General features: G+C 42.1%; 1 protein-coding gene across 1 annotated transcript; it reads left to right on the top strand.

Annotated features, from left to right (window-relative positions):
- Positions 1-2,339: 2,339 nt before the first annotated feature.
- LOC120308727 (X-linked interleukin-1 receptor accessory protein-like 2) lies at positions 2,340-77,360 on the top strand. The gene is made up of 6 exons (XM_039345184.1): positions 2,340-2,488; positions 3,975-4,027; positions 32,640-32,913; positions 44,215-44,401; positions 46,897-47,050; positions 77,201-77,360. The coding sequence occupies exons 1-6, from the start codon at positions 2,340-2,342 to the stop codon at positions 77,290-77,292; spliced, it is 909 nt and encodes a 302-aa protein (XP_039201118.1). The 3' UTR covers positions 77,293-77,360.
- The last annotated feature ends 38,848 nt before the right edge of the window (positions 77,361-116,208 follow it).

The following is a 116,208-nucleotide window of genomic DNA, read 5'->3' as shown; positions in this document are numbered from 1 at the left end:
ATAGCTCACTTAATAACTCTCTTGCTTAGCAATGGAATTTTTGAGCTCAACTGTGGTTGTAAGTTGAGCATTACCTCTGTGGGGATGAATTAGGGCAAGAGATCATTGATTTGTAGATTGATTAGGCTAAGCCAGGGGTAGGCAACCTTGGCCTTTTTATGACTCGTGGACTTCAACTCCCAGAATTCCTTGAGACAGCCATGCTGAGGGGAAAGGGAGAGGTTTCCAAACTGAGCCATGCTGGCTCAGGAATTCTGGGAGTTGAAGTCCACGAGTCATAAAAGAGCCAAGGTTGCTTACCCCTGGGCAAAGCAACGTGACTGGTTTACCAGTAACCAATGCGAGCTTCCATGGTAGTAATATAGACTTGGACATGTGTCATAGAATGCATAGAGTCATAGGGCGGAAGGGACCCTGGAGGTCTTTCTGTTGTGAAATCAAACAGTGACGGGCAACGATGCTAACTACAATGGCCATCAAGGAAGGAAGGAAGGAGGAGGGAGGGAGGGAGGGAGGGAGGAGGGATGATCACGAGAGATTAGAACAAAGAACGTTTACCAAGATCTTCTGTGGGAATTAAGTCCTCTTCTATGTTGTAGTATCAATTCAATTTATTTAGGCAAGCTACACGTCATTTCGTAACTTCCATTACCGCCCTGTGACTGCAGTTCCGCAGTTTGAAATGAATCAAAGAAATCTCAGAATCAACAGGGAAAAAAACCCCACCCAAATAAATACAACCCCTTTCTTTTCCTCCCCCTATAAAAATCCTTTAGGAAGAAAAGCAATCCAAAAAGCAATCTCATCTTTCATCAGTTCTTTAGCACCACAAATTAATGGCTTGGCCTGTCATCCTTAAAAGTAGCAATAGAGTACCGCAATACCCAGATCTTAAAAACTCAACTGGGATTAATGCATGCATCTTTCATCACAACTGACATTCCTCCTTAACCAATCCTTCTGTTAAGGTCCTCAAAGTTATTCTGGGATAAATTGTAGGGACAAAGGATTGAGTAGGCTGGCTCAAATTCTCTACTCTTGAATAGATAGATGTACTCTGACTTGGCCAATGCCTTGCTACTCTCCAAGGCATCTTCCTATTTCTATAACCACAGGGACAACAGAGAAGAGAGGAAAGGGGAATCCAAAAAAATCCCACACTTTTATTTTCCATGCAGAGCAAAGAACCAGGAAAGGTCCATTTTGGTATCGCCCCTCCAAAACAAGACAAAATTAGATTCTTTTTAGCTTAGTGATGCTATAATACTAATCCGGAGCGTATCAGCAAAACGGTTCCTCTCTCACAAATGCAAAAATTTCTTATTCAATAGATCAAGCTCATCGCTGCAGCCTCAGCATTTAGCTCTCTGCTGCAGTGAATTTCCTTTGGCACAGAATTAATCCAGGAGAGCCGAGCATGTCGTGCAATTTTGTATAACATGATTTTTCCACCTGCCAGTCTTCACCTGTGGTCATTTGTTCCTCCCCCCCTCCCCAACTTCTTAAAAAAGATCCAGCAAAGTATAAATGAAAAAAAACAAAACAGACGACTTCCTAAATCAAAAAACCCCCAAATCCGGGGGTTTGGAGGAAGGGGATTCACTCTGGCACACTCATTAATTATTAGATAAATTGCTTATTGATTTCTTTGCATGCTTCCTGATGCCGTACGGCGCACACATCTTTCATACAAAGTGCTGATGGAACGAGGAAAGGTTGGCAGAGCAAATGTTCAGGAATGAAATACTCCGGAATGGAAAAGGAAGCAAACATGGCACCCTAGGGTGAAAATATTTTAAAATCCAGGAATGAAGTCAGTGGGACTTGGTTGAAATGCTGTCTTCCTAAATACTACACTGCTTTGAAAGCCTATCAGAAGGACCCACAAGCCTGTTTGACATGAAGATGATGATGATGATGATGATAATGACGATGAGGAGGAGGAGGAGGAGGAGGAGGAGGAGGAGGAGAAGAAGAAGAAGAAGAAGAAGAAGAAGAAGAAGAAGAAGAAGAAGAAGAAGAAGAAGAAGAAGAAGAAGAAGAAGAAGAAGAAGAAGAAGAAGAAGAAGAAGTAGTAGTAGTAGTAGTAGTAGTAGTAGTAGTAGTAGTAGTAGTAGTAGTAGTTGGAAGGGACCTTGGAGGTCATCTAGTCCAAGCCCCTGCTCAGGCAGGAAACTCTATACCACTTCGGACAACTGGCTGTCCAGTCTCTTCTTAAAAACTTCCAGTGTTGGAGCATCCACAACATCTGGAGGCAGGTTGTTCCACTAATTAATTGTTCTAACTGTCAGGAAATTTCTCCTTAGTCTTAGGTTGCTTCTCTCTTTGATGAAATCGATATGCTTCTGAAGAAGAAAACAGCTAACTCTGAAAAAGAACTTCAAGTGTTTGCATGTTCCTCACCACCACCACCATCGCCACCGCTACAAAAGGTCAGAACATCTAAAAGTGGAATCTACAAAGGACCAGCTTTTCTCAGTGTTTCGACGTAAGTGACAAGAACGGAAATTATTTCCGGATGACTAGAAAACTGGGCTGAAGACAGATACTCTTTTTAGCTTCCTTAAAACTAAAACTGGAGGGAACACACTCACAACTTACAACCTTTCGTTTAGCAACCACAATGACATTGAAAAAAGTCACTTATGGCCAGTCCTCACTCATAAGACCATAAGAGCATCCCCAGGTCACATGATCAGCATTCAGGCCCTTGGCACCCGGCGTGAGTTTATGAAAGTTGCAGCATCAAAGGTCTGCCACTTGCAAGTTTCTCAGCCAGCTTCCAACAAGCAAGCGAATGGGGGAAGCTGGTTTTGCTTAATGACTGCATGATTTGCTTAATAACTGTGGTGATTCGCTTAATAACCATTGCAAAAAAAAGGTCCTAAAATTGGGCACATGGAACAACTGCCTTGCTTAGCAACGGAAATTCTGGCCCCAAATATAGTCGTAAGTCAAGGTCTGCCTGTACTTAATCCATTCATTTTATGTATTGCTCTGGAAAGGCTAAAGAGGTTCAGATGGAATAATATATGCTAGGTGAAAAGTAATTCAGCAACCAGGGATGGGCAACTATGGACTCTGTGGACTTCAGCTTCCAGAATTATTGAGTCACCCATGATGGATCAGGAATTCTGGGAGTTGAAGTCCACAAGTCATAAAGCAGAGGTGTCAAACTCAATTTCATTGAGGGCCGCATCAACATTGCGGTTGCCCTTGGGGGGGAGCGGGGGTGTGTGGCCCTGGTGGGTGTGGCCTACTGGGTGGGCATGGATGGAGTGGGTGTGGCCAGTTCTACATCGTTCGCATCAAGGGTGCCTGTGGGGGCCTGGGCAGGAGTGGGACAGATCTGAGGGTCTCTGGCAGAAGGGAGTGGGACCGGGGCAAGCACCAAGGCATGGTCCATTTCTTCATTCCTCACAAAGGGTGACACCTCCCCAGCATGCACCCAGGGGGCGGGGGCGACGCAGCAGGGACTGGTTCCTCGCTGTTTCCGGACGGCCTTGTGGAGCTAAGACTGAATGCGTTTCAGCATAGATGGCCACCACAAAATTGTACATTGGCTCCCAGCTGGCCTGGGCCAGGGCCAAGGCAGTGGCCAAGGCAGTGGGCCAAGGCCACAGTTTCCAGGATGGCTTTGCGGGCCACATGAAACCACTTCGCGGGCCACATCCAGCCCCCGGGCCTTGTGTTTGACATGTCTGTCATAAAGGGATCGTCGTCGCTCATCCCTGAGCAATACTGACTCTCGACTGGAGATGGGGAGACTGAGGATCAGAAGGGAACTGGGGTAGCTGAAGAACAGGACATGTACCAGAACACAAAAGAAGACTTTTTGAAATTGGAAAAGATTGATTAAAAAACAAGCACTAAAAAACTTTACGCCCTTTTTAGCGGGTTTTTTCTTTTCCCTGGCCAGATTAAATTTTAAGACCTTTCTGAATTTCATTGAACCAAACGATTTTTACCAACAGGCAAGCATCTCAAGAAAAGGTTCCAAACAAGCAGGCAAACAAACATCTTTTGTGTAGGTGTTTATGCAATTGACAACCATCTGGTAGGAATGTCTCATGCAACACTTGTTCCTTTCCTGCTTGACATCTTGTTCAAGAAACATTGACGGGCAGGTTAGGAAAAGAGGTGACTGTTCCCCTTTTTACAATGAACTACTAGAAGACTGATGTAAGATAACACTGATTTTCAGAAAATACTTCTCGTCTTTGTTCAGAATGTTTACACTCACCTCTGGGCAGTTGTTTTTGTTTTATTTATTTTTATCCACCTTTATTCTTTCTAGAAATAACTCAAAGTAATGAACAAACTCTGTCCTCCGATTTTTTCCACAACAATCCTGTGAGGTGGGTGGGCTGAGAGAGGGACTGGCTCAAAGTCATCAAGTGGCTTTCACGCCTAAGCTTGGACTAGAACTTACCATCTCCCGGTGATTGACACCAAAATCACCCAAACCAGCTTTCATGCCTAAGGCAGGACTAGAACTCACCATCTCCCGGTGATTGACACCAAAGTCATCTAGCTGGCTTTCATGCCTAAGGCAGGACTAGAACTCACCGTCTCCCGGTGATAGGCACAACATCACCCAGCTGGCTTTTGCAGCTAAGGTGAGAGGAAAACTTACAGTCTCTTGGTGATTGGTCCAAAGTCACCTAGCTGGCTTTCATGCCTTAAATGGGACTAGAACTCACAATCTCCTGACAGCATGCTACCTGGAGAATTCTGGGAGTTGAAATCCACCCATCTTAAAGTTGCCAAGGTCGAGACACATTGCTCTTGTTCCAATTCATGAATGATCCTGGGTTTGATGCTTTGGTTCTGTTTGCTAGGAGAAATGGAATACCTTTTCCTCTTTTCGACACACGTCGCCTATAGCTCAGTCCCAACCCAGTGATCCTTAAGCCTCCTCTTGATGTTTTACACCCAATAAATTAATAAAGAAATAAAAATGCCTTGTCTTCAAAATACTGCCAGTCTCGGAAAGCAAATGATGCTTCTGTTGGAAAACGATAACTATAGATCAGAAAGTCCTCACCTCTCCCTTTGAAATGGAGGGAAAGACATAAATAATCTGCTTAACATGACAGTCAATTTTAGATATTCTTTTATTACACTTTATGGTCTATGAAGTGCTTTTCCTTATATGCCTTCCAGTGAATGCTATGTAATTCCTGCACGGATGATAGATTTCCCTTTAGAAAAAAAATAGCGGAGGTCTTAACTTTTTAATAGAAATCGCTCCCCAGGAATGCTTAGCCACAGTTCAAGCTGCTTAATTCAAAGAGTTATGTCGTTCATTTTAAGAAACTTTCAATGATATTAATCACGCCCAGCTATTTTTATTATTCCTGTCTAACAATGCTAATCTAGCATGAATAGACTCTTTAACCAGCATATTAATGCTTTTCCTCTCAAAAGTGGGGTTTAGTGGTAAAAAATAATATATATATATAGGTTTTCGCGGGTGTTTGTATGTAGGTCTTTGGTTATTCGGGTTTTCTCCCGCATCAAATTGGAAGTGTCTTGGCGACGTTTCGACAAAGTCTCATTCGTCATCTTCAGGCTGGTGTTTTCGGCTTCGTGCAAATTGCTCCTAGAAGCACGAAGCCAAAAACACCAGCCTGAAGATGATGAATGAGACTTCGTCGAAACGTCGCCAAGACACTTCCAATTTGATGCGGGAGAAAACCCGAATAACCAAAGACCTACATATATATATATATATATATATATATATATATATATATATATATATGTAGGTCTTTGGTTATTCGGGTTTTCTCCCGCATCAAATTGGAAGTGTCTTGGCGACGTTTCGACGAAGTCTCATTCATCATCTTCAGGCTGGTGTTTTTGGCTTCGTGCTTCTAGGAGCAATTTGCACGAAGCCGAAAACACCAGCCTGAAGATGACGAATGAGACTTTGTCGAAACGTCGCCAAGACACTTCCAATTTGATGCGGGAGAAAACCCGAATAACCAAAGACCTACATACAAACACCCGCGAAAACCTATATATATATATTATTTTTTACCACTAAACCCCACTTTTGAGAGGAAAAGCATTAATATGCTGGTTAAAGAGTCTATTCATGCTAGATTAGCATTGTTAGACAGGAATAATAAAAATAGCTGGGCGTGATTAATATCATTGAAAGTTTCTTAAAATGAACGACATAACTCTTTGAATTAAGCAGCTTGAACTGTGGCTAAGCATTCCTGGGGAGCGATTTCTATTAAAAAGTTAAGACCTCCGCTATTTTTTTTCTAAAGGGAAATCTATCATCCGTGCAGGAATTACATAGCATTCACTGGAAGGCATATAAGGAAAAGCACTTCATAGACCATAAAGTGTAATAAAAGAATATCTAAAATTGACTGTCATGTTAAGCAGATTATTTATGTCTTTCCCTCCATTTCAAAGGGAGAGGTGAGGACTTTCTGATCTATAGTTATCGTTTTCCAACAGAAGCATCATTTGCTTTCCGAGACTGGCAGTATTTTGAAGACAAGGCATTTTTATTTCTTTATTAATTTATTGGGTGTAAAACATCAAGAGGAGGCTTAAGGATCACTGGGTTGGGACTGAGCTATAGGCGACGTGTGTCGAAAAGAGGAAAAGGTATTCCATTTCTCCTAGCAAACAGAACCAAAGCATCAAACCCAGGATCATTCATGAATTGGAACAAGAGCAATGTGTCTCGACCTTGGCAACTTTAAGATGGGTGGATTTCAACTCCCAGAATTCTCCAGGTAGCATGCTGTCAGGAGATTGTGAGTTCTAGTCCCATTTAAGGCATGAAAGCCAGCTAGGTGACTTTGGACCAATCACCAAGAGACTGTAAGTTTTCCTCTCACCTTAGCTGCAAAAGCCAGCTGGGTGATGTTGTGCCTATCACCGGGAGACGGTGAGTTCTAGTCCTGCCTTAGGCATGAAAGCCAGCTAGATGACTTTGGTGTCAATCACCGGGAGATGGTGAGTTCTAGTCCTGCCTTAGGCATGAAAGCTGGTTTGGGTGATTTTGGTGTCAATCACCGGGAGATGGTAAGTTCTAGTCCAAGCTTAGGCGTGAAAGCCACTTGATGACTTTGAGCCAGTCCCTCTCTCAGCCCACCCACCTCACAGGATTGTTGTGGAAAAAATCGGAGGACAGAGTTTGTTCATTACTTTGAGTTATTTCTAGAAAGAATAAAGGTGGATAAAAATAAATAAAACAAAAACAACTGCCCAGAGGTGAGTGTAAACATTCTGAACAAAGACGAGAAGTATTTTCTGAAAATCAGTGTTATCTTACATCAGTCTTCTAGTAGTTCATTGTAAAAAGGGGAACAGTCACCTCTTTTCCTAACCTGCCCGTCAATGTTTCTTGAACAAGATGTCAAGCAGGAAAGGAACAAGTGTTGCATGAGACATTCCTACCAGATGGTTGTCAATTGCATAAACACCTACACAAAAGATGTTTGTTTGCCTGCTTGTTTGGAACCTTTTCTTGAGATGCTTGCCTGTTGGTAAAAATCGTTTGGTTCAATGAAATTCAGAAAGGTCTTAAAATTTAATCTGGCCAGGGAAAAGAAAAAACCCGCTAAAAAGGGCGTAAAGTTTTTTAGTGCTTGTTTTTTAATCAATCTTTTCCAATTTCAAAAAGTCTTCTTTTGTGTTCTGGTACATGTCCTGTTCTTCAGCTACCCCAGTTCCCTTCTGATCCTCAGTCTCCCCATCTCCAGTCGAGAGTCAGTATTGCTCAGGGATGAGCGACGACGATCCCTTTATGACAGACATGTCAAACACAAGGCCCGGGGGCTGGATGTGGCCCGCGAAGTGGTTTCATGTGGCCCGCAAAGCCATCCTGGAAACTGTGGCCTTGGCCCACTGCCTTGGCCACTGCCTTGGCCCTGGCCCAGGCCAGCTGGGAGCCAATGTACAATTTTGTGGTGGCCATCTATGCTGAAACGCATTCAGTCTTAGCTCCACAAGGCCGTCCGGAAACAGCGAGGAACCAGTCCCTGCTGCGTCGCCCCCGCCCCCTGGGTGCATGCTGGGGAGGTGTCACCCTTTGTGAGGAATGAAGAAATGGACCATGCCTTGGTGCTTGCCCCGGTCCCACTCCCTTCTGCCAGAGACCCTCAGATCTGTCCCACTCCTGCCCAGGCCCCCACAGGCACCCTTGATGCGAACGATGTAGAACTGGCCACACCCACTCCATCCATGCCCACCCAGTAGGCCACACCCACCAGGGCCACACACCCCCGCTCCCCCCCAAGGGCAACCGCAATGTTGATGCGGCCCTCAATGAAATTGAGTTTGACACCTCTGCTTTATGACTTGTGGACTTCAACTCCCAGAATTCCTGATCCATCATGGGTGACTCAATAATTCTGGAAGCTGAAGTCCACAGAGTCCATAGTTGCCCATCCCTGGTTGCTGAATTACTTTTCACCTAGCATATATTATTCCATCTGAACCTCTTTAGCCTTTCCAGAGCAATACATAAAATGAATGGATTAAGTACAGGCAGACCTTGACTTACGACTATATTTGGGGCCAGAATTTCCGTTGCTAAGCAAGGCAGTTGTTCCATGTGCCCAATTTTAGGACCTTTTTTTTGCAATGGTTATTAAGCGAATCACCACAGTTATTAAGCAAATCATGCAGTCATTAAGCAAAACCAGCTTCCCCCATTCGCTTGCTTGTTGGAAGCTGGCTGAGAAACTTGCAAGTGGCAGACCTTTGATGCTGCAACTTTCATAAACTCACGCCGGGTGCCAAGGGCCTGAATGCTGATCATGTGACCTGGGGATGCTCTTATGGTCTTATGAGTGAGGACTGGCCATAAGTGACTTTTTTCAATGTCATTGTGGTTGCTAAACGAAAGGTTGTAAGTTGTGAGTGTGTTCCCTCCAGTTTTAGTTTTAAGGAAGCTAAAAAGAGTATCTGTCTTCAGCCCAGTTTTCTAGTCATCCGGAAATAATTTCCGTTCTTGTCACTTACGTCGAAACACTGAGAAAAGCTGGTCCTTTGTAGATTCCACTTTTAGATGTTCTGACCTTTTGTAGCGGTGGCGATGGTGGTGGTGGTGAGGAACATGCAAACACTTGAAGTTCTTTTTCAGAGTTAGCTGTTTTCTTCTTCAGAAGCATATCGATTTCATCAAAGAGAGAAGCAACCTAAGACTAAGGAGAAATTTCCTGACAGTTAGAACAATTAATTAGTGGAACAACCTGCCTCCAGATGTTGTGGATGCTCCAACACTGGAAGTTTTTAAGAAGAGACTGGACAGCCATTTGTCCGAAGTGGTATAGAGTTTCCTGCCTGAGCAGGGGCTTGGACTAGATGACCTCCAAGGTCCCTTCCAACTACTACTACTACTACTACTACTACTACTACTACTACTACTACTACTACTACTTCTTCTTCTTCTTCTTCTTCTTCTTCTTCTTCTTCTTCTTCTTCTTCTTCTTCTTCTTCTTCTTCTTCTTCTTCTTCTTCTTCTTCTTCTTCTTCTTCTTCTTCTTCTTCTTCTTCTTCTTCTTCTTCTTCTTCTTCTCCTCCTCCTCCTCCTCCTCCTCCTCCTCCTCCTCATCGTCATTATCATCATCATCATCATCATCTTCATGTCAAACAGGCTTGTGGGTCCTTCTGATAGGCTTTCAAAGCAGTGTAGTATTTAGGAAGACAGCATTTCAACCAAGTCCCACTGACTTCATTCCTGGATTTTAAAATATTTTCACCCTAGGGTGCCATGTTTGCTTCCTTTTCCATTCCGGAGTATTTCATTCCTGAACATTTGCTCTGCCAACCTTTCCTCGTTCCATCAGCACTTTGTATGAAAGATGTGTGCGCCGTACGGCATCAGGAAGCATGCAAAGAAATCAATAAGCAATTTATCTAATAATTAATGAGTGTGCCAGAGTGAATCCCCTTCCTCCAAACCCCCTGATTTGGGGGTTTTTTGATTTAGGAAGTCGTCTGTTTTGTTTTTTTTCATTTATACTTTGCTGGATCTTTTTTAAGAAGTTGGGGAGGGGGGGAGGAACAAATGACCACAGGTGAAGACTGGCAGGTGGAAAAATCATGTTATACAAAATTGCACGACATGCTCGGCTCTCCTGGATTAATTCTGTGCCAAAGGAAATTCACTGCAGCAGAGAGCTAAATGCTGAGGCTGCAGCGATGAGCTTGATCTATTGAATAAGAAATTTTTGCATTTGTGAGAGAGGAACCGTTTTGCTGATACGCTCCGGATTAGTATTATAGCATCACTAAGCTAAAAAGAATCTAATTTTGTCTTGTTTTGGAGGGGCGATACCAAAATGGACCTTTCCTGGTTCTTTGCTCTGCATGGAAAATAAAAGTGTGGGATTTTTTTGGATTCCCCTTTCCTCTCTTCTCTGTTGTCCCTGTGGTTATAGAAATAGGAAGATGCCTTGGAGAGTAGCAAGGCATTGGCCAAGTCAGAGTACATCTATCTATTCAAGAGTAGAGAATTTGAGCCAGCCTACTCAATCCTTTGTCCCTACAATTTATCCCAGAATAACTTTGAGGACCTTAACAGAAGGATTGGTTAAGGAGGAATGTCAGTTGTGATGAAAGATGCATGCATTAATCCCAGTTGAGTTTTTAAGATCTGGGTATTGCGGTACTCTATTGCTACTTTTAAGGATGACAGGCCAAGCCATTAATTTGTGGTGCTAAAGAACTGATGAAAGATGAGATTGCTTTTTGGATTGCTTTTCTTCCTAAAGGATTTTTATAGGGGGAGGAAAAGAAAGGGGTTGTATTTATTTGGGTGGGGTTTTTTTCCCTGTTGATTCTGAGATTTCTTTGATTCATTTCAAACTGCGGAACTGCAGTCACAGGGCGGTAATGGAAGTTACGAAATGACGTGTAGCTTGCCTAAATAAATTGAATTGATACTACAACATAGAAGAGGACTTAATTCCCACAGAAGATCTTGGTAAACGTTCTTTGTTCTAATCTCTCGTGATCATCCCTCCCTCCCTCCCTCCCTCCCTCCCTCCCTTCCTTCCTTCCTTGATGGCCAGTTTAGTTAGACATCGTTGCCCGTTCAATGTTTGAATTTCACCACACAAGAAAAGACCTCCAGGGTCCCTTCCAGCCCTATGACTCTATGATTCTATGACACAGGTTCCAAGTCTATATTCTACCATGGAAGCTCCATGGGTGACTGGGAAACCAGTCACGATTGCTTTGCCCAGGGGTAGGCAACCTTGGCTCTTTTATGACTCATGGACTTCAACTCCCAGAATTCCTGAGCCAGCATGGCTCAGTTTGGAAACCTCTCCCTTTCCCCTCAGCATGGCTGTCTCAAGGAATTCTGGGAGTTGAAGTCCACGAGTCATAAAAAGGCCAAGGTTGCCTACCCCTGGCTTAGCCTAATCAATCTACAAATCAATGATCTCTTGCCCTAATTCATCCCCACATAGGTAATGCTCAACTTACAACCACAGTTGAGCTCAAAAATTCCATTGCTAAGCAAGAGAGTTATTAAGTGAGCTATTAAGTGTCTCATTTTATGACAGTTGCCACAATTGTTAAGTGAATCACAGTTAGTTAGTATTTAAATGTCTATGGAGATTCTCCAGTCCTGGTTGTCCCAAAGGTGCTTTTTTCAAGATGCAACTGGGCTTTCTTGTTTTTCTTTGAAGACATTTCACTTCTCATCCAAGAAGCTTCTTCAGCTCTGACTGGATGTGATCAGAGTTAGTAGTTAAATTTACTAACATTATTGTGAATTTAGCTTCCCTGTTGACTTTGCTCGTCAGACGGGTGCAAACCACAACCACGTGACCTTGGAACAGTTCAACTTCTTTTCAGTGCCGTCGTAACTTTGAGCAGTCGCTAAACGGCTAGCTGTACGCTGCGGACTACCTGGATATGTGCAGGAGTTGGTCTAGCGCTCGGAGCTCCAAGGGGAAAAGCTGAGGCATAAATCTACGAAATAAATCAAAGCATCATCGTGGGCTGGAAAATGATTATGGAACCTCGCAAATGAGATCAGTCAGGGGCCATCATGTGTTATTTACATTTTTTTAAAAAAAGAAACAGTAATGGAAACATGCTGTCCAGTTATAAAGACAAACTCTTTCTGCATACAGCCTTAGCCAGGCTCAAAAGATTTTCTATTTTTTTATTTAAAGAAAAAGCAAACTGCATTTGACAGGAACTGGCTGGGAAGCAGTGAGAATTGAATGACTGTAACTTGATTTTCCAAAAACGATTGAACGACATGCTTACGAGCCTCGTGGGAAGAGAGAAAGCCAGAAGATGCCCTTTCAATCAGAGGCCTGTGGTGTCCATCCAGTTAAGATATTCCAGATCAAAATACGTAGGCACACCGTAGCTTACTGGAGGCAACATTACCCCCTCCCCCAATATCTTGAAAGGGAAAGTGAGAAACTCTGTCCTAGAAAAGAGATTTACCGCATAGGTGTTGTGGATAACTGGAACGATGGGTTGTCACAGTAAATTCTCATAAATGAAGACTGGATTGTTGCATTAAGAGTGAATCATCAATAGAAAATTCAGCCAAAGACTTATTTTGTGGATTCCCAAACTTCTCCTTGCCTTGAAATGGCAAAGCTTTTCTCCTGGTTGGTTTGAGGAACATGTGAGAACAGCCAGCATTCAGGAAGGTGACTATTTAATTGATTGATTGAATTTATTGATATAATATCTATTGTATATAAGATTCTTGGTGACTCACAACAAAACCAAGAAAAGCAAGAAAACAATCATTCAAGAAACATCACCCTTCCCACCATCAGCTCTACATCCATTGGTCCTTCCTGTCCTAGTCCTTGGCCAAGACTTGGTCTTCCCAGTCATGCAGAAGACTAAAAGGGTAGATCGGATCAGATCTCTGTTCCAAAGAGCTGAACATATCCAATACACCTTCTCCTCCTGTTTTCCTGCACAACAACAACAACCCTGTGAGGGAGATTGAGCTGTGGAGAAGACATGCCGGCAAGGTTCCACCAGATAGAACCTGGAATGCATCCACTCCAACTGGCCTGGTGGGCAAGCTTTCAGTTTTGGCCAGTAGATAGGAAGGAACCCAAAAAAGTTCTCCCTTCAGCAATGGTGGGAGAGACTCCTTGTTGACAAACACACATCTGCAGCAAAACTACCTTGAACGATCTTCCTTCCTTCCTTCCTTCCTTCCTTCCTTCCTTCCTTCCTTCCTTCCTTCCTTCCTTCCTTCCTTTCTTTCTTTCTTTCTTTGATGGTAAATGGAAAAGACTCTCAGAAGTCTTTTTGAGATTGCATTTGTCTCTGGAGAGAAATTGTGAGCCGCTGTCCCTTCTCGAAGCGATATTTACAATCCTCTTAGAAGCTGCAGTGCGGTGAAGGTATACATCTGCCACACTTCATTATTTTTGTGAAGAGCTGCCTGGGATGGTTTTTTTTTTTCATATCAAAACATCACCAGGCTTAGACATCTGCTGTTGCTGTGTTCTTGCATGATGAAAAGAAACTCTGGTCATTAAACTCCTGCCTGTGAAATCTGGAAGAGTAATCCAGTTGTATTATGGAAGTGTCCAGCTGGGCTGAAGTTGTGATCTGGAATGAGGATGCTCTCTCTCAGGGCGATGGGAAGTGGGAAGTCATCTAATGGCTTCCATCCCAGCTATTTCCTTTAAGTACCTTCTTCCAACCATGATGGTTTAGTTGCCCGATGTCATCCATGGGGAAGGATGTCTAAATGAGCATCTTTATCCCTACCTAACCTAAGTTAGGACACCCTCTACCATAATAGCGTTCTACTAGCTGGACTGTGGACTTTTCAGAGTAAAGTGAAAGCTTGTCAGTCAAGCTTAACTCCTGGGGCCTACCTGGATGTTGCCATGTAGTTTTACTGTAGCTTTATTTATTTAATATCCAGCCTTTGTTATTTTTACAAAGAACTCAAGGTGGCAAACATATCCAACCCACGTTCCTCCTCCTGGTTTCCCCACAACAACAACAACAACAACAAGCCTGTGAAGTGGGTTGATCTAAGAAAGAGGGACTGGCCCAAGGTCACCCAATTTGGCTTTCATAGCTAGGGCAGGACTAGAACTCATAAGTTGCCTGGCGATTGGCCCATAATTACCCAGCTGGCTTTCATGCCCAAGGCGGGAGTAGAACTCAATGTCTCCTGGTGATTGGCCCAAGGTCTCCCAGCTGGCTTTCATGGCTAAGGTGGAACTAGAACTCATCATTTACTGAAAAATGGCCCAAAGTCATCTAGATGGCTTTCATGGGTAAAATGGGACCAGAACTCACCGTCTCCTGGTGACTGGCCCAAAGCCACCTGTAAACTCACATTGCCTTGTTTCCAGATGCTTTTTTAGAACTTTCCAATCTAGTCTAAAGCCTTGTGTTCACCCATCCAAGAGCCAATCAAATCTGACCATGCTTAGCTTTTTGAGATCAGCCATGATTGGGTAGACATTGCTACCTGCTGACATGTTATTGTCTTGTCAACAACACAGAAATGGCTCGCTTTATCCTCTTCTGGGTTTTTTTTGTTTTTGGTAAACTTCTCACTATACAGCTATGGGATTCCTCGGTGGCTCCCATCCAACTATTAACCTGGCCTGACCCTGCTTAAGCTGTGTTTCCTTTTTAGATTAGTCAAGTTGTTGCCATCTGTTCTCACTGGAGCTCAAAATATGCTTATCCTGCCGATAGAGTCCATTTAAATATTCCCATTTCATCCTGATGCATAATAAAGGTATTTACCCATGTAGTAGGCTGTATTGCTATTCTTCTTCTCATCTTTCTCCTGTTGATATACTGTATGTGATTATCCTTTGTTGTTGTATCTTACGATTAATGATTGTAACACATGACCTATCGCTTTCTTGTTTGCATGTACACTGAGAGCTTCTGTACCGGAGATAAATCTCTTGTGTATCCAATCACACTTGGCCAATAATTCTTCAATTCTCTTTGCCCTTGGGACTTCTCCTGAAGTTTGCCCAAAATTTTACCTATGTTCTCGATGGCTGATTATGTGCTAGTCTTGTCATATGTCTACCAGCTTTTGAATAAAGTCAAAACATCCCCCGGGAGATATTTAAATGATTTTCATATAACTGTAAGAGAACATGAAGCTTTGAAGTCCTTTAAAAATACACTCCTTTCTCATTGTTGGTGATCAAACGCCACAGACCTCACTATCTTTTTTAAACTTGAAAGAGCAATGGATCCTTCAAAACTGGAGAAAGCACACTGGCGTTGCCTCCTTTCCTGTATTTCCTGTATTTCAGAACAGATTCGTGTTGCATCTGCTTACTCCAGGGGCCTGACACAATTACTGCTCAGAACAATGGAACTGAAAGGACCCTAGCAATTTTTTGGGGGGGGCCTGGGGGGTGGGGGTGGGCAAAGAGAACCGAGCAGCATTTGAGGCAACGTTATCGTTCTTCCTTGCAACTGCCTACAGTTTTTGAGCTTTATTGCAAATGGTCCTATGTTTGCCTTCCAGGAAAGGTTGGAAATAATTGTGGAGAAGAAATTTAATAATTCTCTGAGTATCGCAAGATTGTCCCTGCGGTTGTAAGGGACTTCAAGTGTGTGTGTGGGTTGCCAGCAACCCACACCTGAAGAGGCTGCCCTGCCAAAGCATTGGACACAATAAAAAATCTCTGATTTAGAAGCAAGGGTGAGAAATGAGCCAAAGACAGGGAAATTGGAAAGTAAACAGATTAACAGAGTTGGAAGGGACCTTGGTGGTCATCTAGTCCAACCCCCTGCTCAAGCAGGAGACTGTATACCATTCCAGACAAATGGCTGTCTAATCTCTCCTTGAAGACCTCCAGTGTTGGAGCACCCACAACTTCTGGAGGCAGGTTGTTCCTCTGATTAATTGTTCACATTGTCGGGAAATCTCTGCTTAATTCTAGGTTGGGTCTCTGTTTGTTAAGATATAAGACCTCATAATCAATTCCACTTTTCAGCTACTATCCCTTTATACCACTGTTATCAACCTTGGCAACTTTAAGAGGTCTGGACTCCAACTCCCAGAATTCTTCAGCCAGCCTGCATTTCCCTGCTGGTTGGGGAATTCTGGGAGCAAAAATTCAGGCCTCTTACAGGTTGCCAAGGTTGAAAAATGTTGCTTTATACATGGAGTTCTCCCTTTGAAAACTGTAGTTCTCCCTAATCTTTGCAAGCAGTCTAAAATGCTTCCTTTTCTTAGGGAATACAGCAATGCAGCAAGCAACTTTTTTGTTTTTCATATTTTTATATGAAATTTAAGTAATGGCCAGGGAGATATATCTCCTTTATTTATTTTTTTTGCTTTCTTTTTGACTGCTTCCTATCTAAGAGGAAAACCCAATAGCCAGCTTTCATTACATTACAGGTTAGAGACAATATCAAATTACAGCTTCACATCTTTCCTTTTTCCAACTACAAAGTAAGTACTGAGCTGGGACGAAGGATCTCCGGTGTAATGTTTTCACCAGCTCGACAAAAATAGGAAATTGTAATTGCCAGAAAAAAAAATCATTTACTTCTGTTTTATGGTTACTTGGAAGAATGCCTTAATTCTAGGAATAGATTTTACTCTCTTATTACAAAGGTGCCCATTTTGGCCCGGCTTTTGAACGGTGTACTCATTGTCAGACTCATGGCTCAAATCATTAAATCTTCATGTTGTTTTGCAGAGGTTGAATTCTAGAGAATGGAAGAGGGAAACCAAAGGCAAGGAAGGCATTGGTTAGTCAAAGGGCTTGCTTGAAGGGGAAGGAAAGATGGAGAGAAGATAAAGCAGCCATTGGGGAATAGGAGAGATAACAGAAAGAGAGTAGTGTTCTGTCCCAAAAAATTCTCCAAAGCAAACTCTCTTTAGGTCCCATTATATAGTAGAATGTAGGAGAAGAAGAGGCATTGCTGGGGGCAGAGTCAAAAGAGAACCCAGCCTAGAACTGCTAAGTGTCCACAAATGTTTGAATTCCATTCACTCTTATATATATATATATAATTGATTTTTTAACACAAACACCTTAATATTTGGTAAACAGTGTGTTGTCTGGGCTTATATTTACAAGTAATCACTAACAATCCGTTTTTATATTCCAAAGTCCACATAATAGCTTTGCTTGATTTCCTCCAATAATATTCCAATAATATTCTCTTTGCCAACCTTGAATTAATACAATTCTTATTAATTCAATAGGTAACAATTTAAATACAATTTTTTTCTGAAATTTCTAGCAATCATAATCACATCAATATCATGCTTCTTTTCTGTCTAGTCATCTTGCTTGCCTCGTCATGAACCCTGTTTACAATTCTTATCTAAATTTGTTTTCCTTACAATGTTCAACACATTCTTACTGGTTAAAAATTTCTCAAGGTTAATTACATTGAAGTATTTAAGTCTATTTTCATATCCAGTAACTTTTATTTAGCATCAATTTAGTGCTGACCATTAGTTGACTAGATTCTTGTGTATAGACTTGAGCCATTAATCTTCTGAACTGGAATTTAATATATATATATATATATATATATATATATATATATATATATATATATATATATATATTCCCCTAATCAGACACTACAGTAACTATAAACCCGTTGTTATTTTCCTTTGAATCTTTGGATTGTGTCTCCTTCATCATTTATTTATTTGCTCATGTATTGATTAGATTTCTTTCTAAATCGCAAGAGTGACTCCAGCCAAGTCACAGTTTGAAGGAAGAGAAAAGCAAACAACTAAAAAGAAAGACGAGAATAAAACAGCCTACTATTATAAACCTTTGGAGCACAAAGCACCAAGAGCAGTAGGATAACGCAGGCTCAACAGCGAAATGGGTAGCGTATCAACTTTAACAGATAAATAATTAAATAAAAGGATGCACGGGAAAATGTTCCCATGGAAAAATGTTGATCTTTCGGGTTATAAGGAATCCTTTCTGCGGGCTTGAAGGAAGGAGATTAGACAATATTTTTGGTTAAAGCTGCATCCTTGGAGCTATCTTGGAGACCTTTGACAGCACATCTCCAATCCATATTCTGTCTCGATAATGCTATAATTAAGCCAAAGCCTCATGTTGAACTGGACTTTTCCATCTGTTGCGGGATCTGCTCAAGACCCCAGCTGGGAAAAAAAAATGACAGTTAACCTCATCAACAACAACAAAAGAAGAGATTTCATTAAAATTCATTTTGTTAAGAGGTTGTTGCTAGGACACATTTTCCCCTTTGGGGATTTTCCAAGCAATGCATTGAAAAGTTGCATCGTGCAGAAAGCTTACCTTGCAGCAAGGAAGCATGCTGACACACCTGCATTGCTAAATATGTTTGTAGATTAAGAAGCCTTTTTGCAAAGGGTCAGAGCTGTTCCTTCCTTTGCAGAAATTCAACAGCAAAATGGTGATTTGGAAGGGACATCCGCTTTCTGAAATTTCCCGCCCCCCTCGCAAATTGTTTCCTAAAATAAGTGCATTAAAACCCCTGGGAAATTTCACACAACGATCTATCTAACCCTCACAAACCTCAATTTTAAGAGTGAACCTGTTCAACTCTGTCCGTGGCAGCTTTTTAAAGCAAGTCCCAAAGTTTTAAAAACCAGTTTAGTACAGAATAAGAAGCGGAGAAAGAGTCTTAAAGCACGATGGAATGTGTTGTGTGTACCTTCCTTCGTTACAATTTTTGAATCCTTTTACAGTCACAATGTTTGGTCCTGACGACGGAGACAGATCTGCCAAGAGCTCGGCCAGTATTTGGAACGCTAATTGATTTCATTTAGTTTTCCTCCCGTGTGCATTTTTCACTGTCAGCCATGTCATTATCTTAATGTTGTTGTAGCCCGTGAACTTTTCCATAAAGTCATTTTAAAGGCAGGGGTCTTCCAGCACAGATGCGCCAAGTGGAAACTCGGGTTCCGCCGAGACCCGCAGAATTGGCAAAAGGTGACCCGGTGGAAAACATCTCGCTGGAAGAACAAGGCTGGGCCATCTGTTGGACTCTGCTCTTTGGAGGAAACCTGTTCGCAGTTAGTCCCCCTGGCAGCCTGGAAGTTAGAGACAAGGCTGTTGCCATTGGCTGATGTTAAAAATGAGAATGCTTGGACATTTTGCAAAGGTCATTAGCTTTAATGAAGAAGATAGCCTTCCTTCCTTCCTTCCTTCCTTCCTTCCTTCCTTCCTTCCTTCCTTCCTCCCTCCCTCCCTCCCTCCCTCCCTCCCCTTTCTCCTGCCTTTCCTTCCTGCCTTCCTTCTCTTTTCCTTCCTTCCTTCCTTCCTTCCTTCCTTCCTTCCTTCCTTCCTTCCTTCCTTCCTTCCTTCCATCCATCCATCCTTCCATCCTCCCTCCCTCCCTCCCTCCCTCCTTCACCTCTCCCACAACACTGGCAGGCAAGACACTAGTACACGGGTGTTAAACCTGCCGTGTCACGTGACATGTCGCAATGTATCACAACTTTTTTTGCATTGCCGGAGCTGGGGTGGTGCAATTGACCCAGGGGCCGGCAGTTTGACACCCCTGCACTAGTATATAAAATGAGAGCAAACCCCACTCTCTTGGCACTGATGTTGTTAGCTAGTTGGGTAATAAAATGTCTGCAAGAAAGCAACCAAGCTCAGAGAGCACCAAGGACTCTACCGTACTGGAAGTGTGGTATAACAAGAATAGTTTTGTTTTTTCTGAAGGCCTAAGGAGACTTTGCTTCCTCTTGTAATATGTACCTCCAACCTCAACCAAGCAGCAGTTGATATGAGCAGTTTAAGATGCTGCTCCTTCCCTTTTTCAGATTACAGACAGGATTGAGATAAGAGACATGTAATATCCCTTCTTCAGCAATTCAGGATCTAGCAAGCCGCCTCCTTTGTATTCATGACACTTAGCCATTTGCGGCGTCGGCACTTTCGTTCTTTCTTCAAAGATGGCTTTTCTTTAGGTCATTTAAAACCAAATTGAAAAGCCACAACGACATGCGCTTTGACCTACAATGTGCCTGACCTCCCTTCTCCCCACTGGTAGACACTCACACGAGGCCGGTTTTGCTGATGCGTGGCATAAATTCAGCATTGATCCTTTGTGTCTCCCACATCTGAATTGTCGGGGTGAGCAACAGAACCGTCGGTTCTGAGGCGAGGCAAGTAGCATCCTCTCTGGCACATTTGTGATACAGCCTGTGTGATGTTGAACATGCTGAAAGGACGCATAAGAATAAGCAGAACTCCTTAACCTGGAAGACATTTGTGATAGTTTTGTCCTTGGCACCTTGTCCAGTTGATCTCGGAATCAAGTCTGAAACCTGTTTCCTGGGGGAGGAAGAAACACACCTTGTCTTAAAAATATTCAGCGTTGACTCTTGTGTCACTGTTCACCTCTCCGGCTGCCATTACCGGCCAAGCCGTGTTGAGATCAAAATCAGGAACTGTCGCTTTTCTTCATTGCTTCCTATCTTGTAGATGAGCTGCAGCTTGGAGCATCCGGTGGCTTCATTAGATGATCATGGACAAGTACCAACAAAAGAGAATATTTGTAGCTCAAGGTTGAACAGAGGGATCCTCGGTGCTCTCTGAGCTTGGTGGTCCTCTTTGCAGACGTTTCATTACCCGACTAGGTAACATCATCGGTGCAAGAGGGAGTTGATTTGAGGAGAACAGGAGAAGAGTAGGAGGATGTGGGGTCCTTGGTGCTTTCTGAGCTTGGTTGCTTTGTTGCAGATGTTTCATTATCCAAACTAGGTAACATCATCAGTGCTAGTGAGGGGTTACTAAGAAGAGCAGGGTCTTCTTATAATTGCAACGGTGCAAAGTTGCAGTTTTGTCTCCCCAACCCTGGAATTGACCCTTCTCAGCCTCTGGGATATGGGGTGCAAAATTAGATTGAGTTTTTGGTCATGACTGGGTGACAGGTACATCCTCTTTGCTGAGATCTTTCTCAGAAGCAAGCAAGCTTCACATCACCAGGGCTAGAAGGGAGTGGGGTTTATGGAGTGGAGGAGAACAGGAAGAGAAGGAAGTGGGCTCCTTGGTGTTCCCTTGTTGGGGAGCTTGGTTGTTCAGACAGTCCTTTGTCTGAAATGGTATAGGGTCTCCTGCTAGAGCAGAGGGCTGGACTAGAAGACCTCCAAGGTTCCTTCCAGCTCTATTCTGACCGACTGAGATGCCTTCTCTGCAGTGATCCGTGAATAAGTGAGCTTTTGATTGAGTTGGAGAGGTATCTGTGCAATATGCTCTACGTGAGCCATGCTTGAAGACAGCATGAAACCTGCAAGTGGTGCAGAATATTGTTGTCTGACTGCTAAATAAGGTGGGAAACTGGGAGACATTAAACCACCCATCTGTGGCATTCTATTTAAGGCGCTTGTGCACCACGCTACCAAAGATCAGAGAAGTGGCTAGCTTTGGATTTTTAGCGGAAAATTACGTCTTACAAGAAAAGGGTTGTTTTTGGTTGTTTAGCAGGGGGTCCCTTTGGGTGCACGTCCCTATTGATGTTTAAAATTTTAACTCTGCAGAGTGTGGCCCAAGGATGCCATCCTGGGTGGAGCCCTGATGCTGCCCTTGGAGAATTTGCGACATCCAAACAATGCAATAATTCTGAGAATGCAAAGCCACTTGTGAATAATTCAGCGATGGGGTTTTGTTTAATTATAGGAGCAAATTCATATTGGGAAGAGTGGGATTGACTGAATGCACGAAACTGCGTTGGGGGGGAAAAATGTAAGAATGAGTGAAGCCTTAAGGACTATTGGCTTCCAGTAATACGCAATATCAGTTGTGTGAATTAAGTGACCAAAGGCGAGCAAGTCAATTAAATTTTAATTAGAGTCGCAACCTCTGCTTTGTATTCCTCCCCTTCTCTGTTACTATTCAGAGACAAAAAACAACAACAACACCCCAACCTTCCAGCTTAATCTTTTCTCTTCTACAGCTAACCTTTCCTTTGTTCTCAAAATGAAGGGATCCCAATTATTAGGCCTATGCACTGGTCAAAAACCATTTGTAAAAGGTTGTTAAACTACCCGTCTGCATTGGAAACAGTTCATCCAAGGGACGAGAATTTAAGAGCTCTGGTTAATAGTATTTACCGGAAAAAAGATTGTAACACAAGAATTCAAGTAGTGCCCTCTTTAAAATTAGACACGTATATAAAAGTCAATAGGATGAGTTGGATTTCCTTGCTTTTTCCACTAGAGGCACATTGGGAAAAAAGTCACATTTATAGGGTTAAGTGGCTAGTTTTTGCTGAAAGAGAGAGAGAGAGAGAGAGAGAGAGAGAGAGAGAGAATGAGGAAAGATCACCTAGATCTGGGATGTCCAACTTTAGTAACTTTAATTTTCCCCAGACTGGGGAATTCTGGGAATTGAAGTCTGCAAGTCTTAAACTTGCCAAGATTGGACACCCCTGACGTAGATCCTTCTTTTGTAGTGCTCAAGGGTGAAAAGGTTGGTTGTTGAATCGAATTCAAAAGGTTGGTGTTGAATTGACGTCCACAAGTCTTAACGTTGCCCAGATTGGACACCCCTGATGTAGATCCTTCTTTTGTAGTGCACAAAGATACAAACGTTGGTGTTGGTCCCCATCAGATCCTATGTGTTGCAGGTCTTCAACAGGGCAGGAGAAACTCAGACCCTCCACCGACAATTTATGTACATTACTTCTCCAAGCTAGGGAGGTATTTATCAAGCTAAGGACTGGTTTTCTGCTCCCCACTTTTATGGGTCCCAAGTCTACAGAGAACACAAGCCATTAACTTTAGGAAAGAAGCAATATGTCTTAGAAAAGCTTGCTCGGCAGTGGTGTTTCTAGCCTGGCCTTTAATTTCTGCCTCAAATGCAATTAAGAAAATGATGCCTGGGTGATTAGCCTCCTCAAGTGGCCTGAAATATGTAAATAACTTCTGCGTATTCATTTGGTTGTGATGAATTGCCGGGTCTGTTCCGGCGAAATGTCCAATGAATCCCATTTTTTTTCATTAAGTTGTTCTTCCAAAAATCAATAATATTTTCTTTAAATGGAAGCTTTGCCTATTGCCAATTTAAATCTCATTAGCTGTTCGTTTTAGATGTTACCGTTCGGTTTGAGCCCGGTGATTTGCAGAAATCTCCAGCGATAGCATGGAATAAGAGACAGAAATAAGGGGTGAATGTGGCTTATGTTAAGCAGGTTGGTGAAGCTTAATCCAGGAGACCCAACGGTAGAGTGGACTAGCAAAAAGTCCATTCAGTCAACCTGATTTCAGAATAGGGTTGGTCAGGATTGTGTGGGAAATGCCAAGATGGTTTACTGATTAGCAACCCTAAGCCTCTAATTCAAAACCTACTCAAAATTCTTTGAACTAATTCTTCTTCTTCTACTTCTACTTCTTCTTCTTCTTCTTCTTCTTCTTCTTCTTCTTCTTCTTCTTCTTCTTCTTCTTCTTCTTCTTCTTCTTCCTCTTCTTCTTCTTCTTCTTCTTTCCTCCTCCTCCTCATAACATTTTAAAACAATAAAAACAATAGGGACATCAAAAATACACAACAGATGAATACTTGGCCAGTTGACAATAAGGCTAGGCAATAGTGCCCTTAATACCAACTCTTCCAACTCTCCTCCTCCTCCTGCTCCTCCTCCTCCTGCTCCTCCTCCTCCTCCTCCTCCACCACCACCACCACCACCACCTCCACCTCCACCTTCTCCTCCTCCTCCTCCTCCCCTCTCTCTTCCTCCTCCTCCTCCTTTCTCCTCTGTCCTCCTCCTTCTCTTCCTTCTCCACAGTTGGCACCTTCACTTTATAATGGCATCCCAAACAAGAAGAAATGTGCCCTTTAAATCTTATATCTCCTGGGAAATGAGCCTACATGGTCTGGCATCAAATACTTTAAGCTTACCGATCCATCCTGCAGGAAGCGAAGAGAGAAAACTTCGGTTCTTATCACCTTGATTATTATTTTTTTATTTAAAAAAAACATTTGATCTTAAACTGGCAAAAGATTACATTGTAATGGCACGACAGCTGGGCTGACTGTCACCGAGACTCAAAATTTATCTCAGCTTTATTCACACAGAGAAGTGCACGGCTGGGAAGGTTTTTTTTTTTTTCCCGGCACCTTATTATTTCCCTTCCACAAACATCAAGATATCACAAGCGCCAATTATTCTCAATTATGTTGAGTCTTAAAAGAGATTAAGACAAGATTTGGAGAAGGATCAGAAAAGGCTGGAAACTGACAGCCCGACACAGCTTGATTTTGGATTAGGCAAAAACTTGACACAAGTACGTTTATAAAAGGATATTTTTTCTTTTTCAAAGTCATCCCATTGAAATCATTTGCAAGGAGGACATCATGATAACGCCTTTTATATGCAAATAATCCAAATTGCATTTATTACACTGTCAGGGCCCAACAGGGAAAATATATATATATATTTTTGCAGAGGACAGACAAAACAATTTTGCAGATTTTTTTTGTCTTTCTTAATGGGTTAAAAACAACCACCCAACAAGGGTAAGAACAAATGCACGTGCACACACATAGACACACACAGGACCATGAGAGAAAACCATACTTTGAGCGGTATTTTTTCTACATTTTTGATAGCATAACATTTTGATAGCATAACTTAAAGGTTTAATTTTTTTAGAAGATTTATTGCCCAAGTATTACACAACTGGTTTTGTGTAGTGGTTAAGACATCAGGCTAGAAACCGGGAGACGGTGAGTTCTAGTCCTGCCTTAGATATGAAAGTTGGCTGGGTGACTTTGGACCAATCACCAGTAGACGGTGAGTTCTAGTCCCGCCTTAGCCGTGAAAGCCATCTGGATGACTTTGGGTCAATCCCCAGGAGACGGTGAGTTCTAGTCCCGCGTTAGCCATGAAAGCCAGCTGGCTGATTTTGGGCCAGTCATCCACAACATAGAACATAGAATAATAGTGTCCAGCTATGAAGATTGCTTGCACTAAGACAGCCATGCTGCTTCTAGCTTGCCAACAGTTCGGGGGGGGGGAGGGGAATGTACGGAATGCACCGATGGTTTCTATCTGCTGGGAAGCAAGATCGCAGAAGATATATCATAACAATGGCCTGAAGATTAATTGGGCAATGTGAACCTGAACTGTTCATATTTTTCTGGCACCCTATTGCCAGAGTTGGTTTTCCATTCATTAGTGCCGATATGCTTGCTCAATAAAGTTTTGCATTAGAGACCGTAAGGTCTCAAGTATGCTTACTTCATTGGGATCATCAGCCAGAACTTTGACAAATAGCTTTGGAAGGCACCTTGGAGATCTTCTCGTTCAACCCCCCTGCTCAAGCCCTATACCATTCTAGACAAGTGGCTGCCCAGTCTTTTCTTAAAAACCTCCAGTAATGGAGCACCCACAGCTTCCATTCCACTGATTAATGGTTCTCACTGCCACAAAATTTGTACTTAGTTTCTAACTTCTTAGTTTCTCCTTAGTTCTGGGTTGCTTGGAACTTTCTTTAATAATCTTCCACCCGTTACTTCTTGTCCTGCCCTCAGGTATTCAGGGAAATAGGTCAGCCCGTCTCTTCTCTCAGGACAAAATTGCCCCCCACTTGTCCCTGTCCTATTAAGTTAAATATTCTAGTTGTCTCATTTCAGTATCTTAGCATCTGTATTTCGGACCGATTGCCATTATTTCTTTGTTACCTATTTTTGGATCATGAAAAAAACACAAATAACTCTCCAGCATGGCTGATTTCCAAAGGAGACATCGGCATGTACATTACTTACACTTGATGAGCAAAGAGTCCTTTCATTTTGAATCTGGCTGTGTCTTCTTAGTGGCCACCCAGTGCCTGCTTATCGTCTGTCATTGTGGGAGCTATTTAAATTCTGCAGCAGCATCTGGCTAATGAATTGAAGCGGGAGAAGGAATGACAAACCTCAGTCTCGGAAAAAGGGTCAACACCTTTTCAAGCAAAGGTCCCCCCTGTCATTTGAGTGGAAATGTTAATTGGCTTCATTGCAGTGGAAATTAGCACTGCCAGATGTTGAATGGGAAGCTGTAAGTCAGGGTGGAGAAAAGAGGCTCTTCAAAGAACAATAGTGGCCATAAAGAAGAGACACTGATGTCTCTTAGGCTTCTCAGACTTGTTGACCTGGATGAAATTTCTGCTGCTTACGAAGCCAATATTTGAGACCTCTGGAATCCAAGAGAGTTGTGGGTCAGTAATGAAGGACCCACTTGGCAAACGGAGGTCCAGAGGCCAATCGATAGCATCCACAGATGGGGTTGGAAAACCTATGGCTTTTGATGTTGATGAGCCATTTCCTTTTAGGTGGGTCAATGTTCTGACTTGACAGAGGACATTTGTATGAGACAGCTCTCCAGCAATCTTTGGCTTCAGAAGAAGAAGCCTCACTAAACCCAATGAAAGATGGGTACTCATCAGTTTTCTGGGAAGGAATCAGAAGGAAGCTGGGAAGCAGAAATGGCGGGGCCAAAGAAAGGTTGATGGGACCTGTGATAGACCCAGGAGCAAAAGGCAAGGTGGAAGAAATTGCTAAAGTCCCAGTTCCTAACTGAGGGGGGTACAACAGCTCACTTCAAAATGCTCTGAATTAGAGTTCCCCAACCTTTGGGGGTTGGTGGCATGGAGTGGGTGGAGGTGGGAAAAGGGGTGGTATTGTGGAGGCTGAATCCATGTGCACGTGCATGCATGCCATACGAACACCTGTTGCTCATGCAAAATGGGGCCACAATGTTCATAATCGTGCAAGTAGGCCTGCAAACACCCATGGTGATGCTCGCACAAGTGGGCTATGTGCATGCATTCACATGTGCATATTGGTCAGGCACTCACATGACCTGGTAGCCAATAGGCCGTGGAGTCCCTGTAGTGGGCTGCGGCACACAGGTTGTTGACCCCCCTCCCTCTCTCCTTCCTTCCTTCCTCCCTCCCTCCCTCCCTGCCCTCCTTCCTTTCCTCTCTCTTTCCTTCCTTCCTTCCTCCCTCCCTTCCTTCTTTCCATTCTTTCCTTCCTCTATCCTTCCTTCCTCCCGGTTGAAAGCAATTTTGGTCATCCTCAGCATTCCTAATACACTTAGGCATGTGCAAACAATAAAGTCACACATGTCATCTAACTCATATTTTTCCTATTGCCTTGAATTTAAACGTAGGCTTGAGCTAACAAGGTAGACTGACATGTCTAACAAACACCGCAGTTATAAATTGCTCCAGTGACAGTTGCTAACATAAACTATTACCGGCAGATATAGAAGGTAAAGATTATTCGGGTGACAGCAAGTGGCGAGAGGAATTACTTGGAAACTGTGTACATGCTTGCTTATAATTGCTCATGAAATATTATACAGTTCATGGTAATTTGCACCCAGAATCCTTAGACTGCTGGATAGATTTTAAGTATAAAACCCAATCCATTATTTAAGAGGTAGTAGTGGAGGTTAATGGGTGTAATGCATTCTTTATTGGCAACAAGAATGGAGTCTGAGGCACAGTTGATTGTCAACTTCAGAATAAAGAATTGAGAGCTTTTATAGAGGTGCCCTCCAGAATTTATAGTTCTCAGCTTTTTCCTTTCATCTTTCTGTGTAAATGGATAGTCCCCACTTTGTTTAATGTCTTGGGAGACTGAGATATATTGACGTAACAGTTCTCTTAAGTTTGGAGAGTTGTTGACACTTACCAAACCACCTTTAGTTGCAGAATAGGCAGTGGTGGGATTCAAATACCTGAACAATTGGTTCTCTTATTGGATGCAGGCCTGGGCCTCTGAGGCATAGAACGGACTTCCGGAAGTGGCATCCATGCTCTTCCGGTAGGCTGTTTTAGGCCTGGGAGGCCTCCTCCAGACCTCTGAGACCTAGAACGGACTTCCAGAAGTGGCATCCATGTTCTTCCGGTAGGCTGTTCTAGGCCTGGGAGGCCTCCTCCAGACCTCTGAGACCTAGAACGGACTTCTAGAAGTGGCATCCACGCACTTCCGGCAAGCTGTTCTAGGCCTGGGGGGCCTCCTCCAGGCCTCCGAGGCCTAGACTGGACTTCCGGAAGCAGTGTGCATTCAGCTGGTTCTCTGAACTCAGCAAAATTTAGCTACTGGTTCTGTGAACCGGTGCAAACCGGCTGAATCCCACCACTGAGTATAGGTAGTCCTCGACTTACAGTCATTTAGTGACTGTTCGAAGTTACAAGGGCATTGAACAAAGTAACTTATGACCATTTTTCACACTTATGTCTGTTGCGGTATCCCCATGGTCACGTGATCAAAATTCAGACGCTTGCCAAGGGGCTCATATTTATGACGGTTTGCCGTGTACTGAGGTCGTGTGATCCCCTTTTGCGCCCTTCTGGAAAGCAAAGTCAAAGGGAAAAGTCAGAGTCATGTAACAAGGGTGTTACTAACTTAATAACTGCAGTAATTCACTTAACAACAGTGGCAAGAAAGGTTGTAAAATGGGACAAAAGTCATTTAACAAATGTCTTGCTTAGCAACAGAAATTTTTCAGCTCAATTGTGGTTGTAAGTTGAGGACTACTTGTAGTACACACACACACACACAGAGAGAGAGAGAGAGAGAGAGAGAGAGAGAGAGAGAGAGAGAGAGAGAGAGAGAGAGAGAGAGAAACACACATCACCCATCCAGTCCTCCCATCCTCATCCTAGTTGGTCAGGATGATACTGTAGGAAGAGTGGCAGAACCTTGGGGTGGAGTTAAAAGAGGGATAAGCCTAGAATCCCTACGTAGCCACAAGGGGACTTAAGTCCAACTTTCCTTGAATTCCATGGAACCCCATCTAACTCCAAGCAGGTAGTAACCCTTAGTTGAGAAGATTAATGTCCAACTAACAGTTGGCACCTGCTTGGAGTTAGATCAGAGTCCATGGAATTCAAGGGAGGTTGGATTTAAGTCCCCTGGTGGCTACATAGGGATTCTAGGCTTATCCCTCTTTTAACTCTGCCCCCAGGCTCTGCCACTCCTTCTCCAACGTATATTACATTCATGATTTATAGCTATTTCAGTATGACTTTTTTTGTCTACAGTATAGTAAAGTTCTTAACTTTCAAGCACCATCTGCCTTTCTCTAAGTTAAGATCTTGATGCTGGATCTTACATTTTGGCACCATCAAGAGCAGGTCTTAACCTTCTTCATTTGGATCTTCTTCTTCAGACACTTGAAGAATGCTCTTATGACTCTTTTTCAGCTTTCACTTCTAACGCTTAAATATACTCAATTCCTGCAATGGTTCTTCACAAAACCTAACTTATCTCCTCATAAAAAGAGTTGCCCTATTATCCTCACTGTCATTCTTTGGGCTAGTTCTAGTTGGCTTGAACTCTTTAAAATTATGGTGCCTCCAAGTTCTCCTTGACTTCTCCTAGACTTTCAGCACCGTTGTTGGAGATCTCTTCCTGGAGTATCGGAGAAGACTTGAGTTTTTGCAAGGTTTCTCATTCTTTCTGTCAGGCTTTTTCCAGAGGTTAGAGGTGGAACTCATGCTTGACCCTGAGGCCACAGATCCCTCCGACCCATGGTCTTCCTCATGCTGCCATTTTGTTCCCCGCGCCGTTCAACATCTCCACGAATGTGTTGTGAACAGCTCTGACCTAGATTCGAGGCCATGTATGAGCTGTGTAAAACAGAAGCCCGGGCGGTGTTCTTTTGACGAGAGAAAATGACATTGTAGAATAGAGAGGACATTGTCACTTTGATTAGCTTCTGTTTGATCATTATGATTTTCATCTAAGCGCGTGGCGAGGGCTTCTTCTCTTGCCCTCCCCCGAAATGTCATCAGATGTTACATGCTCTCTTATAAATAGTCTTCCGTCAGATTCTCAGCACACGTTGCTGTTTGTAATTATATCCTTTGGAGCCATCAGAGGTTTAAGCCAGAAAACAAATACAAAAAGCTTCTAACTAGGCAGAAACAATGAAGATGCATAGCCCGCGTCTTTCCTCTTTCAGCGGATGTACCCCGATCTGTTAATTATTCCCATCATTAGCTGCTGAGTTTGGCACCAAAAAAAGTTACTAATATTTGGTCTTGACTGATGCAAAAGAAGGTTTATTAGCGTGGAAGTATATTGTCCTCTCTCCTTTTTTTTAAAAGTACCAGTTGACTTCAGAATATCTCTGGAGTAATGAGATAGTTTTCTTGATGACATGGATTCCAAGAATCATGCTGAAGATGATGCCCATGAGGGATGAATGTTGACTTTCTCCATGCTGACTTTTCTTGGGTCATTAAGGGACAATGGACCAGAAGCAGTTTGCTCATGTTGCAATAACTCTCCAAAGAGAGGGTTTGAGAGAGAGGCAGGTTGATCTAGTGGTTAAGGCACCAGGCGTGAAAGGAGTAGACTGAGTTCTAGTCCTGCCTTAACCCTGAAAGCTGGTTGGGTGACTGAGCCAATAGCCAGGAGACTGAGAGTTCTACTCCCGCCTTAACCCTGAAGGCTGGTTGGGTGACTTTGGGCCAATAGCCAGGAAACTGGGAGTTCTAGTCCCTGGTGCCCCAAAGGTTGGGGACCTCGGCTGTAGAAGAACATTCTTCAAAGCCACTTCAAGAACACAGGCCTTGTGTGACAGGCAGACTGGCTGACGAATTCTGGAAGTTGAAGTCCACAAATCATAAAAGGGCCACATTTGAAGACCCCCACTCTATATATCATATTCTAGCCTTTTCTTGAAAACCTCGAGTGGTGGAGCACCCACAACTTCCAGAAGAACATGACTGGACTGTATTTTTTCTTTAAAAAAACAAACAAACACAAATATGTAAATATTTTGTTTGGGGGAGGGAGCTGTGAGATATTGCCAGCAAAGTCAAGCTAGACATTTTCCAAAATTTTGACCCACCAAGCTCAGAAGGTTGACCATCACTGCTCTAGTGATTTTTCTTCTTCTTCAGAAATATGTTTGTAGTCTCCGTTGCTACATAAGATTCTGGACAATCTGAAGACTGACTAGGGAATCACTTATTGTAAGGGTCAAAGTTATGAATGATGAAATGTTATGAGGAGAGCAAATATTTATGCTGTCTGGTTTTTTAAAAGCAATGAGGAGAAAGCTTTGTATGTGTTGAGTCTCTCAAGGGTCAATTTGAACAGACTTGTCTTTACACAAAATCATATCTGCTGTTCAATCCAAGAGCTCGCTGAATTTTAAAAAATGGTGTTTTTTTTTTAAAAAAAATCTGAAGCGTTATTGGCAAGATCTATTTTATAAGCCATTCAGACAAGGCTCTTTAGCATCAAAAAGAAATATTTAATCCCTTGTTAACCTCATTCAGAAACCTCCCAGTGTTTTAAAAAAATCTGTTTTCTTAATTTGTGTTATTTGCTGGAAAGTTTTTTAATGGTCTTTTATGCATGACACACGAAGAGACTTGCACATATTTAATTCAATAAAATATTTAGAGCCTGTGTACCGTTCTGATGCTCAGTATAAAGAAGAATTGGAAAAGTTATTCTCAGGAGAAAGGAAGTTAGGTTGTATGAATAATTTACTTCCTGTACTTAACCGTAGTTTAATGAAATAGAATTTTAACCAGCTAATGGGTGGGTGGGATGGGAAGGGTGTATCCATTATTCTCCAAAACCGGGCCTATCAAATAACGTTTCAGTTGTGCGATGACATTGTTATGCAAAAATGTAAATCACAATAGAACTTGGTCGGTTACACACAAACTCTTTTTTTTTGTAAAGTAAAAGAATCCCTGTGGATTTTACTCCTCTAGTCATTGCTCACTTTAGGGATTGGTGCTCATCTCCGTTTCGAGGCCTTGAGCCAGCGCTGTCCGAAAACATTTCCATGTAGTCACACGGCCAGCATGACACCATGGAGAACTGTTATCTTCCCACCGAAGTGATACCTATTTATCTACTCTCATTTGCACGCTTTTGAACAGCTAGGTTGGCAGGAGCTGACGTGAAGTGCTCAGATCTCGAACCTGGGCTGCTGGCTTTCCAGCCGACAAGCCCAGCATCTTAGCCACTGAGTCCCCATGCCTCCCCTTTTTGTTGAATCCCAGCTAATTAAGATTAAAATCTTGTGGATTCCCCCCTCCCCATTCATGTATACGCATCTGGGGAAGTTATGTGAATATGGGGAGGTTATTGGGAGAAATCATCTACTCGTTTAGCAGCCTGGATGTTGCGTCCAGCTTTTGCAAGCTCCGCATTTTAGAGTCTGAATTTCCAATTTTTACAAAAGGGATTTAATCTTGCTTTCAAGTGAGATACAGTACTTGACTTTTTTGCTTCTTCTTTTTTTAAACACGTGGATGTTCTCAGCTCCCTATCTTGAGCTTAACCTTTCTCAAGACCATACACGATAATGGGTTTGAAGTGGAAAACGGAGCAGAACTTATCTTGGTGCAAGTGACGGTATTGTAATTGTATTTGAGATGCTGTGATTTGGAAATTAGTCCCTCAAGCCAGAGATTGCGAGGACTTTGAGGGACCTAAAAACTGAGAAAAATAATGAAGTGGTAGAAGGGACATCTTAAAAGAATGGAGTTCTCAGAAACACAGCCAGGTCCTGCTTTAAGAGTTTTTAGCCAAGTCATGCTCAACCACGAAATATCAAGAGATCTGTGAGATCAATTGCCAAAAAAAACCCAGCTGGGTTTGGAAACCTGGCAACTGTGATGACATTTTGCTTTTGCTTTTTGTTTTTAGTGGATGGCTGCATTGATTGGCTGGTGGACCTCAAGAAGTATATGGCCTTAGCTGGTGAGCCGGTGCGCGTGAAATGCGCTCTTTTCTACAGTTACATCCGCACAAACTACAGCATGGCTCAAAGCTCAGGGCTGCGTCTGATGTGGTACAAAAACAAAGGGGACTTCGAAGAGCCCATTATCTTCTCGGAAGGGAGGATCAACAAGGATGAAGATGCCATCTGGTTTCACACGGCCGAAGTCCAAGACAGCGGCTTCTACACCTGCGTTCTAAGGTGGGTATCATGCAGGAGAGGGAAGGAAGGAAGGAAGGAAGGAAGGAAGGAAGGAAGGAAGGAAGGAAGGAAGGAAGGAAGGAAGGAAGGGTGGATGGATGGATGGATGTGTGGGTGGGTAGGTGAGTGGGTGGGTAGGTGGGCGGATGGGCGGATGGATGGATGCTTAGTTGTTTGGATGGATGGGTGGTGGGTGGATGCTTGGATGGATGGATGGATGGATGGAAGGAGGGAGAGATGGATGGATGGATGGATGGATGGATGGAGAGATGCTTTGACAGTTGTTTGATTGGTTGGTTGGATGGATGGATGGATGCTTGGATGGATGCTTGGATGGATGGATGGATAAATTGCCAATGGCATGTGTAGCAAGCAATGATGTTCCACATGACACTTGCATTAAGATGTGCCTGCTCAATCAGACAGTGCAGTATTTGTGTCCTGACATTAATGGGGGATGCAAATACATACATGATATCATTTCATGACTTGAAGAAACATGTATCATTCACTTTCGTTGGGAATGCCTTTGATCTCAGCTATGATTCAGAGACTTGGAAAACACAAACCTTTCCAGATCATCCTCCCTTTTCAAGTGGCTGCTGTTGTTATTGTTGATCATCATTATTATTGTCGGTCAACATATTGAGATTCTTGCTTGATGGGGTTAAAAATCTAAGCCATTCTGAGTAAAGCTGCCTTTTGCAATGGACCGATATTGATTTTGTCAATGCTGGGAGTGTTCAGAATGTTTTGGAATTGCACTCAAGGCGCCTATTGGAATTAACTTGGCTTTCTTTTGCCACAGTCATCCCACTTCTATTTGCAGGTCTTTGCATTTTGTAATTGTCTCCATCGTTGCCGTTGTTATTGTTGTTATTATTATGAGGCTGCCTCATTTCAGAACAACTCTGGGTATCTTTCAGTTAAAGTGGGTTCCAGCATAATTCATTAACTGCATCTTAAATCTGGTGGCCTTACTGGAACTCGATGGATTTGAATTTACGTTGAAAAGAAGGGAGAAGAAACAGCTTTTCTGAGGTTTCCTGGATAAAGACAACGTAACCAGAGAAATACCTTTGCTAAACATACATTCTGCACTGGGGAGCAAGGAGGTCAGACACATTTCTTTTAAAATGAAATGAGTGTGACTACAAATGGCCCTCGGAGAACTTTAAAATGCAAAGAGCTTGAAATATGTTTCCAAGTTAAAAGTTTCTGTGCTTCCAGGGTAGGGGAAACTGACAAGCCAACAAATGGGACAGGCCGGGTCACGACTCTGCTCCGTCAGTATCTGACCTCTGTCCATCTCCGTCTCTCCTGTGAGTTCCTGATAGAAGGGAATATTTTTGCAGTTATCTGAAGCAATTGGCCGCCCACATAAAAAAGAGCCCTGTAGAAGCCAGCAGTGCTATAAGGAATTGATTTGAGTAATAGGTCTCTTTTTAGCTTGCAAAAAAAGCTTTGCCTTGAAAAAAAACGCAATCAGGGCTCCGGCACATGAATTCGTTTGTGCCAAATGGCCACAAGAGGAACTAGAGGAATGTGTCTCAAACATGGCAACTTTGGGATGGGCAAACCTCACATCCCAGAGTTCTGGGAATAGGCAGACATCCGTGGTGCGTGAGGAATTCTGGGAGCTGAAGTCCGTGCACACTGGAGAACTCTGAATCTTCTGGAGATTGGCCCAACCTCACCTAGCCGCCTTTCATGTCATGCCTAAGACGGGACTAGAACTCTCCCATCTCCTGGTGATTGGCCCAAGGTTACCCGGCCAGTTTTCATGACTAAGGTAGGACTAGAACTCACCGTCTCCTGGTGATTGGGCCATAATCACGCAGCCAGCTTTCACTCTAAGGCAGAACTAGAGCTCACCACCTCCTGGTTTTCAGCCAGGTGCTTTAACCACTAGAGTCAAACTGGCTTTTCTGATGTAGGTCAATGCTTATCTGCACCAGACCATCCACTAGACTAGTGATTTTAGCATCCTTGACAATGCTGTTCTATCTTCTCTCCCTCTCTCTCCATTTCCTTCCCTCCCTCCTTCTCTTCCTCTCTCCCCCCTCTTTTCCTTTCTCTCGCTCTCTCCCCTTCCTTCCTTCCTTCCTTCCTTCCTTCCTTCCTTCCTTCCTTCCTTCCTTCCTTCCTTCCTTTCTCTGTCTTTCTCTCTTTCTCCCTTTCTCCCTCTTCCTCTCCCTCTCCGCCTCCATCTCTCTCTCTCCTTTTTCTTATGGGATGTAATTCTCCTCTGGCTTCTGAACCAGGTCTCTTGGACCTTTCTGTCCAGGACTCACAACTCACATTAAGAGCAGCAACCAGGATGTCCTGATATGGAAGACCTGAGTGTGAAGCTCAATGCATTCTGCAGGGAAGAGCTGCGCCATTAATCTTTCCGCTCTTGCTGATACAACCAGAGTTTAAATCTGTCAGCGTTTCCATTGCAAGGCCTCATTTTTCAAAACTGGAACAAATCAGCTGGAAAAATTCCACTCTGGATTGAAACGTTGCTTGCCAAAGGACCGAGGCTCCAATTGTTTCTGAAAAGAGCAGGCATCCGAAGTCTGGCATAATTCATCAGCATGCCAAAATCCAGAGGAAGCTAATGGATGATTTGCACAATGACAGCGGCGACCACGATGATTTGGTTGATTGCAAAGAAACAAAACCAGACCCCTCTAGCCTCCCAGCCTCCCAAAGTTAGAAGCTGTTCGAAACCTTCGGCCTTCTTTCTTTTAGGGTTGTTATTGCATCATCATCACCATCATCTTCAGCATCTCACCATTGTCACCCAAAGATTGTGACTTAGTTTTGTTTCTGCCTCTATGGCAGTTAGGTTCCTCCACCCTAACCTAAATCTTGGATGGTGATTAGGCCTTAGTACCACCCATGGCCACTATCTTATCAATCAGTCATCTATCATCTCTCTTTCTCATCTATCTATATTTTTCTTTCCTTCCTTCCTTCCTTCCTTCCTTCCTTCCTTCCTTCCTTCCTTCCTTCCTTCTCCTCCTCCTCCTCTTCTTTTTCTCCTCCTCCTCCTCCTTCTCCTCCTCCTTCTCCTTCTCCTCCTCATAACATTTTAAAACAAATAAAACAATAGGGACATCAAAAATACCCAACAGATGAATACTTGGCCAGTTGACAATAAGGCCAGGCAACAGTGCCCTTAACACCTTCAGACCCAGGCATGGAACCTGTCCAGGTTCTAAGGCCTTACAAAAGGCTAACAAGGGTTGAGGCCATTCTAAATCTCTGAAAAGAAGAGGCTCCATAGAGCAGGGGCCACTGCAGAAAAGGCCGGTCTTTAGGTCCCCACCAACCAACACTCTTTGGCCAACGGGATCTGCAGCATGCCCATTCTGATCGATCTAGTTGGATGGGTAAGAGATTCCTGGAAAAAGGCGATCCCTCAGGTCACCCAATCCCAAGCCATGTAGGTCTCCAAAGGTAACCACCTGGACTTTTGCAGTTTGCTTTTTTTTTTTTCTTCCCCCCAATAATTTTATTAAACATTAGAGTTATAGAGATAAACTCTCAGACAAACTACAGGAAATAAAGGAATAGAATAGAAAGAAGAAGTAAAAAGTGCAGAAAGAAAAAAAGACAACAAAAGGAAGAGTGGAGGAAAAAAAGAGAGGAAAAAATAAGAATATATGAAAAAAGTGAAAGAAGTAACTTCTCCCTGTTTGGATCCCATTTTTTTTTTTTAAAAAAAAAAAACCTAAAATTTAACATTACAGTAATTACAACTGCCGCTTCCCATTCTCATCCTTCTCAACATGATGGGAAAAACAACAACACAGCATCCTCCCCTTCCTTTCTTCTTTCAATGCCTTGGAAGAAATAGCAGGCTGAAAACTCAGCCATAGAAAAAAGCTCAGGGGGATTAAATGTCAAAACCGAGATCTATACAGAATTTCGATAGTTGCCAGTGGTGACAATTCCCTGATTACCTTTAAGCTGATTGGCCAATGCGAGATTTCTATAGCATTTTAAAGGAGGCGATCCAGCAATTGGATTTTGCAAGTGGGGGGAGGGGGGAATTCCCTCCCCATTTTTCCAAGCTGAACTAGACTTCTAATCGCAGAAAGTGGTGAATAAACCATATGGAATAGTAAATAGGATTAACAGGAAATGTTGCAGAAGAACAGAAGAAGAAAGAAAAATCTCTAGTTATTAAGGTGGATACATATAGAAGTTAGAGAGTGGGTGGGAAAATAAGTTATCTTTGTTAGTTATCTTATCAAGAAGTTATCGTGGTAGTGTTCCAAAATCTAAGGGGCTGCCACAAAGAAGAGGGGGGTCAACCTATTCTCCAAAGCACCTGAAGGCCGGACAAAAGCAATGGATGGAAATTAATCAAGGAGAGAAGCAACCAAAGAGAAATTTCCTGATGGTGAGAATAATTAATCAGTGGGAACGACTTGCCTCCAGAGACTGTGGGTGCTCTATCACTGATATAAAGAGATTGGACAACAAAAAATGGGCAGCCATCTGTCTGAAATGGTATATGGTTCCTGCTTGAGCTTCTTAAGAAGAGAGTGGACAATCCAAGAAGAGATTGGACAAACCAAAGATGGACAACCATCTGTTTGAGATGGTATAGGGTGGGTTCCTGCCTGAGCAGGAGGTTGGACTAGAAGACCTCCAAGGTCCCTTCCAAGTCTGTTATTCTGTTATTGCTTTAAAGGGAATTACATGCGAGGGCTCTGGATTAGTAATGCAAGAAGAAGCATTAATAGCGCTATCATCAAGCTCAGTGAATGGAATTGTATTTTTTTTTAAGGGTAAGGGGAGTGCTAGAGATAATCTGACAGAAATGGATTTCCAAAGGCGTGGCTGGGTACAGATTTCCATCACCCCAAACTTTCAGAAGAAGCCTGTGGTAGATCTTTCACTTGCCCAGTATTTTTCATACACACCGGGGGTTCATCTGCTTGTTAGAATTTATTTGTATTTTATTGATTTATTAAATGTATATGCCACCCACCTCATCCTTTGAAGATGCTCAAGGAATCTTCCTTAACACTTCCCTCCCAAAACAGACCCCTGACCCCACCTTTGTTGGGACCCTGGTCTTCAGAATGTTCCCCCAACTCTTGAATGGTGTCCTCAGGCAACGGATTTGGATAGCCTTGCTGTAGACATTGCTAATCAGGTTTTGTGGCTTTTCACCTACTTAAGCGCCAAGGAGACTCTCGAGGCGCCGTTTAATGGCATACCTTTAATAATAACATGGTATGAAAAAGGGAAAAGGTTAGAGTTGCTCCTTTCACTTGGCTGTCCATCAATTAGCCATATAGAGAGTTAATGGTGCTCTGTTTGCCACTGCAGACCAACACAATCAGAGCAGATTGCTTGGCACGTCAAGAAGCTTATGGGTGAGATCAGCTTTCAAGTGCATTCCTTCCTAGCGCAGGTCCTTACCTTTTCCATCCCAATTGAATGCTTCCTAATACTTAAGGACTTGCGTTGACGGCTCAGCATTTAAAGGCACCGAGCTTGTCAGCTGGGAAGCTGACAGCCCAGGTTCGAGACCTCCGCTCCTCCCAACAGGGTGGGTTCCCGTTCCTTACCCCAGCTCCTGACCGCTTAGCAATTTGAAAGCATGCAAATGCAAGTAGATAAATAGGTACCACTTTGGTGGGAAGGTAACAGCATTCTGTGCGCCTTGGAGTATAGTCATGCCAGCCATATGACCATGGAAAATGTCTTCAGACAATGCTGGCTCCCTCAGCTAAGAAACAGAGATGAGCAGCGCCCCCTAGAGTCAGACTCCACTGAACAGGGAAACCTTTACCTTTATCCTGTGCTCGGTGGCGCAGTGGTTAGAATGCAGTATTGCAGGCTAACTCTGTCAACTGCCAGCAGTTCGAGTCTCACCGGTTCAAGGTTGACTCAGCCTTCCGTCCTTCCGAGGTCGGTAAAATGAGGATGAGCAGCGCCCCCTGGAGTTGGACACGACTGCACAGGGGAATCCTTTACCTTTACGTGTGTTGATGAGCTCCAGGACCTTCTTAAGAAAATATGTTTTTCTTTGGAACAGGTGACATGTTCTCACCCTTATTTTTTTCTGCAAACCTTCCACTAGCAATTCTGCTTGTGATAAAAGAGGTTTATGTGTGTGATGTGTGAGCGTGCCTCCTCCCCCTCCGCCCACCAGCCTCTACCTATGGGAATATATTATGAATGCTAGAACCACTGTGGTTTTATTCTTTTGCTCTGCCCTGGGTCTACAAACTCATTCATTTCCTTGACCTCCACCGTTCCTGCTCTCCCCCAGTAAAATGAGACTATAATGAACACAAATATAAAACATCAACTCCCTTCTTGAAGAACACTAACTGGGCAGCTTTTTATTATTATTATTCTAGCAGTACAAGGTGAAAAGCTGCTGCGATAAAGCTAGCAACAGCCATTCAACAAATATACCATTAAAAACATCCATCAGTTCCCCGATCAAGAGGGAATGGAATAATATACAGGAGGTAGAGAGAAATTCATCCATTTTCTCAGGCATCTCTTGATGAGAACCAGTAACAAAACAGATGGGTGTCATGATGGGGAGTCCACACATTCATGGGCTCATATGTCAACTTTCATCCCAAAACTAATGGCAGAATTCACACAGTAACTCTATTTTTCTCCCTGGTAACAGTCCTGTGAAGTAAGCTCGGTTGAACAAGAATCTTCTGAGGTTCTTCAGTTTCCAAGAACAGCATAAGACATGATATTGATGAAGTGATGTCATTGGAGAGACAATAGACCAGAATTTGTCTAATTCCCCCACCTAAAACTGGGGTGATTTGACTTAAGAAACAAAATTGGGGTGATTTGACTTAAGAAACAAAATAAGTGTACAAAGGGGAAAGTAGGATCCTCTGCTGACATTTTCTTGGGGTACAGATTTGATGTTATGATGGCCATTCTTTTACATCTGGTAACCACATCTTTAATGAGGACTCTACTTTATTTTATAGGGTAGGGTAGGGTAGGGTAGGGTAGAGTAGAGTAGAGTAGAGTAGAGTAGAGTAGAGTAGAGTAGAATAGAATAGAATAGAATAGAATAGAATAGAATAGAATAGAATAGAATAGAATAGAATAGAATAGAATAGAATAATAGACCATGGAAGTCTTTTAATCCAATCCCCCACTCATGGCAGGAGACCTCATATCATCCTGGACAAATGATTGTCCAATTTTTTCTTGAAAACTTCCAGTGTTGGAGCACCCACAACTTCTGGAGGCAAATCATTCCACTGGTTAATTGTTCTCACTGTCAGGAAATTTCTCCTTAGTTCCAGATTGGATCTCTCTTTAATGAGCTTCCACCCATTGATTCTTGTCCTGCTTTCAGGTGCTTTGGAGAATAAGTCAACCTCATTCTCTCTGTAACAGCCTCTCATGTACCAAAAGACAGCTATCATATGACCCCTAATTCTTCTTTTCGTTAGGAAGAATCAATCATTCTGTGTTGTTGATGTTAGTTTTGTTGCAAGCTGCTCAGCAGCATATAATTAGGCTGAAATCAACCAACCAACAAAACAAATGTTGACTATGCTGATAAAGAACAGAACAGACTAATAGAGTTGGAAGGGACCTTGGAGATCATCTAGTCCAACCCCTTGCTCAGGCAGGAAACCCTATAACATTTCAGACAAATGGTTGTCCAATCTCTTCTTGAAACTTCTAGTGTTGGAGCATTCACAACTTCTGGAGGCAGGTTGTTCCACTGGTTAATTGTTCTCATTGTCAAGAAATTTCTACTTAATTCTAGGTTGGTTCTCTCCGTGATTAGTTTCCATCCGTTGTTTCTTGTCCTGCCTTCTGGTGCTTTGGACAAGAGGTGGACCCTCTCTTCTTTGTGGCAATCCCTCAAATATTGGAACACCACTATCATGTCACCCCTAGTCCTTCCTTTCATTAAAAAGAATCTTGCACAGACTCACCCTAGTGCCCTCAAATTGTATATCTCCTTCTTGGCAATTGAACCAGAATCGGATGCTTCTTAGAGTGATTTATATGGAATAGCCAAAACAAATTCCAGATCAGCTAGGGAGTTGGTCATTGAGACAAGCTTTTATCGGAGGTTTACTAACTATTTGTAGAACTTGTGCAAATGTATATTGTGCTATACTAATCCTTTGCTAATGCAGTTTCTCCCTCCGGGCAAGTACATGCAATGTTTGACTAATCGGCTGGTACGTTTCCTCAATCTGACTCTTATCTAATTGTAGCTAATGAGAAGAATTCAGCAGTTTTAGGTCCTTGTGCCAGCGAGCAATTTAAATAGAATGTGCCCTAGGCGGTGTTGAAAAATATGAACTAAATAATGCAAGATCATTAACCGATTTGTTTGTCGAAAGGTGTTCGGTGGTACCCGCTGCCTGTGTTACAAACTTATTCTCGTAAACTTATTCTTACCCCGATCTTCCCAACTGGCTGAACTTTTGGTTCTCTAATCAAGAAAATTCATAATCCTTTGAGCAACTTAATTATTAATGACTCTTCCCAGATCACGGATTGTAGAGAAGCTTAATGAGAATGGCAGGTGAATGAAGAAAAGCTTCTGGAAGAGCTAGTGGTCAGGTTGGGATCTAAATAGGCTTGATGATGTGGCTTCAGGTTTGCCGAGAATGCCTTCGGTCTTAATATGGTGGAGTATATACATATATGTAAACATGTAGGTCTTTGGTTATTCGGGTTTTCTCCCGTGTAAAATTGGAAGTGTCTTGGCGACGTTTTGACGAAGTCCCATTCGTCATCTTCAGGCTGGTGTTTTCAGCTTCGTGCTTCAAGGAGCAATTGCTCCTCGAAGCACGAAGCTGAAAACACCAGCCTGAAGATGACGAATGGGACTTCATCAAAATGTCGCCAAGACACTTCCAATTTTACATGGGAGAAAACCTGAATAACCAAAGACTTACATACAAACACCCGCGAAAACCTCAGAAAACAAATATGTAAACATATACATACAGGAAGTCCTTGACTTTTGACTGTTTGTTTAGAGATGATTTGAAGTTAACGATGGTGCTGGACAAAGTAATGTATGACCATTTCAAGTGCTTACGACTGTCGTAGTGTTCCCTACAGTCACATAATTGTGATCCAGGCATTTGGCAGCCGGCTCACATTTACAACAATTTCAGCATCCTTTGGACGCACCTGATCACCATTGGCAAGCTTCTCGGCTAATTTTTGGCAAGCAAAGTCAATGTGGAATCTGGCAGGGAAGCTCACAAACCAAGATCATGTGATTTGCTTAAAAGCCGCGACCCCCCCCCAAAAAAGTCATAAAATTGGGTGCGGTCGTGGGATACCTCGCTTAAAAACTGTGCTGCTTAAGGATCCCATTTTTCCAGTCGTAAGTCAAGGACTACCTGAATACATATTGGAGAGAGACTGGCCAAGACAGAGGGAGGAGTCAAATGGGGAATTAGTCTGGAATCTTTACATGGGCTCAAGAGGATGAAGTGTGACCCCGTTTGTTTTGTATTTTTGTAGTATTTTTTTTAACATTTTAAGCCATCCAAAGTTAGCCTGCGGTAAGATGGGTGGCCAGTACATTTAATAAATAAAATTATCCCCACTTCTTATCAATCAAACCTTCTAAAAGAGTTGATTTCAACAGGGAAAAAGCATCCCGAGGTGATGCTCCATTCAACAGGAACTCGCTGTCTATCACTGGCAAAGTTCTCTCTGGGGGGGGGTGTCCCCCTTTGTGAATTTGGAACCCCTCAACATCTCAGTCTGACTCCGATCCCCTTTCGCAGGGAAGCCAATTAAAATGACAGGGAAAAAAGGCACGATGGGAAAACCTCAGCCCTCGTTAAGGCATCTGTCAGTTTTCCCTGTCTTGTCTTAAAGGGATGCGTCCCCCAACTCTGCTTGATTAAACTCGAAATCTGACAGATTGGATTGCAACGTTGCTGCGTCGTCGGATCTGTAAATATTTGATGCGAAGACTGGGGCAACTATCCGTGATCTGTTTTTTCTGGGTAGTTGCTTAGTCTGGTGAAACGGAGGCATTTGACCCAGTTTTCCATTCTGCATTTTAAATTTTCCTCGGATCCAGCACAGATAGTCCTCAAGTTACAGCCATTTGTTTAGCACGCGTTCAGAGTTGGGGGAAAAAAATGACTTATAGCAATAGCACTTAGACTTATATACTGCTTCATAGTGTATTGCAGTTCTTTCTAAGCGGTTTATTAGAGTCAGCCTCTTGCCCCTCAACAAATCTGGGTCCTTGTTTTACCGAATTGGAAAATTAAAACGAGAACACCCCCCCTACTGCAGTGGGCCCAAAACTCTAGATAAATAAGCATATTTTAGTGCATCGTTCATTTGGAGAGTAGGAATCAGTTGTTTTTTTTTAAAGCAAATGTGATTAGCATGAGATATAAAGGAATATAGGAAGACAGGTCAAAAGCTAAATTTAGTTTTATTTAATTGACTATAATGAAATCTCACTAAAATCGTAATGAAATGAAACTTGAATAAATCTTAAAAATCAATTTGTTTAATGCAGTTAATGTGATTTCTCACTGTTAATTTTTTTTCCCCCGTCTGCCAGACTCTGGAGAGGCAAATTATTTTTCAGAATCTTGCTTTGGATTCAAATAAAGACGGCGTCAAGCATGCCATTCATTGTTCTGTGATTTAACTTGCAAAAAATGAAGCAGGTGACCGCAATGGGTCCCTCTCATTTTGAAATGCCAAAATACCCTCACTTTTTCTTTTTCTTTTTACTCAGCTGCTTCTAATTTCATTGTTTATTATTCACCATCCAGTGGCTTTTTCAAAGGACAGATAGTCCTTGACTTACAATGATTCATTTACTGGCCATTCAAAGTTACAACGGCACTGAAAAAAGTGAATTAACACTATTTTTCACACAACCGTTGCAGCATTCCCCCAATCAAAATTTGGATGCTTAGCAACTGGTTCATATTTATGAGGGCCGCAGCATCCCGGGGAGGGTGTCACGTGGTCTCCTTTTGTGACCTTCTGACAAGCAAAGTCAACAGGGAAGCTGGATCCACTTAACGACCAGGTTATTAACTTAACAACTGCAGTGATTCACTGTGTCACGAAAGGTCGTAAAATGGGGCAAAACTCCCTTAACTCCCTTAGTGACATAAATGTGGGGCTCCACTGTGGTTCTAAATACCCGTGCTCATACCCGTGCTCCGTCCATGTTTGCACGCTCCGTGTTTGAAGACAAATGCAATTGACTCAGAGGATGAGTAAGTCAATTTTAAGTTTTAACCGGCGCCACCTTCTGTTATTTCTCTGCAGAAACTCAACGTATTGCATGAAAGTATCCATGTCCTTGACGGTCGCTGAAAATGAACTTGGACTTTGTTACAACAGCACAATCCGCTACTTAGAAAAATCAGAAATTACCAGGACCAAAGTCATTTCCTGTCCGGATACGGAGGATTACAAAACAGGCAAGCAAGAGCCGGATATTATCTGGTATAAGGTGAGAGCGTTACAAACAAACAAATATGATGCCATACTTTAAGGGAAACAAACAAACAAACAAAAACGAGGTTTTAAAATGAATTTCTACTCTGCTTTTTCTGGCCATCCAAAGCAGCTAACAGGAAGCAACTCATTAAAAAAAAAAAAAATACGCAGATGGCCTAACAAGAAAATAAAGCTCAGAAAATAAAGCAAGGTGGACCAGGAAGCTGTTTGCTGGAAGTCAGTGACCCAAAATTGTAAAAAAGAAAAAAAAAAGTTTCAAAGCCATCAGACTTTTCAGGTTTCCCTAAAAAGGAAAAGAAAAAAACAAGCTTCAGTACTGTAGGGGGCCTGACACTTTGGGAAGGAAGAGCTTGGTGGAGCATCTTTTCAGTATGAGCTTCATCCTAGGGGTAAAATTCTGGAAAAAGACACTTTTAGTTGACAGAAGTCGTTACTGTTCCTTTGATTTCTCTCTTTTTTATATGGATGGCTTTTCATTTTGGGACAGCCTACATCTTTATTCCTGAGTTGGTCTTGTGTAGGCTTAATTAAAGCCCTTTTTTCTTTTATTTCATTTGGGATTCCTCCATTCCTCTATTTCCTTCCTTCCTTCCTTCCTTCCTTCTTTCCTTTCTTCCTTCCCCTTCTTGCCTTCCTTCTTTCCTTCTTTCCTTTCCTTCTTTGCTTCCTTCCTTCCTTCCTTGTTCCCTCTCCTTCCTTCCTCCCTCCCTCCCTCCCTCCCTCCCTCCCTCCCTCCCTCCCTCCTTTCTCCGTGCCTTGCTGCCAAAGCAGAACGAGGCAATTGCAACTTCAAGTGATCAGCTTTGTTTCCAGTGCTGCAATGTTTGCAAATAATTTTTCTGGAACCAGCACGACAGGCAGAGCCTGGCAATAGGTCAGAAGAGAGCAGAGACCTTCTGATTCTTAGTCATATGTCAGGGAGGGCTGACAACATCCGTGTGGGGAGGAGAGATTAGCAGAAGCCGAGGGGGTTAGTGGGAGGTGGGGTGGGGGTGGTTGCTGTATTTGTTTGGGAGCAACTTTGCCCCCTATGAGAAAAATATTTATCTCAAGCCAGCCTAGCAGAGGAGGCAACCGAAGGATGTAGCTCTCTCAAGGACAGGAAGGTTTTGATTAGAAGAACAACATAGTGGCATCCTTTAGCCCCCAGGGACAGAAGCAGATTTTGTCCTAATCTCATGAGGTCCTTATCCTGATTTTGAAAACTGTCACCCAGAAAGCAGTTTAGCAAAGGTCATCTCTTCCTTCCCTGCTGCCATATCTGTGTGTGTGTCCAGGGGAGGGGGGCAGAGAAGGGTAGATGTCAGGTAGATGTCAAAAAGAGAACGGAATAACAGAATAATACAGCTGGAATGGACCTTGGAGGTCTTCTAGTCCAACCCCATGCAAGAGACCCTTACACCATTTCAGACAAATGGCTGTCCAGTCTCTTCTTGAAAGCGTCCAGCGATGGGGCAACCCACACCTTCTGAAGGCAAGCCATTTCACTGGTTGATTGTTCTCACAATTTGAAGCATTTATTGTGATACCCCGTGACAAGAAAGTAGCCATGGCTATTTCTTGACTCAGCCTAACCTTTCCAAAGTTTGATCCTGTTGGCTGGAAATTTGGGGAGTCACCCTCCAATACATGTGCCCCCCTTCTCTCCTCTCTCTCTCTCTCTCTCTCTCTCTCTCTCTCTCTCTCTCTGTCTGTCTCTCTCCTCTCTCTTTCTGCCTCTCTCTCTCTCTCTCTCTCTGTCTCTCTTCTCTCTCTTTCTGCCTCTGCCTCTCTCTCTCCTCTCTCTCTCTCTCTCTCTCTCTGTCTGTCTCTGTCTCTCTCTCTCTCTCTCTCTGTGTGTGTGTGCATGCATCTGTGTGACCCACACATTCACATGCATTTATTTCTGTGTGTCAAAGGCCAAATGAGTTTGTAGCTGAAGCAACATTTCAACACACCCTATGCCGTGGTCTTTTGCCTCATTATTATCCAAGTTCCACCCATAAGTTGCACCACATCTGCCTGACGGGTGACAACTAACAATTAAGCTGTCATCCTGATTAAACTGAGCAGAAGGGAGATTGCCCATTGAAAAAAGAAATGGAACGACAGGGATTGCAAGTCAGAGTTTTTGAAAATGACTGGCGTGCAGATAAGGCAACAAAGCACATTGCAATAGCTTCTGGGGGGGGGAGGGTCAGGTGTTCTGCTTGGGGTAGGACTACAGTCCCCAGAATTCCCAGCCAACGTGGAAAAAGAAAAACAGAAAGATTCCACCTGAGACTCTTCTAATCTGCTCTCAAACCTTCCTTCCTCTGCTGGGTGGATAAATTCTCTGGCCTCAGAAATTTGCAAGGTTGACCTGAGATTTGCAAGACTCCCCTTCCTGGGTCACTCCCGAAATGTTAGCAAATAAATAAAACAGATCGTACATAATTGAAGATCCAGTCAAGTTGCATTAGCGGATCGCCGATCTTTTTGTGTTGTTTTGCTTCTTCTCCCCCTCAGGAGTGCAAGACCAAACTCTGGAGAAGCGTGGTGGTACAGAAAGAGAACACACTTTCAATAGAAGATGTTCAAGAGGAAGACGGTGGAAATTATACTTGTGAGCTGAAGTTTGAAGGGAAGTTGATTAGACGCACAACGGAACTCAAAGTTACAGGTAAGGGACCTTCCCTCGTGCAATCGGAAGACCATGCATACAATGGAGGTGGCTGAAAAAAATGGATGGGGTCTCTTATTCCTCCTTGATTTAGCTCAGGGGTCTTCAAACCTGGCCCTTTTATAACTTGTGGACTTCAACTCCCAGAATTCCTCAGCCAGGCACGCTGGCTGGGGAATTCTGGGAGTTGAAGTCCACAAGTCATAAAAGGGCCAGGTTTGAAGACCCCTGATTTAGCTGATGGCCCCACCAGCCTCTTTGTGAGGTCAATGAATCTGAGAAGCCAAGACTTGTCCGAAGGCATTGTATGAACTTTGTCCTTGGGTCTCCTTGCCCCCCCTCCCACTCTGATACCCCCAAGACAGTGGACAACATCATGTAAGATCAAAGACCTCTGTAGAAGGGGAGGAAAAGAATTAATCTTTCCACAAGACCCTGTCCGGGTCCCCCCATTTTGCAAGCATGTTTATTTATGTTTCTTTGATTTCTTTATTATTTTTAGAAATAACTCAAGGTGGTGAACATATCCAATACACCATCCTCCTTCTATTTTCCTTATGAGGTGGGTTGGGCTGAGAGAGCGGGACTAGCCCAGAGTCACCCAACGGGCTTTCACACCTAAGGCAGGACTAGAACTCATAGTCACCTGGTGGCTGGCCCAAAGTCACCCATCGGGAGTTCACGCCTAAGGCAGGACTAGAACTCACAGTCTTCTGTTTCCTAGCCTGGCGCCTTAACCGCTAGAGCAAGGTAGCTCTCATCTCTTCATACCACCTCACAATTTTTCTCCACAATATTATGGATTCTACAACCCATTTCTCCAAGCTATGTTGAGCTTGGGCTGTGATGTTTTACTTGCTCTGCTGCTTGTTTTCAGTGACGCAGAGATGTGGAGAAGCTGTGTATTTTGGCAACAGGGATTGAGGGGCACTTCACCCCAGTTAAAGATGGCCCTGATTGTAGAGTTCATGTGAATATTTCAAGATGTCAGGCAGACAGGAATGGGAGGGGGGGTCTTCTCAGATATCTTTGCCTGGGGACTTATCATTGTCAATTCTCACACTCTGTGCTCCGCGGCACAGACTCTTCTTCTAAGCCAGGCCTGTCAAATGGAGTGATGGTAATTTGATTTGTTGTTTCTCTAGACTTAAGGGGGGGGGTTAACAATTTTGTATTATTTTGTATCGGGAGCGGGGATCTGTCAGTTCGGCTGGCCCTAGGGAAGGAAATAATAAACCCCCAAATGAACTGTGGAAAGAAGCGGGGGTTGGGGGGAAGGAAACCAGGGACATGAGTTCTGGTGTCTTATTCCATACTTTTTCTCCTGCTGATTGTGGATTTATGCTCACCTTGTCAAGCATGGATGGGAAGACAAGATGGCGGTCATGCCTTTTGGAAAATCATATTTTTGGGACAACCATGATCTGGATGATTGAAAATCTCCATAGACAAGGTCATCAGCTGGGGGTCAATGTAACTGCAGTGGACATCTTAAAAGATAAAATCCAGAAGTCTACAGAGCCTATAGTCCCAAAAGACCCAGCTCCTAAATGAGTGTAAGTTACACCTCTCCCCTTAAGTTTGCAGACACAGGGCTACTGTGAATAATCTTTTAAAAACATTAATGATTTGCACTTAGAATGTCCATTGACTCTGAGCTACTTATGGGGACATCAAGCTGAAGTATTTATGTCAGTGTAATTAATCAGCTCTGTGGATAATTAACTGGAAGAGATTTCAGGATAAAAGGATTGTTATTAGTCAATACTTGAAACTTGCCATGAAGGAAATTCATCACAGCTGGTAGTCTCAAAGGTGCTTTTTCAAAAGGCAACTGGACAGCCATGACCTGGATGACTGAGAATTTCCGTAGACATCACAACATGTTCTTCTCACGCCTCTATACTGTCCCCATTTTATCAGCTATTTTGAGGGAGGGTTTTACTTGACAAATAATTCAGCCAGGTTCTACTGGTGATGTCAATCAGATTGGCTCCAAGTTCTATTCTATTCTATTTTATTCCATTCCATTCCATTCCATTCTATTCTTCTATTCTATTCTACTCTACTCTACTCTACTCTACTCTACTCTACTCTACTCTACTCTACTCTACTCTACTCTACTCCATTCTATTCTATTCTATTCTATTCTATTCTATTCTATTCTATTCTATTCTATTCTATTCTATTCTATTCTATTCTATTCAGCATATTGGCTAGTGCTTTGAAATGTAATATAGCAATCCAGTGGAGTAATGTTTCAAAAATCCCATTATGAAAAGAGGTGAATTCTCATAAGAAAGGGCCTGAGAAAAACAGTATTTTTAAGGAAGTTGAATGAAAAGTTAGCTACAAACTCATGTTGTTGTTGTTTTAAAAAATAGTAACAGTATAATACATCTTGTTTGGAAAACACTTTTAATCGTATGGGGTTGTTAGGGAGCACTGATGTTGTTACCTAGTTTGGTAATGAAACATCTGCAAGAAAACCACCAAGCTCAAAGAACACCAAGGACCCCACAATCCTCCTCCTCCTCTCCACACACCCCACTTCCTCCTAGAACTGATGATGTCACCTAGATGGGTCATGAAACGTCTGCAACAGAACCACCAAGCTCAGAGAGCACCAAGGACCTACAGTTCAACCCTAAGTTACAAATATTCCCCTCTCACAGTCATAAGTGACTTTTTTCAATGCCGTAATTGCAAATGGTCACTAAGTGAACTGTTGGAAATTGAGGTCTGCCTGAACTGACAGTTTTCTATACTTTCGTCTTTCCCTGAATGTGTTTCTCTACGACTTTGCTGGGATTGTTCCTGACAGATGGCAGGATAAATGTTTGCGTCAATGAGCGGGGAAGTGCCAGGTAGTAATGACAGATTTCAATTTTTATCACTCGTCTCGGAGAAACAGAACCACCCATTTTTATTAGAGAAAGTTTACTTGAAATTGCAGACCTGTTGTTTCCATAATTGGAACACACGTGGCTCCTACTGGAGATGTAATTATTTTTCAGGCTTGCAAATTCGGGAAGGACAAAAAAAAAAAGTTTTAACAGGAGGCACATAATCATCTGTTCAAAACAATGATGCCAAATTCCAATTGATCTAACTTAACGTCTGCCGGCTTTTGAACGTATAATTAGTATGCGCAACTGTCTGTTTTGTGGATGAAGAAGCCATTTTATGCATGTGTTGCTTTTTCTACGTCTTCACTACAACACGGAGAGTCAGGGTGGGTTAGTTTAACAGAAGTGGAGCATATTTGGAGGTAACAAATTGGGGGCGAGCACCTAACACAAAAGGATTAAAGAAATGAAAGTCCTGTTTTTACTTGTTCTCCTGTCGTGCAATCCAACGTTCTGTTCATCTTGTAAGAGATGTAATAAAATATGGTATCGATGTATACATTACAGTGGTATATTTCAACCTCAGCAACTTTAGGATGGGTGGACTTCAACCCCCAGAATTCCTCAGGCAACATGCAACCTGTGGAATTCTGGGAGTTGAAGTCCAGCCAAATTAAAGTTGCCAAGGTTGAAAAAATACTGCATTTACCCTAGAAAATTTCCTTTTTTATTCAGTAAAATTATGCAAAAGAAAGGAAAGGGAACAGGAGAGAGCAGAGCAGAGGAGAGAAGAGGAGGAAGGAAGAAGGAAGTAAAGAGAGAAGGAGAGAAGGGAGGAAGGAAGGAAGGAAGGAAGGAAGGAAGGAAGGGGAGAGGAGAGGAGGAGAAGGGAAGGGAAGGGAAGGGAAGGGAGAAAGGAAAGAAACAAAATATTTTTTTTGGTTTAATAGATCCCATCTGCCAGACTTCAGAGGCAGTAGATCAGATCTCTGTTTAAACACTCTTCCTTCCCCCCAATAACTTGTTGCATTCAAAATATTCCAGATAAAGCACAACATTTACACTGAATTAGATCGTATTTACATTATTGGTATCAATTTATGTCAAGGATGTCTAATGATGATAACGATGTACATTGACAGTAAGTGATGTAATTTATGTCTCTTGAATTCTGATGCAAATGAACTAAATTGCCACAATTGAGGCACTTTGGGATAGAATAGACAGATGGGAGTGACACAAATGCTTCTTGCCCCCACCCCCACCGCCAATACGGTGGATTAATAAAACATTTACTCTGTAGTTAGGCCAGTACCCATTCCCTGTTCTTCTTGACATCTCTCTGTCTTTGCAAATTGGCCTGGCTTCTACCAAACTCATCTAGTGCAGGAATACTGGACAGTGAATAATGTGGCCCCACTGGATAATAATAAAAAAAACATTTAAAAATAAAGAAAGCTTGTTATTTATACACATTAACAATTTTACATATTTTATATGCGGCCCCAGACAATTCCTCTTTATTCAGTGTGACCCAGGCAAGCCAAAAAGTTGACATAGGGCCAACACGTTTTTCCAAATACAGGTAGTTTTCAACTTATGACCCCCACTTTGGTCAAAATTCCCGTTGCTAAGCAAGACAGTTGTTAAGTGAATTTTGCTCCATTTTACAACCTTTCTTCCTGTATCACAGCTGTAAGAGATGTGGACTTCGACTCTCAGAATCCAGATACAAAAGTTTAAACTTTGAGATCGCACATCTGAAAGGGGGCAAGTTGGACAAACCCTGGCCCAGGACTTTATCACACCTTATCTTGAAACCACTCATCTCTCTCTTTCGAGGCTCCACCCACAACTTCCTCCATCTTTGCCTTCTTGTGGACCACTCATCCTTCTTTCCTTTATCGGTTTGGGAATTAGTTCCTCGTGGTCCACGTGAACCAATGTCATTCTTTCAGAGTGTTTAGTATTCCGTCCACACTCATTCGACACACATTTGTCCTTGAACCAATACCTACTTCTTTTAACACACAGGCTTCTTAAGAATTCATAAACAGAGGCATAGAATCAAGATCACACAAGGTATTAGTACCGCTTTTATAAAACCCTAGTAAGGCCACACCTGGAATACTGCAGCTAATTTTGATCACCATCTCACAAAAAAGTTGTTGAGATTTTGGAAAAAAATTCAGAGAAGAGCAAGTAAGATGATCCAAGGCCTGGAGACTAAAACATACGAAGAACAGCTGCGGGACTTGGGTTTGGCTAGTCTAAAGAAAAGAAGAAATAGGGGAGACATGATAGCAGTGTTCCAAATTTTTTGGGAGCTGCCACAAAGAAGAGGGGGTCAAATTATTCTCCAAAGCACCAGAGGGCTGGATAAGAAACAATGGTTGGAAGCTGATCAAGGAGAAAAGCAACCTGGAATTAAGGAGAAACTTCCTGACAGTGAGGACAATCAACCAGTGGAACAGCTTGCCACCAGAAATCGTGGGTGCTCCATCACTGTTTTTAAGAAGAGACTGGACAGTTACTTGTCTGAGATGGTAGAGGTTCTCCTTCTTGAGCAGGGGGCTGGACTAGAAGATCTCCAAGGTCCCTTCCGGCTCTATTCTAGTCCATTCCTTCTGCATTCAGTTTTTCCTCCTGACCTAACAACCAACAGTTCCACATAACAAAGTGCCCCAAAACAAGCTTTTATACCCAGCCATGTTTGCTTCTTTCAACAGAGATTCATTGCCTGCAAGATGAAATTTTATCACTGCCTTTATTTGTACCTCTCGTGCTACTCTTTCAGTGACAGGATATAACATTTTTCAGCATTCCAAATGGGGTGCATTCTAAGTATGCTGGTGGATAATCCCATTATCCATAGTCAGCTAAAAGGCACAAGGATGGAGGCAGTTAAGTTACCTATGCCCAGGAGAGGGCTCTAGGATTTTCAACTATTCCTAGCTTTTGCAAACTTTTAATGCTTTTTTTGAGTTATTCTTTTCAGACAAAAATGAAGAGCTCTCCGCCGAAGCTTTTAAGAGAAAGTTGGCTTAGTGTTTGGAAAGCTTTCTTGCAGAGCACATTAAAAAGAATACCTTAAACCCAGTTTCCAGTGCACCTCACAAAGGAGAGATGGCTCACAGCAGCTGCTGATAGATAACAGCTAAGATCAGCTAAGATTCGGGAGGGGAGAGAGAGTTAAAAACTTACAGGATGATCACAAACGGTTGCAAGACTTAATCTGTGTCTGCACTTGAAAATTCCAAAAAAGCTCTCACTTCCAGCAATTAATTTACCAGGAAGATTCTTTGAAAGAATTGATTCGTGGTTTTAGCTCATCTATGAAAAGTGCAAATGCAACAACTTGTTTCGAATTGCGGGAGTCCCATAAACAGTATTGCATGAAAAGTGTTTCCTTTCAGCCCCTCTCGCTCAAGCAATGCTGAGATAATACGAGTTTTCCTTTCTTATATTTTCTCAGGCACAGCTTGCCAAATAGCCAGGCATGGTTGTTGGAGAGAAAAAGAAAGATTAATGAAACTTTAAACTGCCTAGATACAAGTAGAATGGCTGATGTGTTTTCTAGCTTTATCCTTTTGGGGGGGGGGGAGGAAAAAAAATCTGTTGGCCTTTTTATAGGGAAACCAAGAAGTTGCAAAGTAAAGGGTAATAAAAGTCCCAAGTGCTTTTTAAAAGCTTTTTTCTTCTCCCTTGCACTGAGCTTTCTTCTGCCTTTTCTCTTCGTTTACTATCCCACGATTCTGCTTCACATTCAGTTCTTCAGTTTCAGATGAGCTCTGGAAATTTCTAAAACGTCGTAATTTTGAATGGTCACTAAGCAAACAGTTGTAAGTTGAGGACTGCCTGTGTTGATATTTGTGTATATGTGTGTGTCCACAGGTTGTTCCTGACTTAGGATCACAATGGAGCCCAGAATTTCCCATGCAAAGCAAGGCAGTTGGTTAAGTGAGGTGCATTGGATTTTACAACCAATATATTCTGCCAACTTAAAAACAGAAAAGTAACTAGATAACCTTTGTTGTCATTTTTTTTACCATGGGCACACTGGCACATGTTAAAAATGAAATTCTGTTGCCTGCTCTCAAAAGCGAACACATACACAACACACATATAAACATACTATACACATACTTATGTATATACCCACACCCTTACATTTAAATACATATAAATGTTAATCACTGTCCACCAGTGGAAAGAGTAAGTTTGAGTTGCCAACTTGTGTTTATATAAGCAGAAAAATAGGTTATAAACATACATAGTATTACATATACACAAACACAAATATCAGTAAAAGACAGTGCATCAATTATACACACACAATGTACACACAGAGACATATATGCAATTCATTTATTTATAGACTAAGTGGCATATTAAATTAAGTACATATGCTGCTGGAAGACTTGGGAAAAAAAACAGAGACAGATCCTTGTGGAGAATATCTGTGTTGGTTGCGAAGGATGGCACATAATCAATTAAGTAGATAATGAAATACAGACTTGATTAATTGAATATATATCATTTAAATGAATATTTAAGGACTGAATCTGGGCAGGCTGTCTATCCATCATATTTCCACGGTGCCATATTTCACAAGGACTTACGGCGGTGATATTTGCACTGCGTGCTCAGATTGAGCAGCAGAGGAAGTGCCCGACAAAAGATAGTTTTGCGGTATCCAGATCATCTCAGCCCCTCTCCCTCCCCCCAAGAGTTGAAGTGAAATTGCACAGGGATAAAGCCGGACCGTTCTGTATGCAAAGGATGTGAAGAAGCAAAGCATCAAGATGATGCTTTGGCCCGGCTGGTCCCCGGCACCTAACATCATTCAGAGCTTCTGCTTTTGACAGCTGCAGTACATCTTAATCTGGGTTATTGTACTTTAGTGCTTAGAAGAGAGCAATGGGGAAATTGAATGTTCATTGTTGCTGATCTAAAATAAAATCTCCAGGACCAGAGGCAAATTCCTTTCTGTGGCAAGCACGGAGGTAAATACTCTTTGGGAACAAGAAAGCAAGAAAAAAGAAGGAAGGAAGGAAGGGAGGAAGGAAGGAAGGAAGGAAGGAAGGAAGGAAGGAAAGAAAGAAAGAAAGAAAGAAAGAAAGAAAGAAAGAAAGAAAGAAAGAAAGAAAACTCAAGCAAACAGTAACTATGGGTGAGCTGTCAAGGATCTTTTTTCCTTCTCCCCCTCCTCCTCCTCCTCCTCCTCCTCCTCCTGATTTATAGTCCAGATTTTTTTGATTTTGCTAAGGAAAGAGGGAAAAAAAAACCCAGTCATAGTTGGAGGCATTGCTAAGCTGAGATAGAAATCTGCCCTTGCTGAAAAGGAAAAATATGGGCAGCTTCATAATTTGACTGTTACTAGTATCACGATATCACAGGGAAATGGATCCTTGCTTTACTTCAAGGAATTTGTTGAGTGGCTCACATCTCAAATATCTTTCTGTTCTGTGTTTTGATCAGGATTTTAGAGTAGTTTACCAGGGTATAGGCCCCCAATTGACTGGATTTGAGACCTAGATTTGCAGATGATTTCGTGACGATTTGTTGAAGTTGCGTGATAGCCAATCAACTTTATGAGGTGTCTCTGACAACTGCTCGAATTTTGAACTTTTCCAGGTGTCCAAGATGACAAGAGAGGGAGAAGGGGAGGAGGAGGAGGAGGATGAAGAGTTAGAAGGAGGGGGAAGGGGAGAAGGAGGAAGAGGAGGAGGAAGAGGAACGGGCTGGAGAAGTAGAAGAGGGATGGAGAAGGAAAAGGAGAAGAGGGGTAGAAAAGAAGAGGGAGGAAGGGAGGGAGGGAGGAAGGAGGAGGAGGAGGAGGAGGAGGAGGAGGAGGAGGAGGAGGAGGAGGAGACAACTATAGTATTTTTCAACTTTGGCAACTTTAAGATGTGTCAAGTCCCAGCAGGTTGACTGGGGAATTTGGGGACTTGAAGTCCATCCATCTTAAAGTTGCCAGAGCTGAAAAGCACTGATTTAAGACCTAATTATGCTCTTTCCATAACAGACATTTCTCTGACTGCGGCAAATCCTTTGACATTTTTATCCCAATCTCCTGCTTTTGAAGGCTGCTCCAGAATGCCAAGCTATCCCTTAATTACGGGGAGAGGCTTCCTTTCCTTGCAGCAATGTCACGGGTATAGAATTTGGGGAGGGAATTCATTTGATTTTATTTTGGCTTAGAACAGCCTTGTCTCTTCTCCTCTTCCACTTCCCTCTTTGCTATTTTGCTGTCTTTAATATCTCTTGATTACATCTTGTTATCAACTTGTCCTCATCTGCTTTGTAGCTTGTTGCATAAAACAGGCGCTAATCTCTCGGCAATTAGTTTCTTATTAAAGTCAATTGAGACTTCGACTAGAGAATGGGAGGGTATTTTTTTTATTATTATTATTATTTGTGATTAAAGTTTCCCAGTGGCAGGAGGGCCAGCGTGTTCTCCCTCCCTCTCCTCTCCCCCAATTGCCTCTGGCTCTTGAGAGATAAATGATGAAACTTGGAAATATCACAGGCTTTCTTTGTCTTCCTAGCACAGTGTTTTGCAGTCAGAAGACACAATGAAAGCTCCCACATGGGCAGGCTCAACCATAGTTAACTGAAAAACTAGGAGCATCCTAGACCAAGCTAAATCCAAAAATGCTAGGGAATTCCTGGAAATTTGGCATTCAGACAAACCAGCCATCCGTGAACCCACAAAGATAAACCACATTTAGACACCATTCAAGGAGGACAATTAACTGACAGTGAACAATCAGTTGACATTGAAATTATCCACTACAGGTAATCCTTGACTTGCAACCAGCGGTGGGATTCAGATAGGTGAACAACTGGTTCTCTGCATGGATGCCACTTCCGGAAGTCCATTCTGGACCTGGGCAACAAAAAATCAGCTACCGGTTCTGCCGAACTGGTGCAAACCGGCTGAAACCCACCACTGCTTACAACCATTCATTTAGTGACACTGAAAAAATGGGACTGTTTTTCATACTTGTGATCTTTGTAGCCTCCCCATGGTCACGTGATCAAAATACAGACTCTTGACAATTGACTCATATTTATGACGGTTTGCTGTATCCTGCGGTCAAGTGATCCCCTTTTGCGACTTTCTGACAAGCAACGTCAATGGGGAAGCCAGATTCACTTAACGGTGTGACTAATTTAAACACTTGCAGTCACTCCCTTAAGAACTGTGGCCAGAAAGTCCGTAAAATGAGGCAAAACTCACTTAAGAAATGTCTCACTTAACAACAGAAATTTTGGGCTCAGTGGTGGTCAGAAGTCGAGGCCAATCTGCACTCTTGGACCAGCCAGAGACAATTAAAAAAATAAGCTAAGAAGGAGACAAAAAAGACTAGCAACCAACCCCTAGATAAGCAGGGGTTAACACCAGACAAACAGTTAAGCAGAAAACAATATCAAGGAATGTCTATGGAGATTCTCAGTCATCCAGGTGCTTTTTTCAGGAGGTAACTGGACTTTCTTGTGTTTCTTTTGAACATAACACACTTACTAGCACTGATGATGTTACCTAGTTGGGTAATGAAATGTCAGCAAGCAAATACTCAAGTTCAGAGAGCACCAAGGATTCCATAGGAATCCGATGACAAACCAAGAAAGAGACTCAGTAAATTAAGTGGCAATGAGCTACTGACTTCATATTTGCTTTCACCCTCTGATCAAGTTACCCCTTTTCAAAATATTATCCACATATTAACTCAACCTCTGAAGCTGCAATCATATTCTTGAAATATGATCTGCCTGTGCACAATAGTGATAGAATGTGAATGGTAGAGGTGTACTTAAGGGAGCGATGATATTACCATTATTATAGCTGGAGCACTCTGGGTTTAAACAGCCAACTATTGGGGCAATCTAGGAAAATTATGCCCATCAATTTAGGCACACATGCGTAAACGACTGAAATCTGTGGAAAGGATCTATCAGTCTTAATCAGGGAGATCCAATTATGTCCATAGAGGCTGCATAGGATTGAATCTATTACATTACATGCTGCTTTATCTAGTTAACTATCTATTTCCTTAATCTGCATATCGCACTGTGGTTCTAATGGATTGGAACGGTAGCAGTTTGGAAAGTTATTCTGAGTATTAACTGTTTCATGCTAACAACTGAGCTAGTAGATCCTGCTCCAAGCAGGAGTTTAGACAAGATGATGTCTTCCAACTCCAGGTGTCCATCTCAATGTTTCTCATCCTTAGCAATTTGAAGATGTGTGGACTTCATCTCCCAGAATTCCCCAGCCAGCATGGGATTCTGGGAATTGAAGTCCCAATTGAAGTCCTAACATCTTCAGGTTGCCAAGGTTGAGAAACACAGGTCTACCTGGAAGAATGCCTCCTTTAAGGCCTTTAAGTCATTTTTGGAAGTTCTGCTCAAAGTGTCTTCCGACTCTGGACTACCTTCCAGAGTGGAACATGGGGTCCCTTTACCACCATTTCAGTGTCAGATGTGTTGGCCTTACGAAAGTGAAGACTCTCTTATGTTGCAATGGACCTTTTGATCATCCAGATTTTTGTGGCTCTACAGTTGGTGCTATGTTTAGATGGTGCTTTTTTAGAAGAAGAAAAATTGCAAGGTACCCTCAATATATATATATATTTAAAACAGTATTACTTTAAATTTGAGAAGATAGAGGCATATATTAAAAGTGTGAAAGCAGTTAACTTCCCATATGGCAAAGGAATAACCAGATATGCATAATTGGAAAATAATATTTTTTTTCTAAAAAAAATAAATAAATCCAAAATATTTTAGCTTGTTGATGCAGTTTTAAGGAACTTACAAGGTAGCTGGATGGTGAAATATTTTTAAAAGTACAAACTGCACGGTACTGTGTTATGAGCCTTATCCTCCATACTTGAGATAATGCCTTTATTCCCATTAGCAAAACAGCATTCATAAATCAGGGCTGGCAAGCAGTGATATTCTCAAACTCATCCCTTTGATGCCTGTAGGGTGGTTTAGAAGGTCCTGCTACATATTTGTTGCTCGTACACATTTTTTAATATCGCAAAAGTTTGGAAAGTTGCAAATACTGCTGTAATTTGAAGGTTAGAATTCTGAAATGTTATTGTGCATCTTCCCACAAGGTGATATAACACAAACATACCCGGATCACACATTAAGCTTCAGTTAAAACTGATTTATTCCATGAAGATTCTCCGTCTTCCAGGTCATGGTTGTCCCAAAAGTGCTTTTTCAAGAGGCAACTGGACTTTCTTGTTTTTCTTTGATGACGATTGGCTTGCAATATGTCATTGAAGACTCAATCATCCAGGCCAAAGATGTCTATAAGTTGAATCATGGCAACTGGACCAAACTTTGAGCAATGAAACATCTCAGATTAGCAATGTTTAGTCCAGTTGCCATGATTCAACCTATAGACAGTCAACCTATTGTCTAATCTAGGATAACAAAGGTCAGGCAAGAAGATGATAATGTCAAATCATGCAGCCAATTAGTTCTGGTTACGTCATGTCTCTGCAAGACCAAATTAGAATGAAAACAATCAATAACATTCACCCAGGATCAAATCCAATCATGTTCAGTAAAGCAAGGCTTGTAAATACATTTTCTCCTCCTAACCCTGAAGATATGATTAAGAATTATCAGTGATGTTTCAAAACAGTTGTCTAAATACCATGCAGTATCTTTTTCTTCCCGAGCATGTATGTTTGCATATACTTATTCCCACCAGAACAGCTGGTGTTTATAATATCTAAAAATAATGAATATTGTGTGTAATCTTTGTTCCAAGAAAATAGATAGCGACCTTAGTTACAAAATCTGTTGAGTTGGGTGATTTTGTCTCACTTAGTCTGTTTTGGCAGAATTTATTCCAGCACGTGTTTCTCCCACACTGTCTCCATTAATGGATTTGGAATACATTAGAGTCGCAGATTAAATCAAGTTGTGGTGTGCTAACATAACATACATATAGGCTAATAAAGAATATGTGATGTGCTTACCCAGCCAGGAAACAAATGGGTTTAGCTGCTTTAACATCCCACTTGGATTCTCTGTCATTTAAGGTAGTTAGCCAACTCCATGGGATAATGTTTCTAGCTGAGTTTTACTTATTTCTGGGTCATTTTGATATATTCTTTTTCTCTGCATGGAGATTTCATTCAGACAGGAAAAGCTTCCCTCAAAGTGAAAAAAGATACGGACTGGTTTCACATTGTGCTAAGCCATGTATAGCCATGATTTATTGGACAAGCCAGCAATGGTTAGGGTCACGTAACATGTTGAATAAAAATTAAACAAGTCACAATGAAGCCGATGACTAACCCCAGTGTTAATCCCAGCTTCTGGTCTTGCCTTGCTGATTTACTCCTGTTTGATGAGTCACAGGACTTAACAATAGGAGAAGATATTTGTATCTCAGAGTTCACATATGGACTCTGAGCTTGGTGACATTTCATGACCAACTAGGTAACATCATCAGTGCTAGAAGAAAGTGTGTGGAAAGGAGGAGGAGGAGGAGGAGGAGGACAGTGGAGTCCTGGTGCTCTCTGAACTTGGTGGTTTTCTTGCAGACATTTCATGACCCTACTAGGTAACATCACCAGTGTGAGTGAGTGTTGCTGGATTCTGAATTTCTGGATTCCTGTTCAGCCTTGGCCTCTCATCTGTCAGGCATGGCTTTGCTCATTCTTATTCTGACGATCGGTTTGCTTATTCAACAATGTCTTCTTCTGGACATTCAAATACTTTGACCATTTATGCACACTTCAGTCATTCTGTTGTAGACTTGACTTTTTGACTAGAATCTGCTGTCAGGCTCATGACATCTGGACTTACTTCTGAGTAGTTTTTTTTTTTTTTTTTTTAAATAATAATATTGTTGTTGCTCACTTGCAGTCAGAATCTTGCCAGTCTAAAACAATTATCTTCATAGACGAACACAGTGAACTGCTAGGGATGGTCCAACCTTATCCTCTCCCTGACCACCAGGCATTCCAAGCTCCACTGTCACTTTGCCCTCTGGGAAAGACTCCCTCCCTCTGCAACTTCAGACTAGTATGTTTGCATATACTCACTTCTGCAGACACCCCTAATTGTGACTGCCCTTTACTTCTCATCCCATTGCTTCTTTATACCAATCAGGCCATTTTAAGTATGGGAAGAACGCAACAGAATGTCAGAATAACAGAGCTGGAAGGGACCTTGAAGATCTTCTAATCCAACCCTGCTCAGGCAGGAGGCCCTATAATCATTCTGGACAAATGGTTGTCCACTCTCTTCTTAAAAGCCTCCAGTGATGGAGCACCCACAACTTCTGGAGGCAAAGTGTTCCACTGGTTGATTGTTCTCACTGTCAGGAAATTTCTCTTTAGTTCTAGAGGTTGAATCCCTTCTTGATCCATTGCTTCTTGTCCTGCCTTTTTATAACAGTTTCCTTGTTAACCAGAAAATCCCCCTGGTTAACAACAATATTAATAACAATATTTCCAAGCTCTGTTTATTGAAGGGACCCAACAATATAATTTTCCTGACTTTGTATTTCCTCTAAGCTAGCAAATGATGTTTTGAGCGATCACGCTTCAATAAAACCTGCCTGCTCCTCTCCCTAGCCCAGTTTCCACGGAAATTAGTGACTTGTTTTTATGTTAACCGTACTCTGATTCCAGATTTAGCGAGAAAGCTTGCTTTATGGAGCTGGTGTTAATATGCGGTTCGTATGAATGAGCTTGATTTATAGAAAAGTTCATGGAAGTGGATGGTTTTTACGCCAAAATGTGGCATGTACACCGTGTCCCACTTGAGATGGCTGGGCCATTAATCATCTCTCTCTCTCTCTCTCTCTCTCTCTCTCTCTCTTTTTTTTTTTTTGCCTGTGGATTTGATGTTTAGTTATTACACTTTAGGGTAATTTCTGGGGAGAGTTTGCTTGCCCTGAATTATATGTAGAAAAAAAGTCAGTTGGTGAGTTTGTCTTTGTGAAGTGACTTCCCTTGCTAAGTGAGGTTGATGTAGCCTGTACATAATTAAATTGTGGAATTAATGGCTTCTAAATATGGTGCTGGTAGTCAATTCTGGTCAGGTTAGATAGAAACACCATTCCTAAAATCAAGGTGATTGGTGCTGAAGAATTCTTAACCTTAGAGTCAGATGAAGCTAGTTCAATACTAAGGTAGAGGATTTTAGATTCAGAAGACCAAACAGAAATGGCTACATTCTCTTGTAATTGCAAGCAACCAATTTTTAGTTCCCAACTGTCCTCATATTTATATCAATAAAGGAGGATATTTGCAGTTCAGGGTTCAGATAAGAGGCCCTTGGTTGTTTTCTTGCAGATGTTTCATGACCCAACTCGGTAACATCTTCAGATGCTAGAAGGAAGTGGGGGTAGTGGAGGAAGAGGAGGAGGATGAAGATGACGACGACAAAGACACCTGTGGGGTCCTTGGTGCTCTTTGAGCTTGATTGTTTTCTTGCAGATGTTTCATGACCCAACTAGGTAACATCATCAGTGCACTGCAAGAAAACAACCAAGCTCAAAGAGCACCAAGGACCCCTCATATTTATATCATATCACAGTTCCCAAATTCAAATTTAGGAGACTTAATCATTAGCTGGGTTTAATGTGTTTATATCCTGGAAGAAAAATATGAAACCAGATATTGCCTCTATGATATTGGTACCCCGGAAACCACAGCTTATGTTGTTCTGGATTGCCAGTTCTATGGGGATATTTTCTACATTTCAGTGAAATATTTCAAATATTTCGGTAATGCTGAAACTACAGCACCGAAGCAGGTGCGTATCCAGGCAGAAGAGAATAGATGAATCAGTAAATGAAATCTTTTAAAAGGAACAAAACATATATTTCCCGATCCACAAATTGGATTTTTCTTTCTGCCAACCTGTTATAACCAGCTTTTTCTCTGGCATCAGGATTAAGTTCTTCTTATCATGAATGCCTGTCGAAGAGGATTTGGCCAAGGATAAATAAAAAAATATGCTCTCTGATGTCTAATTCTGATAAACAATTTGCTTTGGAGATCATATGTCAAATCTTGCAAAGAGGCTTTGCTTCGTATTGGACAAAAAGCTAAAGATGTTATCCAATCCGAAGGAAGAAAAAAAAAAACCTTTCATAATCACTCCTTTGATTCCCCCCCCCCCAAGCATCACACTGAAAAAAAGTGTTAAAAGTCACCACAACTACTATAGGGGGAAAAAATATAGCACATTTGTCGGAATGCCCCAAAGCATGTTTTAAGAGGTGTTAACTTGGACAGCTACATCTAGTACAGATAGATGGAAAGAGGCTACCGTGTTGAATTTAGCGATCCGTGTCCTGGTAAAGGGCTTTTAAGAAAAAGAGAGAAGGGTGAGATCAACTTAAAAATAAGTAAGTAAACACCAAGATTTGTAAGCCTGTGAAATGGCAGGGGAGGGAGTAAGGGGGAGAACGTTTGAACCACAGGGTCTCTGGATCCATCAAGCCATAATAAAACAGGTCATAATAAGGAAGGAAGGAAGGAAGGAAGGAAGGAAGGAAGGAAGGAAGGAAGGAAGGAAGGAAGGGGGGAAAGGGGAAGGAAGGGAAATGAGGAAGGGAAGGAAAGTGAAAGGAAGGCAGGAAGGGGAAGAAAAAAGGGAAGGAAGGAAGAAGGGGAAGAAAAGGAAGGGGAAGGGAAGGGAAGGAAGGAGGAAGGGGAAGGAGGGAAGGAAGGAGGGAAGGAAGGAGAGAAAGAGGGAGAAAAGAAAGAAAAAGAAAGAAAGAAAGAAAGAAAGAAAGAAGGAAGGAAGGAAGGAAGGAAGGAAGGAAGGAAGGAAGGAAGGAAGGAAGGAAGGAAGGAAGGAAGGAACTATTTTCCACACACAGAGTGGAAAGGATTTGAGATGTTAAAAGAAATTGCTAATAAAGGGTTAGTGAAGTGAATGTAAACAAAAGGGGAGAAAAGTACATCTCTCTCCTCTTGCAGTGAATCAGGCCTAAGGAAAAATATATCTATTTAATGAGTCCAACCTTGTACTCTGCTTCACACTGCACTCTCATCTGCTTTCTTTTATCTTGGTTACTTGGTGGCTGGAGTTGTTGTTTTCAACAAACATCTCTCTTTACTTTCCCCCAGAAAAACAAAACATTCCTTTGAATTGCTCCTTTCTGATTTGGGACTGCCAGGGTCTTTATCACTGTGATGTCCTTGAGGGAGCAGCTTCAAAATACAAGAGTGGAGCATATCCCACTAATGTTTTAATGCTTCTTTCCACCCTAAATGATAATATAAACCCATAAAAATCTAGAGAACAGGTCTTTGTTTGTTGGGTACCCCTAATTCAAAAATAAACATTTTTCTCTAAATTAAAGCTGATCCTATTCCTGGTTCTCCTTCTCGTTTCTTCATCCATCACCACCAGATTGCCAAACAGACAGTTGCAATAGCAGTGGTACATAGACTTGTATACCACTTCACAGTGGTTTGCAGCCCTCTCTAAGCGGTTTACAGAGTCAGCCTCTTGACCCCAACAATCTGGGTCCTCATTTTATCGACCTTGGAAGGGTGGAAGGCTGAGTCAAGCTTGAGTCGGTCAGGATCGAACTGCTGAACTGCTGGCAGAGTTAGCCTGCAATACTGCATTTTAACCACTGAGCTACCACCTTCTCTGACTTCCCAGCCTAGCTTGGAAACCCTGGCACTTCTCAGTGGTCTCCCACCCAAATGTGAACCGGTTCCACCCCTGCTTGGCTTTCCTTACAAAATCAGCAAAGTTCACCAAGCCCTCTGCAGAAACCGGGCGAGGCTGTGTCAGTGGTCTTTGCTGCAAAACGGCATTTCTTTTGTTTCCTTGCGATTTTACAGTGGTAACAAAAAAAAGGGTTAATTTGAAAATGGATTGTCATCAAATGCACTCGGAACTGGCATCCATCCTCAATAATAGGCTCTGATGGTTGCCAAGAATGGACAGTGTGCTTTTTGCTGTCCCTCATGAAGGTTGTGAAATTAATGAAGGCAGAGACATCATGATGTGCTCTATTTCCACCGAACTGCCCTGATGCCTGCTGGGACCCGGGGAGTTATTTTGGGGGAAGGGGGGTGTTACATCCCATATGTGCCTTCGGATAACCGAGCAAATTCGGTGACCATTTGAGTGGATTGAAATATTTTCTCCAAAAGACTCTCAATCAAGATTATCTTTTTTTTTTTAAGTCATGTTTGCTTCTGTTTTGTCTATCAGTGCTTTTAGCAGTTGTCCTCGAGTTTTCTGTTGTGAAGCGAGACTGTTTTTAAGGGAGTTTTGCCCCATTTTATTATTTTCTTGCCACGATTGTTAAGGGAAACGCTGCAGTTGTGGAGTTAGTAATATAGTTCAGAGGTCACCAACTTTTTGGGCACCAGGGACCTGTTCCCTGGAGACAGGTTTTTCTGTGGACCAGAGGGGGCGTTTGCTACCTACATTGCACGAATGGGGCTTTGCTTATTTGTGCGGACCAGTTGCTGGCATGCCGTGGCCCGATACTGGTCCATGGACCAGGGGTTGGGGACCCCGATATAGTTAACTGCATCGGGCTTCCCCCATTGACTTAGCTTGTCATAAGATCACAAAATGGGATCACGTAACCCCAGGACGCTGCAACCGTCATAAATGTGTTACCAAGCATCCGAATTCTGATCACTTGACCATGGGGAGGCTGCAGCAGTTGTAAGTGTGAAAAATGATTATAAGTCACTTTTCCCAGTCCCGTAGTAATTTTGAACGGTCACTAAATGAACTGTTGTAACTTGAGGACTATCTGTACTTTACTGCCTTCTCCTCCTCCTCCTCCTCCTCCTCCTCCTCCTCCTCCTCCTCCTCCTCCTTCTTCTTCTTTCTCCTCCTCCTCCTCCTCCTTTTCTGAATTGATCACAATGTTCGCCTGCTCAGTCAGGATCCATTACAAAAAGCAAAAGATATGAAAGTCAACACTGCAACTGAGCTAGCTGCCACATTTGTTGGGATGCAAGCACTTGGTCCCAGAATTTATCCAGTGATGTCCTTGCATGGATGGAGGGGACGGGGGTGGCACTTTGGTGTCATTGTGGGTCTGTGGCAGATGCTACCAGGCACTGGATTGTGATGATACATCATCACCAAACAGATCTGGCTAGAGATGACCACGTTCCTTGAAAAGCCAGGAAGGAGAATTGAGGTTGAAAACATATCAGAATAATAGGAATGGTCATATTTTCTCCAGAAGTGTTAAAAATCCCTTTCTCCCTCCTCTGTTGCCAATAAAATTCATAAATATTCCTTAATAAGTCATACACATTAATGTCGTCTCAGGCCTGCGCTACCTTTGGATTGTTGAATCGCATGTGGCTATTTATGAACATTTGAGAAGACAATCCGATGGAACGGATGGCTCTGCCAATTAATTAATTACATTGATAATCTGCCTCTTGGCTCCCCCCTCCCCCACTTTGGACCATCTGATCGATAAGGGTAGGTCCTTCCTAAGTTTTGTCCTCCGAGGGTTCCTGCCTCTCTTCGCTGTTTGTTTCCAAGGCAGCATCTCTTCCATCCATTCCCCAAGGTCATCCACACGTCCCATTAGAGTCTGCAAGCATGCAGTAGTCTTTCCCACTTATTGCACAGTGTCTACAACATTAGACACGTTTTACAGTGAGTAAGTCCAGAGGGAGGCGAATATATTGATTCTCCTCTTGGTTTTCATTCTCCACCCACCCAGTTCAGAGCCACATGGTCACCACAATGCTGATGAGATCGGGGAAAAAAAAAACTCAGAGGGATGCTTACAGCCTCAAGTGCCTCTGGGACAACCTCAGGGCTGAGAGATTCAGCACTGAAGAACAGATTCGGCTTAAGGTTGAGGGAGAGACCCCAAACATACAGACCAAGTGTGCAGTCTGGTTATAATTAATTTCTCCAATGTCTATCCAAGCAAAGACAATTGGGTTTCATGCTTCAAGACTCAGGCTGTTTGCCGATAAACTCTGGGGCAGGGAGATGGGAGGAAAGGTTCCCCCCCTTCTTGTTGATCCAGGTATAGAGATATGATTTTGGAAACAGTTGTTGATTGGTTTTCTCTTTCTCTCTCTCGCTCTCTCTCTCTCTCTCTCTCTCTCTCTCTCTCTCTCTCTCTCTTCTCTCTCCTCTTTTTCAACCATCTGGTGCAGTTTGGGAAGTTCTCGCCCTCCAGACATGCCTCAGTGAACCTCCACTTGGCAAATTCAGCACTGCTTCACAAACCTGTGGCTTTGCTGCTCCATCCCTGACTTTGCTAAATGAGGCTCTTTTAATCTAACCATTGGGACTGGATAATCCGGCCTCCTTCCTCGGAAGCAGAAATCTGCTTGCAAAGTTGTTTCCCCCGACCAGTGAGGCTAGTGGAGTTCTTGATGCAGAGAAGATCCAGATGGTGGAAGGAACTGGGATGTGGGATGAGGAGGGGCGGGGTGTTCAGAAGGTGGAATCGTTTTTTGAAGTGCATCCATTGGAACAGAAAATGGGCAGCTCCCTCGCAAAAGAGAGCAGGTCTACTACACAACTATATTGCTAGTAGTTATGGCGTAATATAATCCTGATAATCAAACTAGGTAACACTGACAGTGAGAGAGAGAGAGAGAGAGAGAGAGAGAGAGAGAGAGAGAGAGAGAGAGAGAGAGAGAGAGAGAGAGAGAGAGAGAAAAAAAGAGGGAGAGAGAGAGGGAGAGAGCGAGAAAGAGAGAGAGAGAGAGAGAGAAAGAGAGAGAAAAAGAAAAAGAAAGAGAAAAAGACAGAGGGAGAGAGAGAGAGATGGAGACAAAGAGAGAGAGAAAGAAAAAGAGAGACAGACAGACAAAGAGAGAGAGAGAGTGTCAGAGGGAGAGAGAGAGAAAAAAGGGAGAGAGAGAGGGAAAGAGCGAGAAAGAGAGAGAGAGAAAGAGAAAGAAAGAGAAAAAGACAGAGGGAGAGATGGAGAGAAAGAGAGAGAAAGAAAAAGAAAAGAAAAAGAGAGACAGACAGATGGAGAAAGAGAGAGAGAGAGAGAGAGAGAGATGGTTTTTTTTTTTCCCAGAAGTGGTTGGCCATAGGCTTCTTACTAGGGTTGAGAGAAAGTGACCCAGGCCCAGGAATTCTGGGAGTTGAAGTCCATATAGTCATAAAAGGGCCATAGTTCCCCAAGGTCACTCAACTGACTTGGTGCCCAAAGTGGGACTCAAACTCACGATCTCCTGGAAATAATTTACAGTATTTTGTTTATTTATTTTTTTTTGAGTGACTTTTCCTCATTTTTTCCAACACTCCCATCGCGTAGGGAACAGTAATGCCAGTGAGGGTTAAAAAGTGAGAAGAAATTCATTTACGAAGCACGCGTATCGGAGACCTTGAACGCCTTGCGTTCTTGCCTCTGTTGACAAATAGAGACATTTGATGCAATGGCAGGTGATATAGGAAACCATATTTCTCTTCCTATTCTGTTTAAATTGTATATTTAGCGTATTTAGTTTTGATTGATGATAGCTTTGGAACCACTCACTGCGGGGGGAAAAATGCAGATGGCATATTTTAACTATATTAATGGTTTGAGACTTAAACTCAGCACTATATATTTTTGCGATCCTTCAGAAGCAAAAGGTGCAATTTATACAAATAGATGCTGTCTGTCTTCATCCCGAGCAGGACTGACAAAAAGATGTAGATCATCATTTCTTGGGCCAGGAGGTTGGGGCCAGGCAACTTTGATCAGGAGTTGGCTTTTTTAGGTCTATCACACTTTCTTCTTCATCATCGTTGCCATATCTTGTTGAAAGTCATAACCTTACAAGTATGTTTAAGGGGAAATTTTTTTCCCCTGATTTAAAAAAAAAACAATAAAGGAGAATATTTGTAGCTGAGGGTTGAAATGAGGGATCCTTGGTGCTCTCTGAGCTGGGTTGTTTTCTTGCAGACATTTCATGACCCAACTGGGTAACATCATCAGTGCTAGAAGAAAGTGGGGTGTGTGGAGAGGAGGAGGAGGACTATGGAGTCCTTGGTGCTCTCTAAGCTGGGTTGTTTTCTTGCAGATGTTTCATGACCCAACTTGGTAACATCTTCAGTGCTAGAAGGAAGTGGGGGTAGTGGAGGAGGAGGAGGAGGAGGAGGAGGAGGAGGAGGAGGAGGAGGAGGAGGAGGAGGAGGAGGAGGAGGACGACGACGACACCTGTGGGGTCCTTGGTGCTCTTTGAGCTTGATTCTTTTCTTGCAGATGTTTCATGACCCAACTAGGTAACATCTTCAGTGCTAGAAAGGAGAGAGGAGGAGGAGGAGGAGGAGGAAGAGGAGGGGGAGAGAGAGGGGAGGAGGAGTGTGGGATCCTTAGAGCTTTCTGAGCTTGGTTGCTTTCTTGCAGACATTTCATGACCCAACTAGATAACATCATCAGTGCTAGAAACTGGAATTCTGGGAGTTGAAGTCCATAGGTCTTAAAGTTGCCTAGGTTGGACATCCCTGCTTTAATCCCTCTTCAGCTGAGTGTGTGCTCATCCAGCACATTTCAGAGCGTGAATTTTTCAGGGCGAGCGAGTTGTGGCAAGCAAGCTGTCTTTCACAGAAATATATTTTCCCAGACTGACCTTCCTGCTGAGCTAAGATGCTCCAGAATGCAACATTCTTTGGGTTGCAAGCTGGAAAAAATGCAACTTCCACTCAAGAAATTCTCCAGCGAGGCCTGCAACTGGCATCCATCATTCATGGTAATGGCAAACTTGGGTTGAGTGTTAAGCGAACCAGCAGCACCCTGAGATTGGGGTAGTTGGATATGTAGTTGCTTCCTTGGATGAATCTCCTAAGTGGAGCATAATTTAAATCTCTGGGGTGCAGGAGGAAAAAAAAAACAGATGTGAACTGCTGGAGAAGTTTTCATTGAAATTATATGGCGAGCATATATTTTGCCTCAGCCATCAAATAATGCCTGGGAATATCCCAAAGGTGCTTCTTCAGAACTGGATGAGAAGCGAAACATCTTCAAGGAAAAACGAAGTCCAGTTGTTTTTTGAAAAAAGCACCTTTGGGACAACCATGACCTGGATGACTAAGAATCTCTATAGAAAATGCCCAGGAATAGTTTTGAGGTGTCCCAACTGGGGCAGAAAGGATGCTGTTCAAAGCCACCAGCTCTGCAGCCCCAAAATTTGTGAACTCTTAAATCACCAGAAGAGAATCTGTCTGTTGGTCAGTGTTATAGAAGTGGTTGCTTACAGGAAGGACGATGATGGGACCAAGTGGAATATTTCTCCTCCTATTTTTCTCTCCTCTTTATCCCCGAGATCCGTTTTCTGTCCTCATGATTTATCCAATCTGGTGAGAGAGGCAGTTTGAATTTGGAAGCAGAAGCCGTGTCTGTGTGAGCTTTGATTACAGTAGTTCTGACACCACGAGAAATTATACAACACCGAAGAAGGGACGATCTGCTGGGGTGCTCTCAGCAGACTTTTGCCCCAAGCTGAAATGGAAATAGCATTTTATATGATTTGCTTCCCGCTCTTCGGATTACTTGAGGAACGAGTCACACAATTTGAGGATAAATTTGTTTGCGTCTAAAGGCAAACTTTGCATTTTCAAATCTTCCCTTGAGGGCTTGAAGCTTATTTGTTTCAAAGTGTGCCTATGTCTGTCTGACCGACTCCCTATTTCTCTATCGTCGACCAACTGGTTGTCTTGTAAAATTTGGAGGCAGGTTTATTAAGAAGGATCTTCACGAGTCTGCTCTCTGTTAGACAGAATTTTTTTCTTGCAAAAAAAATAAAAATAGAGGAATTATGTACCGATGCTTTAGGGGTGGAGAATCAATTCAAAGGCAATTTGATTGACTCCGAGTCAAATCACCGTTTCCAAAGCCAGATTGATGGTTCAGATCAAATTGTCAATCAAATTGGATGCCTCTGAAGGCTTTTTAAAAATTTATTTTCAAATCAATTTAATCTCTAATTGGATTGAACTAATCATCCAGAATGGATCCAGTGGTTTGACTCAGATGAGGGGTGCTCCTTCTAACTGTAATATCCTGGGGAAAATGCAAGCTCGTGTACATACACATTTTAGCGTGAGAAATATATATATACAAGTAATATAGATATACAAGTTCCACAAACCAAATGTGACATAGCCACAAGAAGAAAAATTGAACTTGACAGATTCACCATCCCTGTTTCTTAATGTGACATCAAGACGGGCGAATCTGACAAGCATATTTCACTCCTTTCCTTCTTAACCCTATCCTGACTTTGTGACATTTCTGCAATCATTTGAAAATCCTCCACAGTGGTGTTGGAGTGCACACTGCCGCTAATGTCCTGTGACTGCTTTTGTGCACCTATTTCCTGGAGAAATGCATGAAGGTGCTCAAAACGGACATGGGACATTTCGACATTAAGGAAACTTCCCATAACATTTTTCCAACTGAAGGCAGTCAAGACTCTTTACATTGCAATCCAGAAAAAAATCGGGGTGGTCCAGCATCATCTGGGTGGGCTACAAGTTTCTGATCTAAAATCTTAAAGACGTAGAATAACATACACCCACTGGCACATATTAATCATGTTGATCAGAGGCCTCCAACCTTGTCAACTTTAAGACTTGTAGACTTCAAATCCCAGGATTCCCCAGCCAGCATGGGGAATTGGCTGGGGAATTCTGGGATTTGAAGTCCACAAGTCTTAAAGTTGACAAGGTTGGAGACCTCCTAATTTTGGTGCACCAATTCATCCTCCCATCATTTCTGGCTGAACTGGAATGTATGAAAAATAAGTTGGATTTGTAAAAACAAGTCCATTTTTGTTCTTTCCAATGCATTACGTTCTCCAAAGGGTTAATCTAAACAGTGCGTAAGAAGCTTGTTTAATTTTGAGTTGCGAGTGTTTAGGAAAGGGAAGGATTTCCTTGTTTTGCTGCAAATCAGTTTCCTCCACCCTCCCTCTTCTTTTCCTTCCTGTGGTTTGAAGGGTAGAAAGAATTACTCTGAAGTCTTAAACCTGGTGAGACTTCTGTTAAAGCGCCAGGGGGAGTGATTAATCTGACTTTTGTATGGGATTTAGAAAGTGGGTTTCATGCTGTGTTGCTTAAGCTGAGCAGATAACAGGCGAATACAGTGTAGAAGTGATATCGCTTATCAGGTTTCAACCCTGTGTTTCTGATCCTGCACAACACACCTGGAAAACGCAGAGGTACGCTGGTAGGATCAGCTTCACAGCTAGAGTGGCATTTATCCAAATGTACTGCTAATAAACTTCAGGGTGTGCAATGCCTAGAAATGAACAGAAATCTTGAGTGAGGCTCAGCAGTGGCAAAGATCCAGGGGTGTGTGTGTAAAGGGTCTCGGTTTTGAAGCCCTGAACCTCCTAATTGCGTTGATTTTTCTGAAGTTCACTTCCCATCCTTTAGGGAATAAGGGGAAGTGGAAGCAAATTGGTACAAGGGATCTACGACTAGTTACATAAGAATATGGGATTGTAGCTCAGGGTTGCAATGAGGGGTCCTTTGTGCTCTCTGAGCTTGGTGGCTTTCTTGTAGACATTTCATGGCCCAGCCACATAGCATCACCAGTGCTACAGAGGAAGAGGAGGAGAAAAGGATGGGAGAGTCCTTGGTGCTCTCTGAGACGGGTGGTTTTCTTGCAGACGTTTCATGATCCAATTAGGTAACATCATCAGTGCACTGATGTATAATGTTGGGTAATGAAACATCTGCAAGAAAATCACCAAGCTCAGAAAGCTACAAGGACCCCACAGTTCTCCTCCTCCATCTCTTTTCCTCCACTCCACAAACCCCGCTCTCTTCTAGCACTGATGATGTGACCTACTTGGGTCATGAAACATCTTCAAGAAAACAAGTCGGGGCCCCCACCAACTGCTCCCCCCAAGGCAAAGGAACAGCCCTGGACATTTGATGCCACTTTAGCAGGATGTGCCCAAGCTGTGAATCCAAACACCGGGAATGTTTCCGTTCCCGAGTTGTTGCAGACAAATGATGGATTTGCTCCTTGAATAAATAATTTCAAATGAAACCAAACTTTGTCACGGGATAATGAGGTCTCCCTCGCTCCCAGCTGAATGCCGAAGCATTTTATAGAAAAAGAGTGTGAGATGTTTATTTTCAAAGCCGAACACATTTATCCTCTGACAGGGCTGTGTTACAGCGACTTTATTTGGGCTTTGTCAAATGTCAGATGCCGGGCGTAATCATTTTGTCAGGTTGATATTGCTGTGCTAGTGCAGAGGAGGCAGCTCAATCTCCGGAATGCCAAATTATTATCAAATCACTCAAATATGCAACAATGCTACAATATACTTATATTTATTTCTCGCTCACGATGGAGCCACTTTAAGCTGACTAACTCACTGTCAGCTTTTAAGCGGAGTTCATCTAGCTGGTTTGCATTGTTCCTCTCTGGATAGCATTTTATCTTCCTGAGAGTTATTCAGATAAATGATTGAAGGAAACATCATCTCTTGCCATGAATGGGAGAAAGAAACATGGCTACTTTCATGAGCAATTAGCCAAGTCTCATTATGTTTAACTGGCTTAGTTAAAGAGGAAGCAGCTGTGTTAATAAAACACACTCAGCGTAGCTAAAATGAGTCTTGGTTAGTTATTTTGTGGCATATGACCTATGAGCCAAGTCTCATTATGCTTAACCGGTTTGTTAAGTGAATCACACACCGTTGTTAAGCAAATCCAGATTCTCTCATTAGCTTTAGCACCTCAGAAGCCAGTTGGGAAGGTTAGAAATTGGTGATCATGTGACTCTGGGATGCTGCAACTATCATAAATATAGGCTAGTTGCCAAGCACCTCACATGGCCCTGAGGATGCTGCAACAGCCATAAGTGCATAAGTTACTTTTTTTAGGGCCATTGTAACTTCAAATGGTTACTAAATGGATGGTTATAAATTGAGAACCACCTGCCAATCTGAAAATGAGATCCAGAGGAGTATCTGATGGAATTCTTGCCTATTGCTATGGGTTCTAATTACAGGCATACATACCTGTTAGAATTTATTGTTGGGATGTATTTTTGTGCAACAACTACAAATAGATGGCAATGTTTACAAGTTTGGATCTATAGTCTATAGTCTATGTTCTTTTGTCCTAAAGAAGAGTTTCCAATTTCCTGTTACAATTAAACAGTTCAGCAGTAAAGCACATGGTGATGGTGCTCTTTGTTTGATCTGTGTTGCTCTATATAAACAGAATTTCTAATACTGTCAGACACTTTAATGCAGGGAAGTTCAGTCTTGGCAATTTTAAGACTTATGGACTACAACTCCCAGAATTCCCCAGTTGCCAAGGCTGGACATCCCTGCTTTCATCTCTCTTCAGCTGAATGTGTGCTCATCCAACACATTTCAGAGAATGAGTTGTGGCAAGCAAGCTGTCTTTCAGAGAAATGTGTCTTCCCAGACTGATCTTCCTGCTGAGCTAAGTGCTCCAGAATGCAAAATTCTTTGGGTTGCAAACTGGAAAAAATGCAACTTCCACTCAAGAAATTCTCCAGCGAGGCCTGCAATGGGATCCATCATGGTCATCACTCATGGTAATAGCAAACTTGGGGTTGAGTGTTAAGCAAACCGGTGCCAACCTGGGATTGGGGTGGTTGGATATATAGTTACTTCCTTGGATGAATTTGAACTGTTCGGTTTGAAAATTGAACTGCTTAATAGAAATTGCACATCAATCTTTTTTGAGAGAAAGAATTGGACAAATGCAGTCCTTCAGCTATCGATTGTACCTTATAACCATTACAAGTTAAAAGTATTACAAAGCCTACCGAGCCTCATCAAGGGTAGAGGACATCAAAAAAAACCCGTAGTTCTGGGGAATGGAAAGTCTACTTCTTTCCATTACTGACCATCGTATTGGAAATTCCTCAGCTTTTAATGGGAAGCGGTTTCTTGAAGTTATTATTTCAGCCTTGGCTATCTGCTCCCCATCTCAGGGTAGTTGACCACCTGAATCCTGAAAGCATTTTGTCTCAACTGTAATTGAAAATCCTGGAAGAAATCAAGATAAATACAGGAGAAGACATATTGCAAGGAGATTTTGCTCAAATCCTGAATTTACAGTGTTTAGTAATATGTACTCTCAGGGCTGTGTTCTTCCTGGTTTCATATTTGTATTTACCTGTCAGGCTGTTTTACCTCTCTCGCTCTCTCTCTCCAGTCAACTGCAGAAAGGTTCCCTATTTCAAACATCCATTATGAATCGGATCACTCTGAATATCTAAAATGCACTTGGATATCCTGATAATTGCATATGAATTTTGCTGTTGGAGAAAAGGCGTGCCTTATTTCCTTTTCGTCTTCTTATTAAGGAAATCAGCTGAAGCAAAATGGAAATATTTGTGTTCTGCTTGTCCTCGGAAGGGAAAAAGAATTTGTTTGCCAAATATTCTTTCCAAGGGGAAGGGAATTGTAGCACAAATCTCGTGGGTGGAAGATTTCTGACACCTAGTTAGGGATGAGATGCAAGGATACTGTACCGAGTTTTCATTGTACATTCTCCAGGAGGGTCCCATGGGACTTGGACTGGGGAGAGCGGGTCTCTTTCTCATACCCTCCACAAACTGTTGAAAATAATAATTTTCAGCCAACGAGGAGCATTTTTGCTCTTCATGAGTTCCGCACGGCCTGAGCTCTCGGTCTGAGCCAGGCCGATTTTAAATCACGCCAGCGAATCCTTTGCAATTGATCTCTACACTTTCCATCATCGGTGTCTATTTAAGCGAATTTAGACTTTAAGACTTGTGTACGAACCCAGCCGGCCGCTTTGGAAAATTCTCGGTAGAGATAACGCAATGATTGGCAGGCTTTCCTGTTCCCACTAATGGCATTCCAAGTGCATTAGTGAAAGGCATTGATTATTTTTTTTTTCTCACCTGCCAGCAACTTTCTATTCCTAGCTAATCCAAAAGTAATTTAGTTGCCCCAGTGGCCCTGATGTTTCATTGGCATCAGTTGTTCCATCTTTGGACAGAAGAGGTGTGTGCGGCTGCCACGCGCTGCTAAAGAGAATCCCCCGTATAGCTTGAATAAAATGGTGCATATAAGCAATGAGAGGCTTAGAAGGTACCTACAAGATGCAGCTGAGAAAAGTTTTCTCTTTCTCTTTCTTTCTTTCTCTTTTTCTTTCTTTCTTTCTCTCTCTCTCTTTCTGTTTTTCTCTTTCTCTTTCTTTCTCTCTTTCTCTTTCTTTTTCTTTCTCTTTCTGTTTGTTTCTCTTTCTCTCTCTCTTTCTCTGTGTTTCTTTATCTCTTTTTCTTTTTCTGTTTCTCTTTCTCTTCCTGTTTCTATTTCTCTTTCTCTCTTTCTTTCTCTTTCCCTTTCTCTTTCTCATTCTCTTTCTTTCTCTTTCTCTTTCTGTTTCTCTTTCTCTTTCTCTCTCTCTCTCTCTTTCTGTTTCTCTTTCTGTTTCTCTCTCTCTTTCTCTTTCCCTTTCTCATTCTTTCTTTCTCTTTCTGTTTCTCTTTTTCTCTCTTTCTCTCTCTCTCTTTCTCTTTCTCTCTTTCTGTTTCTCTCTCTCTTTCTGTTTCTCTTTCTGTTTCTCTTTCTCTCTTTCTCTTTCTCTTTCTCTTTCTTTCTCCCTCTCGTCTATGAAAATTTTCCATCGTCCAGGTTATGATTGTCCCAAAGGTGCTTTTTCCACTAGGCAACTGGACTTCCTTTCTTGGAAAGTCCAGTTGCCTTTTGGAAAAAGCACCTTTGGGATTCCCTCTCTCTCTCTCTATCTCTTATAGAGTTTTTATTTTTTTTTTTCAGTTGAACTGATTTATTTCATCATTGTTAGCTGTGTTGAGGATCCACTTGCATAAAATGGGATTATATGATTCTGGTTGTTGCTTTTGGTGCCATCATCAATACAATTCCTAAGGAGTGGCGTGGGGGCCTAGTGGTGAAGACGCTCGCTTCCCACTTGGAAGGTCGAGGGTTCGATCCCAGGTGGTGACAGAGGTTTTTCTCTCAGGGCGCAAAAAAAAAAAAAAAAAAAAAAAATGCTGTGAACTCCGTGTAGGCATCAGGAAGGTCGTCTGGTCAGTAAACGCTCAGCTCCATTCAGTCACCTCAACTCTACCCTGAATTGAGGGATTACAAGGTCATAAAGGGAGTTCTTAATCAATATAATTCCAAAGCTAACAGAATGCTGCCGATGGTCATCTTAAAAAAATGGGTGTTTTAAAAAAAAAATCCAGGTCTGCACATCCAAGCTTTTGCACAATACTTGTTGTCTCCGGATCCAGATTATTCTTTTAATTTCCCCCTCTTTTCTCTTCCCCTTTTCCTTCCAGCTTTAGTCACCAACAGACCCCCTCAGCCTTTGTATCCAGTAGAGAACCAGACGGGTCTTCTTGAAGTCCAGTTGGGTAAGTTCCTTTCTTAGAAGATGGAATCGAAATGAAGCCAGAGCAGAGTGTGGCTGATATTACTGTAGGTAAATCAATATTTCACTTTCTCATTCGCAATGGGGGGAAGGAGTTACTCCAACAAGAGTTTCAAGGAGGACGTTTGCGTCGGATTGGAGAATGGGGCTAATTATCTGATCTTCACCCAAGGATATAATGGATGGATCCGAAGATCAGCACATCCACTCTTGAAACAGCTGCTTTTTCTCCGCACATGGGAGAAATGTTGATAAATTCAGCGTACTAGGGGAGAATAGGACTGAATTTATAATGTTATGCACAGTATGTAGGAAACAGAAATCTTTCTGCCCACTCCTATACAGGTAGTCCTTAATTTACGACCACAATTTTCTGTTGCTAAGCGGGACGGTTGTTAAATGAGTTTGGCCTCATCTTACGACCTTTCTTGCCACAGCAGGTTAAATCACTGCCGTTGTTAAGTTAGTAACACGGTTGTAAAGTGAAGCTGGCTTCCCCATTGGCTTTGCTTGCCAGAAGGTCGCAGAAGGGGGGGGTCACGTGACCCTGGGATTGTCATAAATACGTCTGAATTTCGATCACGCTGCAGCGGTCATAAGAGTGAAAAATGGTCCTAAGTTACTGTTTTCAGTGCCGTTGTAACTTCAAATGGTCACTAAACAAATGTTGTAAGGCGAGGACCACCTGTAATAAAAACTGAGTCGTTCCACATGATACAATTGGGATGGAATTTCTCTTTCTTTACGTACCACTTAAGGAAGGTGTTGCTGCCAGGAATGATGATACAATAGTAGATTTTTTTATTATTTGCTTTCAGTTTCTCGTTTTTGCAGATTCTGTCATATGTGATCAGGCTGCACTCTAGATAACAAACACAACACCTTTTTCAGTTTTGCTTACAGGTCGTTTTTGTAAACGAGTAGTATTAAGAACACATTTTTTTATTATTGTTTTCACGAATCTGCCCATCTGCATTCAGGCATTTCCCTAATACACGTTTGCAAATATTAGCACAGACTGAATTCTTTTTTTAAAAAAAGCTTGAATTCCAAATGAACAATTTTTCAGTTCATGTAGCACAGATGCCTGCAACTGAATAAAACAATTTTTTCTCCTATCAGTGATAGTCCTTCAATGAAATGGTTTTAAGTATACATTAAACAGATTAGTTTAAGGGAGTCTTATGTCTCTTACTTCTTAATTGTTGAGACCAAGTTGTTGTTTGGAGGTCACTAAAAGTTATATCTCTTAGGACCCACTTCTATGTTTTTTGAAGGTATTTAAATACAAGATACCTTACTCTGCTCTTCACCCATATTTCCAGCTTGTGTTTAACAGTATTTTAATAAGTCCCATTTTGCTGTGAACAAAATCGGTTTCCATAGATCACAACTGAACTGCCTCATGATATATATGTAGAATAAATATACAGTTAAGCTCTTCTATAAATCCGTGCACATCTATAATCTAATTTCAAGCTTTGAGCTCGGATGCTAAGAAGCACAATCACCTTTTAGTTTTTACAAGATAACAAAGATGAAAACAATCCTATTAGACAGAGACAAGAGTTTAAAAAACCCATCTTATTTTTCTACTTGTTTTTAACTTTCGAGCACTTAGGAGATGGCAGAAGACCCCTCTGATAAATTATATCAATTTTCCAGTGTTTTGATAAGATTGAAAATAATGTAAACCCAAGAAGATAAAGAATCATAAACGGGTTTCAGCCTCATACAAACTTAGGATGCAATCTGGATTGGCAGATTGAATCTTTTTTTGGATTCAAGACTCGACCTTTATGAGAGACTGTGCTGAAAAATTTGCTTTTCTCCCCTGTTCGTTTAGCTGTGGCAATTTTGAGCACTGTCTGGATTTGTGGCTCTAGTAAAATCTCTCTCTCTCTCTCTCTCTCTCTCTCTCTCACACACACACACACACACACCCGTCCATGATGATAAGCAAGACAATATGTCTAAGCCTCGGGGAACAATCAGAAGCTCTTGATGGTTAATCTAATTACAAGGGGTGTGGAAGAAAACCAAAACTGGGATGAAAAACTTTCAAACTGAGCCATGCAACAGATTTTTCATTTTTCCTTTCCCAAGTGCCTTGGAAGACTTAGAAGTTCACTCTCCAAATACTCAAAAAACAGGAGACGATATTAGTCAGGAAGCCTTTTCATGCTTTAGGCTGCATTTTGAGAATTTGCCAGTTCTGAATTTTGATAGGATTTATTGGATCCACAGCTGGGGAGCAAAGAAAAAAACAACAACCAGCAGCTTTGCTTTTATGTTTACCAGAGGGAGAAATTGAAATTAAACGCAGGGTAAATTGGCAATCCCTTCTCCTCCTTCGTTAGGAAAAAATAAAATAAAATATAAATCTGAATATAAAATCCAGCTTTGGACATGGATTCACACGTTGACTTTAATGTTCTGTTGCTGGGCTTGTCCCGCAAATGAGTTATTAGAATAGGAACAGCTCCAAGCAGCTGTAAATTACAGGAGAGTCTCATTCTGCAATTTTTGACCTTTTCAACATTCTGCAATTTGCTAGACAATGTCATCCAGTTTCCTTGTCCCCGTCCTTGTTTACCGCTTTGCTAAATGGGGAAGAATGGCAGAAGGAGCGGCCAATCCAATCCAAACGGGCAGGATTGGGAAAGGTCAGGGTTGTACATTATTTTTCTTTTTCCAGCCACAGTTGACTATCAAAATTGAGAGCACGCAGATTAGGATAATAGGCTATTTCTTTTTAATGAGAAGAGGAGGAGGAGGAGGAGGAGGAGGAGGAGGAGAGGAGAGGAGGAGAGGAGAGGAGGAGAAGAGAGAAAGGAAGGAAGGAAGGAAGGAAGGAAGGAAGGAAGGAAGGAAGGAAGGAGGAAGAGAAGACAAAAGGAGGGGAACAGACTGGAGAAAAGCAGAGATAAGAGTGATTGTTCCCATTGCTGGATTTGACCTAACTCAACAATTTAATAAGTTCTAGGTGCACCATATGTTGTACCTGTGAAATTCAATGTTATACTTCTATAGTGGGGTTTATTATGGAGGGAAGGAGGAGGAGGAGGAGGAGGAGGAGGAGGAGGACTATGGGATTATTCTTGATGCTCTCTGAGCTTGGTTGTTTTCTTGCAGATGTTTCATTACCCAACTAAGTAACATCATCAGTGCTAGAAGGGAGTGGGGGGGGGAGAGGAGGAGGAGGAGGAGGTGGTGGAGGAGGAGGAGGAGGAGGAGGATTCTGCCAATGGGAAATCTGAACATCACATCCCTGCAAAAAATGCAGTTGGTCCTTGGGGGCAGAATTCCCACTGTTAAGCAAGGCGGTTGTAAAGTGCCCAATTTCACAACCTTTTTTGGGGGGGGGCTGTGGTTGTTAATCCTTGCAGTTGTTAAGTGAATCATGGGGTCGTTAAGCGAATCTGGCTTTTCCCTTGTCATTGCTTGTCAGAAGCCATTTGAGCAGATCACAAGTGGCAGTCACCTGACCCCCCAGACGGTGCAATGGTCATAAATATGAGTCAGTTGCCAAGCCTCTGCATTTTGATCCACGTGACTGGGGGGATGCTACAGTTTGTTTAGTGACCGTTTGACATTACAATGGCACTGAAAATAGTGACTTGTGACCCTTTTTCACACTTACGACCGTTGCAGCGTTCCCAGGATCACACGATCAAAATTCAGAGACTTGGCAACCGACTCATATTTATGACGGGTTGCCGAGTCCCCCACATGGCAAGGAATCTCGTAAAATGGGGGCAAAACTCCCTTAGCAACTGCCTCGCTTAGCAACAGAGTTTTTTGAGCTCCATTGCGGTCATAAGTCGAGGACTACCTGTACAGAATCATTTATAGATTTTTTGCAAACCTCTGCGCGTGTGATATGTTTCAATACGTTTCCTCTCTTTTGTGCGAAGTGGTTTTTGCATTTCTCTCTCGGCGAATCTCAAGGAAAGACGGGCACCCGATTCGCTGCCCCCACCCACTGCAAGAGCTGGCAATCTGGTGGGTGGCCTGCAAATAAATATCAATTTCACTTTGGTGGCACTGCAAGCTAATAGTTTCCTGCAAGAGACGCCAAATTACGTTGTGCGCAAATCAAACGGCGCACTTTGCCCACTCAAGCTTCCTCCAGATTCTCTGCTAATTCAAAGCGTTCTCCACCCTTCGTTGCCCAAGCTGAATGGTTTACGGTTACCGAATTTACATATATTAGTGCCATCCATGATTAAGCTACAAATTATAGTTCAGTGATCCAGAGACAACGGCGGGAGCTGGGTGAATAATTAATTAACAACAGGTAATTTATTCAGTCAGTTTCAACCTCCCTTCTCTTTGCAAATTGGACATGTACACAGAGAAAGGCAACTCTCCTCCGATGCGTCTCAGTGATTTTGGTAAATAACTCTTTGTCTGTCCTGCGACTTGAATGCCTATTTCTTTGGGACTGATATTGAATTCAGAAATACGATGTTTCGATAGGACCTCTCGGCCTTCCGGCAAGCTGCCTCTCTTTTGTGATGGATGAGATCAGCTTTTCTTACACTTAATTTTGAACATTAATGGCTTGGGTTATGCCAGCGTAATTGTTCTGGTGCTTTCGATGTGCTCCTTTAGTTTGTTGACGTGTAGAACGTCCTTGCGATTTAAAGATGCTCTGGAATCAGACTCAGCTGCTGTTATTGCATGAACACCACCTTCTAGATTGCCAGAATTATTATAATTTAGGGGGTTGTTTTTTTTTTAACTTCCTAGTAAAAATCAGGGCTGGCTATGCTTAGCTTTTGATCCCAAAGAAGCAGATTTTTTTTAAACCTTTATGTGTTTATGAAGATACAAGGCTTTGTGAAAGTTGATATCCTTTTTGGAGACAGGGAAACTGATTGTTGTTTGCAGAATATCTCTGTTCCAGGCTAGAGGATTGAGTTGGGGGTTACATTCAGTGGTAAGATTCAGTCGGTTCACACCAGTTCAGCAGAACCGGTAGCTAATTTTTTGTTGCCCAGGCCCAGAACGGACTTCCAGAAGTGGCATCCACACAGAGAACCGGTTGTTCACATATTTGGTTACATTAATCTCTCAGTTTTTTTCTTTCTGTCTCATACATACATCAAACCTTATTCAGGAATGCGAATTCCAAACTGATGGGCTCAATGGAGATACTCGTATTAGTCTGTGGGGTCCTTGGTGCTTTTTTTCTGTCTTGCAGACGTTTCATTACCCAACTAGGTAACATCATCAGGGCTAGAAGGGAGTCGCTTTTGCTCTCTATTTAAAGACAAGTGGCTTTTCCTGTCAGTATTGGCAGTTCCTTAATTAGGATATCTCTGTCTATCGGAACCATGACATTTGGAAGACATTTAGACTTTAGAATGAGCATGGCTGCAGCCATTTTTTTCCTTCTCAACTCTAGTTGACGTAGGATGCTGTTTACTGTGCTGGTAGTTCCTTGATTGGGATATTGTTTGCTGCTTGCTGTTAATTTCTGCTTATCTGGCTGCTGATTGCTGGTCAGGAGCTTTTAATTTTTTTGATTATCTCTTTTGAATGGCAGGTAGATGTTGTTTATTTCTATGTGCCTGTGGATGGCTGATTTGCCTGACTGCCAGGCTTCCAGGAATTTACTAACATTTTAACAGATCTCGTTAAATTCATTAGGTAAATAAGGCCACTGTGTATTAGCTGCCCTCAGAGGCTGTCTTTCCATCCCTGATGGAGTTTAAAATAAGGTTAAAGCCTCTGTCCTTTAGTTGATTAGCATTTGGGGGTTTAGCAGGTTTGCCTGCTTTCATGCAATAGCCATGTTTGCTAAGAGAAAGCGAAAAGAGAGACGTGTTGATTTTTCTCCTGGGTAGAAAATGTTTAGTTTATCTGATGAGACCCTCAAGGAATGCTGGCAATGCCTTATCAACACTTATACCTTGCTACAGAGCCTGACCTGTGTTGTTGTGTAATTACTTGATGTGATTAAAAAAAAGGAGAGGAAGTCTGGTCATTGATGAACTGATAAATAACAGCCTCAGTTGTTCAGGATGATCCAATGAAAAGAGAAGGTGTGTGTCTTCCGATTACCTGTAGATATGTGATGCTTTTACATGGACTAATACAAGGAGTCCTCAACCCAATTAGGACCAGAAATTCAGTTGCTAATGGTCCCCGGTCCCCCAGCCAACTTTCATGTCTAAAGTGGGATTAGAACTTACTGTCTCCTGGTGATTTATCCAAAGGCATCCAGCAGTATTGACTCCTCATAACTGCCTGGATAAACTCCTGCAGTTTTCTTTGCAAGATTTCAGAAATGGATTGCCATTGCCTGCTTCTTAGGGCTGAGATGTCTGACTGGCCCAATGTCACCCAGCCGGCTTTCGTGCCTAAGGCAGAACTAGAATTCATCATCACCTAGTGGATGGCCCAAAGTCACCCAGTTGGCTTTTATATCCAAGGCGGGATTAGAACTCAGCATCTCTTAGCAATTGGCTCAAAGTGACCTGGCTGCTTCCATGCCTAAGGTGAGACTAGAACTCACCGTCGCCCAGATTTCTAGATCAGCACCTTGAGCACTAAGTCACACTTGCCCTCCCAAAACATCAGCCTCTTTTTGTCCTACTATTCCATTCTATGCATTATATGACACTTTTATACTTTTATTATTTTGCAATGAAATGTAAGTGCTGTACAAATGAAGCAGCAGTTGTAACAGAACTATGAATATTAATCAGAGACAAAACACATCTGCCCATTTGGGTTTTTCTCTGTTTCTCATCTTAGATTCACTTGATTCTCTATTTACCCATCGACTGAAAAGCCACAAAAGAATTGCATCAAAATTGATATGCAGCATCGGAGCGTCATTTCCCTAAAACATATAAAAATGTTGCACACGTTTCCGAAGCGTAATTTTCTCTTTTGTTACCCTATGCACTTTTGTACTTACATTTTGATAATACGTGTAAACGTCGGCTTTTTTTTTTCCTTGCTTGTTTGTTTGGCTAACTGCTTTGCAAAAATTCTAAAAAAAATAAAAAATCATTCCGAGTCATTTACTTGTTTGGGAAAGGCACAGGAGAGCCAAGCTTTTAATGAAGTTTAAATTCCCTTTGGTCTTGATCCTGGCTGCATTGGGAATTGAAAACCCCTCCCCCTACCACTCAAAGGGCCATCTATTTTATTTGCAGAAGACTTGAACTGGCAGCGCTGATGTCTCCAGTGTAAGAAATCCTATTTTTGCTTCAAAACAAACACATCTTGCCTGTGCTGTTTGAAGCCGTGTGAGTGCATTTCTTTATTTCAAAGATGAGAAAAAAAATACTGTTGTGAAGTCCGGATGTACACACCGTAGTCTTTCTTGCTGCACGGTTGTGTTTAAAATAGGTTGAGTTTGCATAACATTCACAGGTCGCATTTGAAGCTAGTTTATTGCTATGTTGCTCTAACTGGGCTATGTAGTTATTTTAAAAGCCACGTTAATAAAAAGCCTTTTTGGTGCAGGGAGACTCTGAGTTCTCGTTCAGGCTTAGCATGAAAGCCATCTGGTTGACTTTGGGCCAATCACCAGGAGATGGTGAGTTCTAGTCCAATCTTAGCCATGAAAGCTACCTGGCTGACTTTGGGCCAGTCATACGTCTCAGCCCCAAGAAGCAGGCAACGGCAACCCATTTTTAAAATCTTGCAAAGAAAACACACAGGAGCTTGTCCAGGCAGTTATGAGGAGTCAGCACTGTCTTGATGGCACAACCATCACCAATAACAACAATAAAACAAAAAGCCATATATACTTGGGAAACTGGGTTAATTGAATAAACCAGGGTTCGTTGAACTGGAAGCACGCCTGCCATGCAAATGCAGCTATTTTGAAAACCTTGTTTTTTAAATAAGTAAATAAATAACTCTGACATTTTAGGAGACCATAATGGAAGATAATGAGATCAAAGATGAAGAAAGGAAACAGCTGACTTGGTCTTTCTTTTTTTATTTCTTCCACCACTGGCTTGATTGAAATCACTAGTTTTGCCCTACTTGTGTGGATTGTGTGGCACCTAATTTAGATCCTGACTCAAGCCAGAATGTGACCCAGAGACAGCTGGAAATGGATGCTCCCTTTTCAACACAACACAGCCGAGCTATTTAGAGAGTGTGGGACTTCCACTGTTTCATTAGAAAGTTCCAACTTACACGAAAACCTTTTTTTGTTATGCCTCTCACTAGTTCTGACTCTCTGACAAAACATCGCTTGCATTTTTATTTTTATTTTTGGGGGGGCTGGTAAGAAACTAAAGGCAGTATCACACCTATGAATTCCTAGTAAAATTGCATTTCTTGTAAGAGCAGACTCTCACTGGGAGTAAATTCTGTGATCTTGCTCCAGCAGATTTGAGTAACCCCTGTCTTGCATGAAGTTCAGCTAACGTTCATTATTGTGTGTGTGTGTGTGTTCAAATCAGTCTTGTCTCCTAGCTGGACTAGACCCTGCCATTTTCTTATTAAGATTTCAGAAGAGGGTTGCCACTGCTTGCGTCTTAGGGCTGAGAGAAAAGGACTGGCTCAAGGTCATCCAGCAGGCTTCATGCCTATGACAGACCTAGAATTCATGGTTTCTTGGTTTCTCACCACTACACCAAACTGGTTCTCTATTCATGTGACTTACTGAAACATAAAACAACCACATATTCCAGGTAGTGCATCACAGCAACAAACTAGTTAAATGTGATTTGTGAGTGTCATGCAAAGTCAGCCTCTCTTCTGGTTTATTTCTTCTGGTCCTTAGTAACTGTGGAGACTTCGAGACATCTTCTCCAATATTGTGAAGATTTCGAGACATCTTCTCCAACACTTCTTGGATTGGACATCTGACCTTGTAGTATATGTAGTATTTCAGTGCAAACTTTGGAATTAATCCAAATAAGTGTTTTCTAGATCAGAAATCTATGTCCTCAGATCATCTTACATGGTCCAGATATAGTATGTCCATTAATGCTCTGTTCTGTCTTCAATATAAATATTTGTTGATATTATTGATAAATAATCTACACTGAAAAATTAGAGTCACCATGGAGTGACTAGATGTTTCTGCTTCCAAGGTGGTGGAAGTTCTGATTGCTTTTATGTGCAATGCGTTGTTGTATCTACCATTTTGACCATGCCCTGCACATACCTCTGATACCTTCCTAGCTCCAGTTTGAGTTTTGTTTTGCCAAAGCATGGAATAATTGAGACCACGCATACAAAGAGCATTTGCAAGAATTGGGTATGTCTAGTTTAATGAAAAGAAGGACTAGGGGTAACATGATAGCAGTCTTCTGATATCTCAGGGGTTGCCCCAAAGAAGAGGGAGCCAAGCTATTCTCCAAAGTGCCTGAAGGCAGGACAAGAAGCAATGGATGGAAATTATTCAAGGAGAGAAGCAACCTAGAACTAAGGAGAAACTTCCTGATAGTGAGAACAATCAATCAGTGGAACAATTTGCCTGCAGAAGTTGTAGGTGCTCCATCATGGGAGGTGTTTAAGAAGAGATTGGACAACCATTTGTCTGAAATGGTATAGGGTCTCCTGCTTGAGCAGGGGGTTGAACTAGAGGACCTCCAAGGTCCCTTCCAATTCTGTTATTCTGTTAAATTCAGTGAATAGTGGGAAGTGAACATACATAGATTTTTTTTTTGAGACTTTTCAGAGGAGGAAGGCAAGCATTAGAATTTTCCATCTTTATTTTTGAAAAATTGGAGCTGTTTTTTTCCCCTCCTGTCCCCAGGATACATCTCACACCAAGACACATATCAAGTGTCTAGATAATAAGTGACATAGCACAGAAGGGAATTGGCGAGCACCGTTTCGACTCTGTGCACACTGAGCAAGGATTTTTCATTTCATCCATCATTCACAGCTCGCTGCAATGCTTCCGAAAGTCACTTAAACCTATCCTGTCTAGCAAACAATGGAATGGAAAAAGGCCAGAGACTCAGCACCAGATCCCCTTGTACTACCTCTGGGCTGGGAGGATGCAAGACAGCCAGGAGTCATAATTGTTAGCAAGACTGAGCTGCATAGTGGAGGACACCATCTCTTGGGTTCCAAGTCCGGGGCATTCAGTGGCCTGAATCTGCAATAGTTTTTGTGTCTGTTTTGCCCAGCATTTTCTGAAAAGATCCTTCTGAAATCAGACAAGGCACTTGTTAGAATTGAATATGGGTAGTTCCAGGTTGAACTGGGGGGGGGGGTCCTTGGTGCTCTCTGAGCTAAGTTGTTTTCTTGCAGATGTTTCATGGCCCAACTAGGTAACATCTTCGGTGCTAGAGGGGGAAGGAGGAGGAGGGGGTCCTTGCTGCTCTCTGAGCTTTCTTGTTTTCTTGCAGATGTTTCATAACCCAACTAGGTAACATTTTCAGCACTGAGAGGGAGTGGGGTTTGTGGAGAAGAGGAGGAAGAGAGAAGCAGGAGGACTGTGGGGTCCCTGGTGCTCTCTGAACTTGGTTGTTTTCTTGCAGATGTTTTATGACCCAACTAGGGAACATCATCAGTGCTAGAAGGGAGTGGAGTGGGAAGAGGAGGAGGAGGAGGAGGAGGAGGAGGAGGAGGAGGAGGAGGATGAAGACTGTGGGGTCCTTGGTGCTCTCTGAACTTGGTGGTTTTCTTGCAGATGTTTCATGACCCAACTAGGGAACACCATCAGTGCCAGAAGGGGCTTGTATAGATAAAGAGCAAACCCCACTAAATAATGTTGACTAGTTTAGTAACGTGATGTCTGCAAGAAAACAACTACAGAATTCTAATCCATTTCAGCATCCTGCATCTGTGCTTTCCTAAACCAGAAAGGCTAGTTAGCCAAAGACTACCGGCCCAAACACAACTCTCCAAGAAAACAGTGGAGTAAGAGATGGTGGCCTTCAAGAATGAGCAGAGCTGAGCATCTCTCCCCCTCCCCGCCAGAGGATAGAGGAGAGAGACCAACAGGCAGAGAGACAGAATCAGGATGCATCGCTGGTATTAAGAGTTGTATTAGTCTTTTCTGCCAGGCTCAGCATGACATATGCACAGCCTGGGCCTCAGGAGTGGATTAGGTAAATATAAGCACTTTTCACAGGAGCAAATAAGCTATTTCCCTCTGAAATAGCTTTTGGAGCTTAGACCTGGTTCAGGAAATTCACCTCCCTCTCCTTGGCATGTTTTGGCCCTCATATCTATCATCTAAAGAAGATCGTAAAATGTTCTGGATGCTCTTCATCATCCATGACCTCAATCCTTGGACTCTTCAGATGCTTTAGCAGAATAACAGAATAATGGAAAGGACCTTGGAGGTCTTCTAATCCAGGCCAGAAGCCCCATACCATTTCAGACAAATGATTGTCTAATCTAATCTCTTCTTAAAAACTTTCAGTGTTGGAGCACCCACAACTTCTGGAGGCAAGTTGTTCCACTTCTGGAGGCAGGTTGTTCCACTGATTCATTGTTGTAACAGTCAGGAAATTCCTCCTTAGTTCTAGGTTGCTTCTCTCCTTGATTAGTTTCTATATGTTGCTTCTTCTCCTGCCTTCAGGTGCTTTGGAGAATAGCTTGACTCCCTCTTCTTTGGGGCAGCCCCTGAGATATTGGAATATCTTTGCCTTAGAAACTCTGGGTTCTCTGGGAAAGCTTCCTAGCTCCTCATTTGACAAAAAAACAAAGGGGGGGGGAGACAAAATTGCACATTAGTGTAGAAACCAAAGAGGGGTACTATCAATTCAGTCACAAGATTTGCCTTTCTTTACTATGTCTTCTCTCTGCACAAACAACTTCCCCCTTGCCTTTGAGTTCTCCAACAGAGGTGAATCCCATTATTCCTTTTGAATCTCTAGAGGCCTGTGACATCTGCTCTCAAGTTTCAGGAGTTTATTCCAGCCGTAAAATATTCATCCCGAGTGCTAGCTGTAGGTCAACCTGCATTATGTAGGCCGTCCAGGGCAACCAGCACTGGACCCCATGGAATAAGCGACGGTGCATGCAAGTCTAATCGTAGAGGAGCATTCTCCAACCTGGTTGCGTGGTTAATTGGGGTGTAGCTACCAGAATGAGTCCCAAAACGTAGCCAGGGAGAAGGGGAAGGATGCTGGCTTGAGATCTCATTTAGGAATAGAACAGAATCCTAGGGTTGGAAGAGGTATTAGAGATCCTAGACCAGGGGTAGGCAACCTTGGCTCTTTTATGACTCGTGGACTTCAAGTCCCATAATTCCTGAGCCAGCCATGCTGAGGGGAAAGGGATTCTATCCTGGTAGGAATCTCAAACCTAGATAATTAGACAGAGTCTCTAGGAAGTCACAGGAATAAAACCCAGCATTTCCCAGTCACAAACATTACAAGAGCATCAGAAGTGCTCCTCCATGGATCCCTGCAAGACCCACATTATCTCAAGGGCCTTGCTCTCCACTGGCTATGTGATCTACTATTCGGTCATAAGTTTAGCCATTCTAGTAACTGCTCACACATTATTTAATTTTATTCATCATTTTTATTGTGTATTTTAAAGTAATTCACCTTACTGGTGTTTATATTTTGATGCACATTTTGCATGTGGTTTTTGTGAATTTCATGCGCTAATGCTGTATTCTGTTACTCCGTATGAAATAAATAACAGAATAACAGATTTGGAAGGGACCTTGAAAGTCTTCTAATCCAACACTCTGCTCAAGCAGGAGACCCTACACTATTCCAGACAAATGACTGTCCAGTTTCTTCTTTAAAAACCTCCAGTGATGGAGAACCCACAACTTCTGAAGGCAAGCCGTTCCACTGATTGATTGTTCTCACTGTCAGGGAATTTCTCTACGGTTCTAGATTACTCCTCTCCTTGATTAGTTCCCATCTGTTGCTCTTTGTCCTGCCTTCAGGTGTTTTGGAGAATAGGCTGACCCCCCCCCCTTTGTGGTAGCTCCAGTAAATAAATGAATAAGTAATTAAGTGCCAGAAAAAGAGAATTAATCCAGAGGACATGCAGAGGGGATGGTTTTTCTGCCTTTCTGTGGATCCAGACTCCCTGGTTGTTTCCCACCTAACCTTAGAAAGAAAATCTAAGCAGACAGTGAATGATCCATTCCACTCTGGGTGATTTTAGCAGTTGGTTTTTGGACAAGAATCACATTATAGTCCTGTGACAGCCGAGAGAGTCTCTTTATCAGTTGATGGAGCAGATTTATTCCCTCATCCCATCACCAAGAGTGAGACAACTCGGTACCGTTTCCAAGGCAAAAGCCAGTTGCTTTTGATAGCCTCGATAAATGCTTCAATAGTTACTTTTTAATTGCGTTATTGCCAGAAGTTTTCAATGAAGCCATAAAAATAACGGAGGGGAGGGGAGAACAGTCTAATTGCCTCAAGATGGATATGTAACGCATAAATTTCTTGTTTAATGGAACTGGTAATAGACCACCTGTTTCGGTTGCCTTTTTCCATTCAGCGTGTGAATTAATAGTTTTCTCCTCTGCGCATGGAGCGAAATCACAATTGCACACTTGAAGATTCGGTGGACACCCTCCTCCCCGCCACCCTTGTTTTTTAATACTTCATCTAGGGACGTTCAATCTTATTTTGTGGATGATTCCAAACTCATTACATTGGCCGTAGGGAGAAGAGAGAAAAAAAATCAATTCGTGCATTGTGCTTGTAGCGTTTCCATCCTCAGCCAGCTTGCCTCCTCTTGGCTTTGTTTTTAGACTTGGGTGGAATTACGGACATGGGTGGTGGATAACTGGCTGGGTGAATGAGCAGACAAAGAGTTGCGAGGATAAACTCTCGCTTTGTCTGCCAGGATGACTGGGCGATAGGGAGAGAATTGGAGTTAACGCTCCAAACTAAAGGAACTTTTTTCTGAAGATGTCAATTGTGGACTGAGAAGCTTCTCGCCCATCTTGAGGAAGGAATATGGGGAGGGCTGGTGGGATCAGACACGTCCAGTCATCTTACAGCTGAATGAAAAGGCCTCTGTCAAAGTCCCTTTGCATTCTCCGATTTGCAGGCAGTCATAAAGGACTGGGTTTTAAAGGGCGGAGATCTGAAAGCTCTCCATTGTTTATTCTGTTTTGCTCCTTGCTGTTGAAGCAACCGTTTGATTTTCCCAGAACGATAATGCAGAAGAAAAGAATAAGAGTGTTGGAAGGGACCTTGGAGGTCTTCTAGTCCAACCTGCTCCTTAAGTAGAAAACCTTATACTATTTCACACAAAGAGTTCTCCATTCTCTTCTTAAAAGCCTCCAGTGATGGAGCACCCACAACTTCTGGAGGCAAGTTGTTCCACTGATTAATTGTTCTCACTGTCAGGAAATTTCTCCTTAGTTTTAGGTTGCTTCTCTCCTTGATTAGTTTCCATCCGTTGCTTCTTGTCCTGCCTTCAGGCGCTTTGGCGAATAGCTTGACTCCCTCTTCTTTGGGGCAGCCCTTGAGATATTGGAACACTGCTATCATGTCATCAGATCTTCCTTCTTCCTATTAATGGTCTTCTTCTGGGCAGGCTGGCCAGCTTACAGCACCAAATGCAGGAGGGCTGAACCAGCCATGGGGGGAGCCATTTGTTTAGCTCTTCCAGACTCCATAAAAGGAGAGAATCAATCTCCCTGGAGCGAAATCTAACCCACTGAGCAGTAATTGGTTCCATGGATGGAAGCTGTTTTGGAGTTCACACAACACTTCATGCTTTCCCCAAGGCCCAGTGGAGATAATCTCGTTAACAGGGCCATTGGGCGAAAAGCGGCATACGTCTTTTTAGGTGAGAAAAAGAGACAACAAGACTGTAATATTGTTGCAGTTATTGTGATCTCAGGTTATACCAGGACCGAGCTGCCTCTTGACAACCCAGCAATTTGCAAGGTCAATTGAGTCCCTTCTGGGTGCCGGCGCAGATGTTCTGGGATGATGGATGGACTCAGAAATGCAAAATAAAAGAGTTGGAAGGGACCTTGGAGGTCTTCTAGTCCAACCCACTCTTCAAGCAGGAGACCCTATACAATTTCAGACAAATGGCTGTCCAGTCTTTTCTTTAAAACTTCCAGTGTTGAAGCATTCGCAACTTCTGGAGGCAGGTTGTTCCACTGATTAATTGTTCTAACTGTCAGAAAATTCCTCCTTAGTTCTAGGTTGTTTCTGTCCTTGATTAGTTTCCACCCGTTGCTTCTTGTCCTGCCTTCAGGTGCCTTGGAAAATAGCTTGATTCCCTCTTCTTTGGGGCAGCCCCTGAGATATTCAAACACTGCTATCAATATTGCCTGATTCAATCTTCGTAGAGTTCATTTGGCTTCCCAAATATAAAGAATTTTGACTTCTTTTCTCAATTCTTATTTTTTCCTGTTCTAAAAAAAAAAAGTGTGTGTGTGTGCGTGTGTTAAAATACATATCAGGTCAGGCGCTATTGCCAATGGTTGTTTGGAATGCAATCTGATCCCTCCGGCTTCATTAGCTGAGTTGTTGGATTCAGTTTTATATTCACACAACCACTGGGAACTCTCTGAGGCCGTGACTACTGAGTCATGGGGGTCTTGGGAAGAGGATTGGAGCACGCATATAAAAACAGACCCCTGACAACGAAGGATAACATTTTTTGCCAGCTTCGTTTGCAACTATCCAATTAATGCAAGGCCAAAAAGATTGGTCCCATTGGGTTGCTGTATTCTGCTGGGGTCCACATAAAAACAGGCAGAGTTCGAATGGTGCCGTTGCAGGCCCAACTTGAGGTTTCATTTTATTATTATTTTTTAAATCATACCCTGCCGATATCCTAATGCTGTTCTTTCGCGCATACGAAATACCCAATTGTAGATCTCTCTCGTGTCGTAGCATCCTAGAAATTGCACATGGCTTAGCTGGGGTAAATACCCATTCTGTAGTCCGTGTGCGTATAAGGGACATGCATATGCTTCTACAGAGAAATAGTTTTATTTATTTATCCATTTATTTATTTTGTTCTTGCGGTGCAGTCACTACATCGTGTCTGACTCTTCGTGACCGCATGGACTGAAGATGGCCAGACCCCTCCTGTCTTCCACTGTCTCCCAGAGTTTACCCAAATTGTTTATTTATATACACCTGTATTATTTTCACAACTGGCTCAAGGCAGTAAACATCCTCAATGTAACTTTCTCCTCCTGTTTTCCCCACAACAACAACAACACGATGAGGTGAGCTGGGCTGAGAGGGAGGGATTGGCCCAAAGTCGCCCAGCTGTCTTTCGTGGCTAAGGCAGAATTCGAACTCATGGTCTCTTATTTTCTAGGCTGGTATCTTAACTACTAGACCAAACTGGCTCTTAATATATGCCCCCGCCCCAAAATATAGGCAGCCCCAAAACGATGCCATAAAGTTTCAGGCCTGGTTTGGTGTTGTCATTATTTATTTATTTGTTTATTACGTTAGGGGGTAGTATATGACATTTTTCTAACAATTGTCAATAATAATCCCGATTGTTCATCTGGTGCAGTTTTAAAACGGGTTTTCATCCGTGAAGTTGAGCATATGGTCCTAAAAGAGCTCTAAATGGGGCTGGGTTGGTTTTTTGGCTTTTTGTTTTTGTTTTGTTTTTTGTACTTTTTGGTTTTTATGATGATCTATTTGATACTTAGAAGCCAGACGTGTGTGCTTCTTCATTCTCCTTTACGCTCCCTTGTGTGCAGTATAAAAACAGTACAAAGCAATGCAGATTTCCGCAGTCCCCTAAGGATGAATTTATTGTTTGGGGGGGGGTCTCCTCATAAGGAGGGGGAGGTTTTCAAGCCGTTTTTCTGCCCTAAACGGATTGCTCCATCTGTGAGATGGGATTTTGAAATGACACCTGTATTTAGGTGGTTAAGAGGCGGGCGCTTTAGCTATAACTCACGTACCGTTTGCTCCATCCCAACATGCAATTTTAATTGGGAGATCAGTAACTTATTTAGTGGAGAGTCTCTTTGGTGTGGTGGGTAAGGCATCAAGCTAGGAGACGATGAGTTGTAGTCCCACCTTAGGCATGGAAGCTGGCTGGATAACTTTCAGTCAATGACCAGGGGACGGTGAATTCTAGTCCCCTTAGGCATGGAAGTCATGTATGTGGCTTTCAATCAATCACCCAGAGGCTTCTAATCCCACCTTAGGCATGGAAACCAGCTGGATGACTTTGGACCAGTCCCTCTCTCTTAGCTCTAGGAAGGAGGCAATGGCAAACCACTTCGGAAATCTTACCAGGAGTCGAGACTTACTCAAAGGCACCCATCTCCCCAAAAACCAAGATAGTAGTGGTGGTGGTGGTGGTGGTGGTGGGGATAAATTCCTGGGGAAAAGTGGATCTGTTGAGATGGAGGAATGCTCAACATCCATCTATCCATCGATCTATCCATTCAACCATACATCCATCCCATTTCTCTGTTGCAAGGATGGAGACTGCATGTTGAGTTTTAATGGCTTTTTCAAGGCATAAGTGGTCTGTAGAAACAGGGAGAAGAGGAATAGGATCTTTTTAAGAAGGAGTAGTTTTTCCAGACTGCAAAGAGAGGGAATGGTATCCAGTTAACAAAATAACAGAGTTGGAAGGGACCTTGGAGGTCTTCCTGCTTGAGTCCACCTCCATGCGCATACCATTTTAGACAAATGGTTGTCCAATCTCTTCTTTAAAACCTCCAGTGTTGGAGCACCCACGACTTTTCAAGGCAAGCAGTTCCACTGGTTGTTTGTTCTCACTGTCAGGAAGTTTCTCCTTAATTCTAGATTGCTTCTCTCCTTGATCAGTTTCCATCCCTTGCTTCTTGTCTTACCTTCAGGTGCTTTGGAGAATAGGTTGACCCCTTTCTCTTCTTTGTGGCAGCCCCTGAAATATTGGAAGATTGCTATCATGTCACCCCAGTCCTTCTTTTCCTGATAGTGGACCTACCCAATTTCCGAATTTTTGAAATGAGCAGATGCCATGATCCTTTCCCTTCAAAAAGCATCAGTGCAAGTAAAACCCTAAGAATTGTGCCAATGTGGGAGCTTGAATTGAGCCATTGAACTCAAAGAAGGGAGACGAGTGGAAGACTTTCAGCTGCCTTGCTTCAAGCAAGCGGCACAAAAAAGAGATTGAATGGCTGAGCCGAATATGTTTCATGGGTGTTGCCCAGAATCCTTGACAATTCCCTGTGGTCTCTGTGGCCTTCAGTCAGAGCGGCGCTTGATTAAAACAGATCAATTTGGAAACAGATTCAGGGTCTGAAAACTTCCCGGGAAAGATGGCAAATAACATTTACAAACCTCTCTCAACTCTTTTGCCAATTCATCCATAATGAGTTTATGACAAGTCAATTAAGCAGAAAGCTTTCTTCCTGTCGGCATCCGTTTTTTTTTGTTTGTTTTTTTTTCTAAAAGGAAAAAAAAGGAGAAAGGAAACCATTTTGCACAAAACTGATAGCTAACTCATAGCGTTCGGGTCTCCTTAGTGATCTGAATTTGGAGAATTTGTGTGAATTTGATCTAGATTTGTTTAGAAGTGTTTGTGAGACGGATATAAATAGTTGTCAGATTTTTCTGCCTTTTCTAATTTCTAATATGCAGCACCTTACTTGCAGTATGTATCCAATATCTCAGTCTGGTATAGGGGTTAGTATGTTGGACCAGAAGCAAGAAAACCCTGGTTCTGCTCCTCTCTTAGACGTGGAAACTGCCTTAAAAACTTTGGCCTACTCCAGTGATGGAGAACCTTTTAGAGACCGAGTGCCCAAACTGCAACCCAAAACCCACTTATGCATCGTCGGGTGCCGGGTGGGCGTGGCCTATTGGGTGGGCGTGGCCCATTGGGTGGGCATGGCCCATTGGGTGGGCATGGCTGCGGTGGTAACGGCAGACTGGGTGGGACCAAAAAGTTCAATCAATCAATTCCAACTTTGCAAGATCTTTTTTTTTTTCCGTGAGAAGTTGAAATTGACTGATTGATTGAACCTTTTTTTTTTGCATACAGCGGTGGAGGCCTTAAGCGAAAAGGTTTTATAAAACCCAGATGAAGGCCTAGGACTGGGGTGCCGCCTCTGGCACTCGTGCCATAGGTTCGCCACCACTGGACTAGGAAGTCCAACACATGTTTTTTATGCACCAGCCCAGGCTGGTAGATTTCAGTCCACAGACATTCTGCATCCTACAGTAGGTGAACCATCTTGATGAAATCTTCTGAAGGTGGAATTTGCTCCCTTTTTAAGATGAGAACACATCCACTCTAGCAGCTAACACCCAGAGAAGAAGGATTTAACACCAGACACACAACCCAGCTCAGAGAGCATCAAGGACCCCTCACTGGCATTACAGTTCTCAGGTGCTCTTAAGCACAGGTATAAGTGAGCAGCATAAGGATCTTACCTGGATGAGTGTCCTATAGGAGGTTAACATTGCCAAGTTGAACATCAGATTATTTCAATCAATACTTGGAAGCCTGAGCAAGGAAAGGCATTTGAAAAAGCAAGGGAATAAAAGTTACCAGTAATACTAAATCAGCAGAAGCAGCCTTTACTGGAAAACTCTGCATGACATTTTAAGATGCCTTCAAGCCCTAAAATACTATGATTGAATTCATTATCTCTCCGAAACACACTTGTACCATTTTCTTCCCAATTCTTTTTATTAACGGGAGCCCAACGTAAAATATTCTACCAATCTGAAATATAATATGGGAAAGGTTCAGCCATTTTTTTTTTTTTACTGATGAAGAGTATTATACTGTGCTCTTAACGATATGCAGACGAATTAATCAAACACAACCAACCATGAGTTAATGTCAGGGGTTTTTTTTCCCTTACTTTCTCCAAACTGCTCATTCGTTTGCCCAAACAGTATTCCACAAAACCTGGATAGCCAGCCAAGCGAATGTTGGGAAGTCTTGCAAAAAACAGAATATTGCTTAGATTTTTCAACACTGCTGTAACTTTGAACTAAGCAAGTGGTCGTAAGTTGAGGACCACTTGTAAGGCAGGGAAACCGGTGACCTACAATCTATCAGCCTTTCTTCACAACAGGAAAACACCTCCTTGAAAAATAAAATATATCAACATTTTGGGGTTGTTTTTTTTTCACGCCTTCCCTCTTTCTCTTTCTCTCTCTCTGTTTGGATGCTCAGGATGTGAAACCTTTATCAGCAGCAGCAGAAAAAGCATTTCTTGTTTAGTTTCCTGTTTTAAAGAGTTGTCTGCATGGCCAATAATGTGGAATTTCAGGTGGGGATAGGGCTGAAGAATAAAACAGCTATTGATCCGTCCGAGTTGCAAATTTCATCCGCAGGCAGATATGGGTTCCCTTTTTGCAATGGCTTTCCTTCCTCCCTACCTTTTTCAACCTTAAAGGTGTTTTGGATTTCTGCAAACCTTCCTCCCAGGATTGCAGTGCCTGCTTCCTGTTACACAGTGACCTAATTTGGAGCTGCAGTATAAACAATGGAGCCGGTTGTTAGGGATGTGCTAATCCCTTCATTCAGGCATGTCTTCGGGGGTAGCCCAAAATGGAATTCTTAATACAGGCTTGGGTTTCATGTTGCTGGTGGCAGAGGCGGTTTGTTTTCGTGTTTGGGGGGTTCGCAGTTTGCATAAGTTAATTTTTGCAGTCGTACGGTACCTCCGGCAGATCTCGGAGGAGAAGCCACGCTCCTGCCTCCTTTGAGCAGAGGCTGCTGTGTTATCTGCCAAAATCCAACTCCACATCATGACTGGCGGCCGTTTCCTCAACTCCAAGCCTTGCCAAGGACTGCCAGCTGCGTGGTGCTACAGCCATTTGTACTCGTAGACAGATGGAGTTCTGTCTGGGGCCAGGAAGTCACCATTGATGTGTGCCAGGAGTCAGGCAGTTGTGACCGAATATCAGAAGGAGCATCGCCCAGCCAAAAATGTGTACATAAAGCGTGTGAGGGTGTAAAGAGGGGAGATAAAAAGGGTACTGGAATGCCCGTGGTTGTTTATTACTTTTCTGAACCAAAGAGCTGTAAAAATTATTCACCAGGACTCAGGGGCGCGTGTTGCCAGCGCTGTTTTACGAGGTTCTTCAGCATCCTCTCGCATTTTTTTCCCTCCCCTGGTGGCTTTTCTTTCTGTTTATGGGATGGAATTAATGTCTGAAATGTCCTCGAAAAGTGAAACAAAAATGGTGAGAGTTTCCTGGGGAATGTTGTGTAGTGCTCTGCCATTTATTTGGTGCAATGTTAAGCAACACTGAGTGTGTCAGAAGCCATAGGTCGACCTCCTGGATGTAGGAGAAGAGTAGGCAGAGCTGGGGGTGGCATTAAATGAGTCATCAACCCAGAATCGTTACATGTCCACAAACATTCCAATTCCAATCCCTCTTGAATTCTCTTGACTCTTATTTAGCACCACTTTACTGTTGAACTTTAGTTGACTAGATTCTTCTGTATCGGCTTGAGCAATAAATCTTCTGAACTGCAATTCAGTGTATGGCCTCGATTCTTTGTGCCTGACAGTAACTTTCCTAACTTCCATCAAGGAAGCCTTCGTATGTGAAACTCCTTTTGGCTCTTCAAAAGGTGATCTAAAATAATTGGATCCAGGAAAAGGATTGCCAGCTTTGCTTCTGACCTTTATGATCTCCTTACTTTTAATTTCCAAATCAACAACACAGCTTTGAGTTCTATAACGTGTTGATCTTCTGTTTGTTTTCTGAATTGCCTGGAGTGATATTCCTATTCCCACCCAAAAGTCTTTCGGCAGTCTTGGGACCAAGACGGAGATGTAGAAATGGAGAATCTAATAGATTTCTGCGGTAGGCTCTCTCATCTCACAAAGGATGGCCCAATTGTAAATTATAATGCGACTGAAGTTGTGAATGATTAATGCAACCAAAAGGAAATGATTAAATATGTAGCAAGTGTGCCTACTAACTAAATTAATTTAATTTAATTTTAACCGAGCTTACATTTTAATTTAAATTAATCACCTTTGGTTTTCTTCCTGTCTGGAATTTACTGATTGAAGAACAGCTGTTTCTTTGTAATAATTATTGACAAAAGGAGACCTTTGACCTTCAAATTAGGCAGGGTCTTTGAATGGACAAGGAGAACTTTTCAGTGAGTTGGGTTTTACATCTGGTCCAGGAACTAGGGAGCTGGTTAAGAATAAGCATTTGTAATTATAGATAGTCCTTGATTTATAAACCTTTGTTTCAAAGTTGCAACTGCACTGAACAACAACAACAACTCACAACTGCTCTTCACACTTTGCAGCATTCCTCACAGCCAAAATTTGGACATTTAGCAACCAGCATGACTGTAGCATCCTGGACCACCATTTGCAGCCTTCCCAGTCAGTTTCCAACAATCAAAATCACAGAGATGCTGTCTTCTATATTCAGCAATCTGACTGAACTCAGGAGCTTAAGACAGAAAACTTTTACGAGACTGGTGTATCTCCCATTATCCCTGTGCTTACATCAAAATGACCTCCGTGGAAATGTCTGTTTTGTGTTCCTCTAAGCCAGTGGTTCTCAACCTTTTTAATGCCGCGACCCCCAGCCGGTCGTAAGTCGAGGACTATTCAACCGGTCGTAAGTCAAGGACTACTCAACTGGTGCAGCACCATTTGCAGAATGGGACTTTTGGCGGGCTCAGCAGGGCAGAGACAGCCTGGACAATTCCTATTGGCTTTTGAAAGCCAATGGAATTAGACTTTATTCAAGAGAGTCTATTCTATTGGCTTTCAAAAGCCAATAGAATAAAAGGGAGTAGCACAGCTAAGGAAAAGGGGGAAAAAATGGCAGACTGCGTTGTTTGGCGACCCCCATGAAATAGTCATTCGACCCCAAATGGGGTCCCGACCCACAGGTTGAGAACCACTGCTCTAAGCAATTGTAGAAAGAGAGAGAGGTTGTTCATTGAACAGACTTTGAAAAAAAAAATTGCTTGCATTAAAAAAACAAAACAGAACGAAGTTCAAGAAGGTAACAAGCCAAATTAGAAATAAACAGGGCTAGGCTAACTACCCTGCTATTGTCCGATGGTGAATTGTTCCCCTTTGATGTATGTAATTTAGAAGTCTTGTGTGTTGCACTGAGGCCACCGTTGCTAGAAATGACTGCCTTTTAATCATACAATTTTCTCAGTTGTTTTTTCCAAGCTCGCTCATAATTCATTGCAATTTGTGCTTGGCACAGTGCTCTGGAAACTGTGTCCCTAAATTGGAGAGAGCTTTAAGCTCACTCTCAGTCTATTTGTCTATTTAGTTTACATCATTAGATTTGTTTGTGTTAACATTTGTGCTAAATTCTCCCCTCTGATCAATGCAGGCATGTCTCCAGACAAGGAGCACAAAGGAAAGATGCATTCAGCGGTGGGGTGTAATGGTGTGTGCATAAACTCTGAAAGTTTGGGGTGATGCTATTTTTAAAACCCCACTGGGATCACCCAGAGATTTTCCTACACCCTGTTTGCAAGACATAGCAGACTTTTAAAGAGAAAGGCATATGGATTTCATGGTCAGTTGTACATCCTTTCTGAGAAAGGGCTGCTTTGTTGACTCTTGAAATCTTATGAACTGGCCACTTGAAATAATGCATTTTCCAACATAAAAATATGTGGAGGAAAACCTCTGAGCAAATAGCTCAGTGGTTACATCTGGTTCATGTAAGCTTGGCCTATTAGTTATTTAACATTCATGGCTACCAATGGTGAAGAAGGAGGAGGAGGAGGAGGAGGAGGAGGAGGAGGAGGAGGAGGAGGAGGAGGAGAAGAAGAAGAAGAAGAAGAAGAAGAAGAAGAAGAAGAAGAAGAAGAAGAAGAATAAGAAGAAGAAGAAGAAGAAGAAGAAGAAGAAGAAGAATAAGAATAAGAAGAAGAAGAAGAAGAAGAAGAAGAAGAAGAAGAAGAAGAAGAAGAAGAAGAAGAAGAAGAAGAAGAAGAAGAAGAAGAAGAAGAAGAAGAAGAAGAAGAAGAAGAAGAAGAAGAAGAAATTTCACTTCTCATTCAGCTGATGAAGCTTCTTGGATGTCTTCTTCTTCCTCAGGAAAAAAAAACAGTCCAGTTGTCATCAGAGAAGAGCGTTCTTGACTAATAAGGGCAGCAGACTTTCTTCTAAGTATGGGAAGTGGAAAATGTAGTCTATCTTTGATGTTGCATAGACCAATGTTTCTCAACCTTGGCAACTTTAAGACATGTGGACTTCAACTCCCAGAATTCCCCAGCATGTCTTTCCCAATCATTTCCTATGAATATTTCCCAACAGTATCCCCAACCATTTAGCATGGCTGGCTGGGGAATCCTGGGAGTTGAAGTCTGCGAGTCTTAAAATTGCCAAGGTTGAGAAACACTGGGGTAAATTCAATCCAAGAAATGTAAGACACAACTCTTGCTTTGGGTTTCGATCTTTTTGCTCGGTTGGGAGATTTGTATTTCGCTGTAAAAAGGGGGCTCCCCTTAATAACTTTATTTCCCTATATAGTTTGAAAACTAGATTGCTTTCATGACCTTGTTATAATTAGCTTGTTAATGAGCTATTTCCAGCTAATCCATATAATTCTTCTGACAGCTCAACAGCTCTAGAGATTAACACAGTTTGACCAATATCTCAAATTCACTGGCATGGCTCTTTCCCCCCCCTTTCTCCTCTGACAGTAGTGCAAAGATACCCATCTTTGATTAATGCACTCCATTCTGTCTGTGAACTCACATGTAGTTCCAAAATACAACCTCATCCTTCACGATAGTTTTAGAGAATTAACTGCCAGCTCCTACTGGTAATTTCAACTTCCATTCCAAAGTCACAAATATTTATCTCTAACTAAGGCTGGAAGAACCCTTGAGCAAGCTCAGATGCATCACTTAGAGGGCTGGAATAATTCACCGAGGCCTGCTGGTTAAAGACATAGACTATGCAAAGCAAGGGTCCCTGAGAGAGGGCCTTTATTAAAATACATGCAGGCTCCATGTCAGTCAATTGGCTTGTCAAATAGCTGTTGTCATTTAGGAAATACCCGCGCAGGCCATGATGATGCTGGATATTCAAGTCCCAGCTCATTTTGAAAAGTGCTGCAGAGATTCATCTTGTGCAAGAGGCAGTTTGATTCCTTCTGCCCGCCTGCAAACTCTGCCTTGTGTATGACAGAGTGGGAAGGGACCTTGGAGATCTTCCAGTCCAACCCCTTGCTCAGGCAGGAAGCCCTACTATACCATTTTAGACAAGTGATTGTCAAATTTCTTCTTTAAAATGCCAGAGGCCCAGATGAGGAAACCAGGCCAAGGATAGTTCATCGGCTTCTTTGCTGTCCTCGGCTTATGTCCACAACCCAGCCCCAAAATTTCTGTTGCTAAGCAAGACAGTGGTTAGGTCAGTTTTGCCCCATGTCACCATCTTTCTTACCCCAAGTGATAAGCAAATCAGCGGAGTTGTTAAAGTTAGTCAAGTTAAGTGAATCTGCCTTCCCCATTGATTTTGCTTGTCAGAAGGTTGCAAAATGTTAGGGTTAGGATTAGGGACCCTGGAACATTGCAACCGTCATAGGTACATGTCAGTTGCCAAGCATCCGAATTTTTGATCCTGTGACTGGGGGGAAGTGTGAAAAATGGTCAGAAGTCCCTTTTTTCAGTGCTGTTGTAACTTGGATCATCTAAATCTAGGTTGGACCATTTTGTCCTTTTGGGGGTGCTGGGGTGCTGATTCCTGGCAGTTACTAGGACACGTCCCTGCAGTTTTCAGATGGACTGCCATTGTCTGCTTCCAAATCTGAGAGAGAGTGAATAGCCCAAAGTCACCCAGCTGGCTTTCATTCCTAAGGCAGGACTAGAACTCACCGTCTCCTGGTGATTGGTCCAAAGTCAACTAGCTGGCTTTCATGCTTAAAGCGGGACTAGAACTCACCGTCTCCAGGTGATTGGCCCAAAGTCACCCAGCCAGCTTTCATGCCAAAGGTGGGACTAGAACTCCCAGTCTCCTGGTGATTGGCCCAAAGTCACCCAGCCGGCTTTCATGGCTAAGGTGGGACTAGAATTCCCAGTCTCCTGGTGATTGGCCCAAAGTCACCTAACTGGCTTTCATGCCTAAAGTGGGACTAGAACTCACCTTCTCCTGTTGATCAGCTCAAAGTCACCCAGCCAGCTTTCATGCCTCAAGCAGGACTAGAACTCACCGTCTCCTGGTGATCAGCCCAAAGTCACCCCGCCGGCTTTCATGCCTAAGGCTTGGCTGAACAGAGGGTAGGACTTCAGATCTGTAGATCTTTATATTTGGGCAACCTCTCCCTAGACTTGAGAATCTTTACCTTGAATGCTGCATGAATCTACCTGCAGCTGGGTGTTGGTGGCCTGTTAAAAAAAAAAAAAATTAGGAGTCTTGTAGCGCCTTTTCTGACTAACGGATTTCATTAAAAGGCATCAGCTCTCGTGAGCTGCAGCTCCCTTCATCGGATGCAGCTCACGGGAGCTTCTGCCTTTTAATGAAATGCATTGGTCGGAAAAGGTGCTACTAGACTCTTTAATTGTGCTTTGCTCTGTGGACCCACACGGGCTCTCTTCCTCCTCCAGATGCCTTGTGAAGCATCCTTTTTTTTTTTTTTAATTGAAATTTTTATAAAGCTTTGACAATAAAATCCCTCCCCACCGCCCTCCCTCCAGCCCCCCCTTAACCCTCCCCCCCCCTTCCCAGAGCTGAATACAGAGCTAAAAACAGCAGAAGAAAAAACATAAAAATTAAATAAACATCAATCAACTATACATAAATCCTAAAAAAAAAATAAAAAAAACCCTTAACTCCATTACATTAAAATCAACATTAAAATCAACAAATCTAACCATAACAACTTTACTCTATAAATGATTCAAAAGCTAAATAATACTTTCTAATCCCATATTTATTCTGAACAAAATTTACCCATCTTTTCCATACAGAATTACATCTCTCTTCTGAATGGTCTTTCAGAGAAGCCGAAATTTTAGCCATTTCTGATAAATAAGAAACTTTAAAAAACCATTCCTCTAAGGTAGGCAAAGAATCTTTTTTCCAATATTGCCCAATCAATAACCTTGCCGCCGTAATAAAACCTTGTGAAGCATCCTTAAGAAGGGGAAGGCAGCATAGGATTTTCCCCTGGGCCCCCAAACACATTTGAGAAAACCCCTGGGAGAGGGTGTGTCCCACCTCAAGCAGCCCTCACAGCCAAAGAGCGCAGGAAAAAGGTCTATCTCTTCTGAAAGCCATTTGTCTTCCTCCTTTGAGATGTTCCCTCTTTCAAATGACATGCTGATTTCTTTGAATGCTAAGGAATGGCCTTCTGGGGCTGGAGAAAAGAAGCAAGGGCAAGCAAGTCAAATTCTCTAATAGCATCCGGTAGGTAAAGAGCGTTTTCATACTCCGGCGTGGGATAAATGGACTTCTCTTGCCGTGCGGGAGACAGTTTGATGAATGGAAGGTCCACTCCAGATGGCCGTTAGAATCCAAAGTGCACAGCTTGGATAAATAGGCCATTAATCTTACCGCAAACAACTTCCCAGCTGGAAATACCAGCAACAGAGAAGCTACAAAACTTAGAATCAAGACAATGTTCAGGTGATGACACGCTTGAGTTGGCTTCTCCCTCACTTTCTCTCTTGATCTCGGTCCTACGCAACAGAGAGGAGCTGATGAAGAGCTAGCAGCTTGGTTAACCCAGGTTAAGCTTCTTGGGAGACAAGCATGTGATGTAGCCAAAGCTGGTTTGGTTAGTCTGTTGCCCTTATTAGTCAAGAGCTCTCTTCTTTGACCAGGAGATTGGACTAGAAGACCTCCAAGATTCCTTCCAGTCTGTTTGGATTGATTGGATCTGGTTGGTGGTATATTTCGGGCTTGTTAAAAGCTTGGGAAATCTGCAGGAAGGGACAAAAGAAATCAAGATGGCACCACAGCCGTGTCAGTCAATCAGTGCATCCAATGAATATACATTGCAGGCGGAGCTACTGAAGTCCTCCTCTTCATCAGGAACAACCGCCAATGCTTTATGCATTGATGGTTCCCATCGTACGTTCCTGAACAGGGGAATTTCACAGGATCCCAGAGTTGTAGTTAAAACAAGGAAAGCCGAGACGATTCCATTTTATTTGCGCCCTGCTTTGTGAAGATGGGAAGTTTGATGCTGCTTTTATGACCGTCGGTTGCTTTTTTGTGATAGGCAACCCCTATCATTAGTTATAATATATTCATGGCATTATTTATAGCTTAGGTTCACACATTGCTCTAGGCCAATATGTGACTTTTTTTTTCTTTTGGGTTTTGTACAATGTACGCTGTGTGAATCCAGCCAGCTGGAATTTATTCAGCTAAACTGCAGTGTGCCTCATTTGATTGTCATTGAGTAAATGCTCAAGCAAAGGTCATTATTGTTTCTCTAGCGTTTTATTTTATTTATTAAATTTATATGCCCCTACCCACCCACCCACCCCATCCGCCCCCACACCTCACTGAAAAAAATGACTTGGGTAGCGAAACCCAGCCAAATCTCCTTTCCAGGAGTTCAGGCCCATATAAATGAAATGTACTGGATCAAAAATTATCCATTATCAACAATCAAGAGAGAATCGGAGAGTCCGTTGGCAGCTCAGATCATGAACAATGACTTACCCCAGGGAGTGAGAAGCCTCTAGGCAGAAACATTTCAAAGCATGCAAAGAGATCCTGCCTTAATGAACTCACCGCACACGAGGGGAGAAATCTAACGTTCTCCAAGTCTCCACTGAAGATATTGCATCTCATCAAATTCAAGCAGTGGTCCAATATTTGAGGGGCTGCCCCCAAAAAAGACGGGGACCTGAAGCAAAGCACCAGAAGGCAAGTCAAGAAGCAACGGATGGACTTCCGGTGGATTTTGCGTGCGTGATGGCGGCTACTTTGTAGCCGTCCTCCTGGGTAAGTGTAAGAACCGCTATGAACAGCAGATATCAGCTGTTCAGCGGTTCAAAATCCCCCTCCCGGGCAAAGGGGGGGGGTAGAGAGTGTCTGAATAGGGGTAGAGCCTCTTTCGCACCCCCCAAGTTTTTTTTTTGGGGGGGTGAAAGGAGTGCTCCCACGGAGTTCAGACTTGTCTCCGCTTCCCAGCTGTTTTTGTCCTCAGGGACAAAACGAGCCGCTGCAAACACCTCCTTGCTTAAAGAGAACTGGTGAGTTTTTTTTTTTAAATGGACAGAGCTGAGTAGAGGATTTAGTTTTTGCTTTCTTTGACTTATTTGGATTTTAAGTTTTAAGATTTGTTTATATTTTTATTCTCTCTTTTTATTTTTTTTCTTTGTTGAAAGGGAAAGTAAAATGGCGATCGGCAAACTCCTCGGTGTTTTTTTTTCTGGAAGTTAGAATGCTGACCGGCAGGCTTTGTGGTGTTTTTCTTTCTTTCCTTTCCCTTTCTCTTTTTATTTCCTTATGATTGGAATGGTTGTTTTTGGTATCTCTAAGTATTTTTTTTGGAACGGACTTTTTTTATTTAATTATTTTTTTTTTCCCTTCTCCCTTTTTTTTTCCTTTGAACTCCCTTTTTTTTTTTATTGTAATGACCCTTTTTTGAAGGACTTTTTTTCTGTTTAATTTTTTGTAATTTTTAAGAAGGAGTAAAACTTTTTTTTAATTCTTTTTCTCTTCCTTTTTTTCCCTTTTTTCTTTTTATTATAATGACCTTCTTTGGAGGGAGTTATGATTTTTGAAGTAATTTTTATAATTTCTTAAGAAGGACTAAAGGTTTTTCTTTAAGATGGCTCCAAAGCGTCCAGGGATTTCTACAGCTTCTAAATCAACAGTTTCACCCTCTTCTGGGGGTCAGCTAATAACTATGAAGGACTTGCAAGACATGATGGGAGATGTTATACTTCAAATTAGGGCAGAAATGAAAAAGATTTTAGAGGAAAACAATAAGATCTTGAGACAAGATTTTGTTTTGGCTTTAGAAGGTGTTGCTTCTGTTCTTGAAAAGGTGAACTCCCATGTGGCAGAGGTAGCTGAAAAAGTGGACATAATGGAGGGGAAAATTGAAAGTATGGAAAAAGAAATGGAAAATGAGATTCTTATGCTTCAATATGGACAAATGGAATAGGCCTTAAGAATTAGAGGCCTGGGAGAGTCTTTGCAAGGAGATCTGAAGGAGATGGTTGCAAAGGACTTTGCATTGATTTGGAATAAAGAAAAAGAGGGAATACTTAGTGAAATTGAAAAATTATTTAGGGTTAACTCTGTGGTGGCAGCACAGAAGAATCTGCCAAGAGATGTGGTAATTTACTTTGGTAAAGGATCTTTACGCAATGAAATTGTGCAAGCCTATTATAAGAAGAGATTTCAAATTGCTTCACAAGATGTTATAATTTTTAAGGAGATCCCATCTAAAATTTTAAGAAGAAGAAAGGAGTTTGCTTTTCTAGCAAATGAACTTAAAAAGAGAAAAATTTTATTCAGATGGGATGTTCCGACTGGAATGGTGGTGAATTACCTGGGGACATGTTATAGACTTAATACTGTTTCTCAAGCAAAAGACTTTTATACTTCGGTCCTGGGGGTATGTGCATCGCCATCTACTAAGTTTAAAGCTTTGGAAGAAAAGAATGTAGAATTACAGTTTGAAGAGCCTATATTTATGAAAACTGGAGAATCTTTGTGTGAGAGGCCTCAACAAGTCCAGGTTGAGGAGCAGAAGACAACTTGTGCAGTATACAATTCCAAAGAAAAGCAGCAACAGAAGAAGGTTAAGGAAGTTTCATACTCAGTGGTTTCTGAATCTCTGGGAGATGTTAGACCTACAAAGTCTTTCGAGCAATCTTTAAGGGTGGAATTGCTGCCTGAAATGGAAATTGGGAAATCTCAGTTTGAGGGGTATCAACAAGAGAGGAACGGGCAGAGGATAACTTGTACAACTTACAATTGTAAAGACCAATACAAGGAGGAATTCAAGGAACCCTTATTGGCTTCGGAGTCGATGGGAGATTCAGGAATTTTGGAGCAGTCTCCTAAGGCAGAACTTGCAGCATTTCTTACGAGTTTGATACAAGAATGGAGAAGGGAAATGGAAGAATGGACGAATGGAGAATGGAAAAAACTGGAATGTGAATAATTAATAATACTAATATAACTGAGACTGATAAGGATGCAGTTTCTTACGGATGGAATTTGTTATTGGTGAAGATTGAAATGTTTAATGTGTTTATTAATTTTGTTGTTTTAAGTTTTGAACCTTTAATGATAATATTGTTTAAATTTGTGTTTTGAAGGGATTATAATTTGCTTATTTTAGTGAGGGGATTCTAATGTTTTAAATTTTAAGTAATGTTTAAATTTGTGTTTTGAAGGGAGTATAACTTGTTCAAGTTTTAAGTATGCTTAAATTTGGTTTTTAAATATTATTAATATTTTTAAGAGAAATAATTTGTTTAATTAAATGTTTAGATTTGTTTAGGAAAGAAAGTAATGTTTAAATTTGTGGTTTTGGAGGGAGTTTATATAGAATGATGATTGTATTTAGATTTGTTTAGGATTTAAAATTGTTTCTAGTTTTTAAATATTATTATTAATATTTTTAAGAGAAAATAATTTGTTTAATTAAATGTGCTTAGATTTGTTTAGGACTTATAGGTTTTTTAAGTTTTTTTCTTTTTGGATAGGAGAGAAGATTATGAAGATTGAATGAAATATGTACTTACTTTAAGTTCTTTAAGAGTATTTAGCTTTAATGGTATAACAAAGATTTGTATGTTTATTTTTTTGTTTTAGGATAAAGAAAGAGGGAGAAATTAGATTTTATACTATAGATATAGATATTCAAAGAAAGTAATGTTTAAATTTGTGTTTTTGGAGGGAGTTTATATAGAATGATGATTGTATTTAAATTTGTTTAGGTTTTAAAAGTGTTTTAAGTTTTTTTTTTTTTTTAATTAAGCCTGTACTCAGCTCTGGGAAGTCCAGGGGAGGGTTTGGGAGGTTGGGAAGGGGGGGGGGGGGAGGTAGGGGGGGGTATGGGAAGGGGATTTGTTTTTGTAAAATGTAAAAATTTTCAATAAATAATAATAAGATAATAATAATAAAATAATACTTATAATATAATAATAAGTATTACCTTAAGCAGGTAACTGGTCTCATTTGAAACCAGGCACCTCTTCCTCAGGAAGAACAAAACCCTCTACTTAGAAATAAAAGAATTCTACAAAAGAATATTTAGCATCCTAGAACAGCACAAAAACAACAGAATAAGGCTGGCCTGCATTGAAGCTTGTTCCAAAAGACACTAGCACAAGCATTAAAAGATGCAAATACTGCAATATCAAGTATAAGCACCAATTCACTGCAAGAAACAAACCAATTAATGTACAGCACAGCTGCAGTTATAACAGAATACCTGGGATGTAAAATCAACAAAAAAGAAAAAAAACAAACAGTGCACCACAAAAATGGAAGGTTAGACTAGAAAATAAGATCAGCAAGTTAAGATCACATGCAAGCAAGCTAGAACAGATGAAAGAAAAGAAGCTGAAGAACAAGAAGACCAAAGAATACCTAATCAAGAAATACCACTTAGAAACAAGGAAGATCAGGAAGCACTGGAAATAATAAAGCAACAAATAACAGCTATAGCCAGGAAAATCAGTAGATATGAAGCTCGAATTGCAAACTATAGGCAGAACCTCCAATTTCACTCCAATCAGAAACGTTTCTACCAATCCATCAATGGAGAAACTGCAAGGAATCAGTCAGTACCTGACAAGGAAGAAACAGTGCAGTTCTGGAAGCAGATATGGGATAACCCAAAGAAATACAACAAGGATGCGGCTTGGTTAAAAGAGGTGGATGCAAATAAAACAGAAGTTGAAATGAAAGAATAGTAATAACAACAAAAATGGTAGAAAAAAGAGCAAGGAAAATCAAAAATTGGTCAGCACCAGGTGAAGATGAACTGCATGGGTTTTGGTTGAAACATCTAACTGTTATACACCCACTCATTGCCAAGCAATTCAACAATATACTACAAGGATGAGAAATTGAAAAGTGGCTAACAACTGGGAAAACCTACCTAATAATGAAAAATCCAGCAAGAGGGGCAACACCAGGTAACTACAGGCCAATTACCTGCTTACCAACAACTTTCAAATTACTAACTGTTGTGGTAGCTGATGCAGTACAACAGCATCTAGTTGAAAACAATCTCTTTCCACCTGAGCAGAAAGGAAACCGCCCCAATAGCAGAGGAACAAAAGATCAACTCCTAATAGACAAAATGATCTTGGAAAACTGCAAGAGAAGGAAGACCAACCTGAATGTGGCATGGATTGACTACAAAAAAGGCATTTGACTCTCTGCCACATGATTGGATAATAAAGTGCCTAGAAATAACAGGAGTCAGTAGAAACATCAGAAAATTTGTGCAAAAATCGATGGCACAATGGAAGACACAGTTGCAGATCAATGGTGAGAAGCTGGGAGAGGTTAATATCAGAGAGGAATATTTCAAGGAGATTCATTATCACCATTACTATTTGTTATTGCACTGTTTCCTCTGTCAACAATACTGAATAACTCAGGACATGGCTATCAAACATCAAAAACATCTGCCAGACTATCCCACCTCCTTTATATGGATGATCTGAAGCTGTATGGAAAAACATCATCTGAAATAGAATCGCTGCTCAACACTGTCCGTATATATAGCCAAGATATTGGAATGGAGTTTGGCTTGGACAAATGTGCCACACTTACTATCAAACAAGGAAAAATAGTGAAAACTGAAGGAATCAAGATGCCCCACGAAAATAACATTAAGAGTCTGGATGAGGAAGAATACTACAAATACTTGGGTATCCTTCAATCTGACAACATCAAGCACACTGAAGTCAAGAAAAAGATTAGAGATGAATACATCAAGAGAGTGAAGAAGATCTTAAAATCCAAACTCAATGGAGGAAATACCATAAAGGCAATCAACACCTGGGCAATCCCAGTCATTAGATACACAGCTGGAATAGTGGACTGGACTCAAGCAGAACTAAAAGCAATGGCTAGGCAGACCAGAAAAATAATGACAATGAATCACGCCCTTCATCCACGCAGTGACATTGATAGACTTTATCTACCAAGGCAAATAGGTTGGCGTGGAATGCTACAAGTACATCAGATGGTTGAAGAAGAAAAAATGGCTTTGGAAGAATATCTGAAGAACAATGATGAAGAGGCACTGAAATTAGTATATCAGGAAGGCTTACTAACTACTGGAGAGACCAAACTGGCCTACAAGAAAGACCAAATGAAGAACAGAATAGAGGCATGGGAAGACAAAGCACTACATGGCCAATACATGAAACAAATAGCTGGGAAAGCAGATAATAATAAAACCTGGCAATGGCTAAGAGCAGGAAAATTGAAGAAAGAGACTGAGGGACTAATTCTGGCTGCACAAGACCAAGCCTTAGGACAAATGCATATAAAGTCAAAATTGAGAAGACAGCAACAGACAGTAAGTGCCGCCTATGCAAAGAAGCTGAAGAAACAGTGGACCACCTGGTAAGCTGTTTCAAGAAGATTGCACAGGCTGACTACAAGCAGCGGCATGACAAAGTAGCAACAATGGTGCATTGGAATATCTGCAAAAAATATCATTTGCCTGTAAGCAAAAACTGGTGGGATCATAAAATAGAGAAAGTCATAGAAAATGATAACATTAAACTGCTCTGGGACTTCAGAATTCAGACAGACAAGCACCTGCAACATAACACCCCAGACTTAACAATTGTCGATAAGAAAGACAAAAAGTCTGGATAGTGGACGTGGCAGTGCCTGGAGACAGCAGAATAGACGAGAAAGAACTGGAGAAGATAGCAAAATACAAAGACCTACAAATAGAAATAGAAGACTGGTGGCAAAGCAAGCAGGTAGTACCTATATCATTAGCTCCTGGGGGCGGAATCCCAAAACAACTGGAGCACCACTTGAACACCATTGGCATTGACAAATTCGCTATTAGTCAATTGCAAAAGGCTGCCTTATTAGGAACTGCTTCCATCCTGCGACGATATCTGTAATACCATCAAACATCCACATCTGCCTATCCCAGGTCCTGGGTAAGGACTCGATAGGTATACAAAATGCCAAATCCAGTCTGAACATCTGGCTGACTGTGCGATGATTGAGAATAATAATCCACGCAGTGACATTGACAGACTTTATCTACCAAGGCAAATAGGTGGGCGTGGAATGCTGCAAGTACATCAGATGGTTGAAGATGAAGAAATGGCTTTGGAAGAATATCTGAAGAACAATGATGAAGATGCACTGAAATTAGTATATCAGGAAGGCTTACTGACTACTGGAGAGACCAAACTGCCCTACAAGAAAGACCAAATGAAGAACAGAATAGAGGCATGGGAAGACAAAGCACTACATGGCCAATACATGAAAAAAATAGCTGGGAAAGCAGATAACAATAAAACCTGGCAATGGCTAAGAGCAGGACAATTGAAGAAAGAGACCGAGGGACTAATTCTGGCTGCACAAGACCAAGCCTTAAGGACAAATGCATATCAAGTCAAAATTGAGAAGACAGCAACAGACAGTAAGTGCCGCCTATGCAAAGAAGCTGAAGAAACAGTGGACCACCTGGTAAGCTGTTGCAAGAAGATCGCACAGACTGACTACAAGCAGCAGCATGACAAAGTAGCAACAATGGTGCATTGGAAGATCTGCAAAAAATATCATTTGCCTGTAAGCAAAAACTGGTGGGATCGTAAAATAGAGAAAGTCATAGAAAATGATAAAATTAAACTGCTCTGGGACTTCAGAATTCAAACAGACAAGCACCTGCAACATACCACCCTGGACTTAACAATTGTCGATAAGAAAGACAAAAAAGTCTGGATAGTGGACCTGGCAGTGCCTGGAGACAGCAGAATAGACGAGAAAAAACTGGAGAAGATAACAAAATACAAACACCTACAAATAGAAATAGAAAGACTGTGACAAAAGCAAGCAAGGGTAGTACCAATAGTAATAGGTGCCTTGGATGCAATCCCAAAACAACTGGAGCACCATTTGAACACCATTGGCATTGACAAATTTGCTATTAGTCAATTGCAAAAGGCAGCCTTACTAGGAACTGCTTCCATCCTGCGACGATATCTGTAATACCATCAAACATCCACATCTGCCTATCCCAGGTCCTGGGTAAGGACTTGATAGATAGACAAAATGCCAAATCCAGTCTGAACATCTGGCTGACTGTGCGATGATTAATAATAATAATAATAATAATAATAATAATAATAATAATAATAATCTCCCAGTGAGGCACTACCTTGACGTGGTTGTGGGGCTTGTGTACTCTGAGGAAGATGAGAGCTATGCCAGAGGTTCAACCATACTGGACAGGTCTCATCAGAGGAGTCAGACAAAGAGTGTCTCTCCCATAAAAAATATGGTGAGACGTAAATTGCAGAATGCCATACCGGCTCGGACGTCGCCCGGGTTAACAAGGTCCGCGCTAGATATTGGAGTTCCTGGATATCTGGTGAAAAATGGGTTACAGGACTCAGGACTGTTGGCTGAGCAACCAGGGCCAGCAGCTGCAGAACTACTGGAAGAAAAGGTGTTTACCCGTCGCAGATACACAGTGATGGAAAACAAAGAAATAATGATCTGTTACTACAGATCAAGTCCAACAAGAAGAGGATATCTAAAACGAATGCACCAGTTCTGGAAAGAACAACATCCAGAATCAGAAATAACAGAACAGAGACTAGCAGATCAACGCCGATTTATAACACGAAATAAAGTATTCACAGAAACAGAATTGGACGAACTGCAAAGGTTTACCCAGGGCAAAGAAATCAAAGCCTTACCAGAAGTAATTCAGAATGTAGAGGCAAACCAGGGGAGTTGGCAGTGAAGGAATCCAGCAGAGATATACAACTGTTCTCATTTGGAAACCAGGCACCTCTTCCTCAGGAAGAACAAAACCCTCTAACTAAAGAAATAAAAGAATTGAAACAAAGAATAACTGAGCATCTAGAACAGCACAAAAACAACAGAATAAGGCTGCCTGCATTGAAGCTTGTTTTCCAAAGAAAAAGAAACAGCAGTTAGCACAAGCATTAAAAGATGCAAATACTGCAATATCAAGTATAAGCACCAATTCACTGCAAGAAACAAACCAACTAATGTACAGCACAGCTGCAGTTATAACAGAATACCTGGGATGTAAAATCAACAAAAAAGAAAAACAAACAAACAGTGCACCAGAAAAATGGAAGGGTAGACTAGAAAATAAGATCAGCAAGTTAAGATCACATGCAAGCAAGCTAGAACAGGTGAAAGAAAAGAAGCTGAAGAACAAGAAGACCAAAGAATACCTAATCAAGAAATACCACTTAGAAACAAGGAAGATCAAGGAAGCACTGGAAATAATAAAGCAACAAATAACAGCTATAGCCAGGAAAATCAGTAGATATGAAGCTCGAATTGCAAACTATAGGCAGAACCTCCAATTTCAATCCAATCAGAAACGTTTCTACCAATCCATCAATGGAGAAACTGCAAGGAATCAGTCAGTACCTGACAAGGAAGAAACAGTGCAGTTCTGGAAGCAGATATGGGATAACCCAAAGAAATACAACAAGGATGCGGCTTGGTTAAAAGAGGTGGATGCAAATAAAACAGAAGTTGAAATGAAAGAACTAGTAATAACAACAAAAATGGTAGAAAAAAGAGCAAAGAAAATCAAAAATTGGTCAGCATCAGGTGAAGATGAACTGCATGGGTTTTGGTTGAAACATCTAACTGTTATACACCCTCTCATTGCCAAACAGTTCAACAATATACTACAAGGAGGAGAAGTTGAAAAGTGGCTAACAACTGGGAAAACCTACCTAATAATGAAAAATCCAGCAAAAGGGGCAACAACGGGCAACTACAGGCCAATTACCTGCTTACCAAAAACTTTCAAATTACTAACTGGTGTGGTAGCTGATGCAGTACAACAGCATCTAGTTGAAAACAATCTCTTTCCACCTGAGCAGAAAGGAAACCGCCCCAATAGCAGAGGAACAGAAGATCAACTCCTAATAGAGAAAATGATCTTGGAAAACTGCAAGAAAAGGAAGACCAACCTGAATGTGGCATGGATTGACTACAAAAAGGCATTTGACTCTCTGCCATATGACTGGATAATCAAGTGCCTAGAAATAACAGGAGTCAGTAGAAACATCAGAAAATTTGTGCAAAGATCGATGGCACAATGGAAGATACAGTTGCAGATTAATGGTGAGAGACTGGGAGAGGTTAATATCAATAATAATAATAATAATAATAATAATAATAATAATAATAATAATACTTACTGACTACTGGAGAGACCAAACTGGCCTACAAGAAAGACCAAATGAAGAACAGAATAGAGGCATGGGAAGACAAAGCACTACATGGCCAATACAGGTCCTGGGTAAGGAATTGATAGGTAGACAAAATGCCAAATCCAGTCTGAACATCTAGCTGACTGTGCGATGATCCATAATAATAATAGTAATAATAATAATAATAATAATAATAATAATAATAATAATAATAATAAAGTTGGAAGGGACCTTGGAGGTCATCGAGTCCAACCCCCTGCTCAGGCAGGAAACCCTACACCAGTGTTGGAGCATTCACCACTTCTGAAGACAGGTTGTTCCACTGGTTAATTGTTCTGTCAGGAAAATTCTCCTTAGTTCTAGGTTGCTTCTCTCCTTGATTAGTTTCCATCCGTTGCTTCTTGTCCTGCCTTTGGGCGCTTTGGAGAATAGCTTGACTCCCTCTTCTTTGTGGCAGTCCCTGAGATATTGGAACACTGCTATCATGTCCCCCCTCATCCTTCTCTTTGTTAAACTAGATATACCCAATTCCAGCAACCGTTCCTTATATGTTTTAGCCTCCAGTCCCCTAATTATCTTTGTTGCTCTTCTCTGTATTCTTTCTAGAGTCTCAACATCTTTTTTACATCATGGTGACCAAAACCGGTTGCAGTATTCCAA

The sequence above is a fragment of the Crotalus tigris genome, unplaced genomic scaffold (assembly GCF_016545835.1).
Source record: "Crotalus tigris isolate CLP2741 ecotype Arizona unplaced genomic scaffold, ASM1654583v1 scf7180000017944.260387, whole genome shotgun sequence".
Lineage (NCBI taxonomy): Eukaryota > Metazoa > Chordata > Lepidosauria > Squamata > Viperidae > Crotalus > Crotalus tigris.
The sequence above is the reverse complement of the archived record's forward strand: the minus strand, read 5'-3'. Positions and strand labels throughout refer to the sequence as shown.

Excerpts from the sequence above, each read along its gene's own strand:
- LOC120308727 (XM_039345184.1), top strand. The coding sequence starts at position 2,340 with ATGCTTCTGAAGAAGAAAACAGCTAACTCTGAAAAAGAACTTCAAGTG. Across the intron at positions 2,489-3,974 it reads GCTTTTCTCAGTGTTTCGAC|GCAAGCATCTCAAGAAAAGG; the intron begins GTAAGTGACAAG and ends TTTTACCAACAG. Across the intron at positions 4,028-32,639 it reads GGCAAACAAACATCTTTTGT|TGGATGGCTGCATTGATTGG; the intron begins GTAGGTGTTTAT and ends TTTTGTTTTTAG.